Below are 144,179 nucleotides of genomic sequence, written 5' to 3' on the forward strand. Positions count from 1 at the left end.
TAACATATTGAACAACTAACTGTTTGCCAACAAATCAGATAACCTAGATGAAATGGACAAACCCCTAGAAACACAAAACCTACCAGGAATGAATCATGAGGAAATAGAAAACGTGAATAGATCTATAACCAGTAAGGAGATTAAAAATGTAATAAAAACCTCTGAACAAAGAAAAACCTTGGATCTTACGGCTTCACTGGTGAATTTTACCCAATATTTAAAAAATAGTTAAAATCAATTCTCCTCAAACTCTTCCAAAAAATTGAAGAGGAGGGAACACTTCTTAACCCATTCTGCGAGGCCAGCATTACTCTGATATCAAAGCCAGAAAAAGAAAGACGCTACAAGAAAACTACAGAGCAGTATCCCTTATGAACATTGATGCAAAAATCCTCAACAAAATACTAGGAAACCAAGTTTAACACCACATTAGAAAGATCACACACAGTGACCAAGTGGGATTTATTCCTTGAATGCAAAGATGGCTTAACATATGAAAATCAAGCAGTCTCTTACACCACATTAACAGAATTAAACAAAGAAATACATTATCATCTTAACAGAGGTAGAAAAAACATTTGACAACATTCAACACCCTTTCATGAGAAAAACATTTAACAAAATAGAAATAGAGGAAAACTACTTCCATATGATAAAAGCCATATATGAAAAACGCACAGTAAATATCATACTCGATGTTGTAAGACTGAAAGCTTTTTTTTCAAGCTCAGGAACAAGGTAAGGATGACTGCTTTCACCATTTCTATTCAACATGGTACTGGAAGTCACAGCCAGAGCAATTAGGCAAGAAAAAGAAATAAAATTCAAGCAAATCAGAAAGAAGAAATAAAATGATCTGTTTGTAGATGATATGATCTTATATGTAGAAAACCCTAAAGTGTCACCAAAAAAACTGTAATAACTAATAAAAGAATTCAATAAATTTATTGGATACAAAATCAACATACAAAAATCAGTTGTGTTTTTATACAATAACAATGAACAATCCCAAAAGGAAATTAGGAAAACAATACCATTTACAAAAGCATCACAATAATAAAATATGTAGAAATAAACATAACTAAGGAGGGGCACAAGTCTCTAAGATAGCCCCATCCACCAGAGGGCAGACAGCAGAGGCAAGAAAAACTACAATCCTGTAGCCTGTGGAACAAAAACCACATTCATAGAGAGATAGACAAGATGAAAAGGCAGAGGGCTATGTACCAGATGAAGGAACAAGATAAAACCCCAGAAAAACAACTAAATGAAGTGGAGATAGGCAACCTTCTAGAAAAAGAATTTAGAATAATGATAGTGAAGATGATCCAAGACCTCAGAAAAGAATGGAGGCAAAGATCAAGAAGATCCAAGAAATGTTTAACAAAGACCTAGAAGAATTAAAGAACAAACACCTAGAAGAATTAAAGAACAAACAAACAGATGAACAATACAATAACTGAAATGAAAAATACACTAGAAGGAATCGATAGCAGAATAGCTGAGGCAGAAGAATGGATAAGTGACCTGGAAGACAGAATGGTGAAATTCACTGCCGCGGAACAGAATAAGACAAAAAAAAAAAAAAAAGAAAACGAAGACAGCCTAAAGACCTCTGGGAAAATTAAGTGCAACAACATTTGCATTATAGGCGTCCCAGAAGGAGAAGAGCGAGAGAAAGGACCTGAGAAAATATTTGAAGAGATTATAGTCGAAAACTTCCCTAACATGCGAAAGGAAATAGCCACCCAAGTCCAGGAAGCACAGAGAGTCCCAGGCAGGATAAACCCAAGGAGAAACACACCGAGACACATAGTAATCAAATGGACAAAAATTAAAGACAAAGAAAAATTATTGAAAGCAACAAGGGAAAAATGACAAATAACATACAAGGGAACTCCCATAAGGTTAACAGCTGATTTCTCAGCAGAAACTCTACAAGCCAGAAGGCAGTGCCATGATATATTTAAAGTGATGAAAGGGAACAACCTACAACCAAGATTACTCTACCTGGTAAGGATCTCATGCAGATTAGAAAGAAAAATCAAAACTTTTACAGACAAGCAAAAGCTAAGAGAATTCAGCACCACCAAACCAGCTCTACAACAAATGCTAAAGGAACTTCTCTAAGTGGGAAACACAAGAGAAGAAAAGGACCTACAAAAACAAACAAATAACAACTAGAAAATGGTAATAGGAACATACATAGCGATAATTACCTTAAATGTGAATGGATTAAATGCTCCAACCAAAAGACACAGGCTCACTGAATGGATAAAAAAACAAGACCCATATATATGCTGTCTACAAGAGACCCACTTCAGACCTAGGGACACATACAGACTGAAAGTGAGGGGATGGAAAAAGATATTCCATGCAAATGGAAGACAAAAGAAAGCTGGAGTAGCAATACTCATATCAGATAAAACAGACTTTAAAATAAAGAATGTTACAAGAGACAAGGAAAGACACTACATAATAGTCAAAGGATCAATCCAAGAAGAAGATATAACAATTATAAATATATTTGCACCCAACATAAGAGCACCTCAACATATAAGGCAACTGCTAACAGTTATAAAAAAGGAAATCAACAGTAACACAATAATAGTGGGGGACTTTAACACCTCACACGAATGGACAGATCATCCAAACAGAAAATTAATAAGGAAACATAAGCTTTTAATGACATGATAGACCAGCTAGATTTAATTGATATTTATAGGACATTCCATCCCAAAACAGCAGATTACACTTTCTTCTCAAGTGCAAATGGAACATTCTCCAGGATAGATCACATCTTGGGTCACAAATCAAGCCTTGGTAAATTTAAGAAAATTGAAATCATATCAAGCATCTTTTCTGACCACAATGCTGTGAGATTAGAAATCAATTACAGGGAAAAAAAACGTGAAAAACACAGACACATGGAGGCTAAACAATACGGTACTAAACAACCAAGAGATCACTGAAGAAATCAAAGAGGAAATCAAAAAATACCTAGAGACAAATGATAATGAAAACATGATGATCCAAAACCTATGGGATGAAGCAAAAGCAGTTCTAAGAGGGAAGTTTATAGCAATACAAGCCTACCTCAAGAAAGAAGAAAAATCTCAAATAAACAATTTAACCTTACAGCTAAAGGAACTAGAGAAAGAAGAACAAACAAATCCAAAGTTAGTAGAAGGAATGAAATCATAAAGATCAGAGCAGAAATAAATGAAATAGAAACAAAGAAAAAATAGCAAAGATCAATAAAACCAAAAGCTGGTTCTTTGAGAAGATAAACAAAATTGATAAACCACTAGCCAGACTCATCAAGAAAAAGAGGGAGAGGACTCAAATCAATAAAATTAGAAATGAAAAAGGAGAAGTTACAAAAGACACCGCAGCAATACAAAGCATCCAAAGAGACTACTACAAGCAACTCTATGCCAATAAAATGGACAACCTGGAAGAAATGGACAAATTCTTAGAAAGGTATAACCTTCCAAGACTGAACCAGGAAGAAATAGAAAATATGAACAGACCAATCACAAATAATGAAATTGAAACTGTGATTAAAAATCTTCCAACAAACAAAAGCCCAGGACCAGATGGCTTCACAGGTGAATTCTATCAAACATTTAGAGAAGAGCTAACACCTATCCTTCTCAAACTCTTCCAAAAAATTGCAGAGGAAGGAGCACTCCCAAACTCATTCTATGGGGCCATCATCACCGTGATACAAAAACCAGACAAAGATACTACAAAAAAAGAAAATTACAGACCAATAAAACTGATGACTATAGATGCAAAAATCCTCAACAAAATACTAGCAAACAGAATCCAATAACACATAAAAAGGATCATACACCATGGTCAAGTGGGATTTATCCCAGGGATGCAAGGATTCTTCAGTATATGCAAATCAATCAATGATACACCATATTAACAAATTGAAGAATAAAAAGCATATGATCATCTCAGTAGATGCAGAAAAAGCTTTTGACAAAATTCAACACTGATTTATGATAAAAACTCTCCAGAGAGTGGGCATAGAGGGAACCCACCTCAACATAATTAAGGCCATATATGACAAACCCACAGCACACATCATTCTCAATGGTGAAAAACTGAAAGCATTTCCTCTAAGATCAGCAACAAGACAAGGATGTCCACTATCACCACTGTTATTCAACATAGTTTTGGAAGTCCTAGCCATGGCAATCAGAGAAGAAAAAGAAATAAAAGGAATACAGATTGGAAAAGAAAAAGTAAAACTGTCACTGTTTGCCGATGACATGATCCTATACACAGAGAATCCTAAAGATACCACCAAGAAACTACTAGAGCTCATCAATGAATTTGGTAAAGTTGCAGGATACAAAATTAATGCACAGAAACCTCTTGCATTCCTATACACTAATGATGAAAATTCTGAAAGAGAAATTAAGGAAACACTCCCATTTACCATTGCAACAAAAAAGAATAAAATACCTAGGAATAAACCTACCTAGGGAGACAAAAGATCTGTATGCAGAGAACTATAAGACACCGATGAAAGAAATAAAAGATGATACCTACAGATGGAGAGATATACCATGTTCTTGGGTTGGATGAATCAATATTGTGAAAATGACTATACTACCCAAAGCAATCTACAGATTCAATTCAATCCCTATCAAATTACCAATGGCACTTTTAACAGAACTAGAACAAAAAATCTTAACAGTTGTATGGAGACATAAAATACCCTGAATAGCCAAAGCAGTCTTGAGGGAAAAAAATGGAGTGGGAGGAATCAGACTCCCTGACTCAGACTATACTACAAAGCTATAGTAATCAAGACAATATGGTACTGGCACAAAAACAGAAATATAGATCAATGGAACAGGATAGAAAGCCCAGAGATAAACCCACACACCTATGGTCAACTAGTCTATGACAAAGGAGGCAAGGATATACAATGGAGAAAAGACAGTCTCTTCAATAAGTAGTGCCAGGGAAACTGGACAGCTACATCTAAAAGAATGAAATTAGAACCCTCCCTAACACGATACACAAAAATAAACTCAAAATGGATTAGAGACCTAAATGTAAGACTGCATACTATAAAACTCTTAAAGAACACTCTGTGACATAAATCACAGCAAGATCTGTTTTGATCCACCTCCTAGAGAAATGGAAATAAAAACAAAAATAAATAAATGGGACCTAATGAAACTTACAAGCTTTTGCAAAGCAAAGGAACCTACAAACAAGATGAAAAAACAACCCTCAGAATGGGAGAAAATATTTGCAAATGAATCAGCGGACAAAGGATTAATCTCCAAAATATATAAACAGCTCATGCAGCTCAATATTAAAAAAACAAACAACCCAATCAATAAATAGGCAGAAGACCTAAATAGACATTTCTCCAAAGAAGACATACAGATGGCCAAGAAGCACATGAAAAGCTGCTCAACATCACTAATTATTAGAGAAATGCAAATCAAAACTACAATGAGGTATCACCTCACATCAGTTAGAATGAGCATCATCAGAATATCTATAAACAACAAATGCTGGAGAGGGTGTGGAGAAAAGGGAACCCTCTTGCACTGTTAGTGGGAATGTAAATTGATACAACCACTATGGAGAACAGTATGGAGGTTCCTCAAAAAACTAAAAATAAAATTAACATATGACCCAGCAATCCCACCACTGGGCATATACCCAGAGAAAACCATAATTCAAAAAGACACATGCACCCCAATGTCCATTGCAGCACTATTTACAATAGTCAGGTCATGGAAGCAACCTAAACGCCCATCGACAGATGAATGGATAAGGAAGATATTGTACATATATACAATGGAATATTAGCCATAAAAAGGAACAAAATTGGGTCATTTGTAGAGACGTGGATGGATCTAGAGACTGTCATACAGAGTGGAGTAAGTCAGAAAGAGAAAAACAAATATTGTATATTAACGCATATATGTGGAACCTAGAAAAATGGTACAGATGAACTGGTTTGCAGAGCAGAAATAGAGACACAGATGTAGAGAACAAACGTATGGACACCAAGGGGAGAAAGTGGTGGTGGGGGGGCTTGGTGGTGTGATGAATTGGGCAATTGGGATTGACATGTATACACTAACATGTATAAAATGGATAACTAATAAGAACCTGCTGTATAAAAAAATAAATAATATAAAATTCAAAAATTCAAAAACAAAACCCCCAAAAAACAATATAGAACATTTCAGGAGTATACGCCATTTCCATATCGAACTATCAATCATTTACAAGCATCCCAATCATGTTGATTCATAAAATACATTAAAAGAAGCCCAATGTTCAGTAAATACCAACTGAATTTGAGACTTACTTTTGGGAACTTAGAGGCTGATCAAGAAGGAAGTTTGATTCAGGATTTTGTAATGTTCAAGTATTTGACCAAAATAAATTACCCTCAAGTGATATTGAAGGTTTGCTTGAAATGTGATAAAAATATACATATATATATATATATATATATATATATATATAAAACAAACCTGATTTAGGAAGTGATGAACAGTTTGTTTAAAGGTTTGTTGGTGGTTACCTTGGATGTGAAAGATAATATTAAAGGCTCTTCCATATAAACTTTAGACAAAGTTTTGGGGTTTTTTAGTTTTTAAATTTTTTATTGAAGTATAGTTAATTTACAGAGTTGTGTTAGTTTCAGGTATACAGCAAAGTGATTCAGTTATACACACACACACACACACACACACACACATATTCTTTTTCAGATTCTTTTCCATTATAGGTTATTAGGCAAAGTGTTATTTTTTGGAAGCATAATTAGTACTTTATTTCACTTTTTCCTTTACACTGATGATTTTTAAATTGGGATTTTCTATTTGAAGATTAAAAATTACAGTTTTACAGTTTACACAGTTCCACAAGAGAGCTCTAATTACTCTTCATTGCCCTGAAAGAATTCCTGCATCTTTTTTGTTTTGTTTTTTTTTTGGTCTTTTCTTTTCTTTTTTTTGACCATGCTGTGCAGCTCGTGGGATCTTAGTTCCCCGACCAGGGATAGAACCTGGGCCCTCAGCACTGAGAGCTCGGAGTTAGACAAAGTTTTCTTTTAAGTGATTTAAATTTTTTTCTATTTTATTTATTTATATTTTTGGTTTACCCTGAGTTTTGTTGTGGCCCCTAAATATTCCCTGGCCATTGGTTGGTCCTTCTGAAATTTCCAGGTTGAAAAATGTGTCTTTTTCCCAGTAGAGCTGTGGAGTTGGTGAACTGCCTTGGAAGTCAAGATAGTGTTGTTTTATGCACTCCTTGCAGAAATCATCAGCAACAATCTGTGGATACTAACTCTTCATCAAGGCCAATGCCATCCTCACTGTCGAATGCACATGGTGCCCCTGTCCTGAAGGGGCACAGGAAAGACAGGAGGTGAGCGATGGTGTCAGGCAAGGGAGTCAGCTAGGAAGCGGCTTTCATGATAAGTTTTAAAAAGAAAAAGAGGAACTTAGAGACTTAAAAATCCAATTCTGAATATTAAAGAGTTTGGGAAAAATGACTTGAGTGAGAGCTAAAAGCTTGAAAGGGACACAAGAAAATAAAACCCAACTTCATAAGAGTGAAGAAAAATGGCTAGTGTAATGCAGGAGGTGATGGGTGGCAGATAAAAAGGCACTGCCTGGTAGTCAAGGTAAAATAAGGGATTCTGTGATGTGTGGGTGCAGAAGGAACTACTGAAAGCCTTCAAGGAGCATTTGGACCTGATGTAGACAACCAAGAGTTCTGTTGACTTCTATCTGTGTTTTTAACCTGATTGATGCCCAGCAAACATTTCCCAGCCCCCATTCTTCATGGCTTTCTGGCTGGAGCACCATGAACCCTGCCTTCTCTTAGGCTTAGTTTCTGCCAACAGCCAGTCCAGAGGATCACTCACCAAGGAAAGCGAACCTGTTTTGCTGGAAACCACCAGGAGCATTCCAAAACCATTCTTCTGCTCTCCCAGCTTGCGTTGCCTCCTCTTTGCTCATCAAGCTGCAGCTGCCCACTGCCAGAGCTTCTCTGCACACTTGGGATAGAGAGGTTCTTGAGTGTGTAAACCTCAGGGCACGGTTTTGGGTGAGGTGTTTAAAACCACCATCTCAATCCCTCTTGACCCTTTCTGGATGAAATCCCAAAACGATCACAATATAAACAGAATGCTTAGTCCTACTTTTTTCACTTGGTAGCTCTGAGACTGTGGGCAATTTAATTGACCTTTCTGGGACTCAGTTTCCTCATCCTTAAAATGGGGATAATAAAAGTACCTACCTCGTAGAGTTGCTGTGAGAATAAAGTGAGATACTATATGTTCAGCAGTTACTTTATAGGTAGACAGAATGCTAATAACTGGACAGATGGGACCAATTATTCTTATTCATTTATTTTTATTGCTCTATCAGCAATAAATTTTGGAACTTTGGAGTGTAAATGGGAACTAAAATAAGGGGTCTGTGGTCATTTTTCCTTTTGATCCCCACTCTTTGCTTTTGTGGGGCCTGGACAGGAAAACAATGGCAGTGGCAGAGCACCAATCAATAGAGACTAGTAGCGGTAGTGATGGCAGTCATAGCAGGAATAGTAACAGCTGATTTTTGTGGATGGCTTTGTGCCAGGGACTGTGCTGAGGACACAAATCTCAATCACATCTCTCATTGCCACTGCTCTTATAGCTAGAGGTGCAGCTGGTCCTGGAGCCATCGTATCTCTTCCAGCAAAAGGCTGCCTAGTCTCTCACCCAGTGAGTTGAGATGCTTGAGCTTTTCCTTAGAGAAACTTTTAAGATGCTCTGCCTAACTGCTGGACTCCTAACTTGAGTGCTGTCCTAAGATTGTAAACACTGAACTGGAAGTTCCAAATTCCATGGCAGCTCCCGAGAAATGGAAGAGCAGGTGGCATGGCCAAGAACCTGGGTTCCAAGACCCAGATCCCTTCATTCAGAGTAATTTATTTTGGTCTGTTTTCTGCATTGACATCCCCCACCCCCGACCTCATTTGTAAAACTTTTTAGACAAAAGGCTCATAGTTTTCAAAAAAAACTGTGAAAGCCACTGCACTACACTTGGTCTCCTTATGTAAAACGACAGTTCTAAACTCTCTGCAGTATTTTGTTAACCAACTCAGTGTTGAATTCTTGAAGGTTTGAAAAGCCCTATGAGGTTTTCAAAGGTGTTTTTAATGAGTAGAAAACATCATTTTTTTTTTCTTTTGAATTTGTGTTCCTCTTTTTTTTTTTTAAACATCTTTATTGAAGTATAATTGCTTTACAATGGTGTGTTACTTTCTGCTTTATAACAAAGTGAATCAGTTATACATATACATATGTTCCCATATCTCTTCCCTCTTGCATCTCCCTCCCTCCCACCCTCCCTATCCCACCCCTCTAGGTGGTCACAAAGCACCGAGCTGATCTCCCTGTGCTATGCGGCTGCTTCCCACTAGCTATCTATTTTACATTTGGTAGTGTATATATGTCCATGACACTCTCTCACCCTGTCGCATCTCACCCCTCCCCCTCCCCATATCCTCAAGTCCATTCTCTAGTAGGTCTGTGTCTTTATTCCCGTCTTGCCACTAGGTTTTTCATGACCTTTTTTTTTTCCCCTTAGATTCCATATATATGTGTTAGCATACGGTATTTCTTTTTCTCTTTCTGACTTACTTCACTCTGTATGACAGACTCTAACTCCATCCACCTCATTACAAATACCTCCATTTCATTTCTTTTTATGGCTGAGTAATACTCCATTGTATATATGTGCCACATCTTCTTTATCCATTCATCCGATGATGGACACCTAGGTTGCTTCCATGTCCTGGCTATTGTAAACAGAGCTGCAATGAATATTTTGGTACATGACTCTTTCTGAATTATGGTTTTCTCAGCGTATATGCCCAGTAGTGGGATTGCTGGGTCGTATGGTAGTTTTATTTTTAGTTTTTTAAGGAACCTCCATACTGTTCTCCATAGTGGCTGTATCAATTTACATTCCCACCAACAGTGCAAGAGTGTTCCCTTTTCTCCACACCCTCTCCAGCATTTATTGTTTCTAGATTTTTTGATGATGGCCATTCTGACCGGTGTGAGATGATACCTCATTGTAGTTTTGATTTGCATTTCTCTAATGATTAATGATGTTGAGCATTCTTTCATGTGTCTGTTGGCAATCTGTATATCTTCTTTGGAGAAATGTCTATTTAGGTCTTCTGCCCATTTTTGGATTGGGCTGTTTGTTTTTTTGTTATTGAGCTGCATGAGCTGCTTGTAAATCTTGGAGATTAATCCTTTGTCAGTTGCTTCATTTGCAAATATTTTCTCCCATTCTGAGGGTTGTCTTTTGGTCTTGTTTATGGTTTCCTTTGCTGTGCAAAAGCTTTTCAGTTTCATTAGGTCCCATTTGTTTATTTGTGTTTTTATTTCCATTTCTCTGGGAGCTGGGTCAAAAAGGATCTTGCTGTGATTTATGTCATAGAGTGTTCTGCCTATGTTTTCCTCTAAGAGTTTGATAGTGTCTGGCCTTACACATAGGTCTTTAATCCATTTTGAGTTTATTTTTGTGTATGGTGTCAGGGAGTGTTCTAATTTCATACTTTTACATGTACCTGTCCAATTTCCCCAGCACCACTTATTGAAGAGGCTGTCTTTTCTCCACTGTATATGCTTGCCTCCTTTATCAAAGATAAGGTGACCATATGTGCGTGGGCTTATCTCTGGGCTTTCTATCCTGTTCCATTGATCTATATTTCTGTTTTTTGTGCCAGTACCAAACTGTCTTGATTACTGTAGCTTTGTAATATAGTCTGAAGTCAGGGAGCCTGATTCCTCCAGCTCCATTTTTCGTTCTCAAGATTGCTTTGGCTATTTGGGGTCTTTTGTGTTTCCATACAAATTGTGAAATTTTTTGTTCTAGTTCTGTGAAAAATGCCAGTGGTAGTTTGATAGGGATTGCATTGAATCTGTAGATTGCTTTGGGTAGCAGAGTCATTTTCACAATGTTGATTCTTCCAATCCAAGAACATGGTGTATCTCTCCATCTATTTGTATCATCTTTAATTTCTTTCATCAGTGTCCTATAATTTTCTGCATACAGGTCTTTTGTCTCCTTAGGTAGGTTTATTCCTAGATATTTTATTCTTTTTGTTGCAATGGTAAATGGGAGTGTTTTCTTAATTTCACTTTCAGATTTTTCATCATTAGTATATAGGAATGCAAGAGATTTCTGTGCATTAATTTTGTATCCTGCTACTTTACCAAATTCATTGATTAGCTCTAGTAGTTTTCTAGTAGCATCTTTAGGATTCTCTATGTATAGTATCATGTCATCTGCAAACAGTGACAGCTTTACTTCTTCTTTTCCGATTTGGATTCCTTTTATTTCTTTTTCTTCTCTGATTGCTGTGGCTAACACTTCCAAAACTATGTTGAACAATAGTGGTGAGAGTGGGCAACCTTGTCTTGTTCCTGATCTTAGTGGAAATGGTTTCAGTTTTTCACCATTGAGGACAATGTTGGCTGTGGGTTTGTCATATATGGCCTTTATTATGTTGAGGAAAGTTCCCTCTATACCTACTTTCTGCAGGGCTTTTATCATAAATGGGTGTTGAATTTTGTCGAAAGCTTTCTCTGCATCTATTGAGATGATCATATGGTTTTTCTCCTTCAATTTGTTAATATGGTGTATCACGTTGATTGATTTGCGTATATTGAAGAATCCTTGCATTCCTGGAATAAACCCCACTTGATCATGGTGTATAATCTTTTTAATGTGCTGTTGGATTCTGTTTGCTAGTATTTTGTTGAGGATTTTTGCATCTATGTTCATCAGTGATATTGGCCTGTAGTTTTCTTTCTTTGTGACATCTTTGTCTGGTTTTGGTATCAGGGTGATGGTGGCCTCGTAGAATGAGTTGGGGAGTGTTCCTCCCTCTGCAATATTTTGGAAGAGTTTGAGAAGGATAGGTGTTAGCTCTTCTCTAAATGTTTGATAGAATTCGCCTGTGAAGCCATCTGGTCCTGGCCTTTTGTGTGTTGGAAGATTTTTAATCACAGTTTCAATTTCAGTGCTTGTGATTGGTCTGTTCATATTTTCTATTTCTTCCTGGTTCAGTCTTGGCAGGTTGTGCATTTCTAAGAATCTGTCCATTTCTTCCAGGTTGTCCATTTTATTGGCATAGAGTTGCTTGTAGTAATCTCTCATGATCATTTGTATTTCTGCAGTGTCAGTGGTTACTTCTCCTTTTTCATTTCTAATTCTATTGATTTGAGTCTTCTCCCTTTTTCTCTTGATGAGTCTGGCTAATGGTTTATCAATTTTGTTTATCTTCTCAAAGAACCAGCTTTTAGTTTTATTGATCTTTGCTATTGTTTCCTTCATTTCTTTTTCATTTATTTGTGATCTGATCTTTATGATTTCTTTCCTTCTGCTAGCTTTGGGGTTTTTTTGTTCTTCTTTCTCTAATTGCTTTAGGTGCAAGGTTAGGTTGTTTATTCGAGATGTTTCCTGTTTCTTGATGTAGGCTTGTATTGCTATAAACTTCCCTCTTAGAACTGCTTTTGCTGCATCCCATAGGTTTTGGATCGTCGTGTCTCCATTGTCATTTGTTTCTAGGTATTTTTTGATTTCCCCTTTGATTTCTTCAGTGATCACTTCGTTATTAAGTAGTGTATTGTGTAGCCTCCATGTGTTTGTATTTTTTACAGATCTTTTCCTGTAATTGATATCTAGTCTCATAGCGTTGTGGTCGGAAAAGATACTTGATACGATTTCAATTTTCTTGAATTTACCAAGGCTTGATTTGTGACCCAAGATATGATCTATCCTGGAGAATGTTCCATGAGCACTTAAGAAAAATGTGTATTCTGTTGTTTTTGGGTGGAATGTCCTATATATATCCATTAAGTCCATCTTGTTTAATGTATCATTTAAAGCTTGTGTTTCCTTATTTATTTTCATTTTGGATGATCTGTCCATTGCTGAAAGTGGGGTGTTAAAGTCCCCTACTATGATTGTGTTGCTGTCGATTTCCCCTTTTATGGCTGTTAGTATTTGCCTTATGTATTGAGGTGCTCCTATGTTGGGTGCATAAATATTTACAATTGTTATACCTTCCTCTTGGATCGATCCCTTGATCATTATATAGTGTCCTTCTTTGTCTCTTGTAATAGTCTTTCTTTTAAAGTCTATTTTGTCTGATATGAGAATTGCTACTCCAGCTTTCTTTTGATTTACATTTGCATGGAGTATCTTTTTCCATCCCCTCACTTTCAGTCTGTATGTGTCTCTAGGTCTGAAGTGGGTCTCTTGTAGACAGCATATATATGGGTCTTGTTTTTGTATCCATTCAGCCAGTCTGTGTCTTTTGGTGGGAGCATTTAATCCATTTACATTTAAGGTAATTATCGATATGTATGTTCCTATTCCCATTTTCTTAAATGTTTTGGGTTTGTTATTGTAGGTGTTTTCCTTCTCTTGTGTTTCTTGCCTAGAGAAGTTCCTTTAGCATTTGTTGTAAAGCTGGTTTGGTGGTGCTGAACTCTCTCAGCTTTTGCTTGTCTGTAAAGGTTTTAATTTCTCCATCAAATCTGAATGAGATCCTTGCTGGGTAGAGTAATCTTGGTTGTAGGTTTTTCTCCTTCATCACTTTAAGTATATCCTGCCACTCCCTTCTGGCTTGCAGAGTTTCTGCTGAAAGATCAGCTGTTAACCTTATGGGGATGCCCTTGTGTGTTATTTGTTGTTTTTCCCTTGCTGCTTTTAATATGTTTTCTTTATATTTAATTTTTGACAGTTTGATTAATATGTGTCTTGGTGTGTTTCTCCTTGGATTTATCCCGTATGGGACTCTCTGTGCTTCCAGGACTTGATTAACTATTTCCTTTCCCATATTAGGGAAGTTTTCAACTATAATCTCTTCAAATATTTTCTCAGTCCCTTTCTTTTTCTCTTCTTCTTCTGGGACCCCTATAATTCGAATGTTGGTGCGTTTAATGTTGTCCCAGAGGTCTCTGAGACTGTCCTCAGTTCTTTTCATTCTTTTTTCTTTATCCTGCTCTGCAGTAGTTATTTCCACCATTTTATCTTCCAGGTCACTTATCCGTTCTTCTGCCTCAGTTATTCTGCTATTGATCCATTCTAGAGTATTTTTAATTTCATTTATTGTGTTTTTCATCGTTGCTTGGTTCCTCTTTAGTTCTTCTACGTCCTTGTTAAATGTTTCTTGCATTTTGTCTATTCTATTTCCAAGATTTTGGATCATCCTTACTGTCATTATTCTGAATTCTTTTTCAGGTAGACTACCTATTTCCTCTTCATTTGTTAGGTCTGGTGTGTTTTGACCCTGCTCCTTCATCTGCTGTGCGTTTTTCTGTCTTCTCATTTTGCTTATCTTACTGTGTTTGGGGTCTCCTTTTCACAGGCTGCAGGTTCATAGTTCCCGTTGTTTTTGGTATCTGTCCCCAGTGGCTAAGGTTGGTTCAGTGGGTTGTGTAGGTTTCCTGGTGGAGGGAACTAGTGCCTGTGTTCTGGTGGATGAGGCTGGATCTTGTCTTTCTGGTGGGCACGTCCACGTCTGGTGGTGTGTTTTGGGGTGTCTGTGGCCTTATTATGATTTTAGGCAGCCTCTCTGTTAATGGATGGGGCTGTGTTCCTGTCTTGCTAGTTGTTTGGCATAGGGTGTCCAGCAATGTAGCTTGCTGGTCGTTGAGTGAAGCTGGGTCTTGATGTTGAGATGGAGATCTCTGAGAGATTTCTGCCATTTGGTATTACGTGGAGCTGGGAGGTCTCTTGTGGACCAGTGTCCTGAAGTTGGCTCTCCCACCTCAGAGGCACAGCCCTGATGCCTGGCTGGAGCACCAAGAGCCTTTCATCCACACGGCTCAGAATAAAAGGGAGAAAAAAATAGAAAGAAAGAAAGAAAGAGGATAAAATAAAATAAAATAAAGCTATTATAATAAAAAATAAGAAAAAAAATTATTAAGAATAAATTTATTAAGAAAAAAATTTTTTTAATTTTTAAAAATAAATTTATCAATTTTTTATAATAGAAAGAAAAGAATTATTAAGAAAAAAATTTATTAAGAAAAAAATTTTTTAATTTTTTAAAATAAAAAATATGAAAAAACTTATTAAAAAAATTTTTTTAAAATTTTTTCAAAATAGAAAATAAGGAAAAAATTATTAAGAAAACATTTATTAGGGTAAAAAAATTTTTTTAAGTAAAAAAACAAACAAACAAACAAAAAAAACGGACGGACCTAACCCTAGGACTAACGGTGAGAGCAAAGCTATACAGACAAAATCTCACCCAGAAGCATACACATATACACTCACAAAAAAAGGAAAAGGGGAAAAGTTAACATATCCTGCTCCCAAAGTCCACCTCCTAAATTTGGGATGATTCGTTGTCTATTCAGGTATTCAACAGATGCAGGCACATCAAGTTGTTTGTGGAGCTTTAATCCGCTGCTTCTGAGGCTGCTGGGAGAGATTTCCCTTTCTCTTCTTTATTGGTACAGCTCCCGGGGTTCAGCTTTGGATTTGGACCCGCCTCTGCATGTAGGTCGCCTGAGGGCGTCTGTTCCCCGCCCAGACAGAACGGGGTTAAAGGAGCAGCTGATTCGGGGGCTCTGGCTCAGTTAGGCCGGGGGGAGGGAGCGGTACGGAGGAGGCGGGGCGAGCCTGCGGCGGCAGAAGCCGGCGTGACGTTGCAGCAGCCTGAGGCGCGCCGTGCGCTCTCCCGGGGAAGTTGTCGCCGGATCACGGGAGCCTGGCCATGGCAGGCTGCACTGGCTCCCGGGAGGGGCGGTGTGGAGAGTGACCTGTGCTCGCACACAGGCTTTTTGGTGGCAGCAGCAGCAGCCTTAGCGTCTCATGCCCGTCTCTGGGGTCCGCGCTGATAGCCGCGGCTCACGCCCGTCTCTGGAGCTCGTTTAGGCGGCGCTCTGAATCCCCTCTCCTTGCGCGCCGCGAAACAAAGAGGCAAGAAAAAGTCTCTTGCCTCTTCGGCAGCTGCAGTCTTTTTCCCGGACTCCCTCCCGGCTAGCATCGAAGCCCGAGCCCCAGCTCCCAGCCCCCGCCCGCCCCGGCGGGTGAGCAGACAAGCCTCTCGGGCTGGTGAGTGCTGCTCGGCGCCGATCCTCTGTGCGGGAATCTCTCCGCTTTGCCCTCCGCACCAATGTGGCTGCGCTCTCCTCCGTGGCTCTGAAGCTTCCCCCCTCTGCCACCCGCAGTCTCTGCCCACGAAGGGGCTTCCTAGTGTGTGGAAATCTTTCCTCCTTCACAGCTCCCTCCCATGGGTGCAGGTCCCATCCCTATTCTTTTGTCTCTGTTATTTCTTTTTTCTTTTGCCCTACCCAAGTACGTGGGGATTTTCTTGCCTTTTGGGAGGTCTGACGTCTTCTGCCAGCATTCAGTGGGTGTTCTGTAGGAGCAGTTCCACGTGTAGATGTACTTCTAATGTATCTGTGGGAGGGAAGGTGATCTCCGCGTCTTACTCTTCCGCCATCTTGCCGAAAACATCATTTTTATTTATCATCTCATTTCTATGTCGGTAGCTTTATTTATACAAAACTGGACAGCTTGATTTTAATCAGGTATTAAGTTGGGCATGCCCAAATTTGGAATATTCTTTTGTGAGTCTCCTTTTTTTTGTGGTTCAGTGATGAGACGGCCCAGTTTCAATCAAATGACCTGACACTCATTTTTCTTGATTCTTCAAGTGATAGTATTTTCCAAGAACACTTGAGTTTAGCAGTATACACTCTGAGATTCACATCATGGCTTTGTCCATTGCGTTTTATGCACAGGATGGTGTGGTTATGTACAATAGTATTCTCCAAGACAGGGAAACTCCTCATGGTTGTATTCATTGGTCCAGACCTACAATTGGTTGGGAAATCAAAACACTATTGCCATGTATGAGTTATCTGCCTCTTGCTTTCAAGCGGGCCCCTTTGTTTTAAAGCAGTGGCATTTATATAAACACCAGACTTACTCATCTTATGCTTACTTACATGTGAAATTCTCAAACTACACAATCTTGGATTCCTCAATGTTGTGACAGACAAACCAATGCAACCACTAAAAAAGTCTAGATAAAAGAAAGCTATAATAGAATCTTTTTTGAAATTTGGTAGAGGCAGGGAGAGGACATGGAAGGTCTGTGTTCGGGACGCAGAACTTACTCTATGTGTCTCTTCATTTGGGTGGTCCTGATCTGTATCGTTTATAGTAAAACTGTAATCACATAGTAAAACTGACAAAAGCGTTCTGAGCACATGGGGTACATTCTAAACATTCATTAATCAACTGCACAGATGGGGCATGGTACTAGTAGGAAATATGAGGTTTCTTTAAAGAAGTCTGATCACAGCTTTCACTTAGTTCCCTCAGTGTTTCAGTCAGGAATCTCCAGAGAGGCAGAATAAATAGGATATATATATAGAGAGATTTATTTTCAGGAATTGACTCATGCAATTATGAGAGCTAGAAAGTCCAAAATATATAGGGCAAGCCAGCAGGCTGGAAATTTAGGTAAGAGTTGACACTGTAGTCTTGAGTCCAAAATAGGGCAGGCTAGACAGGCTAGAAACTTAAGTAGGCTTTCTATGTTGCAATTGTGAGTTAAAATTCCTTCTTCTTGGGAATTCCCTGGCGGCACAGTGGTTAGGACTCCTCGCTTCCACTGCTGGGGGCACAGGTTCGATCCCTGGTTGGGGAACGAAGATCCTGCATGCCGCATGGTGTGGCCAAAGTAAAATAAAATTCCTTCTTCTCCAGGAAACTTTAGTCTTTTTCTTAAGGCCTTCAACTGATTGGATAAGGCCCGCGCACACTATGGAGGGTAATATGCTTTTCTCAAAGTCCACTGACTGTAAATGTTAATCACATCTAAAAACTACTTTCACAGCAATGTCTAGACTGATGTTTGACCAGACAGCTGGGGACCATAGAGTAGCCAAGTTGACGCATAGGATAAACAATTACACTCATTATTCTCTTTCTACTGCTATGAGTCAGCTTCTACCAGAAAAAAATCTTTACACAAATCTGCTCACACTGTACTTTTATGTCCTTAACTGGAGCTATCAGGACATTAAGACAAAAAGATTGTCCTTATTGGCATGGATTTTTCTTTCTTGCTGGATGTTGTTATGGGTCATGGGGCTGATCTTAACAATTAAAGCAGTAAGATATGAGCACAAGAAGAAACAAGCCAATAGAAGTGACTAGAAAGTCCCAAAATAAACTCAAATTAACCTCCAAAAATATATTAATTTGCTGAAGAGGTCATGGCACTTGATTGACTGGTAGATCATAAACCAGTAATCCTATCCAAACATTTTATCACTCAGAACACTTGAAAATTAGGAGTTAGAGAGATACTGATAGAATGATTGCAATACCTTGCTCAACTGTGACCACATTACGTGACACATTTCCTTCATCTTTACATACTCGATAAGGGAAGAGGTGGAAAGATAACCAACATTCACTGAGTGCCTGTTATGCCACATGCCCTATTCTAGGTACTTTACATACTGTATGTAATTCATGTTTCTCAAACTACTCTGTATATTTAGTGACAACCAGGGTTGGGGCCCAGGAATCTGTGTTTTTAATGAAATTTATTCTTGGTTCCAATGCTGTAAAAAGATTGTCATTGTTCTCATCTTGCAAAAGCAAGAAAATTGAAGCACCAAGAAATTAAACAATTTGTTAAGACACCCAACTGACACAAGGTAGAGCTATGTGTTCAGTCTCAAGGAAGTTGGCTTCAAAGCCAACTTCATCCCTAGGTGATGCCACGGGCCAGTGAAACTCCATTTGCACTCTGTGCTTGCAACAGTGGTTTCACTGCCATGTCCATAGCAGCTCTAGCTCCCCGATGCCTTTTTCTCTTTCCATCACCTGCCTCTAGGACCCAGCACCACAGAGTCTCTTGAATTATACTATTGATTATTATATGATAAGATTTTGCTCAGTAGCTTGAGCAAAAAGGTGAACTAATGAGTTCCATATCATATTTCCTAATAATCTCTAGCCATACCTCTATAAGGGAAAAAAAGTTTGGGAATTACAACTAGCCATTTCTAATCAACAAAGCTTGTCAAGAATTTGGAGGCTTCCATCAGCTGAGGTGTTTCTCAAACAAAACACGGTCCCAAGTCCTTGAATCTTTCAGCTGGTTAATGTCTCTATGGACACTTCTACATGACTTTACACTGTTTTATTTAAAAGTTCTGCTTCCTTACCTCTGAAAATAGTGTATTTAGAGGTGCTACATGCTTTAAAAGTGTACAACTGTGAAAAATGACATGACGCTGAAACAAGCAAAACCTCTGGCAGAAAGTTGAAATTGAGGCTACCCAAGATCTCAGCCAGTACATAGTGTTTCTGCCTACTCCAAATCTTCAGCAATTTTGTGAACTCTTTTCCCTCATTTTTTTTTTTTTTGAGTACATACATCAATATGTACTGTGGCATAGTGTCTGGATTTCCAAAAATCCAGAAACGTGAGTCAGCTCTTTGACTATTTTCTACAAATTTGGTGAAGTACTGTATTCATGGAATCCAAGTGTGTTTTTCAGGAATTACATCCCTGTGCCTCCACACTGACAGTCCTGATCAGTGTGTGATGTTCTGATGTGTTCTGCATTTACTTTCTAAGGGCAATGTTGTCAGGATAGATAGTTATTCAGAACAGGTGAATAATGCAATGGTTTAATACATTTAATATTCCTGTTAATGTAAAATGTCATATACAATCATATGTAATATGGTTCCAACTTAAGAATATCCTTTTAACTCTGTAAGGCTGGTAGAAATCCTTGTAGGAGCCTGTTATGAGTTGAATTGTGTATCCTCAAGAAAGATATGTTGACATCCTAACTCCAAGTAACTCAGAATGAATATGACTTTATTTAGAAATAGGGTCATTGAAGACATAGTTAAGATGAGATCACACGGGAGTAGGGTGGAACTGTAGTCCAATATGACTAGTGTCCTTATAAAAAGGAGAAACTTGGACACAGACACAGACATGCACAAACAGAAGATTATGTGAAGAGACACATGGGGAGAAGACGGCCACGTGAAGATGGAAGCAAAGATTCAAATTATATGGCCACCAGACAAATAATGCCTGAGACCATGGGAAACTAGGAAGAGACAAGGAGGGATCTTCCCCCAGATGGTTCAGAAGGAGCATGGCCCTGTCATCTCCTGGATTTGAGACTTCTAACCTCCAGAACCATGACACAATAAATTTCTGTTGTTCTAGGCCACCCAGTTTGTGGTACTTCATTATGGCAGTCTTAGGAAGCTAATACAAAGCCTTTGCTGGTATTTGCAGCTGTGACTGCCAGAAAATGTGTGAGGAAGCCAGAACTAAACTGAGGTCCCTGATTAAGTAAACTTATCCAGCTCAGGGCTCTACACGTCATTTGTATCATAAGACTTCCAAAGGTAGTGTCTGTATTCATGACCTCTCCCTGAGCTCCGGGATCAAATCTCCAACTGCTCATGTCATTTTTCATAGATTTCTAAATGACATCTCAAAACTAGCATGACCAAAGCAAGACATTGAATTCAATGCCCACCCAAACTTCCCCTAGTCTACCCTATCTAAGTGAATGACACCACCATCTACTAAGTTATTCAAGCTCAAATCAAGAATCTTCTTCCTTCTTCCCTACCACCATAAACAATCCATCTGTGTGTCATCTAAGTTCTACCTCCAAAATAAATTCGAGGTCAGTAGATTTTACTACACATCTACTTCTCAGACTTCCTCTAAGATGTAGATTTGTAATAAAAGAATGACAATTTTTTAAAAAAAGAATTAATTAAAAATGCCATTGGGAATTTGATACGGATTGCATTGAAAGTGTAGATTGCTTTGGGACATATGGACGTCTTAACAATAGTAGGTCCTACAATCAATGAACACAGGATGTCTTTCCATTTATTTGTGTCTTCCTTAATTTCTTTCAGCAACATTTTATAGTTTTTAGTGTACAAGTTTTTACCTCCTTTGTTATGTTTTTTGTTGAATTTTATTTTATTTTTTATACAGCAGGTTCTTATTAGTTATCCATTTTATACATATTAGTGTATATATGTCAATCCCAATCTCCCAATTCATCACACCACCAAACCCCCTGCCACTTTCCCCCCTTGGGGTCCATATGTTTGTCCTTTACATCTGTGTCTCTATTTCTGCCCTGCAAACAGGTTCCTCTGTACCATTTTTCTAGGTTCCACATATATGCGTTAATATACGATATTTGTTTTTCTCCTTCTGACTTACTTCACTCTGTATGACAGTCTCTAGATCCATCCACGTCTCTACAAATGACCCAATTTTGTTCCTTTTTATGGCTGAGTAATATTCCATTGTATATATGTACAATATCTTCTTTATCCATTCGTCTGTCAATGGGCATTTAGGTTGCTTCCATGACCTGACTATTGTAAATAGTGCTGCGATGAACATTGGGGTGCATGTGTCTTTTTTTTTTTTAATTAATTAATTAATTATATTTATGGCTGTGTTGGGTCTTTGTTTCTGTGCGAGGGCTTTCTCTAGTTGTGGCAAGTGGGGGCCACTCTTCATCGTGGTGCGCGGGCCACTCACTATCGTGGCCTCTCTTGCTGCGGAGCACAGGCTCCAGACGCGCAGGCTCAGCAATTGTGGCTCACGGGCCTAGCCACTCTGCGGCATGTGGGATCTTCCCAGACCAGGGCTCGAATTCGTGTCCCCTGCATTGGCAGGCAGATTCTCAACCACTGTGCCACCAGGGAAGCCCTGCATGTGTCTTTTTGAATTATGGTTTTCTCTGGGTATATGCCCAGTGGTGGGATTGCTGGGTCATATGGTAAGTCTATTTTTAGTTTTTTAAGGAACTCCATACTGTTCTCCATAGTGGTTGTATTAATTTACATTCCCACCAACAGTGCAAGAGGGTTCCCTTTTCTCCACACCCTCTCCAGCATTTGTTGTTTGTAGATTTTCTGATGATGCCCATTCTAACTGATGTGAGGTGATACCTCACTGTAGTTTTGATTTGCATTTCTCTAATAATTAGTGATGTTGAGTAGCTTTTCATGTGCTTCTTGACCGTCTGTTTATCTTCTTTGGAGAAATGTCTATTTAGGTATTCTGCCCATTTTTTGATTGGGTTGTTTGTTTTTTAAATATTGAGCTGCATGAGCTGTTTATATATTTAGGAGATTAATCCTTTGTCCGTTGATTCGCTTGCAAATATTTTCTCCCATTCTGAGGGTTGTCTTTTCATCTTGTTTGTAGTTTCCTTTGCTTTGCAAAAGCTTTTAAGTTTCATTAGGTCCCATTTGTTTATTTTTGTTTTTATTTCCATTATTCTAGGAGGTGGATCAAAAAAGATCTTGCTGTGATTTATGTCAAAGAGTGTTCTTCCTATGTTTTCCTCTAAGAATTTTATAGTGTCCAGTCTTACATTTAGATCTATAATCCATTTTGAGTTTATTTTTGTGTATCATGTTAGGGAGGGTTTTAATTTCATTCTTTTACATGTAGCTGTCCAGTTTTCCTGGCACCACGTATTGAAGAGACTGTCTGTTCTCCATTGTATATCCTTGCCTCCTTTGTCATAGATTAGTTGACCATAGGTGCGTGGGTTTATCCCAGGGCTTTCTATCCTGTTCCATTGATCTATATTTCTGTTTTTGTGCCAGTACCATATTGTCTTGATTACTGTAGCTTTGTAGTATAGTCTGAAGTCAGGGACTCTGAATCCTCCAGCTCTGTTTTTTTCCCTCAAGACAGCTTTGGCTATTCAGCATCATTTGTGCCTCCATACAAATATTAAGATTTTTTGTTCCAGTTCTGTAAAAAATGCCATTGGTAATTTGATAGGGATTGCATTGAATCTGTAAATTGCTTTGGGTAGTATAGTCATTTTCACAATACTGATTCTTTCAATCCAAGAACATGGTATATCTCTCCATCTGTTTGTATCATCTTTAATTTCTTTCATCAGTGTCTTATAGATTTTTGCATACAGGTCTTTTGTCTCCCTAGGTAGGTTTATTCCTAGGTATTTTATTTTTTTGTTGCAATGGTAATGGAAGTGTTTCCTTAATTTCTCTTTCAGATTTTTCATCATTAGTGTATAGGAATGCAAGAGATTTCTGTGCATTAATTTTGTATCCTGCAACTTTACCAAATTCATTGATTAGCTCTAGTAGTTTTCTGGTGGCATCTTTAGGTTAATCTGTACCAATTTTCTAGGTTCCACGTATATGTGTTAATCCTGAATCTTTAGGATTCTCTATGTATAAGATCATGTCATCTGCAAACAGTGATAGTGTTACTTCTTCTTTTCCAATTTGTATTCCTTTTATTACTTTTCCTTCTCTGATTGCCGTGGCTAGGATTTCCAAAACTGTGTTGAATAACAGTGGCGATAGTGGACATCCTTGTCTTGTTCCTGTTCTTAGAGGAAATGCTTTCAGTTTCCCACCATTGAGAATGATGTGTGCTGTGGGTTTGTCGTATATGGCCTTTATTATGTTGAGGTAGGTTTCCTCTATGCCCACTTTCTGGAGAGTTTTTATCATAAATGGGTGTTGAATTTTGTCAAAAACTTTTTCTGCATCTATTGAGATGATCATATGCTTTTTACTCTTCAGTTTGTTAATATGGTGTATCACATTGATTGATTTGCATATACCAAAGAATTCTTGCAAACCTGGGATAAATCCCACTTGATCATGGTGTATGATCCTTTTAATGTGTTATTGGATTCTGTTTGCTAGTATTTTGCTGAGGATTTTTGCATCTATAGTCATCAGTGATATTGGTCTGTAATTTTCTTTTTTTGTATTATCTTTGTCTGGTTTTGGTATCAGGGTGATGGTGGCCTCATAGAATGAGTTTGGGAGTGTTCCTTCCTCTGCAATTTTTTGGAATAGTTTGAGATGGATGGGTGTTAGCTCTTCTCTAAAAGTTTGATAGAATTCACCTGTGAAGCCATCTGGTCCTGGACTTTTGTTTGCTGGAAGATTTTAAATCACAGTTTCAATTTCATTGCTTGTGATTGGTCTGTTCATATTTTCTATTTCTTCCTGGTTCAGTCTTGGAAGGTTATACCTTTCTAAGAATTTGTCCATTTCTTCCAGGTTGCCCATTTTATTGGCATAGAGTTGCCTGTAGTAGTGTCTTAGGATGCTTTGTATTTCTGTGGTGTCTGTTGTAACTTCTTCTTTTTCATTTCTAATTTTATTGATTTGAGTCCTCTCCCTCTTTTTCTTGATGAGTCTGGCTAGTGGTTTATCAATTTTGTTTATCTTCTCAAAGAACCAGCTTTTAGTTTTATTGATCTTTGCTATTTTTTTCTTTGTTTCTATTTCATTTATTTCCGCTCTGATCTTTATGATTTCTTTCCTTCTACTAACTTTGGGTATTGTTTGTTCTTCTTCTCTAGTTCCTTTAGGCGTAAGGTTAGATTGTTTATTTGAGATTTTTCTTGTTTCTTAAGATAGGCTTGTATTGCTATAAACTTCCCTCTTAGAACTGCTTTTGCTGCATCCCATAGGTTTTGGATCGTTGTGTTTTCATTGTAATTTGTCTCTGGGTATTTTTTGATTTCCTTTTTGATTTCTTCAGTGATCTCTTGGTTATTTAGTAACGTATTGTTTAGCCTCCATGTGTTTGTGTTTTTTACGTTTTCCCCCCTGTGATTGATTTCTAATCTCGTAGTGCTGTGGTCAGAAAAGTTGCTTGATATGATTTCAATTTTCTTAAATTTACTGAGGTTTGATTTGTGACCCTAGATGTGATCTATCCTGGAGAATGTTCTGTGTGCACTTGAGAAGAAAGTGTAATCTGCAGTTTTTGGATGGAATGTCCTATAAATATCAATTAAATCCAGCTGGTCTATTGTGTCATTAAAAGCCTTTGTTTCCTTATTAATTTTCTGTTTGGATGATCTGTTCATTGATGTAAGTGAGATGTTAAAACCCCCACTATTATTGTGTTACTGTCGATTTCCTCTTTTATAGCTGTTAGCAGTTGCCTTATGTGTTGAGGTGCTCCTGTGTTGGGTGAATATATATTTATAATTGTTATATCTTCTTCTTGGATTGATCCCTTGTTCATTATGTAGTGTCCTTCCTTGTCTCTTGTAGCATTCTTTATTTTAAAGTCTACATTATCTGATATGAGTATTGCTACTCCAGCTTTCTTTTGATTTCCATTTGCATGGAATATCTTTTTCCATCCCCTCACTTTCAGTCTGTATGTGTCCCTAGGTCTGAAGTGGGTCTCTTGTAGACGGCATATATATGGGTCTTGTTTTTGTATCCATTCAGCGAGCCTGTGTCTTTTGGTTGGAGCATTTGATCCATTCCCGTTTAAGGTAATTATCTATATGTATGTTCCTATTACCATTTTCTTAATTGTTATTCATTTGTTTTTGTAGGTCCTTTTCTTCTCTTGTGTTTCCCACTTAGAGAAGTTCCTTTAGCATTTGTTGTAGAGCTGGTTTGGTGGTGCTGAAGTCTCTTAGGTTTTGCTTGTCTGTTAAGGTTTTGATTTTTCCGTTGAATCTGCATGAGATCCTTACCAGGTAGAGTAATCTTGGTTGTAGGTTGTTCCCTTTCATCACTTTAAATATATCATGGCACTCCCTTTGGCTTGTAGAGTTTCTGCTGAGAAATCAGCTGTTAACCTTATTGGAGCTCCCTTGTATGTTATTTGTTGTTTTTCCTTTGTTGCTTTCAATAATTTTTCTTTGTCTTTAATTTTTGTCCATTTGATTACTATGTGTCTCAGCATGTTTCTCCTTGGGTTTATCCTGCCTGGAACTCTCTGCACTTCCTGGACTTGGGTGGCTATTTCCTTTCCCATGTTAGGGAAGTTTTTGACTATAATCTCTTCAAATATTTTCTCAGGTCCTTTCTCTCTCTCTTTTCCTTCTGGGACCCCTATAATGCAAATGTTGTTGTGTTTAATTTGTTCCAGAGGTCTCTTAGGCTGTTTTCATTTCTTTTCATTCTTTTTTCTTTATTCTGTTCCACAGCGGTGAATTCCACCAGTCTGTCTTCCAGGTCACTTATCCATTCTTCTGCCTCAGTTATTCTGTTATTGATGCTTTCTAGCGTATTTTTCATTTCAGTTATTGTATTCTTCATCTCTTTTTGTTTGTTCTTTAATTCTTCCACTTTTTTTTTCTTTAATTCTTCTAGGTCTTTGTTAAACATCTCTTGCATCCTCTCAATCTTTGCCTCCATTCTTTTTTTGAGGTCCTGGATCATCTTCACTATCATTATTCTAAGTTCTTTTTCTAGAAGGTTGCCTATCTCCACTTCATTTAGTTGTTTTTCTGAGGTTTTATCTTGTTCCTTCATCTGATACATAGCCCTCTGACCTTTCATCTGTCTATCTTTCTGCAAATGTGGTTTTTGTTCCACAGGCTGCAGGATTGTAGTTCTTCTTGCTTCTGCTGTCTGCCCTCTAGTGGATGAGGCTCTCTTAGAGGCTTGTGCAAGTTTCCTGATGGGAGGGACTTGTGGTGGGTAGAGCTGGCTGTTGCTCTGGTGGGCAGAGCTCAGTAAAACTTTAATCTGCTTGTCTGCTGATGGGTGGGGCTTGGTTCCCTCCCTGTTGGTTGTTTGACCTGAGGTGATCCAACACTGGAGCCTACCCACTAATGGCAGACTCTGGTAGGGCTCACACCAAGGAGTACTTCCCAGATCTTCTGCTGCCAGTGTCCTTGTCCTCATGGTGAGCCACAGCTACCCCCCGCCTCTCCAATAGACCCTCCAACACTAGCAAGCAGGTCTGGTTCAGTCTCCTATGGGGTCACTGCTCCTTCCCCTGGGTCCCAATGTGCATACTACTTTGTGTGTGCCCTCCAAGAGTGGAGTCTCTGTTTCCCCCAGTCATGTTGAAGTCCTGCTGTTGATCTGATTTTGAATCCTAAGGTAGAAGTCTAGTGGTGGCCCTAGACACGATCATGGCATGGTCATGGAGAGAGGAAGGAGTCTCCACTTCCCACACCTATTAGCAATCGCTGCATGTTCTTCATTCACTGCGCCAAGGAGCAACCTTCCACTGCAAGGGATGGTGGGACATCCATGTTAGTCGGGAAGCATCTGGGAGAAATCCAGCATGCACACCCACAATGTCCGGCCACACAAGCCTCTCCTCCAGTCGGACCCACAGGCTGCTGAACTGCTGGATCCGCTGCTTCCGCTGCAGCTGCCTCTGCTTCTTCCAGAAATTTCGTCGTGCCTTGCCTGGCAGGTCAGCACTTCTGGGCAGAGACACGTGGAGCGGTGATAGTGAGGGCCCCACAGACCCAGCTTCTGGTACCAGAGTTGTTCTATATTGTTTTTCCCCAAATCCTTCTCTTTTTTTCTGTACCTTTTATGTGTTCATTCAGTAAACACTTACTGAGTGCTTTATTAGGGGATGATCCCTGTGCTAGGTGTTGCAGATGTAAAGATGAAGAGACACAGTCCCTGGATTTAATAAACTTCTAGAAGGGTCAGTTGGAACTGGAGAGGGGAAGCTCTTAGCCAATAGTCAGTAGATGAGAAAACCTTTTATTTGAGGTTTATATTAGGCAGTGTTTTGCCATCAGCCAGGCTCTGGAAGAAAAGGACCTTTCTTACGATTACTTATTATATAATGGGGGCGGGGGAAGTTCCTCAACCATTCTGAGCTTTAGATTTCTCATCTATTACATCAATAATTATTGTGGATTTATAAATTAGAGCCACCGCTATCTGAATAAACCTCTTGCTCTCTTCCATCTTTCTCAGTGTATCTAAAAATTTTGAAAACAACATAGATGAAGAATAATGGAATGAATTCAACAAGGACAGAACTCTTGTCTCCTAGGGGCAGTGTTCATTCTTTGCCAAAATGCTCCAAGGACACTATAGGATAGTTCAATATTTTATGTAGTGTTATGTTTGGATATGCTTATGTAGAAAAATGGCAGAACCTAACTCTTTGACACATCAAAGTGCTACAGAACCAGGTGTGGTCCTCAATGACACCTATTAGTAGACACTTGGGCTCCAGAATTCTATCAGCACATTTAACGGAACCATTTTGTGAGCAGACCACAGAATCTGCACTTCTTACTTGAGTCATATTACATGGAACCTCTCATGCCTTGGAGGAAAAATAGCCTTCATTGAATCAAACATCAAACAGAGGCACTTAGTGGCTAATCCCATGGTTCTTCAGTGGTTACTTATCAACTCCGTAGTCAGTGAATAATTTAAAACAGACTTCTTCATGCATTATTCAGTAAAACCAAACCTGTAATACAATGTGTGGATACCACATTTCCTGAAGGGAATTTGCTGCCTTTGATTATTTGTACATTTCCTTCCCCCAGATTCCCAAATATTCAGTTACAAGATTATCCGCTGATCTGAACGACAGCTTTATTAATGTGCCAGTCCAATTGTATTGACATTGTTGTTTTCTGTGTTCACATATCTTCCAAATACCTCACATGATGGGCAGTTCATGAATATTCCTGTTGAATTTACAATGTTGTCCCAACTGGACCTGACACGTGAGTTATTCTGATTATACATCTCTATATTTAGGCAAAAGTCTTGTTGCTTCACTTTCTCTCTTAGGAAAGAGAATTTTAGTTGACGAATCTTACAGCTTCAGTATTTTTAGTGGAGTACTTCTGAAATGGAGATTTTGATATCCAAAATACTTTTGGAAATAATGGCTAGGCAGTGAAGTATTTATGCTACTGATTGGATAGCATTCTATAATATTGTAGGCTGATGAATTTACACGTATTGTGTTTAAAGGTGGCTCTTTCTGGCAGCCAGTCCCAGGTTTGGGTGAGAGCTCCCCAATCCAATTGGGCAAATGTTCATGAAAGTTTATTCTCTGCTTTACTCTTTTTGCCTTGACTTCTGTTGGAGCAAATCATTAAGTCATTTCTAATTCTATCTGTTGTTGGCCAAAAGGTAAGTACTTCACCTGGAGGGGCATCTCCAAGTCAAGTTCACACTCTCTCCTGTGTAAACAACAAACAAACAAAAAACAAACAAAAAGAGCTTTAGGTACCTAGGTCATTTCCAAACATGTTAATTTTGTTTCCTGAAAAAGTATACTGAAGAAGAAGGAAGAGTAGCTATATTAGTTTCTGGCTGCTGGAACAAATGACCACAAACTGGGTGTCTTAAAAGAGCAGAGATTTTTTTCTCTCACAGTTCTGGAGGGTAGAAGTTTGAAGACAAGGTGTCAGCAGGGCCACATTCCCTCTAAAGGTTCCAGTGGGGAATTCCCTGGTGGTTCAGTGGTTAAGACTCTGTGCTTCCACTTCTGGGGTCATGGGTTCGATCCCTGGTCGGGGAAAAAACATCCCACATGCCGTGTGGCACGGCCGAAAAACCCAAAGGAATAAAAAAAAAAAAAACCAAAACAACCAAAAAAGGCTCTAGTGAAGATTCCTTCCTTGCCTGTTCCAGCTTCTGGTGGCTTCAGGCGTTCCTTGGCTTGTGGCTGCATTACCTCCAATCTCTGCCTCTGTTTTCACATGACCAGTTCCTCCTTCTTCCTGTATCTTCTCTTCTTTTTTGCGTGTATCTTTCAAGGTCATTGAATTTTGGGCCCACTTGGATAATTCAGGATGATCTCATCTGAGGATCCTAACTTAATTACATCTGCAGAGACCTTTTTTTCTTTTTTCTTTTTTAACATCTTTATTGGAGTATAATTGCTTTACAATGTTGTGTTAGTTTCTACTTTATAACAAAGTGAATCAGCTATACATATACATATACATATATCCCCATATCTCCTCCCTCTTGCGTCTCCCTCCCACTCTCCGTATCCCACCCCTCTAGATGGTCATGAAGCACCGAGCTGATCTCCCTGCGGCTGCTTCCCACTAGCTAGCTCTTTTACATTTGGTAGTATATATAAATCCATGCCACTCTCTCACTTCGTACCAGCTTACCCTTCCCTCTTCCCATGTCCTCAAATCCATTCTCTACGTCTGCGTCTTTATTCCTGTCCTGCCCCTAGGTTCTTCAGAACCATTTTTTTTTTTTTTTTAGATTCCATATATATGTGTTAGCATATGGTATTTATTTTTCTCTTTCTGACTTACTTCACTCTGTATGATAGACTCTAGGTCCATCCACCTCACTACAAATAACTCAGTTTTGTTTCTTTTTATGGCTGAGTAGTATTCCATGGTATATATGTGCCACATCTTCTTTATGCATTCATCTGTTGATGGACACTTAGGTTGCTTCCATGTCCTGGCTATTGTAAATAGAGCTACAGTGAACATTGTGGTACATGACTCTTTTTGAATTATGGTTTTCTCAGGGTATAGGCCCAGTAGTGGGATTGCTGTGTCGTATGGTAGTTCTATTTTTAGTTTTTTAAGGAACCTCCATACTGTTCTCCATAGTGGCTGTATCAATTTACATTCCCACCAACAGTGCAAGAGGGTTCCCTTTTCTCCACACCCTCTCCAGCATTTATTGTTTGTAGATTTTTTGATGATGGCCATTCTGACTGGTGTGAGGTGATACCTCATTGTAGTTTTGACTTGCATTTCTCAAATGATTAGTGATGTTGAGCATCATTTCCTGTGTTTGTTGACAATCTGTGTATCTTCTTTGGAGAAATGTCTATTTAGGTCTTCTGCCCATTTTTGGATTGGGTTTGTTTTTTTGATATGGAGCTGAATGAGCTGCTTGTATATTTTGGAGATTAATCCTCTGTCAGTTGCTTCATTTGCAAATATTTTCTCCCATTCTGAGGGTTGTCTTTTGGTCTTGTTTATGGTTTCCTTTGCTGTGCAAAAGCTTTTAAGTTTCATTAGGTCCCATGTGTTTATTTTTGTTTTTATTTCCCTCTATCTAGGAGGTGGGTTAAAAAAGATCTTGCTGTGATTTATGTCATAGAGCGTTCTGCCCATGTTTTCCTCTAAGAGTTTTATAGTGTCTGGCCTTACATTTAGGTCTTTAATCCATTTTGAGTTTATTTTGGTGTGTGGTGTTAGGGAGTGCTCTAATTTCATTCTTTTACATGTAGCTGTCCAGTTTTCCCAGCACCACTTTTTGAAGGGGCTGTCTTTTCTCCATTGTATATTCTTGCCTCCTTTATCAAAGATAAGGTGGCCATATGTGCGTGGGTTTATCTCTGGGCTTTCTATGTTGTTCCATTGATCTATATGTCTGTTTTTGTGCCAGTACCATACTGTCTTGATTACTGTAGCTCTGTAGTGTAGTCTGAAGTCAGGGAGCCTGATTCCTCCAGCTCTCTTTTTCTTTCTCAAGATTGCTTTGGCTATTCGGGGTCTTTTGTGTTTCCATACAATTTGTGAAATATTTTGTTCTAGTTCTGTGAAAAATGCCCTTGGTAGTTTGATAGGGATTGCATTGAATCTGTAGATTGCTTTGGTAGTATAGTCATTTTCACAATACTGATTCTTCCAATCCAAGAACATGGTATATCTCTCCATCTGTTTGTACCATCTTCAATAGAGACCTTTTTTCTAAATAAGATCACATTCACAGATTCTGGGAATTAGGATGTGAACATGTCTTTCCAGGGTCTGCTGTTCAAACCGCACTATAAGCCAAGGTTTTATTGCTAGCCATTTCACTTGGGTTGTATATAAACCATTTAATAACCACCATTTGTTTCATCTTATCAGTCACATAACCTCTCAATTCACTAAAAAACCCTCTTATTTGACAGAATGAAGAAATTGGTTTGCCTTTACAAGTACAGTTCAATATCAGTAATTTATCCTGGAGATATTTACACACACAGCTTGAAAATAGCAAAGCTACTTTTACCAACAGGTGCATATTGTTTTAGGCAGATGAGTTATTGAAATTGACCAGCCACTCCCCCAGGAGCTTTGTTAAAAGTTGAGAAGCCTCGTATTTGCAATTCACTGGCAGTCACCACTAGATGGCCGTCTTGGCTCATTAGAGAGCATCAATCTTGCCTAATAGTTTCTCCAGGAAGTGATTGCACTGAGACCACCACCTCCTAAGGCAGTTTTTGCTTCCCTTTAAATACAACACAGTTAAAATACTAACATACATGTGAATAAATTTATTTTTTAAAATTTATTTATTTATTTATGTTTTATTTTTGGCTTCATTGGGTCTTCACTGCGGCAAATGGGAGCTACTCCTCGTTGTGGTGCACGGGCTTCTCATTGCGGTGCCTTCTCTTGTTGCGGAGCACGGGCTCTAGGTGTACAGGCTCAGTAGTTGTGGTGCACGGGCTTAGTTGCTCCGCAGCATGTGGGAATCTTCCCAGACCAGGGCTTGAACCCGTGTCCCCTGCATTGGCAGGCAGATTCTTAACCACTGCGCCAACCAGGGAAGTCTGTGAATAAATTTATACTCCATAGAAAGAGAAATGAGACACTGAATTAAAACAAAAATGCAAGGAGAACAGCAATCTCAGGCATTTGGAGAAAACGTCTTCAAGTTTTCTTTATTTTGGGCTAAAGCTGTAATCATAAATCCAGTTTGCTTTACACATACTCTCTGTTTTTTGGTGCCATGGTTCTCCACTTTGGCTGCACAATGGAATCCTCTGGGGAGTTTGAAAAGTTACTGATGCCTGGGTGCTATATGAGAGATTCTGATTTGCCTGAGCTTTGGGAGCAAAGGCTGAAAAGATCCAGAGAGAGATAAAAAGCAGCAAGGTTCATGGGGAGGCACAGGGAAATGTGTTCTGGAGTAAACATACATAGTGAGGTAGAGAAAAGATGCAGTACTGAAGGGAAGAAGGCTGAGAAGGTAGAAGCTGACACAGGAGGAATAGCCATGTTACCCTAGTGACAGAGGTTCGATATCAGCTGTTGTTGAGCGCGACCATTTTGTGATTTGGAATTCACATTTCTCTTACTGCCCCAGGTGTCCATCTAATGAGTCCTCATGACTTGAGACAACCGGTGAGACTCTGATTTTGCGACCACAAGAGCAGGGGCACAGACGAACTTCCACTGGGTAGGATGTGGACTCCCTGAGCTTTTCCCTATTTTGTCTCGTCCCTCGTATGTGGGTACTCAGGGGACTTGAACACAGTGGATCTGGCTCATCCTCCTCCTGTTGCTTAATGCTACCAAGTGACTGACTCACCTGCTACCAGGTGACTCAACTCAGGCACCAATAGATCCAGAACCACTAGAGCAGTGGTTCCCAGCTCTGCCCCTGCCTGCCCCAAATTGAGATTTCCTAAAAGTACTTTTGTGTTTCTTTTAAACATTAACTGTTATAAGTTTATGTCAAATAGAGCATCATAAGAGGAATCTCGTCGGAAGAGGAAACATAGATTGCTCAACTTCCCCTACTGCCCCCCACCCTTTCTGGGGAATTATATCATTTGTGTGATCACCAGTTGGGAACACAGTGCAGGAGATGAATAGTTCTCAGCCAAGGAAGGACAGTGCTCCAGAGTCTCAGAAATGGAGGCTGGGTTTTTATTCATTCTTTGTTTAGAGCAAAGTAATATGCACACTTTTCTTGGGCAAAGAGGAGAATCAGAGTATATGCCAGTCATTCTCAGCCTTGAGTACATGATGAGATCCCTTAAAAAAAAATACCGATGTCTGGTTCTAGTTACACAGATTTTGATTTAATGGGTGTGTGATGTGGCCTGGAAATCAGAATTTTAAAAATGCCTCTGAGGTTATACTAATGTGCAGCCAAGATTGAGAACATTTGGTGTGCACACTCTTCCTAATCCACACAATGACAGCTATCATTCTCTTTTCTTCTTTTTAAAAAATTTTTAATTGAAGTATAGTTGATTTACAATGCTGTGTTGGTTTCTGGTGTACAGCAAAGTGATTCATATATATATATATATATATATATATATATATATATATATATATATATATATATTCTTTTTCATATTCTTTTCCATTATGGTTTGTTACAAGATATTGAATATAGTTCCCTGAGCTATACAATAGGACCTTGTTGTTTATCTATTTTATATATAGTACTTTGTACCTGCTAATCCCAAACTCCTAATTTATTCCTCCCTGCCCCCTTTCCCCTTTGGTAATGATAAGTTTGTTTTCTATGACTGTGAGTCTGTTTCTGTTTTGTAAATATGTTCATTTGTATCATATTTTAGATTCCACATGTAAGTGATATCATATGATATTTGCCTTTGTCTGATTTACTTCACTTAATATGATAATCTCTAGTTCCATACATGTAGCTGCAAATGACATTATTTCATTCTTTTTCATGGCTCAGTAGTATTCCATTGTACATATGTACCACATCTTCTTTATCCATTCATCTGTCGATGGACATTTAGGTTGCATCTATGTCTTGGCTATTGTAAATAGTACAGCCATCATTTTCTACATCCAACCAACACTCACAGATAGGAATGCTATTTAGACAGAGGAATTTCTTTTACTTTATTTTCAAAATATTCTTTAGAAAGGACAAAAATGCATTTAGAATGTACACATATACAATATCCCTTAGATTATTTCCAGAATACACTTAGAGTTTATTTTTTCCTTCATTAATATTTCTTCCTAAAGTTAGAGGGAAGATAGAAAAATATTTATTGATTTAATGAGTATTTATCTATCACCCACTCTGTGCCCAGCACTGTTCTATCAGCTACTCATGCTGTGTTTTTTTGCACCAGCCATGGTATAATCTCATGCTCTGTTTTCCATGGTTAATGATAGATGGAAACTGCTGTACTCAGAACAGTCACACAATGTCCAAAACAAAGAATCAGTAAAACAACTGAACTTCAGTATCCCCTGTGGTGGTCCACAGGGTGCTTAACAAGTGTGGGTTCACTGATTTAAGTTCTCTCTGAATAATACAAAACATTTTAAACAACAGTAAACACCTTCCCAAACCTAACCAAATAGCATTTTGATGTTCCATGGAACTGGGAGAGTGGTTTGGAAAAATGTTCTTAGTTTATTGCAGGTGTTTATCATCAAAATGGAATCACATTTCCAAGTTTTTGTTTTGAAAGCTGGCATTCAAAAAGATTTCAGAGATGTTTTCTGGTGTAGTTCATTGCTTCATGTTACCAAAATCATTTCACTTCTGTAAACGTATTTTGTTATAAAGTGATTAGCCACAAAGTGTTTGTAAAATGGCCAAGCTTGTTAAGTCATCAAAAAAGCAAATACCAAGTTAAAAACTTAGTTAACTAAGTTAAAGTGAACTCACAAGGTATTGGGTTGGCAGTGCTATGTTGGTGTTTAACCTTTATAGCATTAGGCCAATATTTCTTAATAATAATAATAATAATAATAATAAAATCTTTGTAGAGGTACTGTTGTAGTCTTCTGTGTGTAGGGTATCAGTGAAGCCCTTGTCTATGAGTGGTTAGTTAATGATTTTAGTCTGGTCTGGGTCCAAACTCCTTTTTATACATGCTCAGGAGCTATCATCCACTAGCCCTAAGCAGAACCTTCTCTATTTTAGTTCACATTTAGTCATGTTGGGTTTACAGACCTGCCAGTCTAGAGGCCGAAGCAAACATATGCAGACTTGCTGTTGCTTAAAGAGTCTCTCCAATTATTCATTTCATCCATATGTTGGCTGATTTGTGCCAAACTTTAAGTAGGAATTGACCCTTTAGTGGCAAGAAAGAATGTACTCTAGAAACAAACTCACAGACATAGAGAACAGACTTGTGGTTGCCAAGGGGGAGGACGGGTGGGGGAGGGATGGAGTGGGAGTTTGGAGTTAGCAGATGCAAACTATTATATATAAGATGGATAGACAACAAAGTCCTACTGTATAGCACAGGGAACTATATTCAATATCCTGTGATAAACCATAATGGGAAAGAATATTAAAAATGTATATATATATATACATATATATATATGTATGAAACTGAGTCACTTTGCTGTACAGCAGAAATTAACACAACATTGTACATTAACTAGATTTCAATAAAAAAAGAAATAATTCACTCTAGAAGGAACTACTTACCCCTACCCCCATGCATTGTGAACAATGTAGATTTTACTGATGCATTTGTAGAGGAAAAGGAGGAGGATTTTACACTTCAGGAAAATGTCCATAACATTTCATACATGTCCCTTCCTTGTGTCCTTTCTCTCAAGCCCCTCAAACCTCTGCCAAGTGGCTTGTCTTCCTGCCCTCACTTAGCTAGCACTAATCTTCCCAGCTTTACCCTGGGCATCCATATCTCTCCCTTTCATGTGAAGAGCAATTTAGTCTTAGCACCTCACAGCTAAACCCTCGCCCTCAAATCCTTATAGAGCAGGAGAGCAGTAAAAACAAAAGTCTCCTATCACCAGGGTTACCAGATTTAGCAAATAATAATACTGCCAATGTGGCATGGGACATAATTACACTAAAAATGTATTTGATATATGTCTGAAATTCAAATTTAACTGGATGTTTTGTTTTACCTGGCAACCCTAACTGTAGCCTTCAGAAGCTTTTCTGATCTTTCACCACTCAGTATTCTTCTGGAGTTAAAAGCTGACGAAATTAGGAGCTTGGGATTAACATACACACAGTACTATATATAAAATAGATAACCAACAAGGACCTACTGCATAGCACAGGGAGTTCTACTCAATATTCTGTAATAACCTATATGGGAAAAGAATCTGAAAAAATGAATATATGTATATGAATAACTGAATCACTATACTATACACCTGAAACTAACACAACATTGTAAATCAACTATACTCCAATAAAATATAAAAAAAAAAAAGCTGATGAGTGTCATAAAAATTTGGCCTGAGCTACAGTTTTGCTTTTTGATAGTTCCAAGTTTAGTACACAGGAGTTACGGTTTTATATCTTTTTGGCCCCTCGTCAAACTCTGGTGAAAATCATCAATGTCCAGCCTGACCTGGCTCTTTTAAGAAATGGGAACATGCAGCAAAGAATATTCCCTTGTACATGGACTGAGGCCCATCTCTGCTAAGCCTCTGACACCAGTGGGACCCATCTTCCTGCTCTGCTTGACCACATCCTTCTGATTTTCTGTGTATGTTTGAATAGATCCAATGATAACAAACTGTAAATTGCAAAATTTAGTTAGATAACCCTGGGTGTCTTATCTATAGACATTCAAGATCTGGATGTTAGATATCAATTTTGAACTCATTTTTTCAATGTTTAGAATTGGATATCTGGTAGAATGTAGAAAAAAAGTTTAAACATATCTTGTGGGGCTGCATCTGCATCTGGAATTATCTGTGGAATTGGAAATTGTAAGCATTAGACATGGCAACTTAGTTTTCAGACTTTTGTTCAGACATTTGGCAGGGCAGCAAGAAAAAGCTTGAGTGTAAGTTTTCATAAAACTTTCTTGCGAAAGAGGGCTTTTTGTTCAGGTCTCATTAACTGATACTCTGTAAAATTCTTATGAGGGCTTGACATAAACATATTCACAATTACTAAGTTAAATTATGTTATCAATTACTATTTTTAAGGTGTGGATATAAGAGGCACAGAAATTGGGATCTAGGCATGCTCTGAATTTCTGCAAGGATCCTATTGATTGGGTTTTGGAAGTAACGACATTTAAGTTGATCAATTAGAAAGTCAATTTTAGTTAAAGGCAGTGAATATTTGGCCCATGTGTAAAATCCCAGCAACAAGTAGATATTTAGATTCTTACCAAAATGAATCAAGAAATTGTCTTTCACAAATCAACACAGGAATCCTTTTGTCTATATGCTGATAAGCTGTGATTAATCACAAAAGGAAATCAAAATGTGCTTTCATAGCCATGTGGCAGAACCATAACTTGGTCTCGGGGTAAAGGGCTGGCGGGCTGTTTCCCACAAGGCTGGTAGGATGGCATCATTGCCTTGGTAGATGTCATGTTTGGTCTGGCCTCTGTCTTAGAGGCTCTTAAACTGGATTTTGGCAGAAGACTGAGAGCTGATCTATCTCTCATGAGCAGACTTGTTAAATAAGCTCATGAGACAGAGGAATAAAATCAGAATGTCTCTGCCTACCGCTCCAGCTGCATCTCCAGGCCTCTCCCCCATTGTTCCTTCTGCTACAGTCACAAGAGTTTTCTTTTAGTTCTTGAATGTTCTATGCCCTTTATTTCCTATCTATTTATTTGTATGTGGTTCCCTTTTCCAAGGATGTTGATTTCTGCTATAAACACTCCCCATCTCTTTGTCTCTCTGACTCTTTCTCTCTCTCTCTCTCTCTCTCTCTCTCTCTCACACACACACACACACACACACACACACACACACACGAACTTGGGTAACCTCTTCTCACCCTCTCACTTTTCAGGTTTAATCTTTTTAAATTAATTAATTAATTTATTTATTTTTGGCTGTGTTGGGTCTTCGTTTCTGTGCGAGGGCTTTCTCTAGTTGCGGCGAGCGGGGGCCACTCTTCATCGCGGTGCGCGGGCCTCTCACTGTCGCGGCCTCTCTTGTTGCGGAGCACAGGCTCCAGACGCGCAGGCTCAGTAGTTGTGGCTCACAGGCCTACTTGCTCCGCGGCATGTGGGATCCTCCCAGACCAGGGCTCGAACCCGTGTCCCCTGCATTGGCAGACAGACTCTCAACCACTGCGCCACCAGGGAAGCCCCTTCAGGTTTAATCTTAAGCTTACTTCCTTAGGGAAACCTTCATGGATACATTACCCCTGCCCCCTCACCCCGGTCCCAGGTTATGTTAGGCCCCCCTGCTCCATAACTCTTCTCATGCATGGCATTTATCGTCCTTATAATTGTTTATTCAGTGTCTACCTCCCCTGCTAGGTTGTAATGTCCACGCGGGCAGACATGGTCTAACACTGATGACAGCATTGTGACTACGGAATTCCTTGTGGTGCCTTTCCTCCAGAGTCCTCTATGCCCCTTGGCAGGCTTGGGAACTCAGATCTCGCTTCTGTGAGACGAATACGTTGGCCATCAGTGGGCATCTATCTCAGTGATTCTCAAGAAAGATCAACATTTTGTTTCTTGTTCAAACGTGCTCATTGAACAATTTCTGCTCATGCCTAAGCAGAGAGAGGAAGTAGCAGCTGGCATCAGGCCTTAAGTTCCTGATTATCTGCCAAATTATAGACTCTGGGGGCGAATGGTATCTAACATAGGTGCCCCCTGTCCTGGGCTGGCTCAGGTCTGAGCAGCATGACACATGCCAGCCAATGGGATTGAGCATCGTTACACCATAAACCAACTGGCCATCTGATTTTGTTTTTCATTAAAATTTTTTTTAAATTTTATTTTTAATACAAAGGTTACACTTCATTTACATTTATTACCAAAAATTGGCTGTATTCTCCGTGTTGTACAATATATCCTTGCAGCTTATTTTGTACCTAATAGTTGGTACCTCTTACTTCTCTACCCTTATATTGCCCCTCCCCCCTCCCCTCTCTCCACCGGTAACCACTAGTTTGTTCTCTTTGTCTGTGGGTCTGCTTCTTTTATTGTTATAGTCAGTACTTTGTTGTATATCTTAGATTCCACATATAAGGGATATCATACAGTATCTGTCTTTCTCTGTTTGACTTATTTCACTTAGCTTAATGCCCTCCAACTCCATCCATGTTGCAGCAAATGGCAAAATTTCATTCTTTTTTATGGCTGAGTAGTCTATTCATCTATTGATGGACACCTAGGTTGCTTCCATATCTTGGCAATTGAACGTTGGGGTGTATGAATCTTCAAATTAGTGTTTTTGTTTTTTTGGATATATACCCAGGAGTGGAATTGCTGGGGCATATGGTAGTTCTATTTTTAGTTTTTTGAGAAGCCTCCATACTGTTTTCCAGAGTGGCTGCACCAATTTACATTCCCACCAGCAGTGTAGCAGTTTCTCCACATCCTCGACAATATTTGTTATTTGTAGACATTTTTGATGATAGCCATTCTGACAAGTATAAAGTGGTATCTCATTGTGGTTTTGATTTGCATTTCCCTGATGATTAGCGATGCTGGCCATCTGATTAGGAAAAAAAAAAATTCTTAGGGGACCTTTTCAAAGGCTTCACTTTAACACCTTTATTTTTAAGTAACTTCCTTATAGTGCCTCTTCTTTCTAGGATGAGAAACCTTTGTTTTGAAAATCAAGTTAATGTCAGAAGGTTTGTTTTGGTGAGGATGGAATAAGACAAAGCAGATCTCGCAGACTTCATTCTGGCCTTGTGGGGAGCTAGAAGGAGCACTAGATGAAAGTAGACAAGTTCTGCCACTGATGGCCTGGTCTTGTCTGGGTCAGTTTCCTCTTCAACATGGTTTCTACAGTTCATTCTCATTTGAAAATTTTCATTAGTATAGTGGGAAGAGCATGTGCTGTGAAGGAGTCCAGGGTTCTTGAAATCCCAGCTCTACTGTTAATGTATATATGGCCATAGACAAGTGACCTCAACATCTGAGCCTCAGTTTCCACTTCTGTAAAATGGGATAATGTTGGCACTCACTTAACAGTTGTTGTGAGGCTTAGATGAGGTAGATAATCCACGCGAAGTCTTAAGTGTAGTTTCTTCATACAAGAAGCACTGATTAAATTGTTACTCATATTTGTAAAATGGGATCAGTGACGTCTTCTACTAGGGTTGTTATTAGGATCAGATAAGAAAGTACATGTAGACGCTAAGCTTCACGTCTGGCCATGTACCTTACAATAAAAGTAAGTTCTCTTCCCTTCTCGTCCCACTTCCACTTCAGACAATGATATATTTTCCTGGAAACTAGAATGGGCCTCCTTCTTGCTTAAGATAGTTGTGAGAACACAAAACATTTTCTTCTTTTCAAAATTACTTTTTTTCCTTCCATCGAAACTGGTAAGTGATCATTATTGCCCTGATGTTTTAATGACCAGCCTGTAACCCATACCCTATGATTTTACCCCATTTCTTCATCCTTTCCACTCTCGTATATTCCTTGTAGTGATTTTGGTCTTGAGTGATTCTGAGTTATTTTATTTGTGGGTCCCATCTACGTTATTTAGATCTCCACAATCCCAAAGACAGTGATGGCTATTCTGATTTTTGCCTGTCTCTTCTATCATCTAGTTAGGTGGGTGCTCCTCAATTTTTAAACACACTACAGGGACTTCCCTGATGGTGCAGTGGTTAAGAGTCCACCTACCAATGCAGGGGACACCCAGTGCAGGGTTCGAGCCCTGGTCCGGGAAGATCCCACATGCTGAGGAGCAACTGATCCCGTGTGCCGCAACTACTGAGCCTGTGCTCTAGAGCCCGCGAGCCACAACTACTGAAGCCCGCATGCCTAGAGCCCGTGCTCCGCAACAAGAGAAGCCACTGCAATGAGAAGCCCGTGCACCACAACGAAGAGTAGCCCCCGCTCGCCGCAACTAGAGAAAGCCCATGCGCAGCAATGAAGACCGAACGCAGCCAAAAAATAAATAGAAAGAAACCAATTAAAAAAATAAACACGCTACATTTTGAAATTTCTTTGATTGCTTTAATAAAAAATGACACTGACAATTCATTTGGTTGTTAATTCCCTTTAAGCAGAATAAATTTGAATTCTGGGCCCCCTAGAGTAGTTCCAGATCAACCTCCTCCTTATGTTTCATTAATTGGAAAATGAAGAGCTTTACAGTACAAAAGCTTCTTTTATTATCATGGGTCTTTTAATACAGGACTAGCACTGATATTATTTACATCTGTATGTGTGACAGCAAAGATGTTACTTGCAAGTTTTTTATTTACTCAGGTATATTTGTTTTGATTGAATATTGTTTCTCCTAATCAGTTTCGGTCAATAAGTTTCATTACCAAAAGTCACTGCCAGTTTATAGTGTATTTTCCGAGAGAGGTTTTGCTTTCACTTTTCATAGAATTTGAGTTTTTATTTTCTAAAAGGAAGTTATAGGGAATTCCTTGGCGGTCCAGTGGTTAGGAGTCTGTGCTTCCACTGCAGGGGGCATGGGTTCGATCCCTGGTTAAGGATCTAAGGTCCCACATGCTGCATGGTGCGGCCAAAAAAAAAAAAAAGTTATAGTCATTCCTTCCCTTCTCCCACATTTGTTGTTGTGTTCATTCCTCTCTCTAAAGACTTTTAGGGTCATGACTCTGGCCTCCAGGAATTCCACTAAGATTGACTGTGGTCCCATATGGGTTCATTCTTTGATTCTGACACTGTGCTCCCATCACTCAGAGCAGCTTCCTGTTGCAAATAGAAAGAAATCTTGTCATCTTGGAATAGATTGTAGTCGACGGCTCTCTGAACAGCTTTCCTCTCCTTCTTTGCTTATGTAAGTCTGTAGACATACTTGCTCTCCAGTAAAGTTCTGTTCTTCTCAACCGCCTCATGACAATTTTTAAAAGATTAGATCACTGGCTTTTTCAAATTCCACCTGGAAAAGATTTTTTTCTAATATTATGCTGTTCCCCATCCAAAAATCAATGGATGCAGCATCAAGAGAAGTCTAAACAAAAGAACTATCTACATTTTCATTTTATATGTTTTTCTTTAGGTAATTCAAGCTTATATCAACAATTGAAAGGCTTATGAGATGTTCTTTTTTTTCAGCTTTTTTGAGTTATAGTTGACAAATGAAATCACAAGATATTTAAAGTATACAATATGATAATTTAATATATGTATACATCATGAAAAGATTGCCCCCACTGAGTTAATGAACACATCTATTACCTTACATATTTCCTTTGTTTGTTTTTTGTTTTTTTGGTGATAACATTTCAGTTCTATTCTCTTAGCAAATTTCAAACATACAATACAGTGCTATCAACTATAGTCACCATGTTGTATATTAGATCCTCAGAACTTAGCATCTTATAATTGAAAGTTTTGTAACCTTTTACCAATTTCTCCCTATTTCCACCACCACTCAGTCCCTGGTAATCAGTTTTTTTTTTCTTTTTAATTTTTGAATTTTATTTTATTTATTTATTTTATACAGCAGGTTCTTATTAGTCATCAATTTTATACACGTCAGTGTATACATGTCAATCCCAATCTCCCAATTTATCACACCACCACCCCCAGCCCCCTGCTGCTTTCCCCCCTTGGTGTCCATACTTTTGTTCTTTACATCTGTGTCTCAATTTCTGCCCTGCAAACTGGTTCATCTGTACCATTTTTCTAGGTTCCACATATATGCATAATATACGATATTTGTTTTTCTCTTTCTGAGTTTTCTACTCTTTGTTTCTATGAGTTTGCCTTTTTTTTTTTTTTTTTTTTCTGGCTGCACCACATGGCTTTGTGGGATTTTAGTTCCCCGACCAGGGATGGAACCTGGGCCCTGGGCAACTAGAGCATGGAGTCCTAACCTCTGGACCGCCAGGAAAGTCCCGTGCTGCTCTTTTGTTAAAATAACCATTATCTTCACAGAAACATTTTGAAAATTAATTTTAATAATATCATCAGTTTTTCTTACATCAAAGTAATGTGTATCTGGCAACAGAGAACATCAGTATTTCTGGAAAATTACAGTTATATAAAGGGATATTAAATTAATTTTATCTTTTTGTATTTTATTTTATTATTTATTTATTGACATATAGTTGATTTACAATATTATATTAGTTGCAGATGTACAACATAGTGATTCAATATTTTTATAGATTATACTCCATTTAAAATTATTATATTTAAAATTATTATTATTATTATTATAATGGTTATATTTCCCTATACTGTACAATATATCCTTGTTGCTTATCTATTTTATACATAGTAGCTTGTGTGTCTTCATTCCATAACCCTATCTTCCTCTTCTCTCTTTCCCTCTCCTTATTGGTAACCACTAGTTTGTTCTCTGTATCTGTGAGTCTGTTTCTGTTTTGTTATACACATTCGTTTGTTTTATTTTTGATTCCACATATAAGTGATAACATGGAGTATTTGCCTTTATCTGTCTGACTTATTTCACTAAACATAAGACTCCCTAGGTTCATCCACGTTTTTGCAATTGGCAGAATTTTACGGTTTAAAAAAAAGATACAGTTCCCTGTGCTATACAGTAGGTCCTTGTTGTTTATTTTACATATAGTAGTATATGCCTGTTAATTCCAAACTTCTAATTTATCCTTCTCCCCTCTTTTCCCTTTAGTAACCGTAAGTTTGTTTTCTATGTCTGTGAGTCTATTTCTGTTTTGTTAATATGTTCATTTGTATTGTTTTTGCAGAAGGCAGAATTTCGTTCTTTTTTGTGGCTGAGTAGTATTTCATTGTATATATATACCACATCTTTTTTATTTATTCATCTGTTGATGGGCACTTAGGTTGCTTCCATATCTTAGTTATTGTAAATAATGCTGCTATGAATATTGGGGTGCATGTATATTTTTGAATTAGTGCTTTTGTTTTCTTAGGATATATACCCAGCAGTGGAATTCTGGATCATGTGGTAATTCTATTTTTAGTTTTTTGAGGAACTTCCATACTGTTTTCCATAGTGACTACACCAATTTACATTCCCATCAACAATATACAACAATGTACATGTTCCCTTTTCTCCACTTCCTTGTCAACATTTCTTATTTGTAGGCTTTTTGATGATAGCCATTCTGACAGGTGTGATGTGATACCTCATTGTGGTTTTGAATTGAGTTCCTCTGATTAGTCACGTTGAGCATCTTTTCATGTACCTGTTAGCCATCTGCATGTCTTTTTGGAAAAATGTCTATACAGGTCGTCTGCCCATTTATTCATTGGGTTGTTTGTTTTTATGATATTGAGTTGTATGAGCTGTTTATATATTTGGAACCCTTATCAGTCATATCATTTGCAAATATTTTCTCCCATTCAGTAGGTTGTCTTATAGAAAAGATAGATATTAATTATATTTCACTAAAATTTAAAAAAAAGTTTTCTTGTGAATTTTTTATAAATTAAGGATATTAAACTTTCTTCTATCACTTGTATGACAATTATTACCTAAGTTTTTTCAAACTATTCATTTCTCCTTTTATGACATGCAAAAATTTTATTTTTCATTTAAGTATCCACATTTTCCTTTTGGATAGGGATAAGTTAATGTGGTTTAGTGAAAGCACAATGTAATGCATTTATTATATTATATATATTAAATATATTAAATTAAATGCATGTATATATATATAAAATAAGGTATTGACTCATGCAATTATGGAGGCTGAGTAGTCCCATGATCTGCCATCTCAAGCTGGAGACTCAGGAAAGCTGATGGTATAATGCAAAGCCCTGAGAACCAGAGAGCCAATGGTATAGATTCCAGTCTGGGTCTGAAGGCCTGAGAACCAGAACTGCTGAGGGAAGAAAAAGATTCATGTCCTAGTTTAAGTAATCTGGAAGAGAAAGACAATTCAAACTTCTTCTGACTTTTTGTTCTATTCAGGCCCTCAGTGGATTAGATGATGCCCACTCATATTTTTTTTTTGAACATAAAAAAACTTTTAAATTTATTACTTTACACTTAAAGCATAAAGTGTAGTATGCCGTAAATAACATGAAAGGAAAATATAAAATTACAAAACACCCAAACACAAACAAAGACAGGGAAAGGAAAGTAAATTTCAGGTGGGGGAGCAGGTTGATGGTGTAGATCAGGAGCTGACAACGATGGTGGTTACAGAGCTGGCTCTGCCCATGGGGGTGGTGGATTTCTGAAAGAGCTCTGGGTCTCCCGCAAGAGCCTGTACAGGCTCTCCCTGTGGGGGAGGAGAGGGTAGTCGTTGTGGTGGTGGTGAATTTTGAGCTGGCTTTGAATCTCCTGCAGGACCTGGTGCAGGCTCTCCCTCCTGGGGTAGTAAGTCATCATCTGGCTGTGGGTCTCCTGCAGGAGCCTGTGCCAGTTCTCCTTGCAGGGGTGATGCCCACCCACATTGGGGAAGGCCACCTGCTTTGCTCAGCTCACTAATTCAAATGTAATCTCTTCTGGAAACACCTTCATAGACACACCCAGAAAAAAAATGTTTAATGAGTTATCTAGGTATCTCTTGGTCTAGTCAAGTTGACACATAAAACTAACCATGACAAGGTCCATTTCTTTGGCTTAAAATGCTTATAAATGTTGAGCATCAAACACAAGTATCTTGGACCAAGATATTTGGGAAATATTTTGGACACAGATATTTTCCTAATGTTATATATAAATTATGATATGCATATACCTTGATTATTAGATGCAGTTCAGTTTTCTATGTGTCAAGTAAAATAATTGAAATAAAGAAGAAAAATCACCAAAGGAATAAAGTCACTCTCAACTGAGACTACATTGCAAAGATTAAGACTATTCAATTTTGAAAAGTCAAAAGGGAGAATGATTAGGAGGTGATAAACACAGGAATTGATGTTTGAGCACCCTTTACATTTTGAATAAAGTAGTTTTTGTATTGAGAATCTTAGGTGATCCTAATGGAACTGTACAGTAAAGCAGCGGTCCCCAACATTTTTGGCACCAAGGACCGGTTTCGTGGAAGACAATTTTCCCATGGACCAGGGTGGGGGATGGTTTTGGGATGATTCAAGCACATTACATTTATTGTGCACTTTATTTCTATTATTATTACATTGTAATATATAATGAAATAATTATACAACTCACCATAATGCAGCATCAGTGGGAGCCCTGAGCTTGTTTTCCTGCAACTAGATGGTCCCATCTGGGGGTGATGGGAGACGGTGACACCTGAAGTGTGTTGCTTATGTCTAGTCTACTCCATAAGATGTAGCTTAATTGTCACTTGCCACTCACTGATATTGTTTTGATATGAGTCTGCAAGCAATTGATTTATTACGGTCTCTGTGCAGTCAAACCTCTCTGCTAATGATAATCTGTATTTGCAGCTGTTCCCCAGCGCTAGCATCACCACCTCAGCTCCACCTCAGATCATCAGGCATCAAATTCTCATAAGGAGTGCGCAACCTAGATTCCTCACATGTGCAGTTCACAGTAGGGTTCGAGCTCCTATGAGAATCTAATGCCGCCACTGATCTGACAGGAGGCAGAGCTCAGGTGGTAATGTGAGTGATGGGGAGCGGCTGTAAATACAGATGAAGTTTTGCTCACTCACCTGCCACTCACCTCCTGCTGTGCAGCCCTGTTCCTAACAGGCCACAGACAGGTACCATTGGGGACCCTTGCAGTAAAGGATTAACTTAGCAGGTTATCCACACCTTGTACATTCCAAAGAAAGGTTGACCTTTGCCTTGTCCTTGGGTGGTAACCTCTAAGCCCTTGGAGTATCTTGCTTGATAAGAGCATCTTTGTTCCCCTGGAAGATGTATTAGCTCAACCTCTAGAGGGACGGGAGACTGAAGGTCAACCCAGTGAGCAGTCAGACTGGACACGAAGGCTCAGATGAGCTTCCCTGGTTGGTAATACTCTGTGCTTGTTGTCATACATTGCTGCTGGGAGAATTAAGCTGTCCACATAAATCTACTGCAAGAGCACAACTGGGTGCTTATACCTAGTTTCTCCTGGAGTTTACCTTTCTCCAGTGCTGATTTTAATCTAAATCCTCTTGATATATAATAAACCATAATTGTGAACATAACAGTTTTTTTGAGTTGAGTCATTCTAATGAATCACTGAGGACCTCTGAACACAGGAACATACCTTGAAAACTCTAGCATGGCTTCATGAGTGGTCACATGTTCCATTTAAATGATGAAGATGATCTTAGGGTTGGTTAAATAGGTTGCAAGGCCCTAAAGTTAAAATAAATAGAATAAGAAGCATACAAAACTGCATTCTGATCTTCAAGAAGGACCCTGAATTGATAGAAAATTCATCTTTAGGTAGAGGTCAATCAGTGGAAGGGGGCTTTAAATTATAAATTGTGAGATGCTTCTTTAATATCTGCTAAACTGGCCTTCAGTGAACATAACCCATGTTCTTTGAGATAGGGCCTTGGGGAAAAAACCCTGAAAAGTGAGAATAATAAAAGCTGTATTAGTAGAAGTTATTTAGGAACCAGAGAGTGAAAGGACCATGCTTTTGGGAAACTCTGAAGATCCATAAACATGAGAAACCTCCTGCTGTGTCAGTGAAAAGCCTCGACTGCAGGTAAGTGTAGCCTGTCTGGAGGTCCTGCTGATGGATGAGTGATGTCATCAAGCAGTGATGTCACAGTCACAGCTCAGGAGCAATATTGAGAGTGGATCAAGAGCCAGGGCAGCAGGGGCAGATAAAGGCCACCAAGAGGGGAGGATGCTGTCAAACAGCCATAGAAGAATGGTAATGGTGGCTTAGAGGAATTCCTGAGTCCCCCAGGATTCTTCCAGGGAGTTGGGACTCGAGGGATTTGAACAACTAACTTTTTTGTTGCACAGACATAGAGTACTTGACTCACTACTTACTATTTTAGTGAGTAAAACCTTAGTTCACTAAATACTACTGTTATCTTTTTGAACCTCAAGGTTTGAAAGAGCTTTAAAAGTTTTCTAGTCAGTCTTCCAAAGTTACCCAAGCAGAACCCAGTGAGGGTCCCAAGCTTGTCAACTAAAGTTTAGCCACGTAATGTATTGGCAAGTTTCAGTCAAGCCCATGTGAAGAGGATGAAAAGATAAGCTATAGACTGGGAGAAAACATTTGCAAACCGCATATCCAACAACGACTTGTATCTTTGAGTTTTGAGAATATTAAAATTCTCAAAACTCAACTAAAAAAAATCCAGTTAGAAAATGGCAAAAGACATGAACATTTTAGTGAAGAAGACATACAGATGACAAATGAGCACATGAAAAGATATTCAACATTAGTAACCATCCAGAAACGCAAATTAAAACCACAATGAGATACCAGTACCTACTTATCAGAACGACAACACCAAATGCTGGTGAGGATGCAGAGAAATTGAACCATTCATATGTTGCTGGTGGGAATGGCAAATTGTATTGTGGGAATGTCAAACTTCTGAGAAGTTTGGCAGTTTCTTATAAAACAAAACCTGTAATTACCATATGACTTAGAAATTACACTTTTGGGCATTTATTGCAGAGAAATGAAACCTTATACTCATATGAAAGTGTTTATAGTTTTATTTGTAATAACCTAAAACTGAAATCTGTCCACTTGTCCTTAACAGGTGAATGATTAAACAAAATGTGGTCCATCCATACCAAGGAATACTATTCAGTAACAAAAAGGAACAGACTATTGATACACATAACAACTTGGACAAATCTCCAGGAAATTATGCTGAGTGAAAAAAGCCAATCCCCCAAAGTTGCATACCGTATGATTTCACTTACACAGGCAGACCTCAGAGCTATTGTGGGTTTGGTTCCAGACCACAGCAATAAAGTGCATATCACAATAAAGTGAGTCACATGAATTTTTAGAAAGTTATGTGTACACTATAATGTAGTCTATTAAGTATGCAATAGCATTATATATAAAAATGTACATACCTTAATTAAAAATATTGCTAAAAAATGCTAACCATCATCTGAGTCTTCAGCAAGTCATGGCAGTAATGTCAAAGATCACTGATCACAGATCACCGTACCAAATATAATAATAACAAAAAAGTTTGAAATATTGTGAGAATTACCAAAATGTGACGCAGAGATGGGAAGTGAGCAAATGCTGTTGGGAAAATGGTGCCGATAGACTTGCTTGACACAGGGTTGCACAAAATTCAATTTGTAAAAAACACAGTATCAATGAAGCAAAACAAAGTGAGGCACATAAAATGAGGTATGCCTGTATAGTATTTTGAAATTAACAACATTTTAGAAATGGAGGACAGACTAGTGTTTGCCAAGGGCTGGGGATGTGAGGCGGAGGACAGGGTAAGGGAGGTGAGTGTGGTTACATAAAGACGATATGAGAGATCCTCGTGGTGTCAGAGCTGTTCAGTATCTTGAGTGTGGTTGGATATACAAGACTACAGAGGTGATAAAACGATATAGAACTACACATACACATATTCACACACGAGTACAAGTAAAACTGGGGAAGTCTGAATAAGACAGGTGGATTGTGTCAGTGTCAATACCTGGTTGTGCCATTTTACTGTAATTTTGCAAAATGTTATCACTGAGGAAAAATGGACAAAGTGTACAAAAGATCTCTCTGTATTATTTTTTATAACTATATACATTTATAATTATCTCAATAAAAATTTCAGTTAAAAAAAGTTCATCTTTTAGAACCTGGGACAAGATGGGAATAAAGACACAGACCTACTAGAGAATGGACCTGAGGACACGGGGAGGGGGAAGGGTAAGCTGGGACAAAGTGAGAGAGTGGCATGGACATATATACACTACCAAATGTGAAGTAGATAGCTAGTGGGAAGCAGCCGCATAGCACAGGGAGATCAGCTCGGTGCTTTGTGACCACCTAGAGGGGTGGGATAGGGAGTGTGAGAGGGAGGGAGATGCAAGAAGGAAGAGATATGGGGACATATGTATATGTATAACTGATTCACTTTGTTATAAAGCAGAAATTAACACACCATTGTAAAGCAATTATACTCCAATAAAGATGTCAAAAAAAAATTCATCTTTATTCCCACTGATTTGAGATTCTAACTCTTTAATGTATTACATTTCCTATGTATTTGTGCCTATTCCTAGACATTCTATTTTATTCTTCTACTAGTTGGTCTTATGTCTAGACAACATGAAGATTTTGAACTTGCTGTTTCTGAAAGATGGCTGATCTATACATAGAAAATTTGAAGACTCATCACATCACTACCGGAGGAAGATTGTTTCAAAAAATGACTCCAATCATCTGTTTCATTCTACCTGCCCTTTTCTTCTCTCGTCAAGCGGTGGTGTCTCTTTCTCTTCTCTTTGTGTCAGTACCAGCCTTGTGACTTTCATTGGCCAATAGAATGGTGGAAATCATGCTGTGTGGTTTCTAGTCCAAGGCCTTAAGAGGTCTTGCAGCCTCCTTTTTGCCTTCTTGGAAACAAGTCACATGTGAAAGGGATCAAGATAGACTACTGAATTATGAGAGGCCAGATGGAGAGAGAGTGGTTCCAGCCTTCCATCCATTTTTGCTGAAGCCCAGACGTATGGGTGATGCCATCTTGAACTTTACAGTTCAGCCCAGTCACCAACTGAATGTAGTACCAGCTGAGTCCAGGTAAGATAAGCAGAAGAACCACTTAGTCAATCTATAAAATTATGACAATAAAGAGTATTCTTTTAAGCCAATAAGTTATGTAACAATAGATATTTTATATAAGTAAATATAAAAGACATAATTAATAGGCAAAGGTGAAAAGTCTTTTTCAATTAAATTAATCTGTATTGAATACCTACTATGTGACCAGCCAGAACACAGGCAATTTAAGAGACACATTAAATGAGATAATATATGTGAAGAATGTCTTTTAGGTAGTAAAGAACTTTTCACGTCTAAGGTCATTTGCACTGGCATCACTTGTAGTAGCAGGACTAGTTAAGGGAAAATAAGGATGGAAGAGGAATGGAGATGGAATAAAGGAAAAGATAGAGACAGGGAGATGGGAGAGGGTCAGAGCAGAAAGCAAATGGTGCAAAATTATTATGAAAAATGGTGAGGAGTGGGGAAAGAAGAGAAACTAGGAGAAGAAAAGAATGAGAAATGTGAGAAAATATTGAGGAGGTGAGGGGGACAGCTGCAGATAAGAAACAGGGGAAGGTGCTGAGATGAGCTTGGCAAAAGAGATAAACTACATTTCTCACATCTTGCATTTGTTCTGTGGATTTCAAAAAAAGTGTGTTTTGCCTTTTGAAAATTTTATATTCAAGAAAATTATATGAAATCTAGAAATTTAGGACTATTCTTTTGTACTATTGAAATCATTTTCAAACATTAAAATTTTTTACTTATTTTTTATTGAGATATGTTATATTAGTTTCAGGTGTACAACATAAGATTCAATATTTGTGTAAGTTGCAAAATGATCACCATAGTAAGCCTAGTTAACATCCATCCCTGCACATTGTTACAAAATTTTTTTTTGTGATTAGAACTTTTAAGATCCACTCTTTTAGCAACTTTCAAATATACAATATGATATTATTAACTATAGTCACCATGCTGTACATTACTTCCTTAGGACTTATTTATTTTATAACTAGAAGTTTGTACCTTCTGAACACCTTCACCCATCTAATCCACCCTACCACCACTACCTCTGGCAACCATTGATCTGTTCTCTGTATAAAATTTATTTTTTAAAATAAAGGTTCTCATGGGATTTTGGAAGTCTTGTCCACAAGTAAAGATGCTATTTAGAATTTGGAAATTTGCTTTGGAATTTTAATGGTGTTTTATAAATACAAAAGCCTCATTAACTTTGGTGAGTAAATAAATGAATTCACTGGCTAGGCTTTGGAAAACCTCTTTGAAATCAAACACTGTTTGGTGACAATTTCTTTCATCATTGGGAGGTCAAGATTGGTTTATACTCTAATAGAAAAGTCCTTCGTTTGTAACCAGCCTCCTTCCCCTGTCAAATGTGTTCTTTAATTCTGTTGTGACAGTTATTTGCCTACCCTAAGCCATCCCATCCCCTTTCCCTTGAGGCTTGATTTTGTCCTGGTGTCACCTTCTCATGAGTGCAGGATAGGTGACAGTCTCCATGGACCCCAGGGAGTGAATTATGATTGGTTTAAGGCAATCATAGTAAATTCATTCCCTTCACAGGTATTGATTTAGGGATGGGCGTGTGACTAAATCTAACCAATAAGACCTGATGAGAAGTCAATTGGGGAGCTTCTGGAAATTTCCTCACTAAAAATAATTAAGACACAGGCGGAAACTCCCCTCCTCTTCTCTACATATTGCTGTGTTTAAAGCTGTCATCTGATGCTGCTGCAGCCATATTTTGACTATAAAGTGTGTCACGTGACATACTGAGGATGACAAAACTAAAATATAGAAAGCACCCGAGGCTTTGATATTATTTATCCACTGAATTAAAGAACGCTGCCTTGCCCTATCACAAGTTTTCTTACTGTTTGAGCTACTTCAAATTGGGTATTCTATGACTTGCATCAACAACATTCTAACAGATATACCTAATGCTTACAGAAAACCGAAGAAGCACATTTTAGTGAAAAACGTTCAATAATAGAATAGCCACAGTCCACAGTCCTTTGCCTACTCTTTCTACACTTGTGTGAGTTTCTCCCAGAATAGGATTATACACAGCAGCCTTGGGTATAACGGGCAATTATTCTTTGAATTGCATCTCATTCTGTCCCTACTGTGAGGTGGGCTGAGGCAGCTGAACACTGCTGTGGCAGGTAAGCCCCTGGCTCTAGCCAGAGTTGCAGGGTTAAGAATGCAAATGAATAAAGAAAATGTGGTGTATACACACACACACACACACACACACACACACACACACAATGGAATACTACTCGGCCATAAAAAAGAATGAAATTTTGCCATTTGTAGCAACGTGGATGGACTTGGAGGGCATTATGCTAAGTGAAATAAGTAAGAGAAAGACAAATACTGTATGATATTACATATGTAGAATCTAAAAAATACAACAAACTAGTGGATATAACAAAAAAGAAGCAGACTCACAGATATAGAGAAAAAACTAGTGGTTACCAGTGGGGAGTGTGGGGAGGGGGAATATAAGGTTAGGGGATTAAGAAGTACAAACTACTATGTATAAAATAAGCTATAAGGATATATGGTACAACATGGGGAATATAGCCAACATTTTAAAATAACTATAAATGGAGTATAAACTAAAAATCGTGAATCACTCTGCTGTACACATGTAACTTATATAATATTGTACATCAACAATACTTCAATAAAAATAAATAAATAAAATGTTGTAAAATAAAAAATGCAAATGATAAGGAACACTTGAGAATTTGCTCTGATTTCTTTTTCTACAAAAATAATCTCATAGCATCTGAAAGATTTGTATGACTCTCGATATTTGTAAGCAGAATCCCAGTCACAAATTGCAGCCTGGGAGTAGTTTTCTTGCTCTAGAACATCAGGTTTCAGGTCATAGAAAAACAACATCAAACCAGATTGGTGAGGCCTCGGCTTTGAGGGAGACGCGCTGGAGAGGCTGGTGCAAACTCGGTACAGCATGGCAACTGGGATTTCCCAGAGATGGTCACTGTCTCTGGATACATGTCTGCAATTACTCTTGCCATGCATAGTTGGTGACCTTAGTCTGAATTATTTACATGATCTCAATGGCACAATGTATGTTTTGAAATGCAATTACTAAAATAGTCCCTGTCTTTGCTGAAAAACAAACTCTTCTTTCTCACCCAGGGCATATTCTGGATGAACATTTTCTGTTAAAACAATCTTTTAGATTTTTGAATATTAAAAGTTTGAATCTTCTGTTAATATGTCCCTCATTTCTTTATAGGAGTTCAGTTCTATATCCTTATTGAACTCTGTAATTCTAGTTGCTAAAGATGCCTAGTATGTACTATGGGCTCAAACATCATTTGTTGATAATAAATGAGGGAGTTACTGAGTGAGGGAACAAGTGCGGGAGTTTGAAACAAAGCATTAATAGAAATTAAGTTTACCTTAATTAATTATTAGCTAGCTTGCCCGCAAGCACCTGAAGTCAGGCCAAATCGCCAGTGCATTATTCACCCACTTGGACTTGTATCTGGTGCGATTCCAATCTGAGACAGCATGCATCAGAAAATGTCTTGCTTATCTCCTGGCACTTACTGGAACTCAAAATTAAGACAAGAAGAGAGAAGGCACTAGAACTATTTGTCCTAACTGATTGAGGTTTGGGTTTCATAATTATTGAAATGCACGAACTGCTTCAAACAAATGAAGAGAACAAGCTGAAAAACAATTTCTATCAGATCAAACCTGTACAATTCAATTTCATGTAACCTAACCTTTGTTGGTTGCTTACTAATTCCAGGCACCTTATCAGTTTCCTGGGATGCAAAATGTATAAGATCCTGTCTGTTCCACTGAAGATATTTTAACTCAGGAAGACAGATGTAGGCAAGTAACTATAACATAAAGCAAAATGATCATTATAAAATGCTGAGTGAAGATAGATGCAATGTCTTTGGAGCAAAGAAGAACGTTTGGTTAATGCTGATGAAGAATTAGGAACAGTTTCATGGATGAAAGTGGTATCTGAATTAGGTCTTGAATGATAAGGAGAATTTTGGGAAGGGGATAAAAGGACATCCCAGGCTCAAAGAATTATATGAGCAAAATTTTCCAAGACATTATAATTTAGAAAGATATTAAATGAGGTCATAATTATAACTCATTCCAGATTTTTTCCTTTGACATGAAGCTGTTAAGAACAGCTTATTCTAAGGTATAAATAACCTCTACCCAGAATTGGATAAAATCTGGAATGGTTTTTTAAAAACTGACATAATGATTAATAATTCTTATGGTGTTAAGACACTGTAACGAGCTATCATAACCAGAGACCAGTCAGGAAACATTTTAAACAAGCTGAATTTGCCCCATAAGAATATTTTAAAGGCCAATTAAAATATTTTCTTCAGTCGATAGAGTGCTTTCAAAGTTTACCTGTAAATCCTGTAATGTAAATAAAGATGTTCTCGACTGCAGTTGCCTTATGGTCTATCCTTTTTTGATGTTTAGGGCTTGCTTAATAAGGCATGGTTGGGACATATGTTTTATTACCGAAATCTCTTGGATTTATCTTCTGACTAATTGGGCTTTGATTTCAGAACCACAGAGCAATGCATATTCTCCATATTGTCTTTTCTGTTCCTGCAAACCCCAGAGAATACGCTGTTTGAGTGTGATGGAAATTATTTCACTTTCTCTTGATTTATGGTTGGTGGAGGGTATTTGAGACTGGCATCAGGTTACAGGCTTTTTTTCCCCCTCTTTCAACATTTCCCATCACAACAGCATGTTCTAGGGTAACAACTTTCCCCACCCCCAAAAGCTTTCCTGGGATTAGATTCCTGGAAGAACCAGTCCTGAAAGTGACGGGTGTGGAAGTGACAGACAGTTGGCCTGCTGGGTCACTGTTCCCAAAATAGTGCCCTCAGAGCATTTTGTTCCAAGCCCCATTCCCCATCCTCTTCCCTTTGCCTGAAAAGAGCTAAAACTGAACAGGTGAGAAAAACAGAAGAAGAGCCTGAAGGGAAGGGAATAAGGCCCTTAAGGAGACTGGGTGGCCATGGGATGTAGGGAAGCGGGAAAGTTCCCTCTTCCCTACATCCCAAAGTGTTTTTTCCTGTCAACTGTGAGCTCAGTGGCCCACTGAGGGGTAGCATGTGGAGGAGGGATTGTGGAATGCACAAGAGTGGAGGAGCTGTGCCCAAACTCTGCCTCTCGTAGAATCCTTAGTGAGCTGGACAAGCCTTCTTCAACAACAGAAAACCTTGCTGCAGGCATGGCAAATAAAAATCACTCATTTAGAGCAGGGGTCCCCAACTTCTGGGGGGTTGAGTGGGGGGTAAGCGACCGAAGCTTCATCTATATTTAGAGCTGCTCCCCATCACTCGCATTACCGCCTGAGCTCTGCCTCCTGTCAGATCAGTGGCAGCATTAGATTATCACAGGAGCTTGAACCCTACTGTGAACTGCGCATGTGAGGGATCTAGGTTGAGTGCTCCTTATGAGAATCTAATGCCTGATGATCTGGGGTGGAGCTGAGGCGGTGATGCTAGCACTGGGGAGTGGCTGCAAATACAGATTATCATTAGCAGAGAGGTTTGACTGCACAGAGACCGTAATAAATCAATTGCTTGCGGACTCATATCAAAGCCCTATCAGTGAGTGAAAACAGGCTCGGGGCTCCCACTGATTCTACATTATGGTGACTTGTATAATCATTTCATTACATATTACAATGTAATAATAGAAATAAATTGCACAATAAATGTAATGCGCTTGAATCATCCCAAAACCATCCCCCGGCCCCCTGGGTCCGTGGGAAAATTGTCTTCCATGAAACCGGTCCCTGGTGCCAAAAAGGTTGGGGACTACTGATTTAGAGTACACTCTAAAGATAAGTTCAGTACTCAGACAGTAGTTACTCTTGCCTTAGAAGTACTGCCCCATGGTGCCCAGCATGCTGGATGATACTTTTGATTCATCCAAATTTAATTATTATTCAACCCAGTAGCCCAAAGGCAGAGGATATTTAGTCCAAATGTGACCCTTGTATGCAATTCATTTAGCGAAAACCATTGCTCACACAAGAAGTCTACTTAGAAATGATTCAGAATCAGAAACCTTTACAGCTCTGAATTTTTGTCCTTGGAACTGGGCAGCTGTAACTTGAGCAGAATAGTTTTAGTATGTGCAGACTTTTTCCACATAGGACAAGAGAGACTTAATTCACGGATTTTGTGGAGAAAGCTTCAGTTCACCTGGTCTCTTGTTTGAATCATTGGGGCCAAGTGAGAGAGAATGAGAATTTATTCCAATGGGAAATAGTTAAATTAGGAAGGGATTAAAAAATATCTACAATTATTTTGCATCATCTCCAAGGGAACTCACAACCTCACTTTAATGATATGCTAGGAAATTTCCATCTGGAATAGAAAACACAATGGAGCCCAAATATGGGTGTCCTAGTGCCCACATATGGTGCTATTTGGAGCCAAACCTCATGCTTTGTTTTACTTTGTTAAATGTTCTAGTAGATCCTGACCTTCATTTTGGGGAAGACAACCAGGAGAACTTGGATATGTTACTGAGCTAAAATATAAGTTCAAATATTATGTTAGCTAACTCACAGCCCAGAATAAAACTTTTGCAACTTTTCAATTTTTCCTAAATATTTTCACATCACCCAGGGGGCAAGGCCGGAAGCTTCAGGTCAGAGATTGGGTCTTGTTTTGGAACTTGGGGGTCCCAGATGGGCTTTAGATAATTGACCTCTGGAGGCATAGCATATCTGCTAGTGGACCAGTCAGGATCCTTGACAGTGTATAAAATGCAACTGGATCTTACAGCAATGGCGCTCAATCTGTCAAGAAATTAGTGGGGGAAGGAACATGGCCCACCAGCTCTGGTACTCATTATATGTACCAATGTACATTGGTTGTGCTCTAGAAGAGACTTAAGACTGAGGTTGCATCTTCCCTTCCCCCCTACCCCCATGTAGGAGTGGGTGGTAGGCTGAACATGAGAAGGGTAGTTCTCGTATGAAAGATGGAACAAGGGAGAGCAAGGCCCAAGTACCTCTGAGCTAGGAAGTGGGTGTAGTTGGATGATCTTTTGCTTCCATCAATCTCCAAAGCATCCCACACCCCCATCGAAGCTTGGTGCATGGGTAACAGAGTGAAACACAGGGTAAGAGAAGTGCCTGCTATTTCAGTAGGGGAATGCCACATGGGAAATGTAATCTAAGGGGAGGTCACCTCTAGCTGTGAAAGGACCCTGTCCCTTGGAGATACAATGAGAGACAGATTCTCTTCTTCTCTTTTCCCACACTTTACTGACACCCTGATTGCTTGCTCCTCATCCATAAAGGAAGTGTATGGAACAGACAAAAGACAAGCACGTTGGAGGCTGGGTGAATAGAAAGGAGGACACTGGGCAGGACACATAAAGGAGCTGAAGGGACTGAGGGTCCCTGGGAGAGATCATCCCCACCAGCTTGAGACAGGTGCCCATGGGGGGAAGTCTTGTGAGCCAATACCAAAGAATCCGTGTATGTCAAGGAGTAGGGAAGGATAAATTCAAGAAAGGAAAGAAGCCACTTCTGAGCCCTTGAACTATTGCATAGGTACCAGCATTTGTGCATTAGAAGATACGATTTGAATATGTAGCAATGCCTATTTTATATGCTTTTCTAGGCTCTCTCTGTGGTTACAACGGATTACAATAAAGTCACTTCATGATGAATTTTACAACCCTTTTCTTTCATTGTTGAAAGCATGACAACAATTAGCACTATATCGTGGCTTTTGTCGGTTCTTTGACAACTACTTTTACTTAATCAGATAGGTTTACATGCAGGCTGAAGTCCTGAGTTCTCCTTAGTTCTGGTCACTGCATGCTAATTTCACCAAGTTTTCAAGAACATGATTCTTTTTTTAATCTCATGCCTTTGCTTCAAATCATGACTCTTTAACTAGTCATTGTTCACATTTCCAGCTTTCTCTAATTTTTCCTGAAGCTCAAGTGTGAGGAAAATAGAACTCAATGCATTGATATTTCCTTTTGTTTGGAGGTTGATTCTTACCCACATCAGGCACAGTGGGACTTTTCTAGTTCTTCAGATCTGGCAATTGTCAGCGTTCCTTTTATCATCCACCCAAGAAGTTATGGTGGAAATCTTTTTGGTCAGTTTGACAGACCCCACATTCACTATAACGGGTTTTTTTTTTAAATTTTTTTTTTTAATTTTTATTTATTTATGGCTGTGTTGGGTCTTCGTTTCTGTGCGAGGGCTTTCTCCAGTTGTGGCAAGCGGGGGCCACTCTTCATCGCGGTGCGCGGGCCTCTCACTATCGCGGCCTCTCTTGTCGCCGAGCACAGGCTCCAGACGCGCAGGCTCAGTAATTGTGGCTCACGGGCCCAGTTGCTCCGCGGCATGTGGGATCTTCCCAGACCAGGGCTCGAACCCGTGTCCCCTGCATTGGCAGGCAGATTCTCAACCACTGTGCCACCAGGGAAGCCCACTATAACGGGTTTTTGAATGGCAACAACAAATTCAACAATTTGCAAATCTCAAGGTTTATTTGTTAGAACTTATTCAAGATAAACAGCACAATTCTTAGGACTAAGAAACTATAGTAAGTCAACACAAGATTATAGTTAGCACGTTAATTATCTATTGCTGGCTAATAATATTACCACAAATTTAACAGCTTAAAACAACATGGACTTATTATTTCACAATTGCTATAGGTCAGGAATCTGGCATGGCTTAGCTGGGTCTTATAGTCCTCTGTTTACAAGGCTGCCATAAAAGTGTCAGCTGGGGCTGCAGGCTCATCTGAGCCTTCACCGGGGAAGGATTCACTTCCAAGCTGGTGTGGTTGTTGATAGAACTCAGTTCTTTGTGACATGTTGCTGGCTGTTGGCTGAAGGCTCCCTCCAGCTCCTCGGCACATGGATCTTCCCAACATAAGTACTTGCTTCCTCAAAGGCAGCCAGGGAAAGAGTTTCCCTGCAAGACAGATGTTATAATCTTATGTAATGTAATCACATATATCCCACCATCTTTGTCATGTTATATTGGCAAGGCCCGGGTCCCACCCACACTCAAGGGGAGGAGATCACACTATGCATTGAATCCCAGAAGGATACTATGATTGTCAGGTGGACCATGGAAAACAGCTTAGAGTCTCTCTGCCAGATAGCAATACTTAACAACGTATAATACTCACGGCTGGAATGAGAAGTAAATGTAGCAGTCATCGCACACTCACACTTTGCCAAAGCACATGGGGGAAAAAAGGTGGAATTATCATATTGCCTGATCCTCAGCTACTCAGGAATGACTCACCTGGAATGGTGAGCCTGTCCCCTCTCTTCCCTGATGGTCACAACCTACAATAGGAGGCATCTATTTGTACCTGCAAGTACTTCTAGGAAGGGTAATTTTGACTAGGGAATCAGCTGCCCTCTGCATTCTCCCCTAGCAGGTAAATGCAGAGCCCAATTGACAGACTGCCAATGGGACTCATTTCTTTATATTTTAAAGGACTTGTGTAGGGGACTTCCCTGGTGGGGCAGTGGTTAAGAGTCTGCCTGCCAATACAGGGGACACAGGTTTGTGCCCTGGTCCTGGAAGATCCCACATGCCACGGAGCAACTAAGCCCATGTGCCACAACTACTGAGCCTGTGCTCTAAAGCCCGTGAGCCACAACCACTGAGCCTGCGTGCCACAACTTCTGAGGCCCATGCGCCTACAGCCCGTGCCCTGCAACAAGAAAAGCCACCGCAATGAGAAGCCTGCGCACTGCAACAAAGAATAGCCCCCGCTCACCGCAACTAGAGAAAGCCGACGTGCAGCAATGAAGACCCAAAGCAGCCAAAAATAAAAAATAAATAAATAAAATAAAAATTAAAAAAAAAAAAGGACTTGTGTGTTATTTGTGCACGTCCTGATAGAAGATAGATGTGTTAGAGGTTAAAATAGGTTCCATTTTTGCTTCTCTTTCTGTCCCTTACATTTCTTATTTATTCCAATGGGCTTTCCTGATATGATCTTCTTTTACTGCCTGTTGGGCCTTTGCACAAATATTTCCTGCTCAAGTTCCCTCTTGCTCTTAGAAGCTTCAACCTTACTTTAGAAGTTTTCTATTTAAAGTTAACTTGCTCTAAACTCTCTTTTCCACACAGTACACATGCATACACAACAACTTGCAAATACGGTGTGTCCTTCTGACATAACTCCCAGGCTTGCATCTTGGACTACGTGCTGGGTGTTTCTGCGTGGCTGTCTTGGGTTGGAGCCTTTCAGTAGCAGATTCTAAAACAAGGATTTGAGTATAAGTAGTTTATTTGGGAGATGATTCAAGGAAATAGCAGCAGAGAGTGGGGAGGTGAGACAGGAAAGAAAAGAAAACTATCAAAGGGTGTGATATCAGACAGGTTACTGCTGTGTGTGGCAGCAGTTCAGTTCCGTCAGGTGACACTCTAGAACTTGCTTCCAGAGTTGTTGCCCTTGCTCTCACTCCCAGGGCAAGGGAGCTGGGATTCTTCAGTCATTGGTTGAGGTCTGCCTTTGAGGTGTATTACCTCCCTCTCATTTTTGGTGGGTTCCATGTGGTCTAAATGGGCTACAATGGCCAGCAATCACCTTAGGGAGAGAGAGGTTGGTGCTTCTAGTTGAAAACCATTGGTTTAGAAGCACCTGTCACATCTGCTTAACTGTTTCTTAGTTTGTCCCCTGAAAAGAACATGGTCATTCTCATCACCTCATTTCTTTCTATGTCAACATAGCTCCCCCTCTTAATGCCTCTGTCTGTCAAGCATCACTACTCCTTGGTTATTGAGGCTTGAGTTTACTGGATTATTTTCACTTTTCCAATGAGGAAGCTGCGGCTCAGAAAGTTCAAGTGACTTGCCTAATGTCACATGAGTTGTAGGTGACAGGTCTTTTCACTATTCTACGTAGCAGGGCGTCCCAGAGATGGAAAGGGGCTGATGCGGCTTTGCTTGCAGAAGCTCTGACACTGAGAAAGTCCGTGACCTAATCTAAGACAACAGGGGTCACACTCTTCTGTGGCATTTCTCTCTGGGCTTCCTGTTCGTGAACTTCCTTTTTCCCCCACGCTGAAATTGGTGCACTAGCTCTCTCCAATTACATAGATGGTTTAATTATTCTTCTAAATCTTTGCTGTGCTACTGTTTCCAATTCGTTCTGGAACCTCAGAACAAACACATGCCTTCTTTAGATCTTATTTTTCTCACTCAGTGAATTTTGGGGACCCTTTAAACCCTAACAATCTGAGACAGGTGACAGAGGACTTGCTTTTTATAGTGGGCTAGATACAAAGGAAAAAGTCAGCCTGACTTATTTTCAGATAGACTGTGGTTTGTATAACCTTCATAGGTCAAGCAGAAAATATTGTAGACCTTTTCAAATATTCAAGGGCATGTTCTTTGTCTTCTTGTGCAAAGACTTAAAAGTGTGACAGGAATAGCTACTCATGTGACTAACTAGGGCCATAGCAGTAAAGGCTTGTGAAACGTAATGTACTAGAGATAGCATCTCCATGAGAGAAGCTGCATTCCTTTCTTCTTGCGTGAGTTCCCGAAGGTTGTCAGCAAGCTGAGGGCAACATCTTTTCTTAGGACAAGCTAAGATATTCAATTTTACCCCAGAGCAAGTATCAAATGGTCTGGGAGTGTAAGGAATACACAATGTAGAGATTTTATTTCTAATGAGTAGACACTGGAAACACATTTGGAAGTCTATCATGATGTTTCTTTTCCTACCTCAGTCTAGTGGTGTTATTGGGTTGAATTCTCCATGGTTTGGCTTCAAACTCTTTTCATTCTCATCTTCATCTCTTTCCAATTTGCCACCCCATTTTATGGTCTACACCTCTCCTTTCAAATTCTTGCTCCTTTTTATCTTCTTGATTCCTCATTTTTTTTTCTTTTTAATTGAAGTATAATTGATTTACAATGTTGTGTTAGCTTCAGATGTACAGCAAAGTGATTCAGTTATATATATTCTTTTTCATATTCTTTTCCATTATAGGTTATTACAAGATATTGAATATTGCTCCCTGTGCTATTCAGTAGGTCCTTGTTGTTTATCTACTTTACATATAGCAGTTCGGTTCCTCATCTTTTATTCAATCTGTTGCAAACTGCCACTGACCCTTACCTCCACTTGTTTTCTTTTGGTCACACCATGCGGCTTGTGGGATCTTAGTTCCCTGACCAGGGATTGAACCCATGTCCTCAGCAGTGAAAGCACAGAGTCCTAACAACTGGACTGCCAGGGAATTCCTTACCTCCATTTAGTTTTATAAAACATGTACATGTGGCAACTGAGGGGAACAGAATGGAGAGAGGCCGGTAAGCCTCTCCATGCCCGGCTATATGGTTTTCCTTCAGGGCTTTCTATGCTCCTCCCAAGTATCAAATAATAAATTGAAGAAAATCTTTGGAGAGCAGATGGGGAAGCAGAGTCACCAAGGAAGTAAAGGACTCGGTTGGAGTTATATGACATAGGCAACCAAAAGAACAAGCTTCAGATCAGCTCATTTTTACTCTAAACTCCCAGGGCAAGGGAGTTTAATCTTTGATACAGTGAGATGACTCTTCCTTCTAGAGGGGGGATTGTAAACTTCAACCCCTGAGCCAAATCCTGCTCACCACCTGTTTTTGTAATTAAAGTTTTATCAGTCTACAGATAGGCCCACTTGTTTATGTGTTACCTATGCCTGCTTTCATGTGTTATCACGTGTTATCATGGCAAGCTCAGCTGTTGCAGCAGAGATCCTATGAGCTGTGGAGCCTAAAATATGTACTCTCTGGTCCTTTATAGAAAAGGTTTGCTGATGCCAGAAGGTTATAAAACCTTGCATATCATGGGGTGGATATTTCTCATAATTGGCTCCAGAATATGATATAAAGCTTAATTAAGGCTTCAGTCTACTTCTCTTGCCTTCAAGAAAGAAAAAGAAAAAAAAAAAAGGCAGGTCAAGATGGCGGAGTAGAAGGACGTGCTCTCACTCCCTCTTGTGAGAACACTGGAATCACAACTAACTGCTGAACAGTCATCAACAGGAAGACACTGGAGCAAACCAAAAAATATACCCCACATCCAAAGACAAAGGAGAAGCCACAATGAGACAGTAGGAGGGGCACAATCACAAAAAAATCAAATCCCATAACTGCTGGGTGGGTGACTCACAAACTGGAGAACACTTATACCATGGAAGTCCACCCACTGGAGTGAAGGTTCTGAGCCCCACGTCAGGCTTCCCAACCTGGGGGTCTGGCAACGGGAGAAGGAATTCCTAGAGAATCAGATTTTGAAGGCTAGCAGGATTTGATTGCAGGACTTCGACAGGACTGGGGGAAACAGAGACTCCGCTCTTGGAGGACACACACAAAGTAGTGTGCGCATCGGGACCCAGGGGAAGGAGCAGTGTCCCCAGGGGAGACTGAACAAGACCTACCTGCTAGTGTTGGAGGGTCTCCTGCAAAGGTGGGGGTGGCTGTGTCTCACCATGAGGACAAGGACACTGGCAGCAGAAGTTCTGGGAAGTACTCCTTGGCGTGAGCCCTCCCAGAGTCTGCCATTAGCCCCAACAAAGAGCACCGGTAGGCTCCAGTGTTGGGTCGCATCAGGTCAAACAACCAACAGGGAAGGACCCCAGCCCCACCCATCAGCAGACAAGCAGATTAAAGTTTTACTGAGCTCTGCCCACCAAAGCAACAGCCAGCTGCTCTACCCACCACCAGTCCCTCCCATCAGGAAACTTGCACAAGCCTCTTAGATAGCCTCATCCACTAGACGGAAGACAGCAGAAGCAAAAAGAAGTACAATCCTGCAACCTGTGGAACAAAAACCATGTTCACAGAAAGATAGACAAGATGAAAAAGCAGAGGGCTATGTACCAGATGAAGGAACAAGATAAAACCCCAGAAAAACTAAATGAAGTGGAGATAGGCAACCTTCCAGAAAAAAATAAACACAAGCTTTAAATGACACAATAGACCAGCTAGATTTAATTGATATTTATAGGACATTCCATCCAAAAACAGTAGATTACACTTTCCTCTCAAGTGTGCACAGAACATTCTTCAGGATAGATCACATCTTGGGTCACAAATCAAGCCTCAGTAAATTTAAGAAAATTGACATCATATCAAGCATCTTTTCTGACTACAATGCTATGAGATTAGAAATCAATTACAGGGAAAAAGTGTAAAAAAATGCAAACACATGGAGGCTAAACAATATGTTACTAAATAACCAAGAGATCACTGAAGAAATCAAAGAGAAAATCAAAAAATACCTAGAGACAAATGATAATAAAATCACGATGATCCAAAACTTATGGGATGCAGCAAAAGCAGTTCTCAGAGGGAAGTTTATAGCAATACAAGCCTACCTCAAGAAACAAGAAAAGGGCTTCCCTGGTGGCACAGTGGGTGAGAATCTGCCTCCTAATGCAGGGGACATGGGTTCGAGCCCTGGTCTCAGAAGATCCCACATGCCGCGGAGCGACTAAGCCCGTGAGCCACAATTACTGAGCCTGCGCGTCTGGAGCCTGTGCTCTGCAACAAGAGAGGCCGCGATAGTAAGAGGCCCATGCACCGCGAAGAAGAGTGGTCCCCGCTTGCCACAACTAGAGAAAGCCCTCACACAGAAACAAAGACCCAACACAGCCATAAATAAATAAATAAATAAATAATGTGAAACCTTTTTAAAAAAAAAAAAGAAACAAGAAAAATCTCAAATAAACAATCTAACCTTACACCTAAAGGAACTAGAGAAAGATGAACAAACAAAACCCAAAGTTAGTAGAAGGAAAGAAATCATAAAGATCAGAGCAGAAATAAATGAAATAGAAACAAAGAAAACAATAGCAAAGATCAATAAAACTAAAAGCTGGTTCTTTGAGAAGATAAACAAAATTGATAAACCATTAGCCAGACTCATCAAGAAAAAGAGGGAGAGGACTCAATAAAATTAGAAATCAAAACGGAGAAGTTACAACAGACACCGCAGAAATACAAAGCATCCAAGAGACTACTACAAGCAACTCTATGCCAATAAAATGGACAACCTGGAAGAAATGGATGAATTCTTAGAAAGGTATAACCTTCCAAGACTGAACCAGGAAGAAATAGAAAATATGAACAGACCAATCACAAGTAATGAAATTGAAACTGTGATTAAAAATCTTCCAAAAAACAAAAGTCCAGGACCAGATGGCTTCACTGGTGAATTCTATCAAACATTTAGAGAAGAGTTAACACCCATCCTTCTCAAACTCTTCCAAAATATTGCAGAGGAAGGAACACTCCCAAACTCATTCTATGAGGCCATCATCACCCTGATACCGAAATCAGAAAAAGGTACTACAAAAAAAGAAAATTACAGACCAATATCACTGATGAATGTAGATGCAAAAATCCTCAACAAAATACTAGCAAACAGAATCCAAAAACACATCAAAAGGATCATACACCATGATCAAGTGGGATTTATCCCAGGGAAGCAAGGATTCTTCAGTATATGCAAATCAATCAATGTGATACACCATATTAACAAATTGAAGATTAAAAAGCATATGATCATCTCAATAGATGCAGAAAAATCTTTCAACAAAATTCAACACCCATTTATGATAAAAACTCTCCAGAGAGTGGGCATAGAGGGAACTTACCTCAACATAATAAAGGCCATATATGACAAACCCACAGCAAACATCATTCTCAATGGTGAAAAACTGAAAGCATTTTCTCTAAGATCAGGAACAAGACAAGGATGTCCACTCTCACCACTATTATTCAACATAGTTTTGGAAGTCCTAGCCATGGCAATCAGAGAAGAAAAAGAAATAAAAGGAATACAAATTGGAAAAGAAGAAGTAAAACTGTGACTGTTTGCAGATGACATGATACTATACATAGAGAATCCTAAAGATGCCACCAGAAAACTACTAGAGCTAATCAATAAATTTAGTAAAGTTGCAGGATACAAAATTAATGCACAGAAATCTCTTGCATTCCTTTATACTAATGATGAAAAATCTGAAAGAGAAATTAAGGAAACACTCCCATTTACTATTGCAACAAAAAGAATAAAATACCTAGGAATAAACCTACCTAGGGAGAAAAAAGACCTGTCTGCAGAAAACTATAAGACACTGATGAAAGAAATTAAAGATGATACCAACAGATGGAGAGATATACCATGTTCTTGGATTGGAAGAATCAACATTGTGAAAATGACTATACTACCCAAAGCAATTTACAGATTCAATGCAATCCCTATCAAATTACCAATGGCATTTTTTACGGAGCTAGAACAAATCATCTTAAAATTTGTATGGAGACACAAAAGACCCCGAATAGCCAAAGCAGTCTTGAGGGAAAAAAACGGAGCTGGAGGAATCAGGCTCCCTGACTTCAGACTATACTACAAAGCTACAGTAATCAAGACAATATGGTACTGGCACAAAAACAGAAACATAGATCAATGGAACAAGATAGAAAGCCCAGAGATAAACCCACGCACCTATGGTCAACTAATCTATGACAAAGGAGGCAAAGATATACAATGGAGAAAAGACAGTCTCTTCAATAAGTGGTGCTGGGGAAACTGGACAGCTACATGTAAAAGAATGAAATTAGAATACTCCCTAACACCATACACAAAAATAAACTCAAAATGGATTCGAGACCTAAATGTAAGACTGGACACTATAAAACTCTTAGAGGAAAACATAGGAAGAACACTCTTTGACATAAATCACAGCAAGATCTTTTTTGATCCACCTCCTACAGTAATGGAAATAAAAACAAAAATAAACAAATGGGACCTAATGAAACTTCAAAGCTTTTGCACAGCAAAGGAAACCATAAAGAAGACCAAAAGACAACCCTCAGAATGGGAGAAAATATTTGCAAACGAATCAACGGACAAAGGATTAATCTCCAAAATATATAAACAGCTCATTCAGCTCAATATTAAAGAAACAAACACCCCAATCCAGAAATGGGCAGAAGACCTAAATAGACATTTCTCCAAAGAAGACATACAGACGTCCACGAAGCACATGAAAAGATTCTCAGCATCACTAATTATTAGAGAAATGCAAATCAAAACTACAATGAGGTATCACCTCACACCAGTTAGAATGGGCATCATCAGAAAATCTACAAACAACAAATGCTGGAGAGGGTGTGGAGAAAAGGGAACCCTCTTGCACTGTTGGTGGGAATGTAAATTGATACAGCCACTATGGAGAACAATATGGAGGTTCCTTAAAAAACTAAAAATAGAATTACCATACGACCCAGCAATCCCACTACTGGGCATATACCCAGAGAAAACCATAATTCAAAAAGACACATGCACCCGAATGTTCATTGCAGCACTATTTACAATAGCCAGGTCATGGAAGCAACCTAAATGCCCATCAACAGACGAATGGATAAAGAAGTCGTGGTACATATATACAATGGAATATTACTCAGCCATAAAAAGGAACGAAATTGAGTCATTTGTTGAGACGTGGATGAATCTAGAGACTGTCATACAGAGTGAAGTAAGTCAGAAAGAGAAAAACAAATATCGTATATTAACGCATGTTTGTGGAACCTAGAAAAATGGTACAGATGAGCCAGTTTGCAGGGCAGAAGTTGAGACACAGATGTAGAGAACGGACATATGGACACCAAGGGGGGAAAACTGCGGTGGGGTGGGGATGGTGGTGTGCTGAATTGGGTGATTGGGATTGCCATGTATACACTGATGTGTATAAAATTGATGACTAATAAGAACCTGCAGTATAAACAAACAAACAAAACAACTAATACTAAACTTTCATTAGGTTATTTGTATGGAAATATGTTAATATTAATGTTTCAGACATTACATGAAATTTCTAAAAATCTTATATGTTCTGGTATAATGTTATAAGTCATAATCCTAGTTATTACTTTAAATAACTAATTTTCTTGTCAACTGCATTATTATGAACTTTCATCAAATCTTTAAAAAAAAAAAAAGAAAACTATAAGACACTGATGAAAGAAATTAAAGATGATACCAACAGATGGAGAGATATACCATGTTCTTGGATTGGAAGAATGAATATTGTGAAAATGACTATACTATCCAAAGCACTCTACAGATTCAATGCAATCCCTATCAAATTACCAATGGCATTTTTTACAGAACTAGAACAAAAAATCTTAAAATTTGTATGGAGACACAAAAGACCCCAAATAGCCAAAGCAGTCTTGAGGGAAAAAAGCGTTGTTGGAGGAATCAGACTCCCTGACTTCAGACTATACTACAAAGCTACAGTAATCAAGACAGTATGGTACTGGCACAAAAACAGAAACATAGATCAATGGAACAAGATAGAAAGCCCAGAGATAAACCCACGCACCTGTGGTCAACTGATCTATGACAAAGGAGGCAAGTATATATAATGGAGAAAAGACAGTCTCTTCAATAAGTGGTGCTGGGAAAACTGGACAGCTACATCTAAAAGAATGAAATTGGAACACTCCCTAACACCATACACAAAAATAAGCTCAAAATGGATTCGAGACCTAAATGTAAGACTGGACACTATAAAACTATTAGAGGAAAACATAGGAAGAACACTCTGACATAAATCACAGCAAGATCTTTTTTGATCCACCTCCTAGAGAGAGGGAAATAAAAACAAAAATAAACAAATGGGACCTAATGAAACTTCAAAGCTTTTGCACAGCAAAGGAAACCATAAAGAAGATGAAAAGACAACCCTCAGAATGGGAGAAGATATTTGCAAACGAATCAACGGACAAAGGATTAATCTCCAAAATATATAAACAACTCATGCAGCTCAATATTAAAAAAACAAACAACCCAATCCAAAAACGGGCAGAAGACCTAAAGAGACATTTCTCCAAAGAAGACATACAGATGGTCAAGAAGCACAGGAAAAGCTGCTCAACATCACTAATTATTAGAGAAATGCTAATCAAAACTACAATGAGGTATCACCTCACACCAGTTAGAATAGGCATCATCAGAAAATCTACAAACAACAAATGCTGTTTGGGTGTGGAGAAAAGGGAACCCTCTTGCACGGTTGGTGGGAATGTAAATTGATAGAATCACTATGGAGAACAGTATGGAGGTTCTTTAAAAAACTAAAAATAGAACTACTATAAGACCCAACAATCCCACTACTGGGCATATACCCAATGAATACCATAATTCAAAAAGACACATGCACCCCAATGTTCATTGCAGCAGTATTTACAATAGCCAGGTCATAGAGTCAATCTAAATGCCCATCGACAGACGAATGGATAAAGAAGATGTGGTACATATATATAATGGAATATTACTCAGCATAAAAAGGAACGAAATTGGGTCATTTGTAGAGACGTGGATGGATCTAGAGATTGTCATACAGAGTGAAGTAAGTCAGAAAGAGAAAAACAAATATCGTATATTTTGCATATATGTGGAACCTAGAAAAATGGTACAGAATAACCGGTTTGCAGGGAAGAAATTGAGACACAGATGTAGAGAACAAACATATGGACATCAAGGGGGGAAAGCGGTGTGGTGTCGGAGTGATGGTGTGATGAATTGGGCCATTGGGATTGACGTGTATACACTGATGTGTATAAAATGGATGACTAATACGAACCTGTTGTATAAAAAACAACAAACAAACAAACAAACAAACTAAAACCTCAGAGGCCTCAAGATGGCAGCCACAGAGTGCAGGACCCATCTGAGCACAGGGCCCCATGCAAATGCACAGGTTGTGTCCAGGAAGCTGGCCTTGATCCTGGGACTTTGGAGCGCAAAACAACATCACAGGTCACCTATTCATAGATGATGACTGTTGCAGTTTGAAAACTGGCTACGCCAGACTTCTCAGTTGAGTACCTGGAGTAAGCATGCAGCCAACTTTGGCAGCCATGGAGAGGGGCCCCAGCAGGAGTGCATGCTTCTCCGACTTGGCATGACTTGCTGTACTGTGCACTTTCTGGATCTAAAGAGCATGTCTGGATCCACAAGCCACTCGGCTCTAGCCTCCTCCCAGCTCTTCCCAGTACATGCGAGTTATTTTTAGGTGACCTGTGGTGGAGAGGTTTGGCTTGTAATTTTCATGCCTGAACTTTGGGTTTCACAGGAAATGTTTGAAAGAATTTAATATTGATACAATGCAACACACGCGTATTAACAAGGGCATATTGGGTTTGTTCTTGTTGCCTAACCATTAAAAATTTCTATTCTTAGTCTTTTCCTCTTCTCCCTGCTCCTTATCAATTCAATCTTCTCCACCTTCACAATTCTCTCTTTTGCTAGTTTCTGAGCCTCTCACTGACACAGGAATTTCCTTTCCCTCATCTGCTGCCAACCCCTCCGGTTCTCTGCGATGAATGAATTCTTGTTGTTGCCAACTTCCTTTCAGTATTTTCCAAAATCTTTTCTTCTTTGCTCTGATCAGATTCTCCTCTGAATTTTTAGCCCTGGAATCTAAGTACTAACTTTCTCCATTTGTCCCTCTGAACTGATAACACAATGCAACTTATATTTAATCATGGCTCCTGCCTTCCCTGTCCCTGTCATTTCCTTCATTTTCTAGACCTTCTCTTCAATCTTCCATCTTCACTGGATGGCAAAAGTATCAAGAAATAAGTGACTGGCCAGTCTGAATGCCCTAGTTCATTCATCTTTTGTCTTCGTTGTACTTACCCTCCCAACTTCTTAGAAACTTACTTAGTTTATATGTCCAACACTCCCATACTGTTGAGAGCAAAAGCATCCACTAGACTCTCCTGCCTTAAGTTAAAAAAAACTGAGCACATGGTATATGCAAGATTTACCTGCATTGGAAGGCGCAATGAGGAAGAGATTGGAAGTTAAAACACATAGTGGTTTAATCACCAGGTGGTGCTAATGGCAAAGGCCAGCTTTGTTATGGTGTTAGGTGGTCCCAGGGTGGGCTGGTGCCCAGCTCATAGGAAATGCATGATTGAACAATATATCTGTTGCTTGGAATAATTAGGTAAAACACTATGGGCATTGGTAATGAATCAAATGCCAAATTTGCCTTGTGTCCTCTTGAGTTATGGACAATATTCCTGTAAACTGTGCCAATGATCAGAATTTACCTGATTTTTTTTCTTTTTTTAATATCTTAATTGGAGTATAATTGCTTTACAATGGTGTGTTAGTTTCTGTTTTACAACAAAGTGAATCAGCTATATATATACATATATCCCCATATCTCCTCCCTCATGTGTCTCCATGCCACCCTCTCTATCCCACCCCTCTAGGTGGTCACAAAGCACCTAGCTGATCTCCCTGTGTTATGTGGCTGCTTCCCACTAGCTATCGATTTTACATTTGATAGTGTATATATGTCCATGCCACTCTCTCACTTAGTCTCAGCTTACCCTTCCCCCTCCCCGTGTCCTCAAGTCCACTCTCTACATCTTTATTCTTGTCCTGCCCCTAGGTTCTTCATAACCATTTTTTTTTCTTTTTAGATTCCATATATATGTGTTAGCATACGGTATTTGTTTTTCTCTTTCCGACTTACTTCACTCTGTATGACAGACTCTAGGTCCATCAACCTCACTACAAATAACTCAATTTCGTTTCTTTTTATAGCTGAGTAATATTCCATTGGATATATGTGCCACATCTTTTTTATCCATTCATCTGTCGATGGACACCTAGGTTGCTTCCATGTCTTGGCTATTGTAAATAGAGCTGCAATGAACATTGTGGTACATGACTCTTTTTGGATTATGGTTTTCTTAGGGTATATGCCCAGGAGTGGGATTGCTGGGTCATATGGTAGTTCTATTTTTAGGTTTTTAAGGAACCTCCATACTGTTCTCCATAGTGGCTGTATCAGTTTACATTCCCAACAACAGTGCAAGAGGGTTCCCTTTTCTCCACACCCTCTCCAGCATTTGTTGTTTGTAGATTTTTTGATGATGGACATTCTGACCCATGTGAGGTTATACCTCATTGTAGTTTTGATTTGCATTTCTCTAATGATTAGTGATGTTGAGCATCCTTTCATGTGTTTGTTGGCAATCTGTGTATCTTCTTTGGAGAAATGTCTATTTAGGTCTTCTGCCCATTTTTGGGTTGGGTTGTTTGTGTTTCTGATATTGAGCTGCATGAGCTGCTTGTAAATTTTGGAGATTAATCCTTTGTCAGTTGCTTCATTTGCAAATATTTTCCCCCATTCTGAGGGTTGTCTTTTCGTCTTGTTTATGTTTTCCTTTGCTGCGCAAAAGCTTTTAAGTTTCATTAGGTCCCATTTGTTAATTTTTGTTTTTATTTCCATTTTTCTAGGAGGTGTGTTAAAAAGGATCTTGCTGTGATTTATGTCATAGAGTGTTCTGCCAATGTTTTCCTCTAAGAGTTTTATAGTGCCTGGCCTTACATTTAGGTCTTTAATCTATTTTGAGTTTATTTTTGTGTATGGTGTTAAGGAGTGCTCTAATTTCATTCTTTTAGCTGTACAGTTTTCCCAGCACCACTTATTGAAGAGATTGTCTTTTCTCCATTGTATATTCTTGCCTCATTTATCAAAAATAAGGTGACCATATGTGTGTGGGTTTATCTCTGGGTTTTGTATACTGTTCCACTGATCTATATTTCTGTTTTTGTGCCAGTACCATGCTGTCTTGATTACTGTAGCTTTGTAGTATAGTCTGAAGTCAGGGAGCCTGTTTCCTCAAGCCCTATTTTTCTTTCTCAAGATTGCTTTGGCTATTTGGGGTCTTTTGTGTTTCCATAGAAACTGTGAAAGTTTTTGTTCTACTTCTGTGAAAAATGCCACTGACAGTTTGATAGGGATTGCTTTGAATCTGTAGATTGCTTTGGGTAGTATAGTCATTTTCACAATGTTGATTCTTCCCATCCAAGAACATGGTATATCTCTCCATCTGTTTGTATCATCTTTAATTTCTTTCATCAGTGTCTTATAGTTTTCTGAATACAGGTCTTTTGTCTCCTTAGGTAAGTTTATCCCTAGCTATTTTATTCTTTTTGTTGCAATGGTAAATGAGAGTGTTTCCTTAATTTCTCTTTTTAATCATTAGTGTATAGGTGTGCAAGAGATTTCTGTGGATTAATTTTGTATCCTGCTACTTTACCAAATTCATTGATTAGCTCTAGTAGTTTTCTATTCGCCTCTTTAGGATTCTCTATGTATAGGATCACGTCATCTGCAAACCGTGACAGCTTTAGTTCTTCTTTCCCGATTTGGATTGCTTTTATTTCTTTTTCTTCTCTGATTGCTGTGGCTAAAACTTCCAAAACTATGTTGAATAATAGTGGACATAAGAGTGGACATCTTTGTCTTGTTCTTGATCTTAGAGGAAATGGTTTTAGTTTTTCACCATTGAGGATGATGTTGGCTGTGGGTTTGTCATATATGGCCTTTATTATGTTGAGGGAAGTTCCCTCTATGCCTACTTTCTGGAGGGCTTTTATCATAAATGGGTGTTGAATTTTGTCAAAAGCTTTCTCTGCATCTATTGAGATGATCATATGGTTTTTCTCCTTCAATTTGTTAGTATGGTGTATCACATTGATTGATTTGCGTATATTGAAGAATCCTTGCATCCCTGGGATATTCCCCACTTGATCATGGTGTATGATCCTTTTAATGTGCTGTTGGGTTCTGTTTGCTAGTATTTTGTTGAGGATTTTTGCATCTATGTTCATCAGTGATATTGACCTGTAGTTTTCTTTCTTTGTGACATCTTTGTCTGGGTTTGGTATCAGGGTGATGGTGGCCTTGTAGAATGAGTTTCGGAGTGTTCCTCCCTCTGCTATATTTTGGAAGGGTTTGAGAAGGATAGGTGTTAGCTCTTCTCTAAATATTTGATAGAATTTGCCTGTGAAGCCATCTGGTCGTGGACTTTTGTTTGTTGGAAGATTTTAAATCACAGTCTCAATTTCAGTGCTTGTGATTGGTCTGTTTATATTTTCTAATTCTTCCTGGTTCAGTCTCAGAAGGTTGTGCTTTTCTAAGAATTTTTCCATTTCTTCCAGGTTGAACGTTTTATTGGCATATAGTTGCTTGTAGCTATCTCTCGTCATGTATTTCCGCAGTGTCAGTTGTTACTTCTCCTTTTTTATTTCTAATTCTATTGATTTGAGTCTTCTCCTCTTTTTTCTTGATGAGTCTAGGTAGTGGTTAATCAATTTTGTTTATCTTCTAAAAGAACCAGCTTTTAGTTTTTATTGATCTTAGCTATTGTTTCCTTCATTTCTTTTTCATTTATTTCTGATCTGATCTTTATGACTTCTTTCCTTCTGCTAACTCTGGGGTTTTTTTTTTGTTCTTCCTGCTCTAATTGATTTAGGTGTAAGGTTTAGGTTGTTTATTTGAGATGTTTCTTGTCTCTTGAGGTAGGATTGTATTGCTATAAACTTCCCTCTTTGAGCTGCCTTTGCTGTATCCCATAGGTTTTCTGTCATAGTGTTTTCATTGTCATTTGTTTCTAGGTATTTTTTGATTTCCTCCTTGATTTCTTCAGTGACCTCTTGGTTATTTAGTAGTGTGTTGTTTAGCCTCCATACGTTTGTATATTTTTTACAGTTTTTTTCCTGTAATTGTTATCTAGTCTCATAGCATTGTCGTCGGAAAAGATACTTGATACAATTTCAATTTTCTTAAATTTACCAAGGCTTGACTTGTGACCCAAGATATGATCTATCCTGGAGAATGTTCCATGAATACTTGAGAAGAAAGTGTATCCTGTTTTTTTTGGATGGAATGTCCTATATATATCCATTAAGTCCATCTTGTTTAATGTACCATTTAAAGCTTGTGTTTCCTTATTTATTTTCATTTTGGATGATCTGTCCATTGGTGAAATTGGGGTGTTAAAGTCTCCTACTATGATTGTCTATTTCCCCTTTTATGGCTGTTAGTATTTGCTTTATATATTGAGGTGCTCCTATGTTGGGTGCATAAATATTTACAATTGTTATATCTTCTTCTTAGATTGATCCCTTGATCATTATGTAGTGTTCTTCTTTGTCTCTTGTAATAGTCTTTATTTTATAGTCTATTTTGTCTGATATGAGAATTGCTACTCCAGCTTTCTTTTGATTTCCATTTGCATGAAATATTTTTTTCCATCCCCTCACTTTCAGTGTGTATGTGTCCCTAGGTCTGAAGTGGGTCTCTTGTAGACAGTATATATATGGGTATTGTTTTTGTATCCAGTCAGCCAGTCTATGTCTTTTGGTTGGAGCATTTAATTCATTTACATTTAAGGTAGTTGTCAATATGTATGTTCCTATTACCATTTTCTTAATTGTTTTGGGTTTGTTATTATAGGTCTTTTCTTTCTCTTGTGGTTCCTGCCTAGAGAAGTTCCTTTAGCATTTGTTGTAAAGCTGGTTTTGTGGTGCTGAATTCTCTTAGCTTTTGCTTGTGTGTAAAGCTTTTGATTTCTCCATCAAATCTGAATGAGATCCTTGCTGGGTAGAGTAATCTTGGTTGTAGTTTTTTTCCTTTCATCACTTAAACATGCCCTGCCACTCCCTTCTGGCTTGCAGAGTTTCTGCTGTAAGATCAGCTGTTAACCTTATGGGGATTCCCTTGTATGTTATTTGTTGTTTTTCCCTTGCTGCTTTTAATAATTTTTCTTTGTATTAATTTTTGATAGTTTGATTAATATGTGTCTTGGCATGTTTCTCCTTGGATTTATCCTGTATGGGACTTTCTGTGCTTCCTCAACTTGATTGACTATTTCCTTTCCCGTATTAGGGAATTTTTCAACTATAATCACTTCAAATATATTCTCAGTCCCTTTCTTTTTCTCTCCTTCTTCTGCGATCCCTAGAATTCAAATGTTGGTACATTTAATGTTGTCCCAGAGGACTCTGAGAGTGTCCTCAATTCTTTTCATTCTTTTTTCTTTATTCTGCTCTGCAGTATTTATTTCCACTATTTTATCTACCATGTCACTATCCGTTGTTCTGCCTCAGTTATTCTGCTATTGATTCCTCCTAGAGAATTTTTAATTTCATTTATTGTGCTGTTAATCATTGCTTGTTTTTTCTTTAGTTCTTCTAGGTCCTTTTTAAACGTTTCTTGTATTTTCTCCATTCTATTTCCAAGATTTTGGATCATCTTTAATATCATTACTGTGAATTCTTTTTCAGGTAGACTGTCTATTTACTCTTCATTTGTTTGATCTGGTGGGTCTTTACCTTGCTCCTTCATCTGCTGTGTATTTCTCTGTCTTCTCATTTTGTTTAACTTACTGTGTCTGTGGTCTCCTTTTCGCAGGCTGCAGGTTCATAGTTCCCGTTGTTTTTGGTGTCTGCCCCCAGTAGCTAATGTTGGTTCAGTTGGTTGTGTTAGGCTTCCTGGTGGAGGGGGTTGGTGCCTGTGTTCTGGTGGATGAGGCTGGATCTTGTCTTTCTGGTGAGCAGGAGTGCATCCAGTGGTGTGTTTTGGGGTATCTGTGACCTTATTATGATTTTAGGCAGCCTCTCTGCTAATGGTTGTGGTTGTATTCCTGTCTTGCTATTTGTTTGGCATAGCATGTCCAGCACTGTAGCTTGCTGGTCGTTGAGTGGCGCTTGGTCTTAGCGTTGAGATGGAGATCTCTGGGAGAGCTTTCACCATTTGATATTGCATGGAGCCAGGAGGTCTCTGGTGGACTAATGTCCTGAACTTGGCAATCCCACTTCAGAGGCACAGGCCTGACACCTGGACAGAGCTCCAAGACCCTGTCAGCCACATGGCTCAGAAGAAATGGGAGAAAAAAAGAAAGAAAAAAATAAAATAATATAAAATAAAATAAAGTTATTAAAATAAAAAAATGAGTAAAAATTAAAAAAATTTAAAAATAATACAAAAAAAAGAAAGAAAGAAAGTAGAGAGCAACCAAACCAAAAAACAAATCCATCAATGATAACAAGTGCTAAAAAAGTATACTAAAAAAAAAAAACTCCAAAACTGGACAAACAGAACCCTAATACAAATGGTAAAAGCAAAGCTATACAGACAAAATCACACAAAGTCCACCACCTCAAATTTGGGATGATTCATTGTCTATTCCGGTATTCTAGAGTTGCAGGGTACATCAAGTTGATTATGGAGATTTAATCCACTGCTCCTGAGGCTACTGGGAGAAATTTCCCTTTCTCTTCTTTGTTTGCACACCTCCCGGGGTTCAGCTTTGGATTTGGCCCCGCCTCTGCGCGTAGGTCACCTGAGGGCTCTGTTCTTCGCTCAGACAGGAGGGGGTTAAAGGAGCAGCTGATTAAGGGGGGAGGGAGGGGTACAGAATGCGGTGCGAGCCTGATGCAGCAGAAGCCAGCGTGACGTTGCAACAGCCGGAGGTGCGCCGTGTGTTCTCCTGGGGAAATTGTTCCTGGATCACGGGACCCTGGCGGTGGCGGGCTGCATAGGCTCCCAGGAAGGGAGGTGTGGATAGTGACCTGTGCTTGCACACAGGCTTCTTGGTGGCTGCAGCAGCAGCCTTAGTGTCCCAAGCCGGTCTCTGGGGTCCGCGCTGATAGCCGCAGCTCGCGCCCGTCTCTGGAGCTCGTTTAGGCGGTGCTCTGAATCCCTCTTCTTGTGCAACCCCAAACAATGGTCTCTTGCCTCTTCGGCAGCTCCAGACTTTTTCCTGGACTCCCTCGCAGCTAGCTGTGGTGCACTAGCCCCCTTCAGGCTGTGTCCACGCAGCCAACCCCAGTCCTCTCCCAGCCTCCGCCTGCACTAGCAGGTGAGCAGACAAGCCACTCAGGCTGGTGAGTGCTGGTCCGCACCGATCCTCTCTGTGGGAATCTCTCTGCTTTGCCCTCTGCACCCCTGTTGCTGCACTGTCCTCCGTGGCTCCAAAGCTTCCCCCCACCCCCCGCCCACCCCCCCCGTCTCAGCCAGTGAAGGGGCTTCCTAGTGTGTGGAAACTTCTCCTTCACAGCTCCCTCCCAGAGGGGCATGTTCCATCCCTATTGTTTTGTCTCTGTTTTATTTTTTCCTTTTGCCTTACACAGGTACGTGGGGAGTTTCTTGCCTTTTGGGAAGTCTGAGGTCTTCTGCCAGCGTTCAGTAGGTGTTCTGTAGGAGTTGTTCCACATGTAGATGTATTTCTGATGTATTTGTGGTGAGGAAGATGATCTCCACGTCTTACTCCTCCACCATCTTGAAGATCTCGCCCTGTTGTGGCCTACTTAATTTCAGTTGCTACAACTCAGGCCTTAGAAATGTAAGAATTGGGCTTAACACATTTATTTTAATATTTGATTCAATGATCTTTTTTTTGCTAGAACGTATCATTTGTTTTCTTTCCATCACTTTCTTTCTTAGTCATCTTAACCCATTAATAGATGGACCAATCCTTTCTTCATAAAGAAATTTAAGCAGTGCCATTTCTTCACAAAGAAAGGTCATTGCTCTGGGAAGAACATTGCTCTTATTTCAGTCTTACTAGGTAATTTCCAGCCATGATTTTCATCATCTCATATGTGTATAGACACAGGGTACTGAGTCACCGCTTGTGGATTGACTATGTAATTGTCCTTCATAGTGACATCTATCTGGTGTTGTCAAAACTTGGCAATCCACTCTCTTCATAAACCCTGGGTGGTTCTCTATCATTTTACAGGTAAAAATAAAGGTAATTCCTAGGCAAGTCTCTCAAATCTCTGACCACCCAAGATGTTTTACCTCTTCAGTTTACTCCCCTGAACTCCATGGTAGAAACATGGTTGAAACCACGAGTCACAGCTTTTTGGTAAATCTCTTAGGGGTGTGAGATACCTAAACCAAAATCCAGGACCAAGAGGATTTGGGTTGCTGAAAAAGAAAGAATGACTGTGAGGCAAAGTGCCTAGAGTGAGATGTACATACATTTTCATTTGTGTGTACCTGTAAATGACACCAGAGGACAGATCTTTAACTTGTCCCCACGTTAGGGTTAAGCCTTGTTTACCTCCAGTATAAATCATCACTCTTGTGGTTTTGGCCATTTTGCAGAAATGACATTTTCCCTCTTGTTTAGAGACGGCTCCACTGTAGTACATTTCCTTGATTGCAGAGATTGTGGGAGCTATGATTCTGGTGCCATTAGCCTTCTCATTTCGGGAAAACTTATCCCCTGTGATAAGGAAGAAACTTGAAGATTTCACGTGAATTTTTCTAATGCCCTGTGCTTTCTATATTTGCATACTCATGCTGTGCCTTCCCCAGCTCTGCCTGGGTAACTCTCCCTACTCTTAAAGGACCAGATCAAAATGCCTCTGTCCTCAAGAAGCCTTTGTCAACCCTCGCCAGCAAAATTAATCTCTTCCTTGACTCTTCTAGCTCTTGGTTTATGCCTCTTCTAAAGCATGGATCATGGTTTTCCCAGCCCAAGAGCAGCTCATTCCCAGGAAAGGTCTCAACTCTTGCTGCATTGCAGGCAAATTCAAAGTGAGGATAATTCCGTTTGACCTTGTATTCCCCATGGAGCCCGACAAAGTGCCTTGCATGTAATAGGTTCTCAATAACTATTTGTTGAATTAAATTAGATTACATTTTATAAATGTTTGTAAATGAGAGAGCATTGCCTTACATGGCTTACAAAAAGAATCTGTTGGGATAAAAATAGACAAATAAGAACTTAAGTTGAAGGGTTACGTCTTACACAGTGAGGCTGTGTCATTTTGGATTTTTGGAAAACCTCTCAGAATTTATGCTTCCTAAAGATCCTGCAGCTTTAGCATTTTGCCCACAGGCTAAAAGGTAATCAGAATGGATATTGATAAAATGGAATATTTTTATCCATGCTAATCAGCCTGGCTCTGGCCAAATTTTTGGCCTTCGGTATGTGCTGCTGAGTAATGTCAGACGCTCACAAGTACACACACTGACATTTACAAGGCATGAGATGGGCTCAGCCAAGTTCAGAAACAAAGCCCCCCCCTCTTTTGATTGGTTCACCAGAACTTCCTCAGATACATTTAGTTTTTGCTACTAGAGGAACTGACAGGCTGCTGGTACCAAGTGAATTTCCATTCATTTCTTCACTCCAGGAAATAACATTTGCATACGAGGGTCAGGTACTCTGTGAAGTTTTGGATTCATGAGGTTACACATCCAACTGTGTGAAGGGGACCTTGGGCTGCTCTGGCATTGGCACTAAGAGAAGCTGCACGTAGGGCTTGAGCTGTTTTAGAACCTCTGATGTGGGATTCGTAGAAATGAAAGTGAAGAGGACTGCACTCCAAACACGTCCTGGATGATCTTAGAAAATGCCAGATAAAAATCCAAGAGGCCTACTTTCTTCTTTCAGAAAAAATACTATTCTAAAAAAAATAAAATAAAAAGAAAGCACTATTTTACTTTCGTGCTCCATAAGAATATCAGAATATATTTAGTAACCTGTGTAATTCCATTGCCTTTTTTAGATGGATCCCACCAAGCAGGATCATAGCTCCCCGACCAGGGATTGAACTGCACCCCCCGCAGTGGAAGCGCCGTGTCTTAACCATTGTACCTCCAGGGAAGTCCTGAGGTTCTGTCTTTAGATGGGGTAGATGCACTCAGGATCATGGAAACACGTGTCTCTAATTGAAACACTTCCTTTTTTTATAATAGAAGAAAACATGTATCTATATTGCAAGAATAATAATTTTCCAGACTTGCTTCTGGAAGAATCTTCAAGATCATGATGATGATGATGATGATGATTTTTATTGACCACTTAGATTACTTCTGTTTTTTTATTATTATAATAATGCTATTAAGAGCATCTTTATATGTAAATCTTAGTCTACATTTCCTATTATTTCCTTTATATAGATTCTCTTTCTCTCTTTTTTTCTGAAGCTTCAAGATTATTACAGGGCATTTCTATGTCCAAGTTATGATTGGAATCCAGTCTCACAACTAAGTTAAAAATGTCTTATAAGGACTTTATGACATCAGAGACAAGGCACAGCCTGGGGAGGGGTTATTTACTGAAAAAACAGCTGTTTATTTGGTCCCTTTAACTGTCATGAGGATCAGAGGATTCATTCCTGGTTGTTGAGATGACCCAGGTAACCAGACTGGTGATGCTACTTCCAGTTATTTCAAATTCTATTTGTTCCAGCTCTGTTAAGAGTGAACTTTTTTGCTTAGCCTATTTACTGGCAAATGGGAGCTGAGAAAATGTAGATTAGAAATTGGTTTCAGGAGTTAAATGCAACAATTTAATTTTAGAGATTAAAAAAGATTGAGCAGGAACCAGTCATTTTCCAAATAAGATATCAGAAACTGTTTTTAGACTTAAAGAATTTTATGTTCTGTTCTATTTATTACTTTCCTATATCCTTTCTGTGAACTAAAGTTTTTTAAACAAAACTTTTGCTCATGGTGGTCATAAACAGAACAGAGGTGTTAAAAATTGGCTTTTTAATTTTTCTGTTTAAATCTTGAGTGTAACGTCTCTCCGCCCTTAACTGATGGCTGGTTTTAGTCACATGATTTCAAAAAAAAAAAGGAAAAGAAACATATATTTAGTCTACTCTTTCTAGAATAATCTATGGAGTTTTTAATTAGTGCATGGTACCTATAATAATCTTCCTCTTTCAATCATGCTAAGCTCAACGAAGTCCCTTTGAACAGCAGATATTTTTACAAGCGTCATCCAAAATAAGGGCTCGTTCTTTGCAATAACATTTAAGAATTCGTTGGTCTGCTAGGAAACCAACAGCCCTTAAAAGTATTAGGTGAAGAATGTCTCAGGATTTCCCTGTGTCAAGATAGTGAATTAATGTATCTTAAGACTCTTTGAAGTCTCCAAACATGGCGAGTTTGGAAGAGCTGGCTGAAAAGTGGTGTAACTAAGAACTAAGGGTAGGCTATATTTCAGTTGTCAAGAAGTCTTTTGTTTCTTTATAAGAGAAACTGAACCAGGTTCTAGTCTTAGCCCTGATACCAGTGAGCAGTAATGACCTGGAAAGTTACTTAACTTCTCTGAGACTTTGTTTTCTAATCTGTAGAATGGGTTTGGCCTAGGAGACATCAATGGTTATTTCCACAGTTATTAAATTAATCTATTAAATTGTCATATACTGTACTGTGATGTTCTATACAACAGTGGTACACAAAGTGAGAACCTTACAGCTAGAAATGAAAAAATGTTAAGGGAACCTAATTTCATACTTACTTAGAAGATTTTTCTTTTTTTCCAAAGCTCATTCTATGATAAGATTTCCACGTGCTTTTCTTTTTCTTAATTTAACCTAATATATGCCTGAATCCCTTCATATATTAATGTATTTCTTCACCGGGTACTATAAGTTCATACACTGTCTGTTTCAGAAATATTTACTTGGCCATTAGTCCCTCTACCTTCAAGATAAGAGTAGATTACCTACTTCTTCGCAAAGCAATGGTCCATTCAACCGAGTTAGTTAAAATAGTGATAAAATGACTGACATTGATTATTTCTATTTCTCAACTAGTTATTTTGGTGTGTAAACATACAGTTTGCTATTTTGTTAGAAATTATGCCAATTTTTGGAAGAAAACATCAATGTTATGAAGCCATAAAAACACCTTTGATGTTCTTGTAAAAGATGCACAATCTCTCTCTGGTTATACTCTTTCTAATTTCTTGGTAGACGGATCAGTTAAATTGGCTGAGAGCCATATCCTCTTAGCCATCTTCTGTTTTAATCATCTTGCTTCTGAAAATACCATCCTCTTGGTACTATGAACAGAGACCCTGTTATAACAGTAAGATTGCCTCTTAGAGGGTCACACTCTGAAGGTCAAGTTCAAGGTTGCCAAGTGCTTAACAATATTGGTATTCACACCTCTTGACTGGAACCTTAAACTTAAAAAAATACTAATTTGTTTAGAGCAGTTTTATGTTCATGACAAAATTGATAGGAAAAAAAGAGAGAGGTTTCCCATATACCCTCTGCCCCTACACATCCATAGCCTCATCTGTTATCAACATTCTCCACCAGAGTGGTATGTTTGTTATCACTGATGAGTCTATGTTGGGAGGTCATAATTATCCAAAGTCCATAGTTTACCTTAGGGTTCACACTTGGTTTTGTATAGCCAATGGGTTTGGACAAATGTATAATGTCATGTGTCCATCTTTATCGTTTTATCTAGAGTATTTTTACTGCCCTAGAAATCATCTGTGATCCACCTATTCATCCCCCCCAATCTCAAGCTTCCAACACCTGGCAACCACTGATCTTTTTAGTGTCTTCATAGTTTTGCTTTTTCCAGGAAGTCATATCATTGGAAACACATAGTACATAGCCTTTTCCGATTGGCTTCTTTCACTTAATAATATGCATTTAAATTTCCTCCATGCCATTTTATGACTTAATGGCTCATTTCTTTTTAGTGCTGAATAATATCCCATTGTCTGGCTCTACCACAGTTTATTTATCATTCACCTACTGAAGGACATCTTAGTTGCTTTCAAGTTTTGGCAATTATGAATAAAGCTGCTATAAATATTCATGAACATGTTTTTGTGTGGACATACATCTTTACCTCCTTTGTGTAAATACCAAGGAGCATGACTGCTGGATTGTGCAGTAAGAGTATTTTTAGTTTAGTGAGAAACTGCTGGATTATGCAGTAAGAGTATGTTTAGTTTTGTAAGAAACCACAAAACTGTCTTCCATATTTTGCATTCCCACCAGCAATGCATGAGAGTTCCTGTTGCTTCACATCCTTGTCAGCACTTGGAGTTGTCAGTCTTTCAGATTTTGGCCATTCTAGACTTTTAAACTTTATAAAAGGTGACACGCTGTTAGAAATTTTGTGTGAAATTTTGGCTGTGTTTCCTTTATTCCAAGAAACAGGTTTGTGCTCTCAAGTTTCTTAAAATGGACTCTGGAGGCAGGCAACTCTGAACTTGAGAAAGTTATTTCAACTTTCTTTGCCTCAGTTTCTTCTTCTGGAAAATGGGACAATAACCTTATGTTATTGTGAAAATAAGTGTGTGGAACAGTGTTTGGCACATATAAAACACTATATGAGTATCTACTGTCATGATTATAAAGAAATTGATCATTACTTTTACTTTGAGAAACAAATCATGTTCTTGTTTCTGATGGTGGCATAGGGTTTCAAGGAGGTAGATAGTTCAACCTCTTGGCCAATGCCTGAATCTCCAACAATAGAAATATTAGAAAGTAGAGCCAACTTGGATAGATGAATACAGCCCACTACTGGGTGCACAAATTAACACTGCAACAGGACTCTAAAGTACCAGGTCTTCAAAAGTCTTAAAAAATTAGATCACCAAGTGTATGATGTTTACTGCACAACAAGGTTTATCAAAAATCTAAATCAGTTTGCTCAAATATGGATGATTTGGTGGATTTGGTAACATGAATAATTCACTTGCCTCCAAGTATTTGGAGGAAGCAAACCAGAAAGTGGAAATTCTATGAAAGTTCTAAGGAACAGGGCAGGAATATTCCCACCCCACTCTGACAGTCTCCCTCTGACAGTGGAGAGAGGGACCAAGTTTTATTTATTTATTTAAATTGGAGTATAGTTGATTCACAATGTTGTGTTAGTTTCTGGTGTACAGCAAATTGATTCAATTATACATGTATATTCTTTTTCAGATTCTTTTCCATTATAGGTTATTACAAGGTGTTGAATACATTTTCCTGTGCTATAAAGTAGGACTTTGTTGCTTATCTATTTTACATATAGCAGTGTGTATCTGTTAATCCCAAGCTGCTAATTTACCCCTCCCCCTCCCCTTCCATTTGGTAACCATAAGTTTGTTTTCTATGTCTCTGAGTCTGTTTCTGTTTTGTAAATAAAAGTTCATTGTAACATTTAAAAAAATTCCACATATAAGTGATATCATATGATATTTGAGGGACCAAGTTTTAAATGGGGCTTAGCTTCATATAATTGATAATTCTGCATGTTTTCTCAGAGGATGGAATATGTCTTTCCTAATTTCTAATTCCCTATGTTCAGAATCTTTTTGATTCCCTGGAATTTTCTTAAGGAAACCCAGATATCCCAGCAATAATTCTCAAACCTCACAGAAACCTCTAAAAATAACTTGAGGAAAAGAATTGAGCCCAAGTGGTCCAATACTTGATGGAAACTGGCGTACAGAACAGTGAAAAAGAACTAATTAAAAGTGTCTATGTGGGAGGGACCTTCAAGATGGCGGAGGAGTAAGATGTGATCACCTTCCTCCCCACAAATACATCAGAAATACATCTACATGTGGAACAACTCCTACAGAACACCTACTGAACGCTGGCAGAAGACCTCAGACTTCCCAAAAGGCAAGAAACTCCCCACGTACCTGTGTAGGGCAAAAGAAAAAAACAAAAAACAGAGACAAAAGAATAGGGATGGAACATGCCCCTCTGGGAGGGAGCTGTGAAGGAGGAAAAGTTTCCACACACTAGGAAACCACTTCACTGGCTGAGATGGGGGGTGGACGGGGGGTGGGGGGAAGCTTTGGAGCCATGGAGGACAGCGCAGCAACAAGGGTGCAGAGGGCAAATCAGAGAGATTCCCGCAGAGAGGATCAGTGCAGACCAGCACTCACCAGCCTGAGTGGCTTGTCTGCTCACCTGCTGGTGCAGGAGGAGGCTGGGAGAGGACTGGGGTTGGCTGCGTGAACACAGACTGAAGGGGGCTAGTGCATCACAGCTAGCTGGGAGGGAGTCCAGGAAAAAGTCTGGAACTGCCTAAGAGGGAAGAGACCACTGTTTCAGGGTGCACAAGGAGAGGGGATTCAGAGCACCGCCTAAACGAGCTCCAGAGACAGGTGCAAGCCGTGGCTATCAGCGCGGACACCAGAGATGGGCATGAAATGCTAAGGCTGCTGCTGCAGCCACCAAGAAGCCTGTGTGCAAGCACAGGGCATTATCCACACCTCCCCTCCCGGGAGCCTATGCAGCCTGCCACTGCCAGGGTCCTGTGATCCAGGGACAACTTCCCTGGGAGAACACGCGGCGCACCTCAGGCTGTTGCAACGTCATGTTGGCCTCTGCCGCTGCAGGCCCTCCCCGCATTCTGTACCCCTCCCTCCCCCCAGCCTGAATGAGCCTGAGCCCCCTAATCAGCTGCTACTTTAACCCCGTCCTGTCTGAGCAAAGAACAGACGCCCTCAGGTGACCTACATGCAGTGGCGGGGCCAAATCCAAAGCTGAACCCCAGGAGCTGTGCGAACAAAGAAGAGAAAGGGAAATCTCTCCCAGCAGCCTCAGGAGCAGCGGATTAAATCACCACAGTCAACTTGATGTACCCTGCATCTGTGCAATACCTGAAAAGACAACGAATTATTCCAAAATTGAGGCGGTGGACTTTGGGAGCAACTGTAGACTTGGGGTTTGCTTTCTGCATCTAATTTGTTTCTGGTTTTATGTTTGTTTTAGTTTAGTATTTAGAGCTTATTATCATTAGTAGATTTGTTTATTGATTTGGTTGCTCTCTTCCTTTTTTTTTAAAACATATATATATATTTTTCCTTTTACTGTTTTTGTGAGTGTGTATCTGTATGCTTCTTTGTGTGATTTTGTCTGTATAGCTTTGCTTTTACCATGTGTCTTAGGGTTCTGTCTGTCTTTTTTTTTCTTTATTATACTTTTTAGCGCTTGTTATCATGGGTGGATTTGTTTTTTGGTTTGGTTGCTTTCTTCTTTCTTTCTTTTTTAAATTACTTTTAAATCTTTTATTTTTAATAATATTTTTTATTATAATAACTTTATTTTATATTTATATTTTTCTTTCTTTCTTTTTTTTTCTCTCCTTTTTCTTCTGAGCCATGTAGCTGACAGGGTCTTGGAGCTCTGCCCAGGTGTCAGGCCTGAGTCTCTGATATGGGAGAACTGAGTTCAGGACATTGGTCCACCAGAGACCTCCTGGCTCCATGTAATATCAAATGGTGAAAGCTCTCCCAGAGATTTCCATCTCAACACCAAGACCAAGCTCCACTCAATGACCAGCAAGCTACAGTGCTGGACACCCTATGCCAAACAACTAACAAGACAGGAATACAACACCGCCCATTAGCAGAGAGGCTTCCTAACATCATAATAAGGTCACAGACACCCAAAAACACACCACTGGACATGGTCCTGCCCACCAGAAAGACAAGATCCAGCCTCATCCACCAAAACACAGGCACCAGTCCCTTCCACGAGGAAGCCTACACAATCCAGTGAACCAACCTCACCTACTGGTGGCAGACACCAAAAACAATGGGAACTATGAACCTGCAGCCTGCGAAAAGGAGACCCCAAACACAGTAAGTTAAAAAAATGAGAAGACAGAGGAACACACAGCAGATGAAGGAGCAAGGGAAAAACCCACCAGATGAAACAAATGAAGAGGAAATAGGCAGTCTACCTGAAAAAGAATTCAAAGGAATGATATTAAAGATGATCCAAAATCTTGGAAATAGAATGGAGAAAATACAAGAAATGTTTAAGAGGACCTAGAAGCACTAAAGATCAAACAAACAATGATGAACAACAAAATAAATGATTTAAAAAATTCTCTAGGAGGAATCAATAGCAGAATAACTGAGGTAGAAGAACGGATAAGTGACCTGGAAGATAAAATAGAGGAAATAACTACCACAGAGCAGAATAAAGAAAAAAGAATGATAAGAATTGAGAACAGTCTCAAAGACCTCTGGGACAACATTAAATGCACCAACATTCGAAATATAGGGGTCCCAGAAGAAGAGAAAAAGAAAGGGACTGAGAATATATTTGAAGAGATTATAGTTGAAAACTTCCCCAATATGGGAAAGGAAATAGTCAATCAAGTCCAGGAAGCACAGAGAGTCCCATACAGGATAAATCCAAGGAGAAACATGCCAAGACACATAATAATCAAGCTGGCAAAAATTAAATACACAGAAAAAATATTAAAAGCAGCAAGGCAAAAGCAACAAATAATATATAAGGGATTCCCCATAAGGTTAACAGCTGATCTTTCAGCAGAAACTCTGCAAGCCAGAAGGGAGTGGCAGGACATATTTAAAGTGATGAAAGGGAAAAAAACCTACAACCAAGATTACTCTACCCAGCAAGGATCTCATTCAGATTTGATGGAGAAATCAAAAGCTTTACACACAAGCAAAAGCTAAGAGAATTCAGCACCACAAAACCAGCTTTACAACAAATGTTAAAGGAACTTATCTAGGCAGGAAACACAAGAGAAGTAAAAGACCTACAATAACAAACCCAAAACATTTAAGAAAATGGTAATAGGAACATACATATTGACAACTACCTTAAATGTAAATGGATTAAATGCTCCAATAAAAAAACATAGACTGGCTGAATGGATACAAAAACAAGACCTGTATATATGCTGTCTATAAGAGACCCATTTTAGACCTAGGAACACACACAGACTGAAAGTGAGGGGATGGAAAAAGTTACTCCATGCAAATGGAAATCAAAAGAAAGCTGGAGTAGCAATTCTCATATCAGACAAAATAGACTTTAAAATAAAGACTATTACAAGAGACAAAAAGGACAATACATAATGATCAAGGGATCAATCCAAGAAGAAGATATAACAATTATAAAAATTTATGCACCCAACATAGGAGCACCTTAATAAATAAGGCAAATGCTAACAGCCATAAAAGGGGAAATTGGCAGTAACACAGTCATAGTAGGGGACTTTAACACCCCACTTTCACCAATGGACAGATCATCCAAAATGAAAATAAATAAGGAAACACAAGCTTTAAATGATACATAAACAAGATGGACTTAATTGATATTTATAGGACATTCCATCCAAAAACAACAGAATACACTTTCTTCTCAAGTGCTCATGGAACATGCTCCAGGATAGATCATACCTTGGGTCACAAATCAAGCCTTGGTAAATTTAAGAAAATTGAAATCATATCAAGTATTTTTTCCGACCACAATGCTATGAGACTAGATATCAATTACAGGAAAAAAACAGTAAAAAATACAAACACATGGAGGTTAAATGATACACTACTAACTAACCAAAAGATCAGTGAAGAAATCAAAAAATACCTAGAAACATATAACAACGAAAATATGATGATCCAAAACCTATGGGATGCAGCAAATGCAGGTCTAAGTGGGAAGTTTATAGCAATACAATCCGACCTCAAGAAACAAGAAACACCTCAAATAAACAACCTAACTTTACATTTAAAGCAATTAAAGAAGAACAAAAAAACCCCCAAAGTAAGCAGAAGGAAAGAAATCATAAAGATCAGATCAGAAATAAATGAAAAAGAAATGAAGGAAACAATAGCAAAGATCAATAAAACTAAAAGCTGGTTCTTTGAGAAGATAAACAAACTTGATAAACCATTAGCAAGACTCATCAAGAAAAAGAGGGAGAGGACTCAATAAAATTAGAAATGAAAAAGAAGAAGTTACAACAGACACTGCAGAAATACAAAGCATCCAAGAGACTACTACAAGCAACTAACTCTATGCCAATAAAATGGACAACCTGGAAGAAATGGACGAATTCTTAGAAAAGCACAACCTTCTGAGACTGAACCAGGAAGAAATAGAAAATATGAACAGACCAATCAAAAGCACTGAAATTGAAACTGTGATTAAAAATCTTCCAACACACAAAAGCCCAGGACCAGATGGCTTCACAGGTGAATTCTATCAAACATTTAGAGAAGAGCTAACACTTATCCTTCTCAAACTCTTCCAAAATACAGCAGATCCACACTCATTCTAAGAGGTCACCATCACCCTGATACTAAAACCAGAGAAAGATGTCCCTAAAGAAGAAAACTATAGGCCAATATCACTGATGAATATAGATGCAGAAATCCTCAACAAAATACTAGCAAACAGAATCCAACAACACATTAAAAGGAGCATACACCATTATCAAGTGGGGTTTACCCCAAGAATGCAAGGATTCTTCAATATATGCAAATCAATCAATGTGATACACCATATTAATAAATTGAAGGAGAAAAACCATATGATCATCTCAATTGATGCAGAAAAAGCTTTCAACAAAATTCAACACCCATTTATGATAAAAACCGTCCAGATAGTAGGCTTAGAGGGAACTTACTTCAACATAATAAAGGCCATATATGACAAACCCACAGCAAACTTCGTTATCAATGGTGAAAAACTGAAAAGTTTTCCTCTAAGATCAGGAACAAGACAAGGTTGCGCACTCTCACCACTATTCAACATAGCTTTGGAAGTTTTAGCCACAGCGATCAGAGAAGAAAAAGAAATAAAAGCAATCCAAATCTGAAAAGAAGAAGTAAAACTGTCACTGTTGGTAGATGACATGATCCTATCCATCGAGTATCCTAAAGATGCTACCAGAAAACCACTAGAGCTAATCAATGAATCTGGTAAAGTAGCAGGATACAAAATTAATGCACATAAATCTCTTGCATTCCTATACACTAATGACAAAAATCTGAAAGAGAAATTAAGGAAACACTCCCATTTACCATTGAAACAAAAAGAATAAAATACCTGGGAATAAACCTACCTTTGGAGACAAAAGACCTTTATGCAGAAAACTATAAGACACTGATGAGAGAAATTAAGGATGATACCAACAGATGGAGAGATATACCATGTTCTTGGATGGGAAGAATCAACATTGTGAAAATGATTATACTACCCAAACCAATCTACAGATTCAATGCAATCCCTATCAAACTACCAATGGCATTTTTTACAGAACTAGAGCAGAAAATTTCACAATTTGTATAGAAACACAAAAGACCCCGAATAGCCAAAGCAATCTTGAGAAATAAAAATGGGGCTTGAGGAAACAGGCTGCCTGACTTCAGACTATACTACAAAGCTACAGTAATCAAGACAGTATGGTACTGGCACAAAAACAGAAATATAGATCAGTGGAACACTATGGAAAGCCCAGAGATAAACCCATGCACATATGGTTACCTTATTTTTGATAAATGAGGCAAGAATATACAATGGAGAAAAGACAGCCTCTTCAGTAAATGGTGCTGGAAAAACTGGACATCTACATATAAAAGAATGAAATTAGAGCACTCCCTAACACCATACACAAAATAAACTCAAAATGGATTAAAGACCTAAATGTAAGGCCAGGCACTATCAAACTCTTAGAGGAAAACATAGGCAGAACACTCTATGACGTAAATCACAGCAAGATCCTTTTAGACCCACCTCCTAGAAAAAAGGAAATAAAACCAAAAATAAACAAATGGGACCTAATGAAACTTAAAAGCTTTTGCACAGCAAAGGAAACCATAAAAAAGATGGAAAGGCAGCTCTCAGAATGGGAGAAAATATTTGCAAATGAAGCAACTGACAAAGGATTAATCTCCAACATTTACAAGCAGCTTATGAAGGGCAATGTCAAAAACACAAACAACCCAATCCAAAAATGGGCAGAAGACCTAAACAGACATTTCTCCAAAGAAGATATACAGATTGCCAACAAACACATGGAAGGATGCTCAACATCACTAATCATTTGAGAAATGCAAATCAAAATTACAATGAGGTATCACCTCACATGGGTCAGAATGGCCATCATCAAAGAATCTACAAACAATAAATGCCTGAGAGAATGTGGAGAAAAGGGAACCCTCCTGCACTGTTGGTGGGAATGTAAATTGATACAGCCACTATGGAGAACAGTATGGAGGTTCCTTAAAAAACTAAAGATAGAATTACCTTATGACCCAGCAATCCCACTACTGGACATATATCCTGAGAAAACCATAATTCAAAAAGAGTCATGTACCACAATGTTCATTGCAGCTCTATTTACAATAGCCAGGACATGGAAACAACCTAAGTGTCCATCGACAGATGAATGGATAAAGAAGATATGGCATATATATACAATGGAATATTACTCAGCTATAAAAAGAAATGAAATTGAGTTGTTTGTAGTGAGGTGGATGGACCTAGAGACTGTCATACAGAGTGAAGTATGTCAGAAAGAGAAAAACAAATACCGTATGCTAACACATATATATGAAATCCAAAAAAAAAGGTTCTGAACAACCTTAGGGGTAGGACAGGTTAAAGACGCAGAGGTAAAGAATGGACTTGAGGACACGGAGAGGGGAAAGTGTAAGCTGGGACGAAGTGAGAGAGTGGCATGTACATATATACACTATCAAATGCAAAATTGATAGCTAGTGGGAAGCAGCCGCATAACAGAGGGAGATCAGCTTCGTGCTTTGTGACCACCTAGAAGGGTAGATAGGGAGGGTGGGAGAGAGACAGAAGAGGGAGAAGATATGGGGATATATGTATATATATAACTGATTCACTTTGTTATAAAGCAGAAACTAACACACCATTGTAAAGCAATTATACTCCAGTAAAGATGTTAAAATAAAAGGGTCTATCCGTCCACAAGCGGATGATACTTCTGTTGTCTAGAGGTATTTTTCCTCTAACGTTTTCAGAATTACATAACCTAAAAATTCATTTTAAACCAGTAATGTGGTAGCAGTACTGTGACTGCAGAATGTAACTTCATTTATGGGCATTTCCTTTGAAGGTTAAGTACAGTTTGTGTGTGTGTGTGTGTGTGTGTGTGTGTGTGTGTGTTTACACAGGATCACCCAAAGTAAGCTCATGTGTATTTTTATCATTACTCATGGGCTTGTAAGGTTTTAAACCCATTCTGTACAAACTGCAATACATCCCACATAGACTCAGAGAAGCTGTGCCCAGGGGTCTGGTCAGCATTTTTACAGGTGAGCACAGTGGGGCTCAGCGCGGTTTAGTAGCTTGACCACAGTCACATGATCAGAAAGACGGAATGGGCTTCCCCACCCGGGTCTTGCAACATAGCACTGGGCTTACTGCCCTTCCTCATAAAGTTTTCCTCCCCAAGCCAAAGCAATTCCCTATATCCAAGCATTATTTTCAATTTGTCTCTTCCCCCTTCACTTCCATATTGAAAGCATCAGCTACACCTGTAGACTCCATGGTCACAATATACGTGACAGATCCCTCTAGAAGTGTCCGTCCTCATTACTAGTTGAAGGCATCTTCACATCCTGATGCACTCTTGCAAGTGATTTTTGACTGGGTACCCTGCTTCCTTCTATTCTCTGCTCCTTTAAACCTTTCTCCACAGGCAGACTGAGTATTCTCTGCTCCTTCACACCTTTCTCCACAGGCAGCCAGGTGATTTTTATAATAGTCTTGAAGCCTTCCAAAAGCTTGTCTTCTCACCTACTATAAAATCCCCATGTGTGGAATATTGCAGACCCTCCATGGGTCAGCCATGCCTGGCTCTCAGACCTCTGTTCTCCACCCTTTCCCTCCCCTTCTTCACTCCTGACAGTAGGGCTTGTTTGTGCTCTTCAAGCAAGTCGAGATGCTTCCCTCCCTCAGGGTTTTTGTACCAGCTCTTACATCTTTCTGGAATGCTCTCTCTAATTCCATAGAATTTCATATAGTTAGATTAAATTTTTAGATTGGCTCTAGCTTAATATTACCTCTTTCCGACCGCCCAATATAAAATGGCTTCTCAGACACTTTCTATCACATCACTCTACTGTGATTCTCAACATAGCTATCTATTTTATAAGCTATCCTTATCACACATACATTCCTTTATTTTAAACGTCTATTTTCTGTTGATCTTCTTCATATCAGCATGTATGGTACTGAGCAAGGCTTTGCTTATCTTATTCACCTCTGCTTCCTCAGTGCCTAGCAATATTTGTGAATGAACACAGGGGTGATGTTAGGTCTAATTTTTCCTGTTTCATGCATCATGCTTTCTCGTTATCATCCAGCTTACTGAAATGACAGGCGTTCACCCCGTGGCGAGGAATGCGGACTCTGAAGGCAGATATACACGGCTCAAATCCAAGCTCGACTAGTCACTAGCAGGGGAACTTTAGACAAGTGAGTTTCTCAGAATCTCAGTGTACTCCTCTGTAAAATAGAGAGAGCTAATAATAGTATCCACCTCATGGAGTTGTTGAGACAAACGTGTAAACATGGCAACAATGATAAAGTACAGAGAACCCTGCCAACCACATAGTAAACACCTTGTAAATGTCAGCTGTTCTTACTGTAGGATGTGTATATATAATCTAGGTCATATAGTTTTGTTATATATAAAAAACAAGACATTTATATGCTTTTATTACTTATATATATCTACATTATAGATGTAATGTTAGCTATTTTTCTTATTCTATTATTTGATAGAGTAGCAAATAGAAAGTGTTACAAGATTTGTGAAATACCATAAAATAGACGCCAGCCAGCCACTCTTTTCTTAGCTGGCTCTGTTACAAGATTCAGACAGGTTCCTCCTGGTAGCCAGCCTTCCTTCCTTCCTTCCTTCTTTCCTTCCTCCCTCCCTCCCTCCTCACCCTCCCTCTGTCTCTCTATTTCAAATAGCTTTTATTTATTTATTGTAAGAACACTCAACATGAGGTCTACTCTCTTAACATTTACTGAAGTGCACAACACAGCACTGTTAACTATAGGCACGATGTTGTACAGCAGATGTCTAGAACTTAAAACTCTAGATAACAGTTTTGATGAAGTAAACATCTCCGGTAGAACATGCAGTTACGACAAACTTCCTGAAGGTAGCAGCAGAGGTCTAAGGTTTGGAAAAAGCTCCAGGGTCCTTGCAGACACCCTGTATGATTTGAAGGGGTGAGAAAAGTTATCCCATGGGTCTGCTTTCGTATCTTAAAATTCCCTTTCATTATTATTGCTGGGAAGGGGTGTGTCATGGTATTTCGAGAAGCTTCTCTAATGCAAATGATATCTGGGAGGCGGGAGCTTGCTATTATTCATCAAAACCTCAGGCAAAATGAGAGCACTGGTGCATTAATAGGATGCAAGGAAGTGGAACTGGGGGTGGGCGTGAGATAGCGGCGGGTAGCAGGAAGAAAAAGGCTTGGGTTTGGGCGCGTCCCAGAACGCCTTGATCTGCAGGGAGGGGCACAGCCAGGAAAAGCCAGAGCTGAAAGCTCTTTAAATCACGGGGCCAGAGCAGTTCCGTCTTGGCCGGGTCTAAGGTTTGAACACCTAGAAAAACGTCATTTATAAAGTTTAAATAACATGTAGATTCCACAATGTTTATGTGTACATATCAGATTCTCTGTATTTATTAGAGATCAGAGGAGCAATAAAATGGATAAAAGGAGACCAGGAATATTGTCAAGGGTTCAGATAGTGACTCTTTGCAATTAAATGTGAAGTACTTAGTACGCACCACTAGAGAGCGGTATTACCCCACAAAATGTTTACACCAAAGGGTTCCATCTTGTAAGCTAAGTGGACCGCCTACTATCACGCGTGTTTCCCGTTTGTAGCAGTGATTGGAATTATGCTTATAAGGAGCAGTTATTCTTTATTTGCGCTTTTTTCCAAAAATGAAAAATACATCTTTTTTTTTGGTTGTTGTTGCTAATAGTGGCTGCTTTAGGTATACTTCAGGTATGTTGTCTGGGATTATTAGATGGGGGCCTAAATGTTGTATTGTCTGTGACTCTATGCATTTTATGATTCAAAATTATCAGTGAAAAAAAAAAAACAACAACTAAGCAACATGTGAACTGACGTCTAAAACCCTCACGGCCAGAATATATCAACCGCTGCAAAATTGCAAGACAAAATAACATAAAACTGTTCAGTTCATAATTTACTCTTTTTGATTTGCAGTCTATGGCTTTTCCTAATAGCATAAAACAAAATGGTTACAAAATATGGTCCATATGGTTTACACATTTTATGACCATTTGTGTATAAAACAGCCCTCTGTAAGTGCATTTAGTGGTTGAAGAGTTTGCAAAGGTGATTATCAAATAAGATAATGTATGTAAACTATCTAGCCCAAGTCGTACACATAGCAGGGATCATAAAAAATGGAGGCCGCTGCTCCATTTATTAAGAGAAATAATAGATTAGGGAATAGGTACAACAGTCCTTTACTACGGTGGTACAGGAGCAGCCAAACAGTGAAATATCAGGCTGATGCTTTAGTGGAAACCACTATATCAGGGCAGGAAAAGCAACAAAACATTCTATCTTCAAGAGACACTGCAGACCACAGTGTTCAGCAATGAACCGTTAACACCTCTCGAGAATAGCAAATCCATATTTTTCTATTTTGCTCGATTTGGATGAAATCTCCAGGGAAAACTTAACACTTAACACTTAACACTTAACACTTAACACTTCTGGGGGCAGTTTTTGCTGGGATCTGCTGAGTGTCTGGTTTCTTGGACAGCTTCAGAGCAATAGAATATTTGGTAGCCATAGTGACATTGCAGCTTCAAGACACTATTGGACTGTATAGGGCATAACAGGCAAAGATGAGTGGCCTTAATGGCTGGGATCATCCAGTTTTCACCGTCTTCTCTTGTTTTAGACTTCTTCCTCCTCCTAGTAGGTATAGATGGGGCGAATTCCTTAAGTAAGGTCTCTTGTTTGGACCAATTTAGACTCTAGCCATTCTTCAAGCTTTTTCCTGCCTCCCTCCCTCCCTCCCTCTCTTCCTTCCTTCCTTCACCTCCCTCCCTCCCTTCCTTTTTTCTTTCTGGGCATCCTAATGCCTTGTTTCTTATTGTATTCTCTTCATTTTAGATCCAAACATTAGAAGCAAATACTTTATTTAGCCTATTTCTTGTTATGGAATGAATTGTATCCCCTCTTTCCATATATAGGTTGAAGTCCTCACCCCCAGTAGCTCAGAATGTAACTGTATTTGGAGACAGGTCTTTAAAGAGGTATTTAAGGTTAAATGAGGTGGCCCTAATCTAATGACTGATGTCCTTATAAAAAGACGTTAGGACACAGACACACAGAGGGGAGACCCTGTGAAGACACGGAGAAGACGGCCATCTCTAAGCCAAGGAGAGAGGCCTCAGAAAAAAACCAAACCCGCTGACATCTTGATCTTGGATTTCCAGCCTCCAGAACTGTGGGACAATAATTTTCTGTGGTTTAAGTGGCCCAGTCTGTGGTACTTTGTTACAGCCGTCCTAGCAAATGAATACATCCCCTTAGAATATACATAAATAATGGAACACTTCAGGAATTTGTGCCTCATCCCTGCTCAGGAGCCGTGCTGATCTTCTCCATATCAATCTAATTTTAGTATATGTGCTCCTGAAGATAGTACTCCCTGTAGATTCCTTAACCCCCAAATTTACCAAAGTTTTTTTTTTTTAAAACTGGGCTTTGCTGGAGTTAGGGTCTCACCCCTGCTGTGGCCACATCCCACCCGTTGCTGCCCACTTAGCAGTTGCATGCATGTGACACCGAATCACAGTATTTCTGAGCAGTTTCAGGGCCCCTCTACTAGGTACAGCACGTTGATTCACTTTCAAATTGAACATCACCACATGTACAAAAGCATCAAGAAACAGAACAAACTTAAAAATGGTGCGTGTGGGTGGGAAGGAATCGGGACCGTGACTAAAGGGAAAATATTGGTCAAAAACTTTCTCTTACTGTTGTGCTGGCAAACTGTTTCTCCCTCAATAGAATGACCACATGTCTATAGAGCTCATTAAAATTCCCCTGTTTGGGTGAAAATACTGAAATAAAATACTGCAGATGGCAGCATGACATTACACATGATGATTTTGGAGCAAAGCCCCTGCATCATTGTCCCACTTTCCTTTTTTTTTTTTTTTTTTCCTAGTGGGTAAGTTACTGGAACCTTTTAGAAAATGATTATTTATGGTGAAAAGTTGGATAGGCAATTATGCCTGTTTTTCACGTTCACGTCCATGGCCTGTACGACAAAGTACCAATCAGCAACATCCCCTTGAAAAGCCTCTAGGCAAATACATTGTTATTCTAGCTACCCACCAGGAGAATCCCAAGTTTAGATTTCAACCTATTTTGAAATTCAACTTCAGAGATGTACCCAACCTTCTTTGAAGTTCCTAAAGATAAGTTTACCAAACGTTAACAAAGAAATAATTGTTCTCAGAACTTATGGCAACAAAGTGATGAGACTGAGAGCTGCCTTTTAGACTGATGCACACATGCTACTCTGTAATGGACATACAGACACAGTTCAATTTTCCCCCCATTCATTTTTAACCAGAAAAAGTAATTGCTTTGGGAACTCCAATAATGACTGTTTTCAGCAAAATCTCTAAACACCAGGTCAGCAAATTTTTTCTCTTCAGGTTCAGGCAGTAAATATTTTCAGATTTTGGGCCACATGACCTCTATCATAACTCTGCCTTATACCCGAAAGCAGCCATGGACAATATGTACACCAACTGGTGTGGCCGTGTTCTAATAAAACTTTATTTATAAAAGCAGGTGGACAGATTTGGCTGTACATATTTGCCAACGTCTGCTCTAAACCTGGGCTTGCTAACTCTCTGTGGAAGACTCCCTGTGTTAAGTTTGAACACGTCTATGGACATTTTGCCCTCCCTCATCTTTTTTTTTTGGTTTCCCACACTTACATGCTGCTACAATTCATATATATTTCAAGCATGACCTTGTGTCATTTTTTTTGAGCTAAAATGTTGAGCTTGAGACACGTTTAATCATAGTGTTGGCCTGGGCTTATTTCATTTTTTCTTATTTCTTCCCATGGGGCCCATCTGGCTTGGGTTCAACCTTAGGAATAAGGGTTTGGATTTGTGTCTGTGCTTGTTTTGAAACTGGCCCAGTAAGTATGAAGGTAATGGAGCAAATGCTCTTCAGGTACCTTGGAGGTAAAGCATGTGTCTAGTAAGCAAACAACCAGCTTACGGAGTTATTTACATTGGTAATTATATTAGAGGTCACATAAACATGCATTTATGAACAGTGCACTGTATGTAATAAAATGCATTAAGCAATTTTCAAAAAGGTGATGTGTTTACTAATATGTTTATCAACAGTCAGGTTCCATAAGAGGCTAAATCCAAATACAGTTCACTCAAGGCCAATGTCTAATCTCTGGTTGAAGATGGTCCAGGTGTTGATAATGATGATGAGTTTGTGGAAATCAGCAAACATGATCTCCTCAAGTCTACCTTAAGGCAGACCTGAACCCTGGTTGGCCCCAGACTGTCTTCTCTCTTGAAGGGATTCCCTTGAAGGGAATTGAGCTGCTAGGCTGTTTCCCACCTGCCCAGACTGGAGCAGACCCCAGAAGAGTAAAGCAAATCATTTCCAGCAACTTCTTCTGTGGAAGGTATATATGGAAGGATGCTTTTGGTAGCCTGTGGCCTCACTTTAATTCTAAGGTTATAAGAACGTTATAGAAGTGATGACCTTGAGCATGAAACTGAAGCTAGTTAAGGATATCTCTTCTGTCACATAAAATCCACACATACTACACTTGATATACATTGTATGGATTAATTTATGAATAAACTCCATCATACATATGTGGACTATCATACCCATGGACTGAAAAGTGGGCAGAAATCTGTGGTTGGCCTTCAAATCTTGACCTGGAGTCATTTGAATTCCTGCTTTGTGTCAGCTCTCATAGGAAAGTAAAGACATTCCAGAGGCTTACCTGTACAATAAAGAACTTTGTCTGTTTTTATCTTTCTTGCCAGTTTGGAAATCTTATTGCGTGGGCTGAGCTGCAGAAATAGACAAAACTACATAGAGAAACCTGCTTCATGGAACAGCCTTGGAAAGTGTGGTTACTAAGATATAGATAGGCTTTATGTAAGGGGAATTTCCATTATAAATATACTCAAAGGACCAGAGAAATGAATTCACATGAAAAACATACATTGGGTGCTTGGAAAGTGTACTTTCTACAGATAGGTTGTGTAAAATCATATCAAGGGAATTCTCCAGGGGAAGATGCAAGAATTTGTTCAAGGTGTTGGTATCAAAAATTCTGCTAACTTGTTTTAATTATTGGCTGAAACTTGATGGAAAGAGGAAAAAAATCCTCCAAATGATACAAAGTGGACCTTTTTTCCTCATGCTCCACAGAAGTTTTTTGGAAACATTTTCCATTTCCACCCTTATTTGGCAAGCTTTGAATATGTATATTCAGTGCATACGTAAATGTCTTTCCTAGATTCTGGAACTGTGCTGTCCAATAATGGTAACAACTAGCCAGGTTACTCTTAAGCACTTAAAATGTGGCCACTGCAACTAAGGAACTGAATGGTTAATTCTATTGAATTCTAGTTACTTTTATGGAATTTCACATGTGGCTCTTGGCCACCTTATTGGGACATCACAGGTATAGAACATTTCCATCATTGAAGAAAGTTCTATTTAGACCGTGCCCAGTTCTAGAGTGTGACAGGTCAATGTTTTGCTCATAGAGTTGTTTTTAATATTGAAGACTTTGTTTTCTACCAACTGACAAAGTTTAAAAAAGAGTGCTGTGGAAAAGACAGCTTAACTCCCATTTTATCCAAACCTTCTTAACGTTTGCTCAAACTGCTTTCCCCTCCACTGTTCTGAGTAATTCTGTTTGTTCTTGTCTGTAGCATTTTATATTTAGTTCTTTCTAATGTAGTTAAATACAAATATACAAATATCAGGAAACACTTCTTTAATTAGTTGTGCTTGAAATGTCCTCACGAATCCTTCCTGCAATAACTGAGTGACCCATTCCATATTCCCAGTGGGAAAAACAAAAAAGAGAAAGACCTGTTTTCTTCATTCATGCCAAACAGGAAAATGCTGTGGTTTGGCAATAGAAAATTAAGAGAGAGGAAGCTTTTTAGGTCTTCAAAATGGAGTAACAAAACATGCCTGTCAACTTATTTTGCTCTTCTTCTTATTTTCTCAAGAGAGTATCTGTGAATTCCTAATTTAGCTTTTTTTGGGTTCTCACTTTAAGACACATTAGCTTCAGGGAAAAAAGACCTTTACTTATTTTTTAATCATGGTTTACAACCTAGTGTGGGTATATTTCAGGATGTAGCTGGTGTTCTCAAAAATGTTGCATACCATCAAAATAGTCATTTTCTGATGATGCTATCAAGAAAAACTAATTGAAAGCAAGATGCTTTAAAATTACTAGAGCCCAAGATCCTTGAGGGCACCAGTCCTGTCTGTTTTGTCCCTATGGTAAACCCACGTACCCCCAAGTGCTTGTGCTATATGGGGCTTCTATGCCATTTATTTTTTTAATAATTTTATTTACATCTTTATTGAATTATAATTGCTTTACAATGTTGTATTAGTTCCTGCTGTACAACAAAGTGAATCAGCTATATGTATACCTATACCCCCTCCCTCTTGAGCCATTTAAATGTGAGAGTCAGTTTGTATATTATTACGGGATAAGAAATGCTATTACTGCAGAATGTTGGGGATCAGGGTCATCTCGGAATGATTTTCTTAGGTCCTAGGCCTTCCTGTTTTGGGGATCAGGCAGCAACTTGGGATAAGTAGCCCCAAGGGTAAGGGCCCAGGCTCCTGGCCTCTCCATGTAACTGTTTCCTGTGTCACAGACAGGTGTCTCAAACGCAGACCCAAGTGTCAGAGATGGACAGATTTAACTGTCCCAACTGGCATTTACACTTTAAAGAGATACTCAACTTACTGTCTTTTTTTTCCTACCAGATTTACTGAGCTGTTATTAACATACAGCACTGTATCAGTTTCAGATGTACAGTGTAATGATTTGACTTACATACATCATAAAGTGATGATCACAGGCAGTTTAGTGAACATCTATCATCTCATACAGATACAAAATTAAAGAAATAGAGCAATTTTTTTTCCTTGTGGTGAAAACTCTTAGGATTTACTCTCTTAAGAACTTTCATATATGACATGGAACCGTACTCATCTTTCCTTTTTTTTTTTTTCATAGTTTCAACTTTTATTTTATTTTATTTTTGACATCTTCATTGGAGTATAATTGCTTTACAATGGTGTGTTAGTTTCTGCTGTACAACAAAGTGAATCAGCTATACGCATACATATATCCCCATATCCCCTCCCTCTTGCGTCTCCCTCCCACCCTGCTTATCCCACCCCTCTAGGTGGACACAAGGTGATCATCTTTCTGACTGATGTGAAATAGGAAGACAGCGAGAGGGGAGTCCTCTCTAGGCCCATATCAACGAACAGTTTCCCATTCCTTTCCTATCTTGTCTCATCCTTACATTGTCAGAAAAATACATCAGCAACATTGCACCCTACTAAAAGTTTGCTAACACCTTTTCCACATAATAGCTATCAACACACTTAACAGACTTCAGCTGTCTTTTTGGGCGATCTGGCAATAAACCTAACTAAAAAAAAAAAAGTCAGATTTTTAAAAAGAAATTCTGCTTTATTGCTTAAATGTGGAAATAATACAGACCACCAGCTAAGCTAATAGTTTTTTGAGAACGAAAGTTGAACACACACATAAAGGGAAGGTGACAAAATGGATTAATGCGTAAAAAGGGGCCCAGATCTGCTGGCAAATCATTGCTATTCTGAGCTCTCCACCCTCAACAATGATCTGAAGAAGCTAAAAAACAATCTGTAAACCCTCAAATAATGCTATCTCCAAATAAATAAAAACACAGTGCAATTCCCTTTTCCATGTCTCTCTCCAGCTTGCTCTTGACTGCATTTCTCCCTGAAAATGACTCTTTACTTTGAGCACCCCTCTTAGTCTTCTTGGATGCTGGGTGTACATTACTGGCTAGAGTCCAATCAGCCATGGAAACTTCTGAGCATTTTGGCAGACCTGGCTTGAGGAATTATGCATAGCTTGGTAAATTTAGCCATTGAGCTGAGTTGTGAGAGCCGTAAAGTGATGTACATAGAGAAAGACACAATTCTCAACAGCTGTTGAAAGTCCTTAAAACAAATATCTGTTCCCTATGAGCTTTTATTCTAAAGTTGGTGCACATGTCCAAGGTGGCCCAGGAATCACACAGCAGCTCATCTTTTTTTTTTCTTAACATTCTCTGAACCAATTAAGCTCTGAAAAACCATTTAAACACAAGTAGGCCAGGATTTCAACACTTCCAAAAATTAAAAAAATAAAAAAGAGGCTGATATTTGAAATCTTGTTTTCCCTGGCCCTGCCCCCAAAGCCTCAAAAACATTTAGTAATAAATAGAGGACTGAGGACAGAAAATCTTTTTTCCCTCCTAAAAAACTTTTTGTATTAGCTTTGTATTAGTTGGGACTCTTGTCTCTTTCTACTTCTGAGTTTATGGGTAGCCTGTTCAAACCATCCTTAACTCCTCAATTTTGCACATGGAAGGGAGATGAGGATTCTGCGGACTTATTATACAGATAAGATTTAAAACTCCGTGAGTCTTGAAATATCAGTAAGGAAAGGGAAATCTATCTGCCAGTTTTGACTTTCTCTTCTGGACTGGCTGTGGCTTTTATTTCCTTTGCACCTGCCTCTCTCTTTCTTTTCTTTGGGAGCAAACGCAGTCAGCAGGATTTCTAGAAAGGATATTAGCGTACTCAGGTTTCCGGTTTGGGAACAGCAAGTTCCCCCTCTTGGTGGCCCTTGAAGTGAGGTGTGAAAGCATCCTGGTGTTTTATTGATGAGAGATCAGGAGGCAAAGATAGATTAGGCTTTGTGGAATGGAGTAGCCAGAAAATAAAGGCGGCTGATCTACTTCTAGGGGCAGTGTGGGTCTGACATTTACTGCCTGCCCATCCGTATTCTCATGCTTGGAATTAGAAATAGGCTTGTTCTCTAGGCCACCTCGTTGCAACAAGAGCAATTGAGGTGTTGCTGCTGGACTCTGTAAGCAAGACTCATGCATGCTGTCTGGGACAGATTGCAAGAGACGGTCTCAACCCTTCACCCCTCCTTGTGTCTATGCCCCCTTGCAATATGACTTTGCAGTTCTTTCCATCAAAAGGTAGCATCTATTTCCCCACTGTCTGCATTTGGGCTAACCTGCTTTGGTCTTTAGAATCTGGTAGATGTGCTGAGGAGCCAGTGGAGCCTAGGCCTCTACCATGGGCAGAATTCCAATGTGACCTGCAGCGACCCTCACCCTTGTGTAATCTTCTTGCCTTAACTGCTTTCAGCACCTGTGAAAATGATGAGCCATCGCTCTTGTGATTGATTATAAGAGGGATTTTGCAGATATAATTAACTTCCTAAATCAGTTATCCTGAAGAGGGAGATTATCCAGGTGGTCTTTTTTTTTTTAAATGATTTTTATTTATTTATTTAATTTTTGGCTGTATTGGGTTTTCCTTTCTGTGCGAGGGCTTTCTCTAGGTGCGGCAAGCGGGGGCCACTCTTCATCGCGGTGCGCAGGCCTCTCACTATCGCGGCCTCTCTTGTTGAGGAGCACAGGCTCCAGACGCGCAGGCTCAGTAATTGTGGCTCACAGGCCTAGTTGCTCCGCGGCATGTGGGATCTTCCAAGACCAGGGCTCGAACCCGTGTCCCCTGCATTGGCAGGCAGATTCTCAACCACTGCACCACCAGGGAAGCCCTATCCAGGTGGTCTTGATCTAATCAAGTAGCCCTTAAAATCTGGGTCTAGAGATCAGAGACAGAGGAAGTCAGAGATCTGAGGCATGAGGAGGATTTGAAGTGCCCTTGCTGGCTGGAGTGAGCCTTGTGGTAAGGAGTGTGGGTAGCCTCTACTTGCTGAGAGTGAACTCTGGCTGATGGCTAGCAAGGACACAGAGACCCCAGACCTACAACTGCAAGGAACTGAGTTTTGCCGACCCCAACAATGAGATTGGAAGCAGACATTTTCACCCCCCACCCCACCCCCAGAGTTTCCAGACAAGAACTCAGCCTGGTTAGTTTTCAGCCTTGTGATGCCCAGAGCAAACAGTCATGTTGTGCTGAACTTCTGATTTACAGAACCATGAGCTAATAAACAATTGTGTTAAGGTGCTAAGTTCATGGTAATTGTTACGTAGCAATAGAAAGATAAGACAGTCTCAAAAGACCTGTGCACTTCTAGTCTCTCCTGGAAACTTGCCAAGGTCATGAGACCATGCCTGGACTAGCCTACCGGAGACTGAGAAGCCCCCTGGAGCAGAGCTGAAGAGCCCCTGCTGACAGCTGGCCAACTTCTAGAAGCAGAGCCATGTAACAAACCCATATTTGACCCCAGGTGTCTGAGGCGGCTCAGCCCATTGTAAAAACATTCAGCTTATGCGAGTCTAGGTCGCTGTCCTGCAGACTCATGTGTGCTGTGGTCTGAACATCTGTGTCCCCACCCAGATTCACATGTTAAGTCCTAACACCCAGTGTGATGGCATTAGGAGGTGGGGTCTTTGGGAGGTGATTAGGGCATGAGGGAGGAGCCCTCAAGAATGGATTAGTGCTCTTATAAAAGGGGATCCAGAGAGATCCCTTGGTCCTTCTGTCATATGATGCAATTTATGAACCAGGAAGCAGGTCCTCACCAGATACCAAATCTGCCAACACTGTGGTCTTGGGCTTCCCAGCATCCCAAACTATGAGAAATAAGTTTTTGCTGTTTCTAAGCCACCCAGTCTGTGGAATTTTGTTAGAGCAGCCTGAATGGACTAAGACGATGAACTATATAAAGGATTGTTGTTTGGGCCATTCTGTTTTGGGATGGTGTGTTACACAGCAGTGTCTAATTGATACATTGGCTACCCTCATGAGCAGGCACTATACTCTTGATGTCTGCACTTAAAGCTAACATGTATATTATTACATTAGAAAGGATGGAAGCTGCTGTGCTGAAGATATGCAGCTTTTCTCTGCCTGGTGATGAGACCTCATTTCAATGAGCCATTCAGGTGGCATTCTACCTTAGAGCAGATGAAAACGGTGGTATGGTTTGATCAGGATTACTGCACAGGCTATGCCAAAATTCCTCATTGTCTCTCTAATTCATGGTAGATACATGATCAATTTATAAACATTCGTTGTGATCAGGAGCTCAGGGTACATTATTTTAACAACTCAACTTTTTGCAACTGTAAGTATGATTGCAAATTGTAAATATGTGAAAAAAAAGCAAATTGTCTTGCTGAATTTCTGATTATTGTCAAAAACAGACAGGCTACTGTAATGTAAAATGTAAATGTAAAAATGTAAAATGTAAAAGAAATGTAAAAGATGAAGATGAAAAGATTTCAATGGTGCACTAATATTGGAGTTTAAAGTTGTATGGACATTTAAAAATAAATGCAGTGTCTCTGTGTGTGAGTCAGAATTGTCCTCAATAAACTCAAGCATGCTGTTTTGCAAACTTGGGAGTCTTCTTCAAAAGGACACAAGCCTATTTTGTGTTCCCTAGATGAACAGGTAGGTCTGTGAAACAAAGATGTGAGTTGCTCAATTTCATTTTGAGCTCCTGATATGGCTATCTTGGTTTCAGAAATTGCCATTTCTGTAGTATTTCAGTAATAGGAAGACTGCTACAGCATCTAATGCTACTATCTCCATCAAGAAGATATGATCATGGCTCACCTCAACCCCCAAATTAACCAAGAAATGAGAGAACAAACATCTGTGGATGGAGGTTGCTGTAAGACTAGTGTGAAGGAGGAAAGAGATCAGCAATAGGGCTGCCATTGCTGGGGGATTGGGTGGGGAGAGTGCTGTGACAGGGGAAGAATAAACAGTGGCTTAGGAACAATAACAAGCAGGTTATTAAAAGGTTAGACAGGGAAAAATGTCTCTGTGTGAGAAAACTGGGGGTGGGGAAGTGGGTAGGGAACTGAATTCAAAACATTAGTGACTCATAGAGAAAGAACAAAATGTAAGGTGACGATAGAGGATATGTGTTCAAGTTCAAGTTCAATTTCAACGGCAGAGAAGCTGTGATTGCATCACTGATTTCACTCTTACGGGGACTTGCAGGGGTGCCCCAGGGAAGGCTATCTACTGGATGTTTCATGTGCTTGACGGGATATTCAAATGGAGGCTGTTGTGGAGGCTTAGATGAGAAACAGAGTCAATGTTACCTAAGAGGAATTCTGCTACATCCAGGTAAATGAAGACTGTGGAATTTGTGTAAACACTGTTGCTGCTCATTTGTACCGTTTGTGTCAGTCAAGGGGGAGGAAATGAGCAGGGGGGGCAAACCAACCCCTAGGAAAGCCTCCATCTTGCATAGACCCTATTCTAGATGAATCTGGGTATTACCAAGAAGCAACATTTGTTCTTGAGGGAGAGATAGGTTTCTGGGGGACACCTGGAAGAGGGGGATAATGCCTAGGACTTAGCTAAAGTCTAGGTTTTGCTTGTGCAGATGGAATCTTTCTCTCTGGAGTGTGGAGAATCTCAGAGGCTTTGGGAGTATAGGAAGGTTGTTGATGGTCATCCATTCCACTGGTCTCTCTAGGAAACATTATTCACACAAACTCCTTTGTCTTGACCTGTGGACCCCTGTCTAGTCCCTTTCTGCACCCCAAACCTCATGCCTACAACCTTCTTTAGTTCTGGGCAAGGGAAGAGCAGCTTATTGAACTGGGTCTCAGAGAGATGCACAGGTATGTCCACGACTCAGAGTCTTCTGCCTGTTGAATCCCCTTCACACGTAGAGCCCCTCCTCGGAGACCCCAGCTGACCTGAGACATCCCTTTACAATAGCAGTCATTGCATTGTTTTTGTAATCCACTTGTTTTCCCCCCCACACTGGACTGTGTTCCTGGCACACGAGTTCTCTGTTTTATTTATCTCCTACCCTCATCACACATCACAGTGCCTGGCACACAATGAGCACGCAAATATCCATTGAAAAAATGAGACTAAATATGGAATTACACATATGACCATAATTTGGTTAAAATTTTTCTTTTTGTCCATTTCCTTAGGATGTGAAATCTTGAAGACACAAAGGTCTACATGGATTATATTTCTGTGCAGCATGTAAGGCTAGAAATAGCTGTTGTACAGACCTGGTACTTCAAAGGCAGCAGGAAGTGAAGTGTCGCCATCTTTGATCTACAGCCTATATCAAAGAACAAAAGGGCAGGGGAGACTGGGTAGCTGATGAAAGCAATGATCTTGTTTCAAGTTCAAAGCAGAGCTTTTGCGACCTGTTATGTTGTCAGGAGTGACACATCCCACCCATGCACTCTGGACAAACCTTTGGATGTCACCACCTTTGTCTGGGCTGCTGGCTACTGGTGAGTCTCGGGCTGGAAGCACCAGCTGCATGGTCCTGAGGTGTTCTGCAGCCTTCCCTGGTAGGAGCTGTTGACACCAGTGACTGCTTGCTTCTAAGCCAGGTGCGTATTTTATTTTCTGGCAGAGCTATTGTTTCATCACTGTCATAAAACTTCAGATTTAGGGGACATTTCAGGACACGGAAAGAACAATCAAGTTTCATTCCTGAAATACTTTCACTGGCAAGTGTATCTTCATCAAATAGTTGGTTCCAAGCAGATTCTGAATATGGGGAGGTATAATTATAGTATGGAGTAAGACACTTTTTCAGGGATTGGGTATTTATAGATTCTGGCTCCATCATGTCCTATCTACACGACCTTGGGTTACTCAGTGTCTCTAAGATTCAGTTTCTTTATATGTAAAATGGACATCATATATAAACAGGGCATTGTGGGTGTTGGGAGCTGCTTATTCCTTACTCCTGATGTTTCTTGCCATTTGGAATGACCTCCTCCTTCCCCTTCCTCCCCTCTCCATGATTAGCCCAAGGCTTATAGCCTCTTTCCACTACTCCTTACTCATTCAGAATTTATTGACCCAATGAGTAGGTGTGAAAGAGCATGTGTAGTATACCCTTTCCTCTATCATTTCTCCTGGGGGCAAGCTGCTTATAGGGGGTGGATGTTTTTTTCTGCTGGGATGGTGGAGAGAGCCCTACCGCCCACCCCCAGTGCCGTCTGATGTGTCTGTCAGTGTGGGCTGCTTCTGAGAAGGTTCCCTACGATCTCTGTCTCATGGTACTCATGCCCTTTTTTAATCTCTCCCACTTGAGTGTGTGCTGAACCCAGTGACGTGCTTCTAACAAACAAAATATGGCAAAAATGATGGGATATCACTTCTGAGATGAGGTTACAAAAAGATTGTAACTTCTGTCTTGCTGGCCCTCTCTTTCTTTCTCTGGTGGAGCCCTTGCTCTGGAGGGAAGCAAGCTGCTATGTTATAAGTAGCCCTGTGGAGAGGATCGTAGAGCAAGGGACTAATGTCTCTGGCCAGCAGCCAGTAAGGAACTGAGGCCCTCAGTCGAACGGCCCGTGAGGAACTAACTCCTGCCAGAAGCCAGGGAGCCTGGAAGCCAATCTTTTCCCAGGTGAGCCTTTAGATGACCACAGCCCTGGCCAACACCTTGATTGTAGCCTTGTGAGAGACACTGAGTCTGACGACCCAGCTGTGCTGCACCCAGATTCCTGATCCACACAAACTGTGAGATAATAAACGTTTGATGTTTAAAGCTGCTAAGTTTTGGGGTTATTTGTTACACAGCAATCAGTAACTAATACAGCTGGGCAGGTCTGTCTAATTCTTGTGTTCAGTTTTAGGAAGCCCTTTGTCCCTCAGATTTAAGTGTATTCTCCAGCTTAGCCTATATTGGTCATAAACATGATAGTTTGCTCCCCATCTGCATTTTTCTTTTTGCCTTATTTCCCACATGTTTATTAATTAGAAACCTGGACAAAGGAGAGGTGGGTTATTTATTACCTGCCACACCCTCCTGTAAAAACCTCAACATGAAGGCTCTCCAGAGATATCACTTGTCTTCAAGAACTGCTGTTGGGTTTGCTGCAAGTGAAGTAGGAGGGGTCCAGCTTTGCCTGAGACAGCATATTCCCAATGCTATCAATAAAAATGCATGCACTCTTTCTAGGAATTGCTCCTGGACTTGACAGAGGCTTATGTATTTTGAAGTCCCTTCATTTCCAAACCCAATTCACAAACTTTGCACGGCCTCTGTCTTGGCCTTGTCATTTGCTCCCATCAAAAACATTCCCACTTGAAGCCTAAATCTCAGGAGTAGAAATCTCAAGTTCATGGGAAGCCCGTGTAGGCGGGATGTGGAGGCTTAAGCAGCTGCTTAACTTTGAGGTCACTTCAGGAGAAGGACTGGCTTTTCCCCACCTGATCATTGTGGCCCATGTTACTTTGGGGAGAAGCAGAGGGAGAAACTGAAATTATCATCAAATAAAGAGTTTCCAGAAAGTGTTAACAATGACACAAACATTTGGCGTTTGGCTCCCTTGGCTTTTTCTCACTTGTTCTTTTTCAGTTCAGTGAATTTAAATGAGTGCACACTTAATTCCAAGGCTTTGGCCACTCCTGGACATTTTTTAAACATGGTCTAGGACTGGACACTGTGTGAATAGCCTGTCCCTAAGAGTCCCAGCTCCCTGGAAGGCAGGGAGTGGGCACCTTTTGGCCCCCTCTGGAGGAGAAGAGGGAGACATACGTGACCTGGCAGCTTGAGAAGGTTAAAATGTGCTGTTTCAATTTCTTCCCTTGTGTCCTATTTCAGATTCTACTATTTTTTTAAAAGTATTTAAAAACAGAAAAACAGCATTTGGATTTTATAAACTACAACAGATCAATTCCTACTTGTGGTTTCTCCCTGGAGCCTGGCATGAAGAGCAGTCTTAACAGATATTTTTCAAAAATCATTAGGCTCTCTAGAATTCATGCCCATGACATTTGGATTGGATCCATTTTTTAAATCTAATGCTTTTCTACCCCCAGTGGTCTCTGGCCTTTCATCCTGCTCTTTACATCATGAATTTAGGAAAAAACAAGTATTTTCCCACTGAAAATATATGAGTTCTTTCATGTTCATTGATTTCTGGGCAAACAGGACCGCTTGAGTAGGAAAGAGAAGCATAGCTGATAAATTCTCTGCCCTTTAGGGAGGCTCCATGATTTTTAATAACCCCCAATTTCTGCTCCCCACCTCTCTCAATTTCCTTTGTGCCTACTCTGGTGATAAACTTACTTTCATATCTGCATTAGATTACCTAGGGTTATCAAAAGTCATAAGTGATAATTATTTAAGAAGGATTTTATTTTATTTTATTTATTTAAAAAATTAAAAAATTTAATACAATTTTTAAAGGTTACTTTCCATTTAGTTATTACAAAATACTGCTATATTCCCCATGTTGTACAATACATCCTTGAGCCTATCTTACACCCAAGAGTTTGTACCTACTACTTCTCCACCCTTATATTGCTCACCCACCCCCCACCCCCAACTGGTAACCACTAGTTTGTTCTCTATATATGTGATTTTTTTTTGGTTATATTCACTAGTTTGTTGTATTTTTTAGATTCTACATATAAGTGATATCATAACAGTATTTGTCTTTGTCTGATTTATTTCACTTCGCATAATGCCCTCCAAGTCCATCCATGTGGCTGCAAATGGGAAAATTTCATTCTTTTTTTATAGTTGAGTAGTATTCCATTTTATCTATCATCTGTCTATCTATCTATCATCTATCTATCTATCTATCTATCTATCTATCTATCTATCTATCTATCTATCTATCTATCTATCTATCTACCACAGCTTCTTTATCCATTAATATGTTGATGGACACTTAGGTTGCTTCCATACCTTGGCAATTGTAAATAACCTGCTGTGAACATTGGGGTGTGTGTATCTTTTCAAGTTAGTGTTTTTGTTTTTTTCAGATATATACCCAGGAGTGGAATTGCTGGGTCATACGGTAGTTCTTTTTTTTTTTTTTTTTTTGAGAAACCTCCATACTCTTTTCCAAAGTCGCTGCACCAGTTTACATTCTCATCAACAGTGCACATGGGTTCCCCAAAAGGATTTTATTTTAGAAGTCATTATATGATTTTAATGTACAGTTAATATGCGATATGCCTACATAGTTAATTTGTAAAATACCTGTCATTTCACTAGAAGACTGTATTCGTTTCCTATTGCTACTGGAGCAAATTACCACAAACTTAGTGTTTAAAACAATATACATTAAAATAAAAATTAATTCATTTTTGGCTGCATTGGGTCTTCGTTGCTGTGCACGGGCTTTCTCTAGTTGCGGAGAGTGGGGGCTACTCTTTATTGCGGTGCGCGGGCTTCTCATTGCGGTGGCTTCTCTTGTTGCAGAGCACGGGCTGTAGAGTGCAGGCTCAGTAGCTGTGGCACACGGGCTCAGTAATTGTGGCTCACAGGCTCTAGAGTACAGGCTCAGTAGTTGTGAGGCACGGGCTTAGTCGCTCCGCGGTATGTGGGATCTTCCCGGACCAGGGCTCGAACCCATGTCCCCTGCATTGGCAGGCGGATTCTTAACCACTGCGCCACCAGGGAAGCCCAACAATATACATTTTTAATCTTACAGTTCTGGAGGTCAGAAGTTTGAAACGGGCTTCACTGGGCTAAAATTAAGGTGTCAGCAGGGCTGGCTTCTTCTAAAGACTCTAGGGGGGAATCTGTTTTCTTACCTTTCCCAGTTTCTAGAGGCTGCGTGTATTCCCTGGATTGTGGCTCCGCATCACTCCAGTCTCTGCTTCCTTCATCACACCTCCTTTGATTCTGACCCTTTCACTTTTTACCTCCTTCTTTCACTTTTAAGGACCCTTTGTGATTACACTGGGTCCACTCAGATAATCCAAGAAAATGTCCTCATCTCAAGGTCCTTGACTTGATCACATCTGCAAAGTCTCTTTTGTCCTGTAAAGTTAACGTATTCATAGGACATCTTTCTGTGAAAAAGGGCCAATATTCTCTTTACCGTAGGAATTTTCAGAATACTTATTTCTGTGCCATGATAGAAAAGGGTCCCATACTGTCTCTATCTGTTTGTATCAAGGCCAGGATGAGACGAAAGACTACAGTCTTTATCGTTATTATTGCTATTGTTTAGAAAAGATACAAATTTTATTGCTGTTCTTTTTTGAATTCCCAGGTAAAACTATGGTAATTCAACACTAACTGAGATCTTTTGCCCTACTATGGAAGGAATCACCCTGAATTCAATAAATAAACCATTCAGTAAAGAAATCATTAGTTTAGGAACCAATTGGCTCAGACTGCCTGAAACTACACATGTATTGTTATAATTAAATCGCTGCATATTGTTTCAGATTATTATATGTATGCATACACATTACACATAAAATAAAGGCACATTTAACATTCACACAAATCTAAACCAATCACTGGAAAATTTACACAAAGGCTAGTCCTGCCAGGCTGTTTTTTTGAATTTACCTACCTGTGGCTTTTATTTGATTCCCTGACATAGGGCAAGTGGAATAAAATCTGGACCACTGGTCCAAATTTCATCAGCCGTAATGAATGATACAGGTCATTAAAGATGGCCATTTCATGCGATCCTCTGACCCAGAAATCTCCATTGATTCCTCACTGCCCCCTTTAACTTTTCCTGTATTTTCTCCACCTTGTCTGTTATATGAACATCACCAAAGCTGCTCTTTCCACTTTTCCCTGACATCCTTAGTGATTTCCAGCATCCCTGTCTTATATTGCCCTCTGCTAGAAGACGCTCCTCTTTTCTTCTCCATTAATCTTAAATCACCAACAAATCTACACCCAAATCAAATTATTCTGACTTGGTGATTCCTATAGCACCCAGGATGCACCTTATTCACTTGTAATTTTGAGCAAGCTCTTTTTATTTGTGGCAAGGCGCAACTTTGAAATGTTAACTAATGTATTTTTTTCATTTTCTGGTAACTATTTGCCCCCTCCTTTTGAGGCAGCTGCCAGGGCATTAAAGTTTTATTAACTTGTCCAAAGGGTGAAACAGCCAAACCAAAGAGTTAGTTCTCAGTTTTGAGGTTTCAAAAGCTTGGCCTTTGAATTTCACACGGCAAGGTTCAGAAGGACTTGGGGGTCAGAAAGTCTATTCCAAAGCCAGTGAACTGTAAACTGGTGTGTGTGTGTGTGTGTGTGTGTGTGTGTGTGTGTGTACCCTGGGGGTTCACAGACTTCCAGATCTTTAATTCCCTAGGTCCTCTTCTCAAACTGATCTGTCTATAGACACACTTACCATCTGCAGGGTTTCTTGTTTACTTTTCACACTTGTTCTTTTCCCATTTCCCCTCTTATTCACTCCTATTCTTGCTATGATGGAAAAACTCCCGAGAGCCAAAGCAAGGGACCCTGTGAAATACTGATGTTGAGAAAGCAAAGTGCTCTGATGACTGGCAAACACATCCTTTTCAACTCAGATGGCTTCTAATTCTTTACCCTAAACAAAATTGCTCTTAAATTATCATGAGACTTACTCAAGATTATTCCAAATAATCTTTGATGATAGACTACTATGTTATGTTTAGAATGTAACTCCGGAAAAGTTCAAAGAACTGAAGGCTGTTGCTATAACAAAATCTATTCCATTCCCAGCTACTTATTATTTTTTGAAAAGTTCTTTCAGTGCTATTTATTAAGATGAGGAATAACACTAAAGCTGACCTTTGTCTCATTCTAGTAATAAAATAATATTCCTTTATGAAGAGATGAACTAATTAGGAAAAACAAACCAATCCTGTCCATTTTATTGACATGAATTTCTGCTAGCATTTGAATTATTCTGTTTATTTATCAACATTAAAATATGTTTGTATTGTTTCACTTAACTGTGTACTAAATGAGAAGTGTTATGAGAACTCTTCAGAAGAAAAATTAAAAAAAATTTGAACTGTATGGTCACAGGAAATTTTTAAAAATGTCAATTTAATACGACCCAGCAATCCCACTACTGGGCATATACCCTGAGAAAACCATAATTCAAAAAGAGTCATGTACCAAAATGTTCATTGCAGCTCTATTTACAATAGCCAGGACATGGAAGCAACCTAAGTGTCCATCATCAGATGAATGGATAAAGAAGATGTGGCACATATATACAATGGAATATTACTCAGCCATAAAAAGAAATGAAATGGAGGTATTTGTAATGAGGTGGATGGAGTTAGAGTCTGTCATACAGAGTGAAGTAAGTCAGAAAGAGAAAAACAAATACAGTATGCTAACACATATATATGGAATCTAAGGAAAAAAAAAAAAAGTCATGAAGAACCTAGTGGCAAGACGGGAATAAAGACACAGACCTACTAGAGAATGGACTTGAGGATATGGGGAGGGGGAGGGGTGAGATGTGACAGGGTGAGAGAGTGTCATGGACATATATACACTACCAAATGTAAAATAGATAGCTAGTGGGAAGCAGCCGCATAGCACAGGGAGATCAGCTCGGTGCTTTGTGACCACATAGAGGTGTGGGATAGGGAGGGTGGGAGGGAGGGAGATGCAAGAGGGAAGAGATATGCGAACATATGTGTATGTATAACTGATTCACTTTGTTATAAAGCAGAAACTAACACACCATTGTAAAGCAATTATACTCCAATAAAGATGTTTAAAAAAAAAGTCAATTTATATCTTTTTTTTGAGGGAATTATGATAAGTGTATTTAGCAAAATTCTTTCAAATATAATGTTATTGTATTAGGATAAAGTTCTATGGGGAAAATGGAATGGAAATAGACTTCAAGGAACATTATAAAACAAGATACACGTACATTTATATTTTTAAATGGACAATGGTGTGTATCAAATTCCTTTGGAATTTAGATTCCATTGGAAACATTTAAAAGAGTGGAGTAACAGTTTTATTTTGGACTTTCAATATTTACATTTCACTGAAAGTCACATCTAGCAACCACTTAAACTTTTGATAAAAACCATATAAATAACTTAAAAATGTGTTGTAAATAACATCTTGAAATTATTTTAGGGACTAGATGAGCAAAAAGGATTGAAAACCACATCATAAGAGTCATTCGTAATGATTTAAAAGCAAGCTTTCACATGAGATTAACAACCTATAGGTTGTGGGTAACAGAGAATGTTGATTTGAAGAGTGACAGTGCCTGGACTTGCCTCTGACAGTAGGTGGGAACTGGGGTCAGGAGATGATAGAATTGGCAGTGTCCAACCTGAGAATTGGCAGAATCTAAGTCCTCACTCTAGTCTGCAATTCCTGGGTAGCCAGTGATGGGTGGATAAGAGCAGGAGAGTAGAGATGGCTGCATGGGAGAAACACCTAGGATTTATGAAGTTCCATTCATATGGTCCTTCCTAGTGTCCCTCTGGGTCTGGAGCCCAGTTGCCCCACGGCACTCACCCATCTCATTAATGCACCCTGTTTAGCTCACCTCCCTTCGCTGGCTCACTTTCCACACTGCCTGACTTGTGCTTCCTGAGACCACCCCCCAAATAAACTACCTGCATCCAAGCTCTATTACAGGATCTGCGCCCAAACCAAGATATGTGCCATAAGTTACTTTCTTAAATGGAATAAAATTAATTTCAACTCAACTTAGCGTGCATTTATTGGGTGTATGCTAGGTTGTCTCTAGGGATACCCTAGAACTATTAATTAAAATTAATTAATTAATCAGAATGGAATTGTCAGGAGTATCAGCCGATTCTCTGTACTGTGTGTACATAAAGAGATTTGGGAAAAACTGACCTTGAAGAAATTAATCTTAAAAAGAGACAAAATGTGTAGTGAGAAGCTGCTCTGTCAAAAGCCGGAAACCAAATGCAGAGACATAATAAAAGTTGAATATTTAGTGCACCTCTTTTGGAATAACCACAATTTTTCATTAAACATTTTTTCCTTATGAAATTTGCTGCTGCCCCCTCATGGCAACGAGGAACCATAAAAGAACCCAAGTGTAGTGTCTGGTTTTAAAACAACGGTTAAGCTTTATTTGTAAGGGCAAATGAGAGTCATGTTCTATTATGGAGTTAATAGGAAATAAGCAAGATTTCCCTCTTAACTTCCATTATGGCTCATACGAATGCTAGTAATGCAATTATGTAAATGTCTGGCTGAGGTTTGGAGTGCTGCCTTTATTATTTAGCTGTAAAGTTATAAAATGTCTAATTTACATATTACTTTTTTTTTTTTCAGCCGTGGTCTAAAGCCTATAAACAAGGTTTTATTTTTCAGAGAAGTTTTTTTAAAACAGAGGCTTCTGGCAGTGAGAATATATAGTCTTACCCTGCATTTGGCCTTGAGCTTTGAGCAGGGAGATATGTTTATAACTCCAGTTGGAGAAAACCAAAATTAGAGAGAAATAATAAGCATGTTAATAACTTTATAAGTTATTAACGAGTAGAGCCAGAGGGCTTGGAGGGGGGACCTGAGTTTCGAAACTCTCTTGGATAGTTTTTCTACATGTGTGATCTTGAGCAGAAAACATGGAAGCCTCTTGTGACACTTAGAATCATCACTGAGGCATTAGTGTCAGTTGGTTTGCTTTTTGATGCTCGAAATTACTAAGTTCTTCCTTCACTAAAACACTGTAGTGTGTTAATAAGGAACAGACGTGGGTCAGGAAAAAAAGACACAGCATGGAAGGCAGTGCTGGCTGCTTATATATCCATAGACTGTCTAAGCTGGAAAGAAGCTTTAGTATCATCTACTGTTTAAAAAAACCACTTTTTGGCTCTTACTAGGCACAGTGCTAGACAGTTACAAAGATGACCTCATTCTATTGTTTTATCTGTCCTATGAAGTGAGCATGATTATCTCCATCTTTTTTTAAAAGTTTTATTTTATATTGCGATATAGTTGATTAACAATGTAGTGTTAGTTTCAGGTGTACAGCAAAGTGATTCAGTTATGCATATACGTGTATCTATTCTTTTTCAAATTCTTCTCCCACTTAGGTTATTACAGAATATTGAACAGAGTTCCCTGTGCTATATAGTAGGTCCTTGTTGATTATCTATTTTAAATATAACAGTGTGTACATGTCAATCCCAAACGCCCAATCTATCCCTCCCCCAACCCTTCCCCCCTAGTAACCATAGTTCCTTCTCTAAATCTGTGAGTCTGTTTCCATTTTGTAAATAAGTTCATTTATATCATTCTTTTTTTTTTGATTCCACATATAAGCTGTATTATATGATATTTGTCTTTCTCTGACTTACTTCCCTTAGTATGATAATCCCCAGGTCCATCCAAGTTGCTGCAAATGGCATTATTTCATTCTTTTTAATGACTGAGTAATATTCCATTGCATATATATACCACGTCTTCTTTATTCATTCATCTGTTGATGGACATGTAGGTAGCTTCCATGTCTTGGCTACTGTAAACAGTGCTGCAATGAACATTGGGGTGCATGTATCCTTTTGAGCCATGTTTTTCTCTGGATATATGCCCAGGAGTGGGATTGCTGGATCACATGGTAGCTCTATTTTTAGTTGTTTAAGGAACCTCCATACTGTTCTCCATAGTGGCTGTATCAATTTACATTCCCACCAACAGTGCAAGAGGGTTCCCTTTTCTCCACACCCTCTCCAGTATTTACTGTTTGTAGATTTTTTGATGATGGCCATTCTGATTGGTGTGAGGTGATATCTCATTGTAGTTTTGATTTGCATTTCTCTAATAATTAGCGATGTTGAACATCTTTTCATGTGCATCTTGGCCACCTGTATGTATTCTTTGGAGAAATGTTTATTTAGGTCTTCTGGCCGTTTTTTGATTGGGTTTTTTGTTTTTAAGATATTGAGCCGCATGACCTGTTTGTGAATTTTGGAGACTAATCCTTTGATTATTTCCATCTTATAGACTCCCAGAGGTAATGTGGCCAAGGTCTTAAACTAGAAATCAAAGAGCAAAGATTTATTGTTTTTTAGTAGCTTTTGCTTAATTTTTGTTAGATAATTTTATTAATTGATATATAACTGTAGGGTGAATTTTTATTTCATTTCATGGTGGTAAGAGCACAACATGAGACCCAGCTTCTTAAGTTTTTAAGTGTATAATACATTATTGTATATCACTATAGGTATAATGTTGTGCAGAAGATCTCTGATTCATCTTGCTTATCTGAAACTTTATGCCCATTGATTAGGAACTTCCCATTTCCCTCTCCTCCTTGCCCCTAACAACCACTATTCCTTCCACTCTTTGATGCTATGAATTTGACTATTTTAGGTATCTCGTATAGATGGAATCATGCAGCATTTGTTTTTCTGTGACTGGCTTCTGTCACTTAATGTCCTCAAGGTTCATTCATGTTTTTGCATTATTGCAGAATGTCTTTTTTTAAGGCTGAATTACTATAGCATGTATTGATATATACCACATTTTCTTTATCCATTCATCTTTGATGGACACTTGGGTTGTTTCCACATCTTGGCTGTTGTGAATAGTGCTGCAATGAACATAGGAGTGCCAATATTGTTTTTGAGATCATGATTTCAATTCTTCTGGATAAATACCCACAACTGGGATTGCTAAATTGTATGGTGGTTTTATTTTTCATTTTTGAGGAATCTTCATACTGTTTTCCATAGTGACTGCACCATTTTTTTTGCATTCCCACCAACAGTGCTCAAGTGTTTCAATTTCTCCACATCCTTGCCAACACTTGTTGTCTTTTGTTTTTTTGATAATAGCCATCCTCACTGGTGGGAGGTGACATCTTATTGTGGTTTTGATTTGCATTTCCCTGATGATAGTCATACTGAGCATTTTTCATATACTTTTTGGCCATTTGTATGTCTTCTTTGGAGAAATGTCTATTCAAGTCCTTGACCCCTTTTTAATCCAGGTTATTAGCCTTTTTTAAAAAAACTATTGAGTTATTGTTGTCTGATTTTTAACCACTATATATATGTCTTCTTTTTCTTCTGCGCTCTCTGTTTTGGTATGAAACCTTTGGAAACTCTGTGATGTTCCAAGATCCCCGGGGTTATAAGTGACAGAGAAGGACTTAGAATGTAGTCTTTGACTCCCAGGCAAGTGGCTTGGTGCTGTACCACCTACCACCACCCCAGGCTTCCCTGTATGACAGAGGAGATGGCTGAGATGCAAGTGTGTAGTGACATGTAGACCAATTGTTGCCAGCATTTAAAAATAAAATCTCCAAGACTTGTAGCAGGTTTTGGAGATGCAGATGTCTGGAGTATAAATGGGAGTTGAGCCTTCTTCACTACCTCTTATGGACGCCTTCCTTCCCAGAAATAACCAGGACAGGAATGATTTTAGTGTCCTTTGGCTGATAAACGGAAACTCACCCAAAGACTTTTCAGATGACTTTCAAAAAAACAAACAAGAAATTTTATACAGGCAGCCTTGGTAGTTTTGTTTTACAAATGCCCATTTCACTCATTTAGCAATTTTCTGCCTTTTCCATCAGACTCTTATTCCTGTTGACTTAGCTTTTCATTTACCTAGAAAAGCTTAGTTCATCTAAAATTGTGGGACTTCACAGTACACTACTTTTTAAAAGTTTTTGTTAAATATTATCCTTAAACTTCACTTCTTTAAAAATTTTATTTAGTATTTTCTTTTATTATTATTATTATTTGCTCTTCTTTTTTTGCTGTTTCTTCTTACTTTTTCTTGAGTCTTTTACTTTATTATTATTGTTTAAAAATTTTTATTGGAGTATAGTTGATTTACAATGTTGTGTTAGTTTCAGGTGTACAGCAAAGTGAGTCAGTTATACATACACATATATCCACTCTCTTTTAGATTCTTTTCCCATATAGGCCATTACAGAGTACTGAGTAGAGTTCCCTCTGCTATACAGTAGGTTCTTATTAGTTATCTATTTTATAAATAGTAGTGTGTATATGTCAATCCAAATCTCCCAATTTATCCCTCCACCCCTCACCCGCTGGTAACCATAAGTTTGTTTCTACATCTGTGACTCTATTTCTGTTTTGTAAATAAGTTCATTTGTACCTTTTTTTTTTTTAGATTCCACATATAAGCGATATCATTTGATATTTGTCTTTGTCTGACTTACTTCACTCAGTATGACAATCTCTAGGTCCATCCATGTTGCTGCAAATGGCATTATTTCATTCTTTCTTATGGCTGAGTATTATTCCATTGTATATATGTACCACATCTTTATCCATTCCTCTGTTGATGGACATTTATGTTGCTTCCATGTCCTGGCTATTGCAAGTAGTGCTGCAATGAACATTGGGGTGCATGTATATTTTTGAATGATGTTTTTCTCTGGGTATATGCCCAGGAGTGGGATTGCTGGGTCATATGGTAGTTCTATTTTTAGTTTTTTAAGGAACCTCCATACTGTTCCCCATACTGGCTGTACCAATTTACATTCCTACCAACAGTGTAGGAGGGTTCCCTTTCCTCCACACCCTCTCCAGCATTTATTGTTTGTAGATTTTTTTGATGATGGCCATTCTGACCAGTACGAGGTGATACCTCATTGTAGTTTTGATTTGCATTTCTCTAATAATTAGTGATGTTGAGCATCTTTTCATGTGCTTTTTGGCCATCTTTATATCTTCTTTGCAGAAATGTCTATTTAGGTCTTCTGCCCATTTTTTGATTGGGTTGTTTGTTTTCTGATATTGAGCTGCATGAGCTGTTTGTATATTTTGGAGATGAATCCCTTGTTGGTTGCTTCATCTGCAAATATTTTCTCCTATTCTGAGGGTTGTCTTTTTGTTTTGTTTATCGTTTCCTATGCTGTGCAAAAGCTTTTACGCATTTCTTCTTACTTTTTGACCTCTGTTTCTACACTAGTTCTAGACTGAAGATGAACCGATACCCTAAAACTCATGATGATTCAGCATTTTCCCCTTGCAAAATCTTAACTTTGGGAAGTTAATGACTTTCTTTTCATCTGTTTATGTCTTCAGAGAATGCCACTGAAGGCATAAATCATATTTTCTTTCTACCAATAAGTAATTTTTATTTCAAGGGTTTGATGACCATATCAAATAGACATTTATTTGTGTGTGTGTGTGTGTGTGTGTATGTGTGTGTGTGTGAATGTAATGGTTAAGAATGTGATTGCTGATTACCTGAGTCAAATCTGGCTCAAATCTGGTGCTACCTAGGGCAAGTCACCCAATCTTTCTTTGCCACAATCTTCTAACCTGAAAAAGGAGGAAAGACAGTAGTATATATTTCAGAGAGTTCCTGTGAAGATTAATTAAGTTGTACTTGGGACAGTGTTTGGCTCAGAACAAGTAGGAGATAAGTGTTAACTACTATGTAGTAATATAAATTCTCACAACACGGCTATTGGTTCTAGATCAGCACTGTGTGATGCAAGCATAATGTGGGTCATATATGCAATTGATTGATTGATTGATTGATTGCTGGGCAGGGTCACAGGCCCATAATTCAGGCTTTATTTGCATAACTGAATCTCTGCATCTTCTACCTTTTGGTAAGTGAGCTATTATTTTTGACAGAGGGATCTTCAATAGGCGTCTTGGATAAGATTGATCATTTTTTAACCATCAGGCAGTCCAAGAAACTATTTTAAAAGGGATAATTGAATATCTTCATGTATACATTATTAAGACACCTAAATTTTTGGTGTTTACAGTATATAACTTTACTGCTACTTTTTAGTTTTTTTTTCATTTTGCACAACCATGATATTAGGTATTAAGTGACATAATTCTTTCTCTACTAATGAACTGGTTTATCCACTTTGCAGACTCTAAATTGAGATCTTGTGAAAAGGAAATAGATAATGTGGGAACACAGAGAAAAATATATTGAAAATCAATGGAAGTATTGTTAACTACAGTATCATAAAATGTAAAAAGGTTCTAGTAGCCACATTTTAAAAAGGTAAAACATAAACTGGTGAAATTCATTTTAATAGTACATTTTATTTAACCCACCATATAAAAATGTTCCAATATGTAATCAATATAAAAATTATCACAAGATATTTTACTTTTTATGAAAAATCAACTGTGTCTTTGAAATCAGGACATATGTTACATTTCCAGTACCTCTTCATTTGGACCAGACAGTCTTGTGCTCAGTGACCACATTTGGCTGGTGGATCCTGCACTGGGCAGTGCAGGTCTAGATTGTCAAACACTAAGATGAAAATTCTGATACAATGCCTCATTTGCCATGGATATTTTATGTAGCATAGTGGCCAGACTAGTAATACTATTAATCTAGGAATAGGGTTGGGCTCAAGAAGTGTTGAGAAGAACTCAAAGTTTGTCTCCAGAGTTCCAGCTCCCAAGTTTAGGGCCTTCCTCCCATCTGGCACAACACTCCCTGCCCCAGGCAGGATCTCATGGGGGAGCCCACCCAAACCTACACTCCAGGGCTTTAGGTTTTGACATTACTGTCCATTCTGTGTCCTAATCCCCAAGGACTTGAATGTGATGAAGTTATAGTTGATTCTTGTTATTTATGGTAGTTACGTTTTATAAAGTCTCTGCGAACACTGGATTAGCAAATAGTAAAGTGTTGCTCCTGGGGATGTACAGGGTTAATTTCTTGGGCCTCTGGTCACCGTATTTTCATCAACCAACCAACGTATAACTTTTTTAAATGTATTTCTGTTTAAATATACCTTATTTACCATATACTGTTGATTCTTGAACATTGAACTCATGGCCAACAGCACTATAACTCATGCTTAAATGAAATTTATTCAATACACGTACTACACAGTACTTCGGCACTAAGCTTGGGGAGCCATTCTATATATTTATTGATTGACTGATTTCAGTTTTATTGAGATATAATTGACCTACAGCACTGTATAAAATTTAAAGTATACAGCATAATGATTTGACTTACATATATCATGAAATGATGACCACAGTAAATTTAGTGAACATCCACCATCTCATATAGATACAAATTAAAGAAATAGAAAAAAAAATTTTCCCTTGTGATGAGAGTTCTTAGGATTTATTCTCTTGACTTTCATATATAACATATGGCAGTATTAATTATATTTATCATGTAGTACATTACATCCCTAGTACTTATTTATCTTATAACTGGAAGTTTGTACCTTTTCACCAACTTCATCCAATATTCCTAACCCCCCACCCCCCCTTCCCCGCCTCTGGTAACCATAAATCTGTTCTCTTTTTCTATGAGTTGTTTGTTTGTTATTTGAATTATAATTGACTTACAATATTATGTTAGTTCCTCATGCACAACATAGTGATTTGAAGTTTCTATACATTTCAAAATGATCACCATGGTAAGTCTAGTTACCATACAAAGATATTACATTATTATTGACTATATTCCTTATACTGTACATTTTGTTTTAAACAGTGAAATCACCAACCAAAAGCACAAAAATACAAAAAACATGGCAGTAACTAGACTGCTAAAGGACACTTGTTTTATAGTATGAGAGCTTAAACAAGAAGGCAGAGTGTTGTCTTGATTGACCTCAGCTGGAAATGTATACGTGGGGAAACTCAAATTTTTTGCTGCTCTGTGCATATCCATGAACGGACACAAAAGTTCCACGAATATTGATTTTGATGTTACAAATAAATTTTAGTGCATAGGCAAATTTGGGAATAATTGAGGTTGGCTGTATTCCCTTTTTGACAGCATCTGCATTTTCAGAGATGCTTCTAGTGGATGTGGGTGGGCAGTTGGGAAGCTATGGTGTTCTTTCAAACTTCATTACATGGATGATGGCTCATACATGGTGAACTGCCCACTCCCAGGCAGTGGAGCAGCTGCTAAGTGAGAGTACCCTGGGGCTTGATTGGGTAGAGTCAGCTACAAGCAAATAGAGCCAGAGAATGAGCAGAGCTGCACCTTGGGAAAAGGTAAAAGCACAGGAGCCCCAAATCTAGTGATCTTCAAGTGCAAAGCAAGGGCAGGGGTGGGAGATAAAGTCAACTGATGAGGAGGCCATAAGAGAAAGTGAGATGAAAAGGTCAGGACTCTTGGGTGAGTAGGGATGGGGTGTCTAGAGTTGCCTTTTTTGGGGAATCAGCTATGTGGGGCATAAGTAAATTTCTCTGGGATAAAGACACAGGGCTTTGAGTGAGCACAGTACCCTGGCTCACACCTAAGCTTACTGTACATAGTCAGTGACAGATTACGCAAGAAGTGTTGGTATTTCCATCTACTCTTGTCTCATCATTAATCAAGTTGACCTGATTTTCTTAATTTGCTGGGTCCTCACCCTTTGTAGCTTCAAACCACCTTTTGTTTGAAACAAACAAAGTATATGTATATATTGCAAGTGATTCTAATTTCATCAAGAAAACAGCAGCACATTTAAAATATATAGTGATTCTGTTATTATACACGTTTATCCATTACACGGAACTCTCTTTTGGGTAAGTCTTCTCAAATAATTTATTTTCTTTTTTTAAAATAAAGATTGTGTTTAGCCTCTTGTGTATTACTCAGTCCCATGTCACAGTAGACATTCTTTAACCATGTTTGTTCTTTCAACTAGGAATATTATCTGGTTTCATTGTTTCCAAACTGGAACTGATTTTTCCTAGTCTTTATTCTACATAAAATTCAGCCTGATCACATCACTTCTTCCTGCCCTTATTCCAAAACACTCTCCACACCCTACCTGTCCAGGAAAATATATTTTGAACAAAATTGACAAGGCTTAGGGGGTGTGTTTTCCTACTTTATTGCAGCTTTGTAAAAATTAGGAGATCACATAAGCAAAGAATAGGGAAAATATATCTGGAATGATATAATATGGTACAGTGGGAAGCCAAATAACTAAGTTGGAAAAGGATGCTAGGAAATTAATCAATAAACTAGAATCTGGATAAGATAAAGCTTAGGAAACTTATCCATCAAGTAGAAACATTTTTGTTGAAGAGGTGTCAGGACAATGATATAACGGAAAATTTCGAGAAATAGAAAAACGATCCAATAACTCAATACTAACAGAACTCCATAAATGTTACCTACTATTCTTTTTTTTTAATTGAAGTATAGTTGATTTACAATGTTATGCTAGTTTCAGGTATACAGCAAAGTGATTCAGTTATTCTTTTTCAGATTCTTTTCCCTTATAGGTTATTACAAAATATTGAGTGTAGTTCCATGTGCTGTGTAGTAGATCCTTGTTGGTTATCTATTGGTAGTAGTAGTAGTTGGTAGTAGTATCTGTTAATCCCAAACTTCTAATTTATCCCTCCCACCCTCTTTCCCCTTTGGTAACCATAGGTTTGTTTTCTATGTCTGTGGGCCTATTTCTGTTTTGTATATAAGTTCATTTGTATCATTTTTTTTTAGATTCCACATAGAAGTGATATCATATTATAGTTAACTACTATTCTTCCTTGCAGTATAGGGTGGTGGCTAGGAGTGTCAGCTCAAGTCAGACAGACTTGAGAATAAATTTCAGGTCCATCATTACTGACTGAAAAAGTTATTTAAGAGTCTCTCAGCTTTAGTTTTCTTAGCTGTATATGGGCATAAATAGATAAAGCATCTAAAATGATTAATGAGATATCTGGGGCAAATTAACTTATTAAAATAATTTTTTAAACACATATTACTTAAGCCTCTGCTACGTACCATCTTCATAGACCTTATGGTCAAGAGAGGGAGGCAGACAATCAAATAAGCACACAAGTAGGTAATGGCAGATGGAAAAGGAAAAATACAGAATGTTAAGAGAGCAACAGACAGAGAGATCTGGCCTGATCTGGGGGGCCAGGGAAGGTTTTCTGAGAACGTGATGTTGGGCTGAGAAGTAGAGGACAATTGGGGGTTAAATAAGGAAAGAAGGAAGGGCACATGGGATGTATATATTAACAATAATTTAAAGTTTATTCCAGATCTAATTCAGGTTAATCTGATTTTAATGTAGCATCACATGGCAACTTTCTGAGTTCATTCCTGAGATCACTGTTGTACTTATCTCTGTTTTATAGATCTGTGTAATCTCTGGCCCTAGGGGATAATCTGGGTTTGGATCACAAAGCAGTGAAGAAATGAATATATAGATCCTTTTTGACCTACCTGCTACAGAAATGGAAATAAAAACAAAAATAAACAAATGGGACCTAATGAAACTTAAAAGTTTTTGCACAGCATAAGAAACCATAAACAAGACGAAAAGACAACCCTCAGAATGGGAGAAAATATTTGCAAATGAAGCAACTGACAAAGGATTAATCTCTAAAATATACAAGCAGCTCATGCAGCTCAATATCAAAAAAACAAACAACCCAATACAAAAATGGGCAGAAGACCTAAACAGACATTTCTCCAAAGAAGATACACAGATTGCCAACAAACACATGAAAGGATGCTCAACATCACTAATCATTAGAGAAATGCAAATCAAAACTACAGTGAGGTATCACCTCACACCAGTCAGAATGGCCATCATCAAAAAATCTACAAACAATAAATGCTGGAGAGGGTGTGCTGAAAAGGGAACCCTCTTGCACTGTTGGTAGGAATGTAAATTGATACAACCACTATGGAGAACAGTATGGAGGTTCCTTAAAAAACTAAAAATAGAACTACCATATGACCCAGCAATCCCACTCCTGGGCATATACCCTGAGAAAACCATAATTCAAAAAGAGTCATGTACCACAATGCTGATTGCAGCTCTATTTACAATAGCCAGGACATGGAAGCAACCTAGGTGTCCATCGACAGATGAATGGATAAAGAAGATGTAGCACATATATACAATGGAATATTACTCAGCCATAAAAAGAAACAAAATTGAGTTATTTGTAGTGAGGGGGATGGACCCAGAGTCTGTCATACAGAGTGAAGTAAGTCAGAAAGAGAAAAACAAATACCGTATGTTAACACATATATGTGGAATCTAAAAAAAAAAAAAAAAAAAAAACTGTTCTGAAGAACCTAGGGGCAGGACAGGAATAAAGATGCAGATGTAGAGAATGGACTTGAGGATATGGGGAGGGGAAAGGGTAAGTTGGGACGAAGTGAGAGAGTGGCATTGACATATATACACTACCAAACGTAAAATAGATAGCTAGTGGGAAGCAGCCGCATAGCACAGGGAGATCAGCTCGGTGCTTTGTGACCACCTAGAAGGGTGGGATAGGGAGAGTGGGAGGGAGATGCAAGAGGGAGGGTATATGGGGATATATGTATACATATAGCTGATTCACTTTGTTATACAGCAGAAACTAACACAACAATGTAAACAATTATACTCCAATAAAGATGTTTTTAAAAAAAAGAACTTTAGAAATAGTTAAAACAGGAGATCACTGTGATTTTTGACTAGCAAGACAACTGCTGCCATTAATTTTAATATTTGGATGATACATTCTTATTGTAAATGCAAACTTAGTCTGCACTTACAGTAAGGGGTAGTCTGCAGGAAATGAACTGTCAACAAGAATACACCACCTTGATATGGGCCATGATTAGGTCCCATAGTGGCTTGACAATGACACATATGATCCTCAACTGGGAGAGCTGTACAGGCAAAGCCCTCAAGTATTGGGGGATCAAGTGTTTTTCTGGGGAATTGAAAGTTGGCCAGTGTGGCTAGATGGCATTGAAAGAGATGAGCCTGAATAGGTGGGCAGAGGCCACATCAAGCTGGACCTTTATCTTCAGGGCAGTGGGGAACCAATGAAGGACTGTAAGCTGGGAAGGGAGACATGATAGGCTGTGAGAATAGAGTGAAAGAGGGGCAAGGGTGAATGTTTGCTCTTTCTGTCCTTACAGTGAAAGCTGATTGATGGTGGCTGAACCAAATGGTGACATGTACAATTGAGAAAAATGGAGAGATCTGGGAAGTGAAATTGACAGGACTTTGATGGGCTTGGTGTGGCCACTGAGGAAGAGGGGGATGTTAAGGATGAGTTCTGGTCTTCCGAGTGGAAACTGCATATTTGGTGGTGCCATTCATTGCAGTGGGCAATACCAGAAAAGTACCAGCTTTATAGAGTAACGTGCTTATTTACACGCAGACATGTTTCACAAATCTGAAACCATAATGTACATTTTGCCTAACAACTTACTTTTATTCATGAAAGAGCATCAAGATTCATACGCATGTATCTATGTAAACACACATACACAAAAATATTAACTTTGCCACAATTGGTCTATACTAGCCCAATCCTTCATTTAGCTGTATTATAAACTTAAGAAATGTGAAAATTTTACACTATTTATATCACTTCTGAAAATCTGTCTTGTATGTTTTGCTCTTAGGTTTCTAAAGAACTGCAATGTATTAATCCCCTGGTCAAACAGTTATTTTTCTCCCCAGACAGTGAAATTTATGTTTTGAGGATTTAGTATCATATTCAAGATTCTGAACCACTTTCCTGCCTCATGTTCATTATTTTCCTTCTCACCCTGGGTGTATTGTATTTTTTTATTTGTTTGTTTTTATTCTGTCGGTCCTTCTGCCTCGAATGTCCTCTAAACACTTCTGCCCCAGCTGAACTCGTATTCATCCTTCAAGGCCTCTTTGAAACATTACCTTCCCTCTGAAGCTTTTCTGGATCCCTGTCATATTGTTTCTAACCTGCCTCGTTCTGGTGTGAGTTTATCTCATAGACAGACTTGCATTAAAGTGAAGTTGTTCCTATCAGTCTTCTCCTTTAGGTCAATAGTTTCTAACACTTTTTTGATGATACTTTCTGATTTAAGTTGGTCTCTCCTAGAAGCAGATCCTGAGATGAGGATCTGAGTGCAAGTCATCTCTTTTGGGAGGGAATGGAGTGGGGAATGTTGACAGGGAAGGGAAGAAAGCTGGTATGAGGTGCGTTACTGAACAGGTAACCCCTGCAGGCATCCAGGGCTCCTTCCCTCTGGGACCTCCGAGAAGCTGTGTAGAGAAGGGGTCCCCAACCCCCGGGCTGTGGACCGGTACCTGTCCATGGCCTGTTAGGAACCGGGCCGCACAGCAGGAGGTGAGCCGCTCCCCATCACCCACATTACTGTCTGAACCATCCCCCCCGCCCCCCTCCCCCCCCACTGGTTAGTAGAAAAATTGTCTTCCACGAAACTGGTCCCTGGTGCCAAAAAGTTGGGGACCGCTGGTGCAGAACAGGTCTCAGGGCTATTGCACCTGAAGGCAAGGATGCTGGAGAGATTTTCCTCTAATGCCAGTTAGTCAGTGGTTGGTTGAAGACTGCTCCAAGGGACCCTGACTCCCCAGCGTTTCTGCTCTGACCTGCTCTGCTTCTGGGCCAAATACACTCCAGCAGCCAGAGGACCCCTCATACAGAAGTTGCAGATATTTGCAGTTGGTGAATAGGGAAAAGTGAGTGCTGAAGGCACTGATGATATCTGCAATGCCCTCTGTATATACATGGAATATTTTCTTACTTCTAAGTCATATGCAACAGTGAAAGCTTCTCCCTTCTCCTCTGAAACAATTAAGAGGACATGTATTCGAGAAGGAAAAGAGGCTATTACAGAGGGAAGAGTGGTAAGGACCTGTTTTTTCTTTCTTTTTTTAAATTAAATGTACCTAGAGTTTTTAGCTAATATATTTGAATATGAACATATTAAAAATTAGGGTCTAGAGTTTATAGTGGCTGTAGAAGAAAAGTGAAAAATAACAAGATGCTGGAGTCGGAGTGTTTTTAGTGTGAAAGTGTCACCAGCACAAGGAAGGGGTTATAAAATCTTATCATGAAATATGGGAAGCATTAACCACATAGTTTAAAAAAGGTTAAAAAAGGAGAATTTCTCATGAACAATGTAACATAAAGCCTGTTTAATGAAGAACTTGGAATTTGGATATGGCTTTGGTTTAGGAATGTGTTATCTGAAGTCTTAAAAAATAGCAAATGTATTTTATGTGAAGCATACACATGGAAACAAGCTTATTTAATTTTTTCCCAGCAGAAAAAAGAGAAAACTGGTTCTTTTCTTTCCATTTTCCATATGTTTGTAGCACTCACTATCCTCTGATTCTTTTCCATTGTGTTCTCTCTTCACTCCTACTCTTATTCCTCCTCCCTGGTACTGACTGCTTTTTAAGGTGATGTGATTTCTGGATTTGTAGAGTATATTAAATTTTCAGGAAACGAATCAGTATGGAATTGCACAGTGTCCAAATTATCGGGGTGGTCAAAAAGTCCATTCAGGTTTTTCGTAAGATGTTATGGAAAAACCTGAATGAAATTTTTGGCCAAACCAATATAAAGTATTTAGGTGATTTGTCGTCCATACACATATGGAGAAAACATATATAGATTCTCTTATTTGTTTGCATGGTTCCTATCACAAATAACATTTCAAAAGCAAAGAGAGGTGAAAGTCTTGGTGGACTTGTGTTACCTTATATTACTTTCAAGAACAAAATCAGACCACTCATTGGCTGGTTTTTCTGTTTCCAAATCATATTCCCAGCAGAATGCCAATCCAGACCAGCAGTTTAATTCATTATTATGCAAAGTCCAAGAGAGTGAAATTTTACCCTCTGTTTCTAACCACTTCGTGTTTGTTTTATCTATAATTAACTTAGTGAAAGGCATCTGATGACAGATTCTTCCTTGTGCTCCAGTTACCTAACTTATGAGGCTCTCCAAAGAGTTTAATGTAACCACTTTATACTGAAAAGTGTCATGTGGTAGAGCAGGAATATTAACCAAGAATTCTAGGTGTTTTAACAAGGAATCCCAAAGGGCATTATTGGATGAGCCCACAGGGAGAATGCTTGTAAAATGTGATTGGTTATGTCTGGGGCATATTGTGGTCAAAAAACACAGTACCAAAACCAAAATTAGCTCCAAAGTAACTTAAATCCCTTACATCTCTGGAAACCAATGCTTTTTAAAATTCCTTTTCCCACCCTTCTTCCATCCATGATGCATCGGCCTTTATTTTTCAAATGTCCTTCACCTGGGAAAACTCCTCCCCTAGCCCCAGACACTCCAATTTCCCATGCTCTTCTCCCATGCCACTCACCTGATTCTGTCTAAAAAAAGCCCTAAGGAATCAGTTTAGCAAAAGTGAGAGCTCCTTAGAGGGCTGAAAAGAGGAAGACAGACTATGTAAAGCTAGAACCCTTTTTATAGGGCAGTCAGAATTGCTCACAATATTCCAGGTGTATGAGCCAGTTTTGTATGAGGAACGACAGATTTCTATGATTTACTTTTAGCATCCCCCCCTTTTTAAAAATTTTTGGCCATTTTTTTTCCCACTGTGCAGCGCGGCATGCGGAATCTTAGTTCCCCGACCAGGGATCAAACCGGCGCCCCCCTGCACTGGAAGCACGGATTCTTAACCACTGGACCACCAGGGAAGTCCCAGCATCCTTTTTTGATAATTCCAGAATTATTTTTGTTGTTATAGCTTCTCAAAGGACTAATATCTTTATTTTTTTATGGGTTATATCAAGTTTATTCTGTAACTCTTCTTTGTTTTGTAAATTTTCCTTTACAGACTTATTGAGATATAATTGATATACAAAAACTGCACATCATTAATGTATACAATTTGATGAGTCGGACGTATGCATATACCCATGAGATCATCACCAAAATCAAGGTAACAAGCATACCCATCACCTCCAAAAGTTTCTTTGTGTCCATATGCTTTATTTTGGGGGGTAATATAGGAAGAAATCTTTATTTACATGGAGTGATTCTCCTTCACCCTGTCCTGACTTATTTTGACTTAAGGAAGAGTCACAAAATGAAAGTTTGAGTTTGCTTATCAAACCAATGCAGCTAGCAGACTATAGAGGTGGGATTTAAAGGGTGGTCTGGGAACTCCAGGGGTTCCCGAGAGAAATTCAGAGGGTCTGGGAGGTCAAAACTATTTTCATAAGAATACTAAGACATTATTTACCTTTTTTTGGTTTACATTCTCTCATGAGTGCACAGAGTATGCAAAGTTTATTGCAACTAACCTTTGAAAAATACACTTGCTGAGTTTTGGTGTAGTATCAAAGAAGAATATCCACAATTATCTGAAAAGGTTACTAAAATATTCCTCCCATTTCCAATTACATCTCTGTGTGAGGCTGAATTTTCTTTGCATATTTTAACCAAAACAACAGATTGCAGCAAATTGAATGCAGCAGCAGATATGAATATAGTTGCTTTCTGTTAAGCCATGCATTAAAGAGATTTGCAAAAATGTAAAACTATGTTACTCTTCTCAATATATTTTTTTGAAAACTAGTTATTTTTCATAAAAATATCATGTATGTTAACATTTAATGGGTTTATTATTATTTTTAAATGAATAAATATATATTAAAAAATTCTCAACTTAAATTTCTAATATAAGAAATATCAATTAACATAACCCATATAAACAAAAACCCCTTGAGATCCTCAGTGATTTTTGACAGTGTAAAGGGATGCTGAGGCCAAAAAGTTTGAGAAGTGTTGGACTTTGGAGAATCCAGATATCATTCTACATTCTTTGTGCACATGATTAATTACTTCTTCCAAGGGTTGTGTTATATTTCCTTCCCTCACTGGGGTATTTATATTTATTTTAGAGCATAGAGTAATTTCCTACAGGCTTAGAGTTCCAAGGTAGAATAGGGTACATATAACAGCAAGAAAATAGTATGTAATAGTATGTATTAGCAAGTAATAGTATGGTACAAAGAGTAATGTCAATTTTAACATTTGTGGTTCAGGATAAGTATCTAAAAGTTCAGTATTTAGCTTCCAAATAATAATTTTATAAACTGGGCTAATTATCTTTAAAATACAAGCCTTTCTTTTTGTGTGGTGGTAATGGCCATAAAGAGAAAAAAATAGTGTGAAGTCTGGGAAAGTCATCTAATTCTTAAAAAGTTTAGAAAATTCTGAACTTTCAAACATGAATGAGGCCTCAAAATTTTAGAGAAAATTTAACAATGTAAGAAAGAAAATTTATGAAAGTAGCTAAATTTTCCTGCTTCCAGGATGAGTAAAATTGACACCCGTGGAGACATCTGATGGCCAAATTGTACGTGTATTTTGCTGAAAGCCTTGCTTTCCATTTCAAGGTTCATAGGATTCGCTGGCAAAATAACCACTCTACACTCAGTTAAACAAGAATTTAGAGAGAGTTTATTGAATTAACAAAGATTACAGAATACTGTAATAATTAAGAAAAGAATAGTATAACTAACTGAGAAAGAATAGTAAAGACAGAGGTTTATACATCACTGAATTGGGGAAGCACCTACATCCAGATCCAAGCAGCGCTGGGAAGTCCCTTGAACGGCAATCTGGAGTCCCAGTTGCGAAGGTCCTGGGCTGTGCGTCCACCCCATGGGTGAGACTTCAGTTTGACATTCGAAGGAGCCCGGGTTTTAGCACCAGGCTGCAGGCTGATAACAATCAGCCTGCTTGCAAGTTTGCAGCTCTGGTTGTTGTCATAAATGCCTTGGTTTTAACTCGTAAGTTTTGGAATGTTCTTGATCTCCGGGGGCTGGCCAGACCCTCAAGGTGCAAGAAGTCCCATGACTAAATCTCTGTCTTATGTAGCATTTTATCTAGTGATGTCCACACGTTTGTTCTCTACATCTGTGTCTCTATTTCTGCCTTGCAAACCGGTTCATCTGTACCATTTTGCTAGATTCCACATACATGGGTTAACATACAATATTTGTTTTTCTCTTTCTGATGTACTTCACTCTGTATGACAGTCTCTAGGTCCATCCACGTCTCTACAAATGACCCAATTTCATTCCTTTTTATGGCTAATATTCTATTGTATATATGTGTGCTGGCGCCATCCCTTGCTGGCCTGGGTGTAGCTCAGCAGTTTGGCATGCGGCCAGCTTTAGCGTCATTGTCTGGTCAGAGAGAGGCTTGGTGCCACCTCTGAAGCCTGAACAAGACGACTTTACTAGCTTCCCCAACAATATGTACCTCTCTTCAGTCTATGGGTGAGGTAAGACACGAGCAGCACGTGATTGAGAACTAGCAAGGACCAGCAATTTCTCAGAAATACAACCAGTTCCTGCAGAGTCTTTAGATGTTTTTCAAGTGGAAACCAAACATTGCATAACAGGTTAAATGTTATTGTGGTTGCAACTGCCTGCTTTTGAATGCTCAAAGGTATACACCAAGGAACTCTTCTATGTGAGAATAGATGGCATTTAGAGACAGATTTGAGATTTCCTATGAAAAGTTAGATTTACTGCAAAGTAAAACAATTAACCTATGACTTTGCCTGTAGGGTATGAAGCACTGATAGCTGGTGTGATAAGCAGAATAACAGCCTCCCAAACATATCTATATCCTAATCTCCAGAAAGAACCTGTGAATATGTTACCTTACACGGCACAAAATAACAGCAACAACAACAACAAACCAAAAAAACTTTGCAGATGTGATATTAAGGGTTTTCAGATGGGGAACTTATCTTGGGTTATCCAAGTGGGCCTAAGCTAATGTTTTTAAAAAATTAATTAATTTTAATTAATAGGTTTAAAATTATAATTAATTAATTAATTAAGGCTTTTTTTGTTTTATTTTTTATTTTATTTTATTTAATAAGAGGCTCTTTTCTTTTTTTTTTTTAATTAATTAATTAATTTATTTATGGCTGTGTTGGGTCTTTGTTTCTGTGTGAGGGCTTTCTCTAGTTGTGGCAAGCGTGGGCCACTCCTCATCGCGGTGCGTGGGCCTCTCACTAGCGCGGCCTCTCTTGTTGCACAGCACAGGCTCCAGACGCGCAGGCTCAGTAGTTGTGGCTCACGGGCCCAGTTGCTCTGTGGCATGTGGGATCTTCCCAGACCAGGGCTCAGACCCATGTCCCCTGCATTGGCAGGCAGATTCTCAACCACTGCACCACCAGGGAAGCCCTGTTTTATATTTTTATTTTCACTTTTATTATTTTTTATTTATTATTATTTTTTTATTGGGGTATAGTTGTTTTACAATGTTGTGTTAGTTTCTACTGTACAGCGAAGTGGAGTTCCCTGTGCTATATGGAGGGTTCTCATTAGTTATCTATTTTATACATATTAGTGTATATATGTCAGTCTCAATCTCCCAATTCATCCCAACCCCCTTTCCCCCTCCACCCCCCTTGGTGTCCATATGTTTATTCTCTACATCTGTGTCTCTATTTCTGCCTTGCAAACTGGTTCATCTGTATCATTTTTCTAGATTCCACATATATGGGTTAATATACAATATTTGTTTTTCTCTTTCTGACTTACTTCACTCTGTATGACAGTCTCTAGGTACATCCACATCTCTACAAATGACCCAATTTTGTTCCTTTTTATGGCTGAGTAATATTCCATTGTATATATATACCACATCTTCTTTATCCATTCGTCTGATGATGGACATTTAGGTTGCTTTCATGACCAAGCTACTGTAAAAAGTGCTGCAATGAACATTGGGGTGCATGTGTCTTTTTGAATTATGGTTTTCTCTGGGTATATGCCCAGTAGTGGAATTGCTGGGTCATATGGTAATTCTATTTTTAGTTTTTTAAGGAACCTCCATACTGTTCTCCATAGTGGCTGTATCAATTTACATTCCCACCAACAGTGCAAGAGGGTTCCCTTTTCTCCACACCCTCTGCAGCATTTATTGTTTGTAGATTTTTTGAGGATGGCCATTCTGACTGGTGTGAGATGATATCTCATTGTAGTTTTGATTTGCATTTCTCTAATAGTTAGTGATGTTGAGCAACTTTTCATGTGTTTGTTGGCCATCTGTGTGTCTTCTTTGGAGAAATGTCTATTTAGGTATTTGGCCCATATGTGATTGGGTTGTTTGTGTTTTTGATATTGAGCTGCATGAGCTGTTTATATATTTTGGAGATTAATCCTTTGTTGATTTTTCTGCAAATATTTTCTCCCATTCTGAGGGTTGTCTTGTTTATGGCTTCCTTTGCTGTGCAAAAGCTTTTAAGTTTCATTAGGTCCCAGTTTTTAATTTTCATTTCCATTACTCTAGGAGGTGGGTCAAAAAAGATCTCACTGTGATTTATGTCAAAGAGTGTTCTTCCTATGTTTTCCTCTAAGAGTTTTATAGTGTGGTCTTACATTTAGGTGTTTAATCCGTTTTTTTTTTTTTTTAATTATTTATTTATTTATTTATTTTTAGCTGTGTTGGGTCTTTGTTTCTGTGCAAGGGCTTTCTCTAGTTGTGGCAAGTGGGGGCCACTCTTCCTCGCGGTGCGCGGGCCTCTCACTATCGCGGCCTCTCTTGTTTCAGAGCACAGGCTCCAGACGCGCAGGCTCAGTAGTTGTGGCTCATGGGCCCAGTTGCTCCGCGGCATGTGGGATCTTCCCAGACCAGGGCTCGAACCTGCGTCCCCTGCATTGGCAGGCAGACTCTCAACCACTGCGCCACCAGGGAAGCCCTTTAATCCGTTTTGAGTTTATTTTTGTGTATGGTGTTAGGGAGTGTTCTAATTTCATTCTTTTACATGTAGCTGTCCAGTTTTCTCAGCACCACTTATTGAAGAGACTGTCTTTTCTCCATTGTATATCCTTGCCTCCTTTGTCATAGATTAATTGACCATAGGTGCATGGGTTTATCTCTGGGTTTTCTATCCTGTTCCATTGATCTATATTTCTGTTTTTGTGCCAGTACCATATTGTCTTGATTAATGTAGCTTTGTAGTATAGTCTGAAGTCAGGGATTCTGATTCCTCCAGCTCCATTTATTTTTTTTTCTTCAAGATTGCTTTGGCCATTCAGGGTCTTTTGTGTCTCCATACAAATTTTAAGATTTTTTGTTCTAATTTTGTGAAATATGTCACTGGTAATTTGATAGGGATTGCATTGAATCTGTAGACTGCTTTGGGTAGTATAGTCATTTTCACAATAATGATTCTTCCTAACCAAGAACATAGTATATCTCTCCATCTGTTTGTGTCATCTTTGATTCTTTCATCAGTGTCTTATAATTTTCTGAGTACAGGTCTTTTACTTCCTTAGGTAGGTTTATTCCTAGGTATTTTATTCTTTCTGTTGCAATGGTGAATGGGATTGTTTCCTTGATTTCTCTTTCTTATCTTTCGTTGTTAGTGTATAGGAATGCAAGAGATTTCTGTGCATTAATTTTGTATCCTGCAACTTTTCCAGATTCATTGATTAGCTCTAGTAGTTGTCTGGTGGCATCTTTAGGATTCTCTATGTATAGTATCATGTCATCTGCAAACAGTGACAGTTTTACTTCTTCTTTTCCAATTTGTATTTCTTTTATTTCCTTTTCTTCTCTGATTGTCGTGGTTAGGACTTCCAAAACTATGTTGAATAAGAGTAGCAAGAGTGAACATCCTTGTCTCGTTCCTGATCTTAGAGGAAATTTTTTCAGTTTTTCACCATTGTGAATGATGTTTGCTGTGGGTTTGTCATATATGGCCTTTATAATGTTGAGGTAGTTTCTCTCTATGCCCACTTTCTGGAGAGTTTTTTTTAATCATAAATAGGTGTTGAATTTTGTGAAAAGTTTTCTCTGCATCTATTGAGATGATCATATGGTTTTTATTCTTCAATTTGTTAATATGGTGTATCACATTGATTTGCATATATTAAAGAATATATTTTTGTTATTGAAGTATAGTTGACTTACAATATTAGTTTCAGATACAATATAGTTATTCAAAATTTTTATGGATAATACTCCATTTAAAGTTATTATAAAATATTGGCTATATTCCCTCTGTTGTACAATATATCCTTGTAGCTTATTTATTTTATACATAGTAGTTTGTACCTCTTAATCCCTTCCTCCTATCCGGCCCCTTCCCCCTTCCCAGTACCCACTGGTAACCACTAGTTTGTTCTCTATATCTGCAAGTCTGTTTCAGTTTTGTTATATTCATTCATTTGTTTTATTTTTTTGATTCCACATATAAGTGATAACATACAGTATTTGTCTTTCTCTATCTGACTTACTCCACTAAGCATAATACCCTCCGGGTCTAGATAGACAGATAGATATGGTATATATATATATATATATATATATACCACATCTTCTTTATCCATTTATCTGTTGATGGACACTTGGTTGCTTCCGTATCTTGGCAATTGTAAATAATGCTGCTATGAACATTGTTTTGCATATATCTTTTCAAAGTAGTGCTTTTATTTTCTTCAGATATATACCCAGGAGCTGGATCATATGGTAGCTCTATGTTTAGATTTTTGAGGAACTTCCATACTGTTTTCCATAGTGGCTGCATTCACACAGGTTTTTAAAAGCAGAGAATCTTTCCTGGCTCTGGTCAAAGCAAGGGAGATGTGGCTACAGCAGAATGGTTAGAGATGCAATATTGCTGGCTTTGAAGATGGAGGAAAGGACCATGAGTGATGGAATACAGGTGGCCTCTAGAAGATGGAAAAGGTGAGGAATGGATTTATCTCTAGAGCCTCCAGAAAGAAATGCAGGTCTGCAGACACCTTGATTTTGTCCCTGATTGGATTTGTAATCTAAGAAATGCTAGATGATACTTTGTGTTGCTTTAAACCTAACTTTATAGTAATTTTTTACAGTGGAAAATGAACATAGCAAGATTGAAATTGATAACCTAACCCCCAGCTCTTTATTTTCTCTTCAGGTACACTATTGTGTGGGCTAATAATATTCTATCTAAGCCTGCTGTCCCAATAATAAAATAGGAAGTCAACGAGGCACATGTTGCCTTTCTATTTGTTTCATGAAGTCCTCTTTGGAACCAATTTTTAAGTCTATATCAGAGTGAGTGAAGAAGAAAATCAGTCTTATGGGAAAATCATTCTAAATTTATGCCTTTCTTTTGGTGGAAAAAGGGAAGAGAAGTAATGAGGAGTCTTAAAAATTACTTATATCAACTAAATAATTTATTGTGGTTATTTAAGATCAAGAGATATATAAATATTAGTTTACAAAAAATAAAGTTACCATGTGTTCCAGCAATCCAACTCTTGGGTGTATACCTAGAAAAGACAAAAACTCTAATTGTAAAAGATACGTGCGCCCCAATATTCTTTGCAGCACTATTCACAATAGCCAAGACATGGAAACAACCTAAATATCCATCAGCAGATGAATGGATAAAGAAGATGTGGCATATATACAATGGAATATTACTTAGCCATAAAAAAGAATGAAATAATACCATTTGCAGTGACATGGAAGGACCTGGATATTATCATAGTAAGTGAAGTCAGACAAAGAAAGACAATATTATATGATATCACTTATATGTGGAATCTAAAAAAAAAGATATAAATGAACTTATTTACAAAACAGAAATAGACTCACAGACATAGAAACCAAGCTTATGGTTACCAATGGGGAAGGGAGGGGAAGGGATAAATTAAGAGTTTGGGATTAACATATACACACTACTATATATAAAATAGATAAACAACAAGGTCCTACTGTATAGCACATGGAACTATATTCAATATCTTGTAATAACCTATAATGGAAAGGAATCTGAGAAAGAATATATATATATATTCTTATATATATATGTGTGTGTGTATATATATATATCTGAATCACTTTGGGTACACCTGAAACTAACACAACATTGTAAATCAACTACCCTTCAATTAAAAAAATTTAGTTTACAGAGGAGAATGGATCCAAAGAAATGTTAAAAATTATTTGCTAATTTTAAAGCTTTGGCCTAATAGTAAGACAGTGGTAGGGGAAAGGTCAAGGTGGGACACAAAAAAAGAAAAGAAACAGCAATTTCTAAGCTGCTTGGAGAGAGAAGAGCTGTTTCTTTTTCTTTACCCTTAGGGCCAAAGATGCCTAAGAGAAGACCAGAACATACAAATGGTAGCAGCAGTGAAAAGGGAATAAGGCAGTGACTCTGGATGTAAAATTAGAAGTAGCAAATCAGTTTGAAGCCAGCCATGAACTTTGCCAAGATTTGAAAACATCAGTGCTTACTGCCTTTACATATTCCACCTGGTATGGGGACCAGGATGATGTTTACATTTAGCATTTTTATTTTGAAACTTTGTATACTTTGTCACTGATTTTTATTTAAAGTCAATCATTTATTTTAAATGATTGGCATTCATTACTTAAGAGTAATTTTTAGTGCTTCTTAGGGCCAAGAGTTTTCCTAGGAGATGACAGCTGGAAGTGGGGGGAAAATAAGGCTTACCTGAAAGAATTCGATTTTTTAGACAACTTTTCCCCACTGTGTCCATTCAAAGCCTACTTGCATTTCATAACGGTAGTGGAAAGGGAATAATTATTTGCCAAAACCTCCTAGAACATGCTGAACATCATGGTAAAAGGAATATAACCTGTAGTAAAATTGCTAAGCAAGGAGTTTAGAGCTACATCCCTAATCAATTGTGTTATCCAGATGGTGTCCCGGATCCAATATAAATTTTGCAAGGAAAGCAAAAACTTTAAGAAGCTGCATATTGTATTTGAAGTCTCAGGGCACTTAGAAATTGACTCATGAGTATAAGGAGGTTTACTTGCAAGAGGGATGAATTTGGAGGGCTGACAAAGAACCAGAATGGGAAGGAAAAGAATTTCTATGTGGTCTGAATTATACTCCCCAACTAGGTTTAGCTTATAGAAAGTCAGCATTTTAACCTAGTCCTGGCTTCCTTCTACTGGTCTAGGAAATCCCATTAACTTAGTTAATTTCCAAGACACGAGAAGCTTCCATGAGTTCAGTCCTCCAGTTGACGTTTGTACGTGGAGAGTTCTTTTTCTTCTGTCTCTTAAAGTCCCAAATAATAGGTTGGAGAGTATTTTTACTATAAGGTGACATTGGCAGACATGTTTCATAGATTCATGATGTCAATTACCATTAACCATGACCAAATAAGCCACTGACCCATGAACATGGGGTAAAATACCTGTGTCCTGACCTAGGAGAATAATGCCTGAAATACCAAGAGAAGGATGAAAAAAATGTAACACCTCATTAAATATAATGTTGTTACACTGTGATTCTTTTTTAATGTAACTAGCTCTGAATCAGAGTATCCAATAAATTTTACACAGGGTGAATGTACTTCTGTAAAAACCATGTTTGTTCTGTGCAGGAAGATGCTGACTAAAATGCAGGGGATGGGGAATGTAAGAAGTGCAGTGTAGCGGAAATTGCCACAGGAAAGAGCTGTCTTTAGCTTGGACCCTTGGATAGAGCAATAAAACAGAAGTCAGGAGGCTTGGATGTCAGCTTTTCTTCATTCCTAGCTGAAAGATGAGTAGGGTACTTAATTCCTCACTGGGCTTCTTCCTCTGTAACGTGGTGTCAGTAACACCTACACTTAGCATTATTGTAAAGACTATATTAGAAACAGGAAGCAAGACATCCAATATAATACCTGACACACTGGTGCTTAATGAGGTGGGCTTTCCTCTTCCTTTAGCCTTAATCTAGAAAACAAGGATAATAATGATTATTTTATACCTTACCCTAGGCACTCCCTCTATTCAGCCAGAGATTCTTCAGGGAAATTCCCCCCATGCCCACCTTTTTTTTTTCTCTTTTTCTTTTTTTTTTTTTTTTTGAGAAAGATAAATATAATCAACACTTCAAATACGATTGATCATAACGAGGACAGTTGTCTTAACAGTGGAAGAGTTGAGAGAACAAAGTCAGGGGCAAAGGAGGACTAGGTCAGGAAAAGCTACACCCTGGAGGTGACGCTGGTCCTCCGGTAGGAGGAGATGGAAAAGGGCTGCATACACCCTAGGGACAACCTTCTTCTCCTTGACGTTTTCCTCAGGCTCGAACACTTTAGTGGCCAGGAGCTGGTGGCACTACTTCTTTCTCACTTTAAGGATCAATGACTGGTTAATTTAGCATTTAGGTGTTTTGGGGGAAAGAAAATTGGTATTAACCTATTAAATACAGTTAAATAACATGGAGAACATGCTTAGTACTTTAGGGATGCAGCAGGAAGATTCTATGAAATTAATTTGAGTGAGGATCCCTGGCACATGAACCAAGTGTTTACAGTTCCTGTTTCACCGGGCATGACGAACCCTATCTAACCTATCTGTTCCTGCACGGTGTAAGCAATCTCAGACTTGAAAAGAGGACAGACGTGTTTGTGCTTGCAAACTCTTTCCTTCAATACATTTAACGAAAAACTTACATGACTGCCTTTGGCTCTCCATCCTTTTACTGATGATATCTTTTTGGCAGACAAATTTCTCTGAAATTTGATAAGACTTGAAACAGGACTAAAGTTCAGTGTATGCAATTTTATTTTTACCTTTCTCGAACCTCAAAACTTAAACATGCATTCTTTTCTTATTTTTGTTTGGCACATATAAATCCTTCTAAAAAATACTCAAACTCAGCAGGTTGATCCACTTAGCTGTAAATTCTGGCCAATTTTTTACCTTCAGAATCTTCCTTGGACAAATTTTTTGTATTTCATATTTTTCCTAAAGGTGGTTGTAGGGTCATCCACAGCCATCATAATCTTTTTTTGTTTCACTGTGTTTCAGGATTCTCTGTGGTAAACATCCATTGACTTTGACTTCCT

General features: G+C 38.8%; 1 non-coding gene across 1 annotated transcript; it reads right to left on the reverse strand.

The window, feature by feature from the left end:
* Positions 1–98,174: 98,174 nt before the first annotated feature.
* Positions 98,175–98,281, reverse strand: LOC133094143 (U6 spliceosomal RNA). Its single transcript, XR_009701364.1, has one exon. It is a non-coding gene; the product is annotated as a U6 spliceosomal RNA (small nuclear RNA).
* Positions 98,282–144,179: the final 45,898 nt, after the last annotated feature.

Source organism: Eubalaena glacialis, chromosome 6 (assembly GCF_028564815.1).
Source record: "Eubalaena glacialis isolate mEubGla1 chromosome 6, mEubGla1.1.hap2.+ XY, whole genome shotgun sequence".
NCBI classification, from domain to species: Eukaryota; Metazoa; Chordata; class Mammalia; order Artiodactyla; family Balaenidae; genus Eubalaena; species Eubalaena glacialis.